At 41.4% G+C, this 143,858-nt stretch overlaps 8 protein-coding genes and 1 non-coding gene across 9 annotated transcripts in view; all 9 read left to right on the forward strand.

Moving 5' to 3' along the window:
- LOC139324842 (vomeronasal type-2 receptor 26-like) overlaps positions 1-723 on the forward strand; it is a 2,171-nt gene extending 1,448 nt beyond the window's left edge. Inside the window, exon 3 of the mRNA XM_070954594.1 lies at positions 1-723. This exon is cut by the window's left edge and continues 179 nt beyond it. Within this exon, the coding sequence (XP_070810695.1) occupies positions 1-723 (723 nt within the window).
- Positions 724-4,965: 4,242 nt separating this feature from the next.
- LOC139324843 (vomeronasal type-2 receptor 26-like) lies at positions 4,966-15,179 on the forward strand. Its single transcript, XM_070954595.1, has 5 exons — positions 4,966-5,256; positions 5,851-6,714; positions 7,795-8,022; positions 13,078-13,204; positions 14,278-15,179. Exons 1-5 carry the CDS (start codon positions 4,966-4,968, stop codon positions 15,177-15,179), a joined length of 2,412 nt encoding a protein of 803 aa, XP_070810696.1.
- A 4,271-nt stretch (positions 15,180-19,450) lies between these two features.
- Positions 19,451-29,143, forward strand: LOC139324844 (vomeronasal type-2 receptor 26-like). The gene is made up of 6 exons (XM_070954596.1): positions 19,451-19,741; positions 20,240-20,563; positions 22,398-22,625; positions 25,067-25,139; positions 27,102-27,212; positions 28,242-29,143. The coding sequence occupies exons 1-6, from the start codon at positions 19,451-19,453 to the stop codon at positions 29,141-29,143; spliced, it is 1,929 nt and encodes a 642-aa protein (XP_070810697.1).
- Positions 29,144-32,237: 3,094 nt separating this feature from the next.
- On the forward strand, positions 32,238-42,009 carry LOC139324845 (vomeronasal type-2 receptor 26-like). Its single transcript, XM_070954597.1, has 5 exons — positions 32,238-32,528; positions 33,029-33,352; positions 35,246-35,473; positions 39,951-40,077; positions 41,108-42,009. The coding sequence occupies exons 1-5, from the start codon at positions 32,238-32,240 to the stop codon at positions 42,007-42,009; spliced, it is 1,872 nt and encodes a 623-aa protein (XP_070810698.1).
- A 3,584-nt stretch (positions 42,010-45,593) lies between these two features.
- Positions 45,594-54,874, forward strand: LOC139324846 (vomeronasal type-2 receptor 26-like). Its single transcript, XM_070954598.1, has 5 exons — positions 45,594-45,884; positions 46,587-47,450; positions 50,737-50,964; positions 52,983-53,109; positions 53,973-54,874. The coding sequence occupies exons 1-5, from the start codon at positions 45,594-45,596 to the stop codon at positions 54,872-54,874; spliced, it is 2,412 nt and encodes an 803-aa protein (XP_070810699.1).
- Positions 54,875-57,364: 2,490 nt separating this feature from the next.
- On the forward strand, positions 57,365-68,946 carry LOC139324848 (vomeronasal type-2 receptor 26-like). Its single transcript, XM_070954599.1, has 5 exons — positions 57,365-57,396; positions 59,091-59,382; positions 64,488-64,715; positions 66,162-66,288; positions 68,045-68,946. The coding sequence occupies exons 1-5, from the start codon at positions 57,365-57,367 to the stop codon at positions 68,944-68,946; spliced, it is 1,581 nt and encodes a 526-aa protein (XP_070810700.1).
- A 4,439-nt stretch (positions 68,947-73,385) lies between these two features.
- Positions 73,386-85,965, forward strand: LOC139324849 (vomeronasal type-2 receptor 26-like). Its single transcript, XM_070954600.1, has 6 exons — positions 73,386-73,447; positions 75,379-75,670; positions 77,051-77,914; positions 79,617-79,838; positions 81,474-81,600; positions 85,067-85,965. Exons 1-6 carry the CDS (start codon positions 73,386-73,388, stop codon positions 85,963-85,965), a joined length of 2,466 nt encoding a protein of 821 aa, XP_070810701.1.
- Positions 85,966-91,223: 5,258 nt separating this feature from the next.
- LOC139324850 (vomeronasal type-2 receptor 26-like) lies at positions 91,224-108,939 on the forward strand. Its single transcript, XM_070954601.1, has 5 exons — positions 91,224-91,254; positions 95,571-95,637; positions 96,138-96,318; positions 106,902-107,028; positions 108,017-108,939. Exons 1-5 carry the CDS (start codon positions 91,224-91,226, stop codon positions 108,937-108,939), a joined length of 1,329 nt encoding a protein of 442 aa, XP_070810702.1.
- A 5,240-nt stretch (positions 108,940-114,179) lies between these two features.
- TRNAG-GCC (transfer RNA glycine (anticodon GCC)) lies at positions 114,180-114,250 on the forward strand. The gene has a single exon. It is a non-coding gene; the product is annotated as a tRNA-Gly (tRNA).
- Positions 114,251-143,858: the final 29,608 nt, after the last annotated feature.

The following is a 143,858-nucleotide window of genomic DNA, read 5'->3' on the forward strand; positions in this document are numbered from 1 at the left end:
AGAGATACCCCTCTGGTCAAAGCCAACAACCGGGACCTCACCTACATTCTCCTTATCTCCCTCTACTTCTGCTTCCTGTGTCCTCTCCTGTTCATTGGTCAACCCAGTGAAGTCACTTGCCTTCTCCGACAACCAACTTTTGGCATCATCTTCTCCGTGGCTGTTTCTTGCATCTTGGCCAAAACCCTCACTGTGGTTGTAGCCTTCATGGCTACCAGGCCAGGCTCCAACATGAAGAAGTGGGTGGGAAGAAGGATGGCAACTTCCATTGTCCTTTTCTTCTCTCTCATCCAAGTTGGCCTTTGTGCCATCTGGCTAGGATCTTTCCCTCCATTCCCACAGTTGAACATGCATTCTGTGACCGAGGCCATCATCAATGAATGTAACGAAGGCTCTCCGGTCATGTTCTCCTGTGTCCTAAGCTACATGGGCTTCCTGGCTCTTGCCAGCTTCTTTGTGGCCTTCTGCGCTCGCAGATTACCGGACAGCTTCAATGAAGCCAAATTCATTACATTTAGCATGCTAGTATTTTGCAGTGTTTGGGTGCTATTTGTTCCAACTTACTTGAGCTCCACGGGAAAAGCCTTGTTGGCTGTGGAGATCTTCTCCATTTTAGCTTCTAGTGCAGGATTATTGGGCTGTATCTTTTTCCCTAAATGCTACATCATTCTGTTCAGACCAGAGATGAATACCAAGGATCAGCTAGTAAGAAGAAAGAACTGAAGAATTCAATTCCTTTACTTTCTGGTACAATGTTGATTAGTATGTGTAAGATTTTGGGATCAAAAATTCATTGTAATGTCATTTATATTTCCTAATATTATTCAACTTCTTTACCAAGATTTATGGTGAAGATAATAAGAATAAAGAGTTACAATATTAGATATCTTTCCTTTCTTGTGCAATGTTTGTTAGTATGGGTAAGATTTGGGGATTCAAACATCAATTACCATCAATTCTGTTTGCCTAATAATATTTAGCTTCTTCATCAAGAAGGATATACAAAGCATTGAAACCTCTCCTCTGAGGCAGTCCAGTCTTATAAAAAGCTTGACATTTTGACTCCAAGGTGTTCTAAGGCATTTTTCACATGTTTGTGGATTCGCTTTATCAATAACACCAAGGTAAGTCCTGTCTGGACACTCTCAGATGACCTGGGAAGATCTTTCAGCCTTCCTGTGAATATGGCTGTCTAAGCTTGCTTTACAAAATGCCTCTTCAAATGTTTCTCCTGGTTTTTCTCCAGTTTTTCCTTTTATTGGCATCAATGCATTCTTAGGGTTCAACAGAACTCCACATAATGATGCCCAGATGTCAGATCGCTTTGCTTCGGAGCTCCCAATCCTCTGGGTACCAAATTACCGACAAAGGCAAACATTTTGGCAGAGCAAGGGGTGACAAGATAGCAGTGTTCCAATATCTAAGGGGCTGCTACAAAGAAGCGGGGCATCATCCTATATGCCAAAGCACCTGAAGGCAGGAGAGGATACAATGAATGGAAACTAATCAAGGAGAGGACCAAGGTAGAACTAAGGAGAGATTTCGTGACAGTTCGAATGATTGATCAATAGAATAACTCATCTCCAAAAATTGTGTTGCTCCAACACTGGAGGTTTTTAAGAAGAGTTTGGACAAACATTTGTCTAGCAGGGTTTTCTGCTTGAGCAGAGGTTTGACTTTTTCAGCCCGTTTTTGGGGCTTTTATGTCCCATTTTCGAGGCTTTTTTGGCCCTTTTTTGGGAGGGAAATGGGCAGGAAAAAAGCCCTGAAAACTGACCAAAAAAAGGCCCAAAAATGGGGCATGCAGAGGCCAAAAAATGGCCAGCAGGTGGGCGGGGCTTCAGCAATATTCGGTCTATTAGACACACAGACATTTTTGCCCCCTTTTTGGAGACAAAAAAAAGTGTCTTATAGTGCAAAAAATACGGTAATAGTTGTTATAAGGCCCAAGGTGAAGCCATATCATGAGAAGCAGAAGGCTGAAAGTGGCATAGAAAAACTCCAGAGAAAGTGATGTACATGCACAAAAGCACACTGAAATCATCTGACATGACAGGCAAGAGCCACGAGTCCCATTTAAGAGTTAATCAGAATAAAGAAAATGACACCCGAGTTGATGTGTGTTAGAGAGTCACTGGTATAGCAATAGCAAAGGCTATTATAGCTTATATGCCACTCCATAGTGTGTTACATGACTCTCAGGGTGGTTTGCAGTGTCAGCATTTTGCCCCCAACTATCTGAGCCTTCATTTTATCAGCCTTGGAAGGAGGGAAGGATGGGTCAATCTTGAGTCAACCAGGATCAAACTTCTTACTGTGGGCATAGTTAGACTGAAATTCTGCTTTCTTAGCATTGCGTCACCGAGCAATGATTGAACATGAAGGGCTGTCCAAAGGATTTGTTGGAAACCCCTAACCATGTACGTAACCTCCTTTCCAACTCCTCTTGAAAGAAGGGGACAACTCACAGCCGCTAGGAGGGTATAGCTGGGTGATTGCAGTTGGGTCAGCAAAACTAGGTGGGCATAGATGGGTGGTATAGCCAGGTGGGAACACTTGCTAGCTCAATATGCCACACTACCTTCCAAACTTGAAGGAAGAAAGAAAATACAATTATTAGCAAAAAAAAGTTTTTTAGAATTCCAAACCCAGCATTCAAAGAATTATTCTCTGAATTATCTCTCTCCGGATTTAGTCAAATCAATTTTGTTTCAGCCAACCTCTTGTTCAACTTTTTCCCAAGAGAAAATAAGTCTGAACATGTCTATTATGACCCTGATATTCAAAACTGGGAGGAGGGACCTGAAGTAAGTGAGTTTCTGAAGAGTTAATTTTTCAAATCTCTCCCTTTTTAATCTACTGGTATCCATCTGAATTTAGAATGTTAGCAGGCTGAGTTGATACACATCGACTTGCATTTATCTCTTTGTTAAGTGGGAACCAATCTAATTTTTCTCAAAAATGATAATGGTCCCAATCAGAGGCGGATTAAAATGGCAGTTGAAATGAACTACACTGTACAGATGCTGAAAGCTGAGATTTTCTCTCAGACGATGAAACAATCTATGGTTTTAGCTCTGATATTTAACTTAGTGGCAGATATAGCCAGTCTGCAATGTCACCAGAGTGATCTTATCCCCGTTCCTCATGAGTGGTACGAGCCAGCTGACCTCCTCATTGGTGGGATGGTCTCTCAGTTTGTGTATGCATTCAGAGAAGATCTATTTGAGGAAATGCCTTCACAGGTCTCAGCTGACTTTTCTGAGTCAGTGTTTTTACCTATGGAGATTCTCAGAAATCCAGGTCATAGTTATCTTGAAGGTTTAATGTCTTTTCTTTCAAAAGACAACTGGATTGTTCGTTTTTATTTGAAGAGGAAGAGGAAGAAGATGGAAGACTACCAGGGAAGGCTTTCAAAAAGAGACTGGACAACCATACTGTATGTCTGAAATGATATAGGGTCTCCCAAAGGTGCTTTTTCAAGAGGTATTGTAACTGGACTTTCTCTTCTTTCTTTGAAGATGATTTGCTTCTCAGAGCCGAAGAAGCTTCTTTTGATGAGAAGCGAAACGTCCTTAAAGAAAAACCAGAAAGTCCAATTGCCTCTTGAAAAAGCATCGTTAGGACAACCATGACCCTGATGACTGAGAATCTCCACAGACAGATATAGGATCTCCTACTCAAGCAGGAGGTTGGACTGGAAGACCTACGAGGTTCCTTCCAACTCTATTATTCTATCTTCTGAGACATTTTGCTTCTTTTGCAGGAAGCTTCATCAATTATAATGCTATAGATTATACAACAGTTATAATGTTATAGGTTACACATAATGTTCATTGGTTATCATTATAACTGATGCAGCATCTTTGAGAAGAATCTCAAAGGTGTTTTTTCAAAAAGCAACTGGACAACTATATCAGCTATGATCTGGATGACTGAGAATCTCCACTGATACCTTGGAAAATGATGACACAAATAAAGAAACAGTCCAGTTGCCTTTTGCAAGAAAAAATGCAACTTTGAAAAAATATGTTTGTGTGTATGTGTGTTTTGGTCACTACACCTGCAAATATTAGCCAGACTGACAACAAGGGTGGAACTGAGGAACCTTGTCTGTGAGAGATAATGTTTCATAAACTATAATACCTTACTCAGTATTAGCCCTACTGTTAAGTAACCAGTGCATTGGTCCATCCTTATGGATAATTCTTTTTATTTTGAAACATTGGCGTAAGATTCTAGAGAAAGGTAAAGTGCTAGGAAACAACAACAAAAATAGTCAGCCTCTATTTTCTTTGGTGTGAAAACAGTTACAATATCTAGCTTGCAAAAAAAAATAAATAAATAAAGTGTGACTATATTAAAGATATACTTTTATGCTGCTATATTTTATAGCCAGTTGACTTGAGCTGTAGTTTTCCCATTCATTTATAATAATGCAATAAACTTGATGTCAGTTAAAATTTTCTATGCATATGGGATTTTCTATTTAACATTTCCTTGTCTTCTCATGAAAATTACAATTGTGTTTTTGTCCTTGCAGCCTCTGTGCTCCATCCCTTCTTCTTCAATTTTTTTTCCTTTAATGGCTTCTGTGCTAAAAATTTAAATTTATTGATCAATTGATTCAATATGTAAACTGTAACTCTGAATGGTGAACAATGTTTTTTCTTTTCTTTTTTTTTTAAAAAAAATACAATTACAATTAAAAATTCAATTCAAAAAAATATTAATATTTGTTATAGTGTTGCATTTAACTGATTTCAATCTCTCAAGTTTTTTATTGCAAATCACAGTTTAAAAACTAAGTGGGCTTATGTAATTGAGTTTAGAAAAAACATCAAGTAAAAGAGTATTTTTGTAAACATGAATAGGATGCTGGCTAAGGATGTTTTGTAGCTTTGTAAACATTGGAAGCTTCATTTCTGCACATGTCTGGAAAAAGAATGCACTTCTATTTTCAGTATGGTGACAAAGTTCTACCAGCATGCCCTTGCCGTGGCCTTTGCTGTGAAGGAGATCAATGAGGATCCCCAGATCTTGTCTAATGTTACGCTTGGATTCCACATCTACGACAGCTACTATGATGCAAAGATGACTTATCGGACCACCTTGGACCTGCTCTTCAAATCAAGGAGCTTTCTTCTCAACTACAAATGTACTAGACAGAAGAATCTGATAGCCATCATTGGAGGACTTGGTTCTGATACCTCTTTTTGCATGGCAGATATCCTTGGTCTCTACAAGATTCCACAGGTAGGGGTTTTGCAGTATAAAACATGGAAATTACGTATTTTTTTTCTCACGTTAAACTCCTGGTGATTCTAAAAGGAGGAAAGGCTAATTGAAAGGCTAATTAACTGCATCCAGGTTTGGTCAACACACTATAAAAAAGATGTTGAGACTCTAGAAAAAGTGCAGAGAAGTGCAACCAGGATGATGAGGGGACTGGAGACTAAAACTTAAGACGAATGGTTGCAGGAATGGCTAGTCTAATGAAGAGAAGGACCGGGGGAGGCATGATAGCATGATAGAAGGACCGGGGGAGGCATGATAGCAGTCTTCCAATATTTGAGGGGCTGCTCCAGAGAGGAAGGGGTCAGGCTATTTTTCCAAAGCACCTGAAGGCCAAACAAGGAATAATGGATGGAAACTGACCAAGGAGAGATTCAACCTAGACATGAAGTGGAACTTCCTGACAGTGAGAACAATCCACCAATGGAACAGAAGTTGCCTTCAGAAGTTGTGGGAACTTCTATGCACTGACAAGTTGTTTCAAAAATGGTAACAAATCAGACATACAGAAATGAAGCTGACCCCCGGTTTTCAAAATTATAATTATATTTGTAGCTCGCCTATGGTGCTCTGGTCCCTGGGAAGATTGATTCCACTCTAATCCCTTCATTCTATTCCATGGTCTCCAACGAAGCCCAACAGTACTTGGGGATTCTTAAATTGCTCCAACATTTTGGATGGGCCTGGATCGGGATCTTCATTCATGACAATGACGATGGACAGAAGTTCCTGCAGACTCTGGAAGCTTTGCTTTTCCAGAATGGCATCTGCACAGCTTACAGACAAAAAATCCCACAGCGCCTCCTTTTGGATAACATTGAGGAAATCATCGAAATAACTTCATATATCGATGAACCTTTAATTGATCAGAAAACCAAGGTATTCCTCCTCTATGGTGAATCAGTGACACTGGCCCTGCTGAGGACCATTCTATTCATACAAGACCCCAGAAATAAATTAAAAGATTCATTTATGAAAGTATGGGTCATGACAAGTGGCATTGATTTCACACTATCCTTCCTGCAAAGAAGTTGGGACCTCGATTTTTTCCAGGGTGCCATTTCCTTTACATTTCACTCAAGAGAACTTCCTGGGTTCAATAAGTTTCTTGAAGGCATAAAACCATCCAAGACCAAAAGTCAGGGCTTCCTGAAGGAGTTTTGGGAGCGAGCATTTGCCTGTACTTTTCCAAATCCTGATATGGAAATAGAGAAGAATGAAATGTGTACTGGAAAAGAGAGATTACAGGACCTTCCCGGGCCTCTATTTGAGATGGGAACCACTGTACATAGCTACAGTATCTATAATGGTGTTTATGCAGCAGCACATGCTTTGAATGCCATGTTGTCATCTCAGTCCCATCAGAGATCCTTCAGGAAGGTGAAAACTGCTGAACCTTTTGAGCTGCAACCTTGGCAGGTAATTGTAAAAACAATGGAACTCTTTTATGCCCATGTTCAGATTGGCTTTTTCTCCTCAGCTATTTCCATGAGTAGCTCTTAACCACAGACCAGGGGTGTAATCCAGCAGGTTCTGACAGGTTCTGGAGAACTGGTAGCGGAAATTTTGAGTAGTTCGGAGAACCGGCAAATTTTTGTAACTTCCTAAAGAGCTGCTGATTCAGTTCTACAGAGGAATTATTGAGCCTGCCATCTGCACCTCTAAAACTGTCTGGTTTGGCTCTGCAACCCAACAAGACAGACTCAGACTTCAATGGATAATTAGAACTGCAGAAAAAACAATTACTACCAACCTGTCTTCCACTGAGGACCTGTATACTGCATGAGTCAAAAAGAGGGCTGTGAAAATATTTACAGACCCTTTGCATCCTGGACATAAATTGTTTCAACTTCTACCCTCAAAACAATGCTATAGGGCTCTGCACACCAAAACAAGAAAGCACAAGGACAACTTTTTCCCAAATGCCATCACTCTGCTAAACAACTAATTCCCACAATACTGTCAAATTAACTACTAGGACTATATTACTATTCTTCCTATCCTCATCCTTACTAGGACCTATTTCTTCCCACTTATGGCTATATCCATGTTGCTTGAATCTTTACAACTTATATTGTCTTTATTGTTTCCTAGTATGATTTGATTACTTATTAGTATCCTATGACTATCACTAAGTGTTGTATCTTATGATTCTTGATGAATATATTTTATTTTTTCTTTATGTACACTGAGAGCATATGCACCAAAGACAAATTCCTTGTGTGTCCAATCACACTTGGCCAATAAAGAATTCCATTCCATTCCATTCCATTCCTTTCCATTCTAGGTAATTGATGATGAAGAAATTAGCCTGAGGCTCATTTGAGGTCTGTTAGGTCATAATATTTCTTAATCAGAATTAATGACTGGAATTAGGGAAGTAGAACTATGTCACCCTAACTTCAAGCAGAAATGAAATCTAATGGATATTCATCCCTTTTGTTTTCTTTCTTCTAAATGTTGTAAGCTTTTCTTTTTTTCCCCTTGGCTTTCCTTTAGCTCCATCCCTACCTTCTAAGGGTTTCTTTCAACAATTCTGCTGGTGAGACAGTGTCCTTCAATGAGCAAAAGGAAATGAGAGGTGGAATTGACGTTGTGCACATGGTCATTTTTCCAAACAGGTCCTTCGAGAGAGTGAAAATTGGATGGATCGATCCAAATGGACCCCCAGAAGATGAATTTGTCATCAGTGACAATATGATTTTGTGGCCTAGAGCTTTCAATCAGGTATGTATTCTTGTGGTTTCTTGAGAGAGCCCATGTTCTCCAATTGGATCACTGACATTGATTTCACATCAAATCAGGTCTGGATTTAGCATAGGTAACATTGCCATGTTTGAAAGACTTCAGGCAAGTGTTCCTTCACTTCTCCATATCATTCCACTTGCTTCCTTGCCTGTACTTTCTCTTTTCCCCAGTTCCCAATTTTGGTTTCTCCATGGCTTTCATACACATCACCCCAAATAATAGGACTGTTATTATCTTTACTACAAAACCTGGACAGTCAGACCAAATATGCCATAAGGCTGAACATCAGTCCCTCTTATTTTCTTTCTAGCGAAATCTCAACCTATCTGTTTTTATTAGCATCTGCAGAATCCTCTCTAAATTTAAGTTTACTTTATTGTCATTGCACCTCGTACAACAAAATTAAATGCCACCTTCGGTGTACATCATACACTGATGTACACAACAACAATAATAATCACAACCTTCACATTCTACACAATTGAATTGAAAACCCCTGATACTGCATTAGTATTGCACTATACAGTAGAATTCAACTTAGTTACTGCTCTGGGATATAAGCTGTTTTTCAGGCTCTAAATCTGACTTGTACTTCAATTAAAGTACAAATGAAAAATGTGATGCTTTGTTTATCCTACAAGCTTGGGACCTAGATTCTTGCAAATACTACTTTTCAAAATATTATGATTTCTGTATACAGGTAGCTCTTGACCTACGACCATATTTGGTATCAGATTTTCCACAGTTAAGCAAAGAAACTGTTGAGTTGTGTGTGACTGACTTGACAACATTTTGTTAAGGTTGTAAAGCGAATCACCATACAGTTTGTGAGACTAGACTGAAGCTGCCCTAACTAAAGATGAAGCAGGCATGTAAAGAAGCTGGATAGCCGGGAATGTTGTCTAAAAGATTCCTTCAGGAGACAGATAAGGAGTTACTAAGTCTTTATGGAGATTTACATGTCATCCATGCAGAAGTTGTGAATGCCCCAACACTGGGAAATTTTAAGAAGATGTTAGATAACCATTTATCTGAAGTGGTGTAGGGTTTCCTCCAAGGTCCCTTCCAACTCTCTTATTCTATTCTATTCTATTCTATTCTATTCTATTCTATTCTATTCTATTCTATTCTATTCTATTCTATTCTATTCTATTCTATTCTATTCTTCCATCCAGGATATGGTTGTCCCAAAGGTGCTTTTTCAAAAGGCAGATGTTTTGCTTCTCATCCAAGAAACATCTTCAATTCTAACTGAAGATTTAAAGAAGCTTCTAGAATGAGAAGCGAAATGTCTTCAAACAAAAACAAAGTCCAGTTGCTGTCAGGGTTTCAAGTAAAAGCCCAAATGAAATCAAAATTCCATAGCGAGAGGTTTCCTCAAATTGGAGATTTATTAGGCATGTCATATTGGCACAGCTGGTAAAACCCGACTCTGAAGTTCCCCATGTTTTCCCCACCCAGTTCAAAGTCCAAAGTTCTTCCCCCCCCCCCCCATCATACACAACCATCACATTCCCCAATCAGGTCTATCTCCCTATTCTGGATGTCTCCCATCCATGCCCCTCCAGGTGCTGGTGAGACTGTGCTTGGTTCCCAGAAGAAAGAATGTTATTTTGGCTACATGTTCCCCTCAGTTATCTATACTCCCCCTCCCTTCCCCCTCTCTTTCCCACAGTTCCATCCAGCCTCACTGTGGTACCCCTGAAGACATTCAAAAATGGCTCCTGCATTGACAGTTGCCTTATGAACAAGCACATTTTGGCAAATAACTAAGTCGTTAAGGAAAAATGTCACCTAAACCAGACAAAAGAAGTTCAGTCATTATTATTATTATTATTATTATTATTATTATTATTATTATTATTATTATTATTATTATTATTATTTAGATTTGTATACCGCCCTACTCCCGAAGGACTCAGGGCGGTGAACAGGCACAAAATAAAACACATAAATACAAAAGTTAAAAAACATAATTAAAACCAAATTAAATAATTTTGCCCGAGACAATAAAAATTCCCAATAATTTAAAAACAAATTAAAATTTCAGTTTAAAAAATTTAAAAGAATTTAAAAGAAAGGGGAGAAAATTAGGCCAGGCCGGCCTGCTGGAATAGGAGAGTCTTAAGAGCAGAAAGTGCGCAGATCCGGGATCCACCGTATCTCCGGGGGGAGCTCGTTCCAGATAGTAGGTGCCCCCATAGATGAGGCCCTTCCCCTGGCTGATGGCACCTGGAGGAGCCCCTCTCTATGAGAGCGTACCGGCCGGTGGGAGGCTGTTTGTGGTAGTAGGCGGTTGCGTAAATAACCAGGTCCTAAGCCATGGAGCGCTCTAAAGGTGGTAACCAAAACCTTGAAGCGCACCCGGAAGACCACCGGGAGCCAGTGCAGCTCGCGCAGGAGAGGTGTCACACGGGAGCACCATGTTGCTCCCATAACCACCCATGTGGCCGCACTCTGCACCAGTTGGAGCCTCCAGGTGCTCCTCAAGGGGAGCCCCATGTAAAGAGCATTACAATAGTCCAGGCGGGAGGTGACGAGGGCATGAGTGACTGTGTGTAGGGAGTCCCGATCCAGAAAGGGACGCAACTGGCGAATCAGGCGAACCTGATGAAAGATCCTCCCGGTCATGGCCGTCAAGTGCTCTTCTAAAGACAGCCTTGAATCCAGGAGGATGCCCAAGTTGTGAGTCCTCTCCGTGGGGGCCAGTGAGTCGCCCCCAATAGTCAGTGATGGCGTCAACTGACTATATCGGGACATCGGAAACCACAGCCACTCGGTCTTGGATGGGTTGAGCCTGAGCCTGTTCCTCCCCATCCATATCCACATGGCCTCCAGACACCGGGACATCACTTCAAGGGTATCGTTGGGGTGGTCCGGGGTGGAGATGTACAGCTGGGTGTCATCAGCGTACTGGTGGTACTTCACCCCGAAACCACGGATGATCTCGCCCAGCGGCTTTACATAAATGTTGAACAAAAGGGGCGAGGGGAGTGACCCTTGTGGCACCCCACATATGAGGGGCCTCGCGGTCGACCTCTGCCCCCCTGCCAACACAGACTGCAACCGGCCAGAGAGAAAGGAGGTGAACCACTGTAGTACAGTGCCCCCCACCCCTAACTCTTCCAACCAGTGCAGCATGATACCATGGTTGATGGTATCAAAAGCCACTGAGAGGTCTAACAGGACCAGGACAGAGGAGCACCCCCTGTCCCGAGCCCTCCAGAGATCATCAACCAAAGCGACCAATGCCGTTTCCGTGCTGTACCCGGGCCTGAAGCCCGACTGGAACTGATCCTGATACGTCGTTTCATCCAGGTGCTGGGGAAGCTGTTGCGCAACCACGCTCTCGACAACCTTCACCACAAAATGAAGGTTGGAGAGCGGACAGTAATTAACCAACATTGCCGGGTCCAGGGAAGGCTTCTTGAGGAGAGGCCTGACCACCGCCTCTTTCAAGGCAGCGGGGAAGTCACCCTCACCCAGCGAAGCATTTATAATCCCCTGGAGCCAGCCTCGCGTCACTTCCCGGGAAGCCAGCACTAACCAGGAGGGACACGGGTCCAATAAACAAGTGGTTGCATTCAGTCTGCCCAGAATCCTGTCCACGTCCTCAGGGGTCACAGGATCAAACTCATCCCAGATAACATTCTCAAGACCTGCCCCAGTCCCTCCCCTGAGACTACCCAGTCGGAGTCCAGATCTTCCCGGATCTGAGTCAATTTGTCATACAGATACTGAACAAAATCCTCAGCTCTACCTTCAAAGGGGTCCTACCGCGCTTCCTAGTGGAGCAGGGAGCGGGTCACCCTAAACAGGGCGGCCGGGTGGTTATCTGATGATGCAATAAGAGAAGCAAATTAACTACATTTCGTTGCTTTTATCGCCACTAGGTAATTCCTAATATGAGATCTTACCAGTGTCCGGTCCGATTCAGAAAGACTGGCCCTCCAACTACTCTCTAGGCGTCTTTTCTGGCACTTCAAGTCCCTCAGCTCCTCAGTGAACCAAGGAGCCAAATGAGATCGGCGCCGGGTCAGAGGCCGCAAAGGCACGACCCAATCCAGAGCTCCAGCGGCCGCCCTATCCCAAGCGTCCATTAGGTCTCCAGTTGAGGCATGTGCCAGAGCCTCAGGAAATGGCCCAAACCCCATCTGGAATCTATCAGGTTCCATCAGGTGCCTGGGGCGGAACCATCTTACCGGCTCTGCCTCTCTGCGGTGGGGTTTGAATGTCGAGATGAAGGAGAGAGTGATCTGACCATGACAAGTGCTCGGTAACTATATCCCATATCTCAAGGTCACTCAGCCACTGTCCAGAGACAAAAACCAGATTCAACGTGTTTCCCCTTTGTGTGGGTAGGGCCATGAATTAACTGGGTCAGGTCCATGGCTGTCATGGAAGCCACGAACTCCAGAGCCACCTCAGACGTCTCACCCACGGGCGGCAGGTTGAAATCCCCCATGACCGTAAGCCTGGGGATATCAACCGCCACCGTGGCGATGACGTTGAGTAGCTTGGGCACGGCTGCTGCCATGTGGCAGGGAGCCAGGTACATGATCAGCAAACCCATCTGAACCCCATGGCCCCACTTCACAAGGAGGGACTCACAGCCGGCCGTCTGAGGAATAGTGGCCTCCCTCGGTCTCAGACCTACTTTAATAATAACCGCTACTCCCCCGCCCCTGCCCTGTAACCTCAGCCGATGGAATGCGAGGAAAACTGGTGGGCACATTTCAACGAGGGGAACTCCCCCCTCCTGGCCCAACTAGGTAGAGCTAGAGCAAATGGGAACACCCCTTCCCCAAATTCTCATAAATATGAACCAGTTGCCAAGGATCTGAATTTTGATCACATGATTACAGGGATTTGCAAAGGTTGTAAGTGTGAAAAACGTCTGTAAATCACTTTTTTCAATCCTGCTGTAAACTCTGAACAGTCACTAAATGAACTGCTGTAAGTGAAAGACCACCTGTACATAGAGATATCTGAATGCATCGCTCTCATTCCAGTTTTTTTTCCTACTTATATTAGGTCTGTCCCCTTTCAGTGTGTAATGAACAGTGCCATCGTGGAAAACACAAGAAAAAGAAGGAAGGGGAAAAATTTTGTTGCTATGACTGTGTTCCTTGCCCTGAAGGGGAGATTTCAAACAAAACAGGTACATTATCCATTACTATAACAGTCTCTTGTTTCTCATCTAAAGCAGTAATATAAACTGCTGCATCAGTTAACTAACCAGAACTCTGAAACTAACATGATGTCAAGGAGTTCTGTTACTTTCCCACCAAAGTGGTACCTATTTATCTGCTCACATTTGCATGCTTTCGAATGCTAGGTTGACATAAGATGGGGCAAGGACAGGAGCTCACCCCATCATATGGTACTCACTGGTCATCCAAGGTGTTTCACTTTTCATTCAAGAAGCTGAAGAAGCTTCTTGGAGGAGAAGCAAAGCGTCTTCAAAGAAAAATTAGAAAGTCCAGTTGCCTCTTGAAAAAGCACCTTTGGGTCTTTGGGACTTATGTGAAATACAAATCAGTCCATGTTACGTTTGGTGGCTCTCAGTGAAGGTCCCCTGCTGACTTTTTCACTAAGGTGGGAGTAGAACTCACAATCTTGTGGTTCCTTGCAGAATGTCATAATCATGAGGTCAAATTGACATCTATCTATCTATCTATCTATCTATCTATCTATCTATCTATCTATCTATCCATCCATCCATCCATCCATCCAGTGGTGGGATGCTGCCGGTTCGGACTGGTTCAAGTGAAACAGTAGTTCCGATGATCTGCTGGCCCCACCCACCCATCCCTGCCCTATCCTGTCCTATATTTCCTTCTTTCTGGTTCAGCTGATTTGCACGGCATAGCTGATTTCCGCACCTCCACTGTTCTACTTACCAGGGCCGCCTTAAAATGTAAACAGCTGAGCTTCAAATTGCTGTATTTTGAATGCTGCGCACAAGCGTGTTAGGCACGTGCTAACAGAACTGGTTTTTTAATAATTGGTTGCAGCCCACTATCTATCTATCTATCTATCTATCTATCTATCTATCTATCTATCTATCTATCTATCTATCTATCTATCTACCTATAGCTGTATATAAAGATACACACAGACAGAAACAAACTCATGATGTTACAACTCTCCTTGGGAGACAAAATGCTATACACAAATTAACCAGAAATATTTCTTTCTTCCTTCCTTCCTTCCTTTCTATCTGTCTTAAAGATATGGAAAAATGCCTCAAATGTCCAGAAGACCAATACCCAACCAAAGGAAAAGATGACTGCATTCACAAAGTTGTAACATACCTTTCTTACAAGGACCTTCTAGGGTTTACTTTGGCCTCCATTTCTATTTCATTGTTGGTGATCACTGCTCTCATATTCGGAATATTTCTTAAGCACAGAGATACCCCTCTGGTCAAAGCCAACAACCGGGACCTCACCTACATTCTCCTTATCTCCCTCTACTTCTGCTTCCTGTGTCCTCTCCTGTTCATTGGTCAACCCAGTGAAGTCACTTGCCTTCTCCGACAACCAACTTTTGGCATCATCTTCTCCGTGGCTGTTTCTTGCATCTTGGCCAAAACCCTCACTGTGGTTGTAGCCTTCATGGCTACCAGGCCAGGCTCCAACATGAAGAAGTGGGTGGGAAGAAGGATGGCAACTTCCATTGTCCTTTTCTTCTCTCTCATCCAAGTTGGCCTTTGTGCCATCTGGCTAGGATCTTTCCCTCCATTCCCACAGTTGAACATGCATTCTGTGACCGAGGCCATCATCAATGAATGTAACGAAGGCTCTACGGTCATGTTCTCCTGTGTCCTAAGCTACATGGGCTTCCTGGCTCTTGCCAGCTTCTTTGTGGCCTTCTGCGCTCGCAGATTACCGGACAGCTTCAATGAAGCCAAATTCATTACATTTAGCATGCTAGTATTTTGCAGTGTTTGGGTGCTATTTGTTCCAACTTACCTGAGCTCCACGGGAAAAGCCTTGTTGGCTGTGGAGATCTTCTCCATTTTAGCTTCTAGTGCAGGATTATTGGGCTGTATCTTTTTCCCTAAATGCTACATCATTCTGTTCAGACCAGAGATGAATACCAAGGATCAGCTAGTAAGAAGAAAGAACTGAAGAATTCAATTCCTTTACTTTCTGGTACAATGTTGATTAGTATGTGTAAGATTTTGGGATCAAAAATTCATTGTAATGTCATTTATATTTCCTAATATTATTCAACTTCTTTACCAAGATTTATGGTGAAGATAATAAGAATAAAGAGTTACAATATTAGATATCTTTCCTTTCTTGTGCAATGTTTGTTAGTATGGGTAAGATTTGGGGATTCAAACATCAATTACCATCAATTCTGTTTGCCTAATAATATTTAGCTTCTTCATCAAGAAGGATATACAAAGCATTGAAACCTCTCCTCTGAGGCAGTCCAGTCTTATAAAAAGCTTGACATTTTGACTCCAAGGTGTTCTAAGGCATTTTTCACATGTTTGTGGATTCGCTTTATCAATAACACCAAGGTAAGTCCTGTCTGGACACTCTCAGATGACCTGGGAAGATCTTTCAGCCTTCCTGTGAATATGGCTGTCTAAGCTTGCTTTACAAAATGCCTCTTCAAATGTTTCTCCTGGTTTTTCTCCAGTTTTTCCTTTTATTGGCATCAATACATTCTTAGGGTTTTGCTCATTCTCCAGAAGATATTTCTGGTCAACAGAACTCCACATAATGATGCCCAGATGTCAGATCGCTTTGCTTCGGAGCTCCCAATCCTCTGGGTACCAAATTACCGACAAAGGCAAACATTTTGGCAGAGCAAGGGGTGACAAGATAGCAGTGTTCCAATATCTAAGGGGCTGCTACAAAGAAGCGGGGCATCATCCTATATGCCAAAGCACCTGAAGGCAGGAGAGGATACAATGAATGGAAACTAATCAAGGAGAGGACCAAGGTAGAACTAAGGAGAGATTTCCTGACAGTTAGAATGATTGATCAATAGAATAACTCATCTCCAAAAATTGTGTTGCTCCAACACTGGAGGTTTTTAAGAAGAGTTTGGACAACCATTTGTCTAGCAGGGTTTTCTGCTTGAGCAGAAGTTTGACTTTTTCAGCCCGTTTTTGGGGCTTTTATGTCCCATTTTCGAGGCTTTTTTGGCCCTTTTTTGGGGGGGAAATGGGCAGAAAAAAGCCCTGAAAACTGACCAAAAAAAGGCCCAAAAATGGGGCATGCAGAGGCCAAAAAATGGCCAGCAGGTGGGCAGGGCTTCAGCAATATTCGGTCTATTAGACACACAGACATTTTTGCCCCCTTTTTGGAAACAAAAAAATATGTCTTATAGTGCAAAAAATACGGTAATGGTTGTTATAAGGCCCAAGGTGAAGCCATATCATGAGAAGCAGAAGGCTGAAAGTGGCATAGAAAAACTCCAGAGAAAATGGTGTACATGCACAAAAGCACACTGAAATCATCTGACATGACAGGCAAGAGCCACGAGTCCCATTTAAGAGTTAATCAGAATAAAGAAAATGACACCCGAGTTGATGTCTGTTACAGAGTCACCGGTATAGCAATAGCAAAGGCTATTATAGCTTATATGCCACTCCATAGTGTGTTACATTACTCTAAGGGTGGTTGCAGCGTCAGCATTTTGCCCCCAACTATCTGAGCCTTCATTTTATCAGCCTTGGAAGGAGGGAAGGATGGGTCAATCTTGAGTCAACCAGGATCAAACTTCTTACTGTGGGCATAGTTAGACTGAAATTCTGCTTTCTTAGCATTGCGTCACCAAGCAATGATTGAACATAAAGGGATGTCCAAAGGATTTGTTGGAAACCCCTAATCATGTACGTAACCTCCTTTCCAACTCCTCTTGAAAGAAGGGGACAACTCACAGCCGCTAGGAGGGTATGGCTGGGTGATTGCATTTGGGCATAGATGGGTGGTATAGCCAGGTGGGAACACTTGCTAGCTCAATATGCCATAATACCTTCCAAACTTGAAGGAAGAAAGAAAATACAATTATTAGCAAAAAAAAGTTTTTTAGAATTCCAAACCCAGCATTCAAAGAATTATTCTCTGAATTATCTCTCTCCGGATTTAGTCAAATCAATTTTCCTCCAACCAACCTATTGTTCAACTATTTCCCAAGAGAAAATAAGTCTGAACATGTCTATTATGACCCTGATATTCAAAACTGGGAGGAGGGACCTGAAGTAAGTGAGTTTCTGAAGAGTTAATTTTTCAAATCTCTCCCTTTTTAATCTACTGGTATCCATCTGAATTTAGAATGTTAGCAGGCTGAGTTGATACACATCGACTTGCATTTATCTCTTTGTTAAGTGGGAACCAATCTAATTTTTCTCAAAAATGATAATGGTCCCAATCAGAGGCGGATTAAAATGGCAGTTGAAATGAACTACACTGTACAGATGCTGAAAGCTGAGATTTTCTCTCAGACGATGAAACAATCTATGGTTTTAGCTCTGATATTTAACTTAGTGGCAGATATAGCCAGTCTGCAATGTCACCAGAGTGATCTTATCCCCGTTCCTCATGAGTGGTACGAGCCAGCTGACCTCCTCATTGGTGGGATGGTCTCTCAGTTTGTGTATGCATTCAGAGAAGATCTATTTGAGGAAATGCCTTCACAGGTCTCAGCTGACTTTTCTGAGTCAGTGTTTTTACCTATGGAGATTCTCAGAAATCCAGGTCATAGTTATCTTGAAGGTTTAATGTCTTTTCTTTCAAAAGACAACTGGATTGTTCGTTTTTATTTGAAGAGGAAGAGGAAGAAGATGGAAGACTACCAGGGAAGGCTTTCAAAAAGAGACTGGACAACCATACTGTATGTCTGAAATGATATAGGGTCTCCCAAAGGTGCTTTTTCAAGAGGTATTGTAACTGGACTTTCTCTTCTTTCTTTGAAGATGATTTGCTTCTCAGAGCCGAAGAAGCTTCTTTTGATGAGAAGCGAAACGTCCTTAAAGAAAAACCAGAAAGTCCAATTGCCTCTTGAAAAAGCATCGTTAGGACAACCATGACCCTGATGACTGAGAATCTCCACAGACAGATATAGGATCTCCTACTCAAGCAGGAGGTTGGACTGGAAGACCTACGAGGTTCCTTCCAACTCTATTATTCTATCTTCTGAGACATTTTGCTTCTTTTGCAGGAAGCTTCATCAATTATAATGCTATAGATTATACAACAGTTATAATGTTATAGGTTACACATAATGTTCATTGGTTATCATTATAACTGATGCAGCATCTTTGAGAAGAATCTCAAAGGTGTTTTTTCAAAAAGCAACTGGACAACTATATCAGCTATGATCTGGATGACTGAGAATCTCCACTGATACCTTGGAAAATGATGACACAAATAAAGAAACAGTCCAGTTGCCTTTTGCAAGAAAAAATGCAACTTTGAAAAAATATTTTTGTGTGTATGTGTGTTTTGGTCACTACACCTGCAAATATTAGCCAGACTGACAACAAGGTTGGAACTGAGGAACCTTGTCTGTGAGAGATAATGTTTCATAAACTATAATACCTTACTCAGTATTAGCCCTACTGTTAAGGAACTAGTGCATTGGTCCATCCTTATGGATAATTCTTTTTATTTTGAAACATTGGCGTAAGATTCTAGAGAAAGGTAAAGTGCTAGGAAACAACAACAAAAATAGTCAGCCTCTATTTTCTTTGGTGTGAAAACAGTTACAATATCTAGCTTGCAAAAAAAAATAAATAAATAAAGTGTGACTATATTAAAGATATACTTTTATGCTGCTATATTTTATAGCCAGTTGACTTGAGCTGTGGTTTTCCCATTCATTTATAATAATGCAATAAACTTGATGTCAGTTAAAATTTTCTATGCATATGGAACTTTCTATTTAACATTTCCTTGTCTTCTCATGAAAATTACAATTGTGTTTTTGTCCTTGCAGCCTCTGTGCTCCATCCCTTCTTCTTCAATTTTTTTCCTTTAATGGCTTCTGTGCTAAAAATTTAAATTTATTGATCAATTGATTCAATATGTACAACAACCCCTCTTACCAAGTAAACTGTAACTCTGAATGGTGAACAATGTTTTTTCTTTTTTTTTTTAAAAAAAAAATACAATTACAATTAAAAATTCAATTCAAAAAAAATATTAATATTTGTTATAGTGTTGCATTTAACTGATTTCAATCTCTCACGTTTTTTATTGCAAATCACAGTTTAAAAACTAAGTGGGCTTATTTAATTGAGTTTCGAAAAAACATCAAGTAAAAGAGTATTTTTGTAAACATGAATAGGATGCTGGCTAAGGATGTTTTGTAGCTTTGTAAACATTGGAAGCTTGATTTCTGCACATGTTTGGAAAAAGAATGCCCTTCTATTTTCAGTATGGTGACAAAGTTCTACCAGCATGCCCTTGCCGTGGCCTTTGCTGTGAAGGAGATCAATGAGGATCCCCAGATCTTGTCTAATGTTACCCTTGGATTCCACATCTACGACAGCTACTATGATGCAAAGATGACTTATCGGACCACCTTGGACCTGCTCTTCAAATCAAGGAGCTTTCTTCTCAACTACAAATGTACTAGACAGAAGAATCTGATAGCCATCATTGGAGGACTTGGTTCTGATACCTCTTTTTACATGGCAGATATCCTTGGTCTCTACAAGATTCCACAGGTAGGGGTTTTGCAGTATAAAACATGGAAATTACGTATTTTTTTTCTCACGTTAAACTCCTGGTGATTCTAAAAGGAGGAAAGGATAATTGAAAGGCTAATTAACTGCATCCAGGTTTGGTCAACACACTATAAAAAGGATGTTGAGACTCTAGAAAAAGTGCAGAGAAGAGCAACCAGGATGATGAGGGGACTGGAGACTAAAACTTAAGACGAATGGTTGCAGGAACTGGGCATGGCTATTCTAGTGAAGAGAAGGACCAGGGGAGACTAGATGACCTATGAAGTCTTTTCCAACTCTGTTAATCTGGCCAAAAAATATTGCTGGAAATGAATTATGCACTAATACTTTAGAAACAGTTCCCAAACTAATGCATGGTTCTCTGTGCATTGACAAACCAATTCTATGCACTGACAAGTTGTTTCAAAAATGGTAACAAATCAGACATACAGAAATGAAGCTGTCCCCCGGTTTTCAAAATTATAATTATATTTGTAGCTCACCTATGGTGCCCTGGTCCCTGGGAAGATTAATTCCACTCTAGTCCCTTCATTCTATTCCATGGTCTCCAACGAAGCCCAACAGTACTTGGGGATTCTTAAATTGCTCCAACATTTTGGATGGACCTGGATCGGGATCTTCACTCATGACAATGACGACGGACAGAATTTCCTGCAGACTCTGGAAGCTTTGCTTTTCCAGAATGGCATCTGCATAGCTTACAGACAAAAAATCCCACAGCGCCTCTGTTTGGATAACATTGAGGAAATGATCGAAATAACTTCATATATCGATGAACCTTTAATTGATCACAAAACTAAGGTATTCCTCCTCTATGGTGAATCAATGACACTGGTTCTGCTGAGGACCATTCTATTCATACAAGACCCCAGAAATAAATTAAAAGATTCATTTATGAAAGTATGGGTCATGACAAGTGGCATTGATTTCACACTATCCTTCCTGCAAAGAAGTTGGGACCTGGATTTTTTTCAGGGTGCCCTTTCCTTTACATTTCACTCAAGAGATCTTCCAGGGTTCAATAAATTTCTTGAAGGCATAAAGCCATCCAAGACCAAAAGTCAGGGCTTCCTGAAGGAGTTTTGGGAGCGAGCATTTGCCTGTACTTTTCCAAATCCTGATATGGAAATAGAGAAGAATGTAATGTGTACTGGAAAAGAGAGATTACAGGACCTTCCCGGGCCTCTATTTGAGATGGGAACCACTGTACATAGCTACAGTATCTATAATGGTGTTTATGCAGCAGCACATGCTTTGAATGCCATGTTGACATCTCAGTCCCATCAGAGATCCTTCAGGAAGGTGAAAACTGCTGAAACTTTTGAGCTGCAATCTTGGCAGGTAATTGTAAAAACAACGGAACTCTTTTATGCCCATGTTCAGATTGGTTTTTTCTCTTCAGCTATTTCAATGAGTAGCCCTTAACCACAGACCAGGGGTGTAATACTGCAGGTTCTGACAGGTTCTGGAAAACCGGTAGCGGAAATTTTGAGTAGTTCGGAGAACAGGCAACTTTTTGAAAGCTCATAAGTCTTTCATCTGCACCTCTAAAACTGTCTGGTTTGGCTCTGCAACCCAACAAGACAGAAATAGACTTTAGAGGATAATTAGAACTGCAGAAAAAACAATTACTACCAACCTGTCTTCCATTGAGGACCTGTATACTGCATGAGTCAAAAAGGGGGCTGTGAAAATATCTGCAGACTCTTCGCATCCTGGACATAAATTGTTTCAACTTCAACCCTCAAAACAATGCTATAGGACTCTGCACACCAGAACAACAAGGCACAAGGACAACTTTTTCTCGGATGCCATCACTCTGTTAAACAGCTAATTCCCACAACCTCATCCTTACTAGGACCTATTTCTTCATGCTTATGGCTATATCCATGTTGCTTGAATCTTTACAACTTATACTGTCTTTATTGTTTCTTAGTATGATTTGATTACTTATTAGTATCCTATGACTATCACTAAGTGTTGTATCTTATGATTCTTGTCGAATAAATTTTATTTTTTCTTTATGTACACTGAGAGCATATGCACCAAAGACAAATTCCTTGTGTGTCCAATCACACTTGGCCAATAAAGAATTCTATTCTATTCTATTCTATTCTATTCTATTCTATTCTATTCTATTCTATTCTATTCTATTCTATTCTATTCTATTCTATTCTATTCCTACTCTACTCTAGATTCCATTCCATTCCCTACCCTCCTCTTCCCTTCCCTTCCTTTCCCTTCCCTTCCCTTCCCTTCCCTTCCCTTCCCTTCCCTTCCCTTCCCTTCCATTCCATTCCATTCCATTCCATTCCATTCCATTCCATTCCATTCCATTCCATTCTATTCTATTCTATTCTATTCTATTCTATTCTATTCTATTCTATTCTATTCTATTCTATTCTATTCTATTCTATTCTAGGTAATTGATGGAGAAGAAATTAGCCTGAGGCTCATTTGAGGTCTGTGAGGTCATAATATTTCTTAATCAGAATTAATGACTGGAATTAGGGAAATAGAACTATGTCACCCTAACTGCAAGCAGAAATGAAATCTAATGGATATTCATCCCTTTTGTTTTCTTTCTTCTAAATGTTGTAAGCTTTTCTGTTTTTTCCTCTTGGCTTTCCTTTAGCTCCATCCCTATCTTCAAAGGGTTTCTTTCAACAATTCTGCTGGTGACACCGTGTCCTTCAATGAGCAAAAGGAAATGAGAGGTGGAATTGACATTGTGCACATGGTCATTTTTCCAAACAGGTCCTTCAAGAGGGTGAAAATTGGATGGATCAATCCAAATGGACACCAAGAAGATGAATTTGTCATCAGTGACAATATGATTTTGTGGCCTAGAGCTTTCAATCAGGTATGTATTCTTGTGGTTTCTTGAGAGAGCCCATGTTCTCCAGTTGGATCACCGACATTGATTTCCCATCAAATGAGGTCTGGATTTAGCATAGGTAACATTGCCATGTTTGAAGGACCTCAGGCAAGTGTTCCTTCACTTCTCCATATCATTCCACTTGCTTCCTTGCCTGTACTTTCTCTTTTCCCCAGTTCCCAATTTTGGTTTCTCAGTGGCTTTCACACACATCACCCCAAATAATAGGACTGTTATTATCTTTACTACAAAACCTGGACACTCAGACCAAATATGCCATAAGGCTGAACATCAGTCCCTCTTATTTTCTTTCTAGTGCAATCTCAACCTATCTGTAGAATCTGCAGAATCCTCTCTAAGTTTACTTGATTGTCATTGCACTTCGTACAACAAAATTAAATGCCACCTTCAGTGTACATCATACACTGATGTACACAACAACAACAATAATAATCACAACCTTCACATTCTACACAATTGAATTGAAAACCCCTGATACTGCATTAGTATTGCACTATACAGTAGAATTCAACTTAGTTACTGCTCTGGGATATAAGCTGTTTTTCAGGCTCTAAATCTGACTTGTACTTCAATTAAAGTACAAATGAAAAATGTGATGCTTTGTTTATACTATAGGCTTGGGAATACTACTTTTCCAAATATTATGATTTCTGTATTCAGGAAGCTCTTGACTTATGACCATATTTGGTACCAGATTTTCCACTGTTAAGCAAAGCAGCTGTTGAGTTGTGTGTGACTGACTTGACAACATTTTTGTTAAGGTTGTAAAGTGAATCACCACACAGTTTGTGAGACTAGACTGAAGCTGCCATACCTAAAGATGAAGCAGGCATGTAAAGAGGCTGGGTAGCCAGGAATGTTGTCTAAAAGATTCCTTCAGGAGATAGATAAGGAATTACTAAGTCTTTATGGAGATTCACATGTCATCCATGCAGAAGTTGTGAATGCCCCAACACTGGGAATTTTTAAGAAGATGTTGGATAACCATTTGTCTGAAGTGGTGTAGGGTTTCCTGCCTGGGCAGGGGGTTGGACTAGAAGACCTCCAAGGTCCCTTCCAACTATTCTATTCTATTCTATTCTATTCTATTCTATTCTATTCTATTCTATTCTATTCTATTCTATTCTATTCTATTCTATTCTATTCTATTCTATTCCATTCCATTCCATTCCATTCTATTATATCCAGGATATGGTTGTCCCAAAGGTGCTTTATCAAAAGGCAGATGTTTTACTTCTCATCCAAGAAACATCTTCAATTCTAACTGAAGATCTAAAGAAGCTTCTTGAATGAGAAGCAAAATGTCTTCAAACAAAAACTAAGACCAGTTGCTGTCAGGGTTCCAAGTAAAAGTTGCCTGCTTCTTGGCTCCAGGACTTTCTAGACTATCCTATGGAACCATGGCCAGATGTCATCTCCATCTTTTCAGTTTTTGGGTGTACTCAGCGGCCGAGCTTCTTGAACTGCGAGACTCCCCCTCTCCCAGGTCTGGCCCTCCATACTATCGAGGGCCTACCTTGATGACGGGTTTTGGAACCCCAAGAGGTGGTACAAAGAGGAGGTTGAGGGGGTTTTGGGGGAAGTTTTTAAGGAAAATTTTAAGGGGTTCAGATGGAAACCTGCGGGAGATGCGGGAGATGAAGCATCAGAAGAGTCACCTGGAAGGCTGTTGGAGATCATCCCATTCCAAATCCGACTGAGCACAGTTAAGAACCCATATTAGGTCTTATCTTGTGGCAATGGAAGCGGCGAAACGGGACTATTTCGCTGCTCTCATTGCATCTGCAGAAAATCGCCCAGCAGCCTTGTTCCAAGTGACCCACTCCCTTCTCAATCAGGAAGCGAGGGAGGACCCCTTACTAGGCAGTGCTGAGGACTTTGCACAATTTCTGCAAGACAAAGTCACTCAGATCCAAATGGGTTTAGACTCTGACTGGGCAGGATCTGACGAGGAAGTGGGAGCTAGTCTTGAAGGTAACATCTGGGTTGATTTTGACCCTGTTTCCATAGATGAAGTGGACAGGATTGTGGGTAGATTGGGGGCCTCCACATGTTTGTTGGACCCATGTCCTTCCTGGCTTGTTATGGCAACCAGAAAGGTGACTGGAGACTAGATCCAGGCGTTTATCAACACTTCTTTGAGGGATGGGGTCTTCCCTGCCGTACTTAAGGAGGTGGTGGTTTGACCCCTCCTCAAGAAGCCTGCTCTAGATCTGGCCTCCTTGAACAACTTTCATCCTGTCTCCAACCTTTGCTTCATAGTGAAGGTTGTTGAGTCTGTGATGGCATACCAACTTCCACAATTCCTGGAGGAAACGGATTATCTGGACCAGTACCAATTGGGTTTCAGGAGTGGGCACAGCACGGAAATGGCATTGGTCACCCTGGTGAATGATCTCTGGCAGGCCCAGGATGAGGGGTTTTCCTCCATTCTGGTGCTACTTGACCTCTCAGCGGCTTTTGATACCATCGACCATGGTATCCTACTGCGATGGCTCCAGGGGTTGGGGGTGGGAGGCACTGTTCTAGGGTGGTTCTCCTCCTATCTCTTGGGCCATATGCAGTTTGTTTGGGCGGGGGGTCAGAGATCCTCCCCGAGGCCCCTCACCTATGGAGTGCCGCAGGGGTCAGTTCTCTCCCCCCTGCTCTTTAATATCTATATGAAGCCGCTGGGTGAGATTATTCATAGTTTCTGGGTGAGGTATCATCAGTATGCTGATGATACCCAGCTCTACATCTCCACCCCAGACCAACCCAGGGATGCCCTTTCCGTGATGTCCCAATGCCTGGAGGCAGTACGGGTCTGGAAGGGTAGAAACAGGCTCAGACTTTTTTAAATTATTTTTTATTTATTTATTTATTTTTATATGCCGCCCTTCTCCGGAGACTCAGGGCGGCTTACAATGCATTAAACAATAGACTCAACCCCTCCAAGACTGAGTGGCTGTCGATGCTGATCTAGTTGCCCCATCACTTCAGAGTCACTGACTCCCTCTGGAAGGGTTCGTAATCTCGGCATCTTCCTTAATTCTCGGCTGTCCTTGGTGGATCATCTGAAGGGCGTGACAAGGGGTTTTTTTGCACAGGTTCACCTGGTGCACCAGTTATGCCCTTTCCTAGACAGGGATGCCCTCCGTACAGTCACTCATGCTCTCATTATTTTTCAGTTAGATTACTGCAATGGCCTCTACATGGGACTGCCCTTGGGGTGCACCCAGAGGCTCCAGCTGGTCCAGAATGAGGCCGCACGGGTTGTTAAGGGAGTTTCCCATTACTCCCATGTAACAACTCACCTATAAAGCCCTACATAGCATGGGCCCGGGGTACTTGCAGGACCACCTCCTACCGGCCTCCCACCACCCTGTGCGGTCACATAGGGCTGCCCTCCTCCGGGTGCCATCGACCAGTCAATGTCAGCTGGTGGCCCCCAGGATGAGGGTGTTCTCGGTGGCCGGATCAACCCTCTGGAATGGGTTACCCATTGGGCTCCGGACGACCCTTGACCTCCGCACTTTCCGCACCGACCTGAAGATATGGCTGTTTCAGCAATTTCCCTGATCTGCTATGAGATTTTATTCTGTTTGGGGTTTTATATTGGCTGTTTTTAGGATTTCTTATTGTTACATGTTTTTATGCTGTGTGCCGCCCCGAGTCCTACGGAAGAAAGGTGGCATATAAATGTAATTAAATAAATAAATAAATAAATACCCAAATGAAATAAAAACTCCATAGCCAGAAACTTCCTCAAAGTGGAGATTTATTAGGCATGTGATATTGGCACAGCTGGTAAAACCCGACTCTGAAGTTCCCCATGTTTTCCCCACCCAGTTCAAAGTCCAAAGTTCTTCCCCCCCATCATACACAACCATCACATTCCCCAATCAGGTCTGTCTCCCTATTCTGGATGTCTCCCATCCATGCCCCTCCAGGTGCTGGTGAGACTGTGCTTGGTTCCCAGAAGAAAGAATGTTATTTTGGCTACATGTTCTTCTCAGTTATCTATACTCCCCCTCCCTTTTTCACAGCTCCATCCAGCCTCACTGTGGCAACGCTGAAGACATTCAAAGATGGCTGCTGCATTGACAGTTGCCTTATGAACAAGCACATTTTGGCAAATAACTAAGTCATTAAGGAAAAATGTCACCTAAACCAGACAAAAGAAGTTCAGCTAGAGCAGATGGGAACACCCCCTCCCCAAATTCTCATAAATATGAACCAGTTGCCAAGGATATGGATATTGATCACATGATTACAGGGATTTGCAAAGGTTGTAAGTGTGAAAAACGGCTGTAAGTCACTTTTTTCAATCCTGCTGTAAACTCTGAATGGTCACTAAATGAACTGTTGTAAATCAAGGACCACCTGTACATAGAGATACCTGGATGTACCATTCTCATTCCAGTTTTTTTTCCTACTTATATTAGGTCTGTCCCCTTTCAGTGTGTAATGAACAGTGCCATCGTGGAAAACACAAGAAAAAGAAGGAAGGGGAAAAATTTTGTTGCTATGACTGTGTTCCTTGCCCTGAAGGGGAGATTTCAAACAAAACAGGTACAGTATCCATTGCTATAACAGTCTCTTGTTTCTCATCTAACAGCAGTAATATAAACTGCTGCATCAGTGAACTAACCAGAACTCTGAAACTGACATCTCTTGAGTACAAAGGCAGCATGATGTCAAGGAGTTCTGTTACTTTCCCACCAAAATGGTACCTATTTATCTGCTCCCATTTGCATGCTTTTGAAATGCTAGGTTGGCATAAGATGGGGCAAGGACAGGAGCTCACCCCATCACATGGTACTCACTTGTCATCCAAGGTGTTTCACTTTTCATTCAAGAAGCCGAAGAAGCTTCTTGGATGAGAAGCAAAGCGTCTTCAAAAAAAAAGCAGAAAGTCCAGTTGCCCCTTGAAAAAGCATGTTAGGGGCTTTGCGACTTATGTGAAATACAAATCAGTCCATGTTACCTTTGGTGTCTCGGAGTGAAGGTCACCCCACTGACTTTTTGTCTAACGTGGGAGTAGAACTCAAAATCTTCTGGTTCCTTGCAGAATCTATCTATATATCTACCTATTTATCCATCCAGTGGTGGGATGCTACCAGTTCGGACTGGTTCAGGTGAACCAGTAGTGCCGATGATCAGCTGGCCCCACCCACCCGTCCCTGCTCTATCCTGTCCTATATTTCCTTCTTTCTGGCTCAGCTGATTCGCGTGGCACAGCTGATTTCTGCACCTCCACTGTTCTAAATGTAAAAATGTAAACAGCTGAGCTTCAAATTGCTGTGTTTTGAATGCTGCGCACACAGAACCGGTTGTTTAAAAACTGGTTGCATCTCACCACTCTATCTATCTACCTATCTACCTATCTATCTATCTATCTATCTATCTATCTATCTATCTATCTATCATCTATTATCTATCTATCTATCTATCATCTATCTATCTATCTAAAGATATATATAAAGATACACACAAACACACACAAACTCATGATGTTACAACTCTCCTTGGGAGACAAAGTGCTATACACAAATTAACCAGAAATCTTTCTTTCTGCCTTCCTTTCTATCTGTCTTAAAGATATGGAAAAATGCCTCAAATGTCCAGAAGACCAATACCCAACCAAAGGAAAAGATGACTGTATTCACAAAGTTGTAACATACCTTTCTTACAAGGACCTTCTAGGATTTACTTTGGTCTCCATTTCTATTTCATTGTCGGTGATCACTGTTCTCATATTAGGAATATTTCTTAAGCACAGAGATACCCCTCTGGTCAAAGCCAACAACCGGGACCTCACCTACATTCTCCTTATCTCCCTCCACTTCTGCTTCCTGTGTCCTCTCCTGTTCATTGGTCGACCCAGTGAAGTCACTTGCCTTCTCCGACAACCAACCTTTGGCATCATCTTCTCCGTGGCTGTTTCTTGCATCTTGGCCAAAACCCTCACTGTGGTTGTAGCCTTCATGGCTACCAGGCCAGGCTCCAACATGAAGAAGTGGGTGGGAAAAAGGATGGCAACGTCCATTGTCCTTTTCTTCTCTCTCATCCAAGTTGGCCTTTGTGCCATCTGGCTAGGATCTTCCCCTCCATTCCCACAGTTGAACATGCATTCTGTGATCGAGGCCATCATCAATGAATGTAACGAAGGCTCTCCGGTCATGTTCTCCTGTGTCCTAGGCTACACGGGCTTCCTGGCTCTTGCCAGCTTCTTTGTGGCCTTCTGTGCTCGCAGATTACCGGACAGCTTCAATGAAGCCAAATTCATTACCTTTAGCATGCTGGTATTTTGCAGTGTTTGGGTGCTTTTTGTTCCAACTTATCTGAGCTCCACGGGAAAAGCCTTGTCGGCTGTGGAGATCTTCTCCATTTTAGCTTCTAGTGCTGGATTACTGGGATGTATCTTTTTCCCTAAATGCTACATCATTCTGTTGAGACCAGAGATGAATACCAGGGATCAGCTGGTAAGAAGAAAGAACTGAAGAATTCAATTTTTTTTACTTTCTAGTAGAATATTGATTAGTATGTGTAACATTTTGGGATCAAAAATCCATTGTAATGTCATTTATATTTCCTAATATTATTCAACTTTTTTACCAAGATTTATGGTGAAGATAATAAGAATAAAGAGTTACAATATTAGATATCTTTCCTTTCTGATGCAATGTTTATTACTATGGGTAAGATTTGGGGATTCAAACATCAATTATCATCAATTCTGTTTCCCTAATAATATTTAGCTTCTTTATCAAGAAGGATATACAAAGTATTGGAACCTCTCCCCTGAGGCAGTCCAGTCTTATTAAAAGCTTGGCATTCTGGCTTCAAGGGTTCTAAGGCATTTTTCACATGTTTGTGGATTTGCTTTATCAATAACACCAAGGTAAGTCCTGTCTGGACATTCTCAGATGACCTGGGAAGATCTTTCAGCCTTCCTGTGAATATGGCTGTCTAAGCTTGCTTTACAAAATGCCTCTTCAAATGTTTCCCCTGGTTTTTCTCCAGTTTTTTCCTTTTATTGGCATCAATGCATTCTTAGGGTTTTGCTCATTCTCCAGAAGATATTTCTGGTCAACAAAACTCCACATAATGATGCCCAGATGTCAGATCGCTTTGCTTCAGAGCTCCCCATCCTCTGGGTACCAAATTACCAACAAAGGCAACTATTTTGGCAGAGCAAGGGGTGACAAGATAGCAGTGTTCCATAATACTTGTTATAAGGCCCAAGGTGAAGCCATATCATAAGAAGCAGAAAGCTGAAAGTGGCATAGAAAAACTCCAGAGAAAGCGATGTACATGCAAAAAAGCACACTGAAATCATCTGACATGACAGGCAAGAGCAATGAGTCCCATTTAAGAGTTAATCAGAATAAAGAAAATGATTCCCGAGTTGATGTGTGTTAGAGAGTCGCTGGTATAGCAATAGCAAAGGCTATTATAGCTTATATGCCACTCCATAGTGTGTTACATTACTCTAAGAATGGTTTGCAGTGTCAGCATTTGGCCCCCAACAATCTGAGTCTTCATTTTATTGGCCTTGGAAGGAGGGAAGTATGGGTCAATCTTGAGTCAACCAGGATCAAACTTCTGACTGTGGGCATAGTTAGACTGAAATTCTACTTTCTTAGCATTGTGTCACCAAGCAATGATTGAACATAAAGGGATGCCAAAGGATTTCTTGGAAACCCCTATCCATGTACGTAACCTCCTTTCCAACTCCTCTTGAAAGAAGGGGACAACTCACAGCCGCTAGGTGGGTATGGCTGTGTGGTTGCAGTTGGGTCAGCAAAACTAGATGGGCATAGATTGGTGGCATGGCCAGGTGGCACACTTGCTAACTCAATATGCCACACTACCTTCCAAACTTGAAGGAAGAAAGAAAATACAATTATTAGCAAAAAAAAAAAAGTTATTTAGAATTCCAAACCCAGCATTCAAAGAATTATTCTCTGAATTATCTCTCTCCAGATTTAGTCAAATCAATTTTGCTTCAGCCAACCTCTTGTTCAACTATTTCCCAAGAGAAAATATGTCTGAACATGTCTATTATGCCTCTGATATTCAAAACTGGGAGGAGGGACCTGATGTAAGTGGGTTTCTGAAGAGTTAATTTTTCAAATCTCTTCCTTTTTAATCTACTGATATCCATCTGAAGTTTGAACGTTAGCAGGCTCAGCTGACACACATCGACATGCATTTATCTCCCTTTTAAGCGGGAACCAATCTATTTTTTCTCAAAAATGATAATGGTTCCCATCACAGGCGGATTAAACTGGCAGTTGAAATGAACTAGACTGTACAGATGCCGAAAGCTGAGATTTTCTCTCAGAAGATGAAACAATCTATGGTTTTGGTTCTGATCTTTAATTTAGTGGGAGATATAGCCAGTCTGAAATGTCACCAGAGTGATCTTATCCCCATTCCTCATGAGTGGTACCAGCCAGCTGATCTTCTCATTGGTGGGATGATCTCTCAGTTTATGTATGCATTCAATGAAGATCTATTTGAGGAAATGCCTTCACAGGTCTCAGTTGAGTTTTCTGAGTAAGTGTTTTTACCTATGGAGCTTCTCAGAAATCCAGGTCATAGTTACTGTATTTTGAAGGTTTAATGTCTTTTCTTTCAAAAGACAACTGTATTTTTTTTTATTTGAAGAGGAAGATGAAGAAGATGGAAGACTACCAGTGAAGGCTTTCAAAAAGAGACTGGACAACCATATGTCTGAAATGATATCGGGTCCCCCAAAGGTGCTTTTTCAAGAGGTACAGTAACTGGACTTTCTGTTCTTCCTTTGAAGATGATTTGCTTCTCAGAGCTGAAGAAGCTTCTTTTGATGAGAAGTGAAACATCTTTAAAGAAAAACCAGAAATTCCAATTGCCTCTTGAAAAAGTACCATTGGGACAACCATGATCCTAATGACTGAAAATCTCCACAGACAGATATACTGTAGGATCTCCTACTCAAGCAGGAGGTTGGAGTGGAAGACCTATGAGGTTCCTTCCAACTCTATTATTCTATGTCCTAAGACATTTTGCTTCTTCTGCAAGAAGCTTCATCAATTATAATGCTATATTTTATATAACAGAACTTTCTATTCAACGTTTCCTTGTATTCTTGGAAAAATAACAATTGTGTTTTTGTCCTTGTGGCCCCTGTGCTCCATCCCTTCTTCAGTTTTTTTCCTTTAATGGCTTCTATGCTAAACTTCTAAATTTATTGATCAATTGATTGAATCTATACAACAACCCCTCTTACCAAATAATTCTGAATAGTGAACTATGTTTTTTCTTTTTTAAAAAAGAAATACAATTACAATTAAAAATTCAATTCAATTAAAAAATTAATATTTCTTATAGTGTTGCATTTAACTGATTTCAATCTCTCAAGTTTTTTATTGCAGATCACATTTTAAAAACTAGGTGGGCTTATGTAACTGAGTTTAGAAAAAACATCAAGTAAAAGAGTGTTTTTGCAAACATGAATAGGATGCTTGCTAAGGACGTTTTGTAGCTTTGTAAACATTGGAAGCTTGATTTATGCACATGTTAGGAAAAGAATGCACTTCTATTTTCAGTATGGTGACAAAGTTCTACCAGCATGCCCTTGCCGTGGCCTTTGCTGTGAAGGAGATCAATGAGGATCCCCAGATCTTGCCTAATGTTACCCTTGGAATCCATATCTACGACAGCTACTATGATGCAAAGATGACTTATCGGACCACCTTGGACCTCCTCTTCAAATCAAGGAGCTTTCTTCTCAACTACAAATGTACTAGACAGAAGAATCTGATAGCCATCATTGGAGGACTTGGTTCTGATACCTCTTTTTACATGGCAGATATCCTTGGTCTCTACAAGATTCCACAGGTAGGGGTTTTGCAGTATAAAACATGGAAATTACGTATTTTTTTTCTCACGTTAAACTCCTGGTGATTCTAAAAGGAGGAAAGGATAATTGAAAGGCTAATTAACTGTATCCAGGTTTGGTCAACACACTATAAAAAAAGATGTTGAGACTCTAGAAAAAATGCAGAGAAGAGCAACCAGGATGATGAGGGGACTGGAGACTAAAACTTAAGACGAATGGTTGCAGGAACTGGGCATGGCTAGTCTAGTGAAGAGAAGGACCAGGGGAGACTAGATGACCTATGAAGTCTTTTCCAACTTTGTTAATCTGGCCAAAAAATATTGCTGGAAATGAATTATGCACTAATACTTTAGAAACAGTTCCCAAACTAATGCATGGTTCTCTGTGCATTGACAAACCAATTCTATGCACTGACAAGTTGTTTCAAAAATGGTAACAAAATCAGACATACAGAAATGAAGCTGTCCCCCGGTTTTCAAAATTATAATTATATTTGTAGCTCACCTATGGTGCCCTGGTCCCTGGGAAGATTCATTCCACTCTAGTCCCTTCATTCTATTCCATGGTCTCCAACGAAGCCCAACAGTACTTGGGGATTCTTAAATTGCTCCAACATTTTGGATGGACCTGGATCGGGATCTTCACTCATGACAATGACGACGGACAGAATTTCCTGCAGACTCTGGAAGCTTTGCTTTTCCAGAATGGCATCTGCATAGCTTACAGACAAAAAATCCCACAGCGCCTCTGTTTGGATAACATTGAGGAAATGATCGAAATAACTTCATATATCGATGAACCTTTAATTGATCACAAAACTAAGGTATTCCTCCTCTATGGTGAATCAATGACACTGGTTCTGCTGAGAACCATTCTATTCATACAAGACCCCAGAAATAAATTAAAAGATTCATTTATGAAAGTATGGGTCATGACAAGTGGCATTGATTTCACACTATCCTTCCTGCAAAGAAGTTGGGACCTGGATTTTTTTCAGGGTGCCCTTTCCTTTACATTTCACTCAAGAGATCTTCCAGGGTTCAATAAATTTCTTGAAGGCATAAAACCATCCAAGACCAAAAGTCAGGGCTTCCTGAAGGAGTTTTGGGAGCGAGCATTTGCCTGTACTTTTCCAAATCCTGATATGGAAATAGAGAAGAATGTAATGTGTACTGGAAAAGAGAGATTACAGGACCTTCCCGGGCCTCTATTTGAGATGGGAACCACTGTACATAGCTACAGTATCTATAATGGTGTTTATGCAGCAGCACATGCTTTGAATGCCATGTTGTCATCTCAGTCCCATCAGAGATCCTTCAGGAAGGTGAAAACTGCTGAAACTTTTGAGCTGCAATCTTGGCAGGTAATTGTAAAAACAACGGAACTCTTTTATGCCCATGTTCAGATTGGTTTTTTCTCTTCAGCTATTTCGATGAGTAGCCCTTAACCACAGACCAGGGGTGTAATCCAGCAGGTTCTGACAGTTTCTGGAGAACCGGTAGCGGAAATTTTGAGTAGTTCGGAGAACAGGCAACTTTTTGAAAGCTCATCAGTCTTTCATCTGCACCTCTAAAACTGTCTGGTTTGGCTCTGCAACCCAACAAGACAGACACAGACTTCAGAGGATAATCAGAACTGCAGAAAAAACAATTACTACCAACCTGTCTTCCATTGAGGACCTGTATACTGCATGAGTCAAAAAGGGGGCTGTGAAAATATCTGCAGACTCTTCGCATCCTGGACATAAATTGTTTCAACTTCAACCCTCAAAATAATGCTATAGGGCTCTGCACACCAGAACAACAAGGCACAAGGACAACTTTTTCTTGGATGCCATCACTCTGTTTAACAGCTAATTCCCACAACACTGTCAAATTAACTACTAGGACTGTTTTACTATTCTTCTTCTCCTCATCCTTACTAGGACCTATTTCTTCACGCTTATGGCTATATCCATGTTGCTTGAATCTTTACAACTTATACTGTCTTTATTGTTTCTTAGTATGATTTGATTACTTATTAGTATCCTATGACTATCACTAAGTGTTGTATCTTATGATTCTTGTCGAATAAATTTTATTTTTTCTTTATGTAAACTGCGAGCATATGCACCAAAGACAAATTCCTTGTGTGTCCAATCACACTTGGCCAATAAAGAATTCTATTCTATTCTATTCTATTCTATTCTATTCTATTCTATTCTATTCTATTCTATTCTATTCTATTCTATTCTATTCTATTCTATTCTATTCTATTCTATTCTATTCTATTCTATTCTATTCTATTCCTACTCTACTCTAGATTCCATTCCATTCCCTACCCTCCTCTTCCCTTCCCTTCCCTTCCCTTCCCTTCCCTTCCCTTCCCTTCCCTTCCCTTCCCTTCCCTTCCCTTCCATTCCATTCCATTCCATTCCATTCCATTCCATTCCATTCCATTCCATTCTATTCTATTCTATTCTATTCTATTCTATTCTATTCTATTCTATTCTATTCTATTCTAGGTAATTGATGGAGAAGAAATTAGCCTGAGGCTCATTTGAGGTCTGTGAGGTCATAATATTTCTTAATCAGAATTAATGACTGGAATTAGGGAAATAGAACTATGTCACCCTAACTGCAAGCAGAAATGAAATCTAATGGATATTCATCCCTTTTGTTTTCTTTCTTCTAAATGTTGTAAGCTTTTCTGTTTTTTCCTCTTGGCTTTCCTTTAGCTCCATCCCTATCTTCAAAGGGTTTCTTTCAACAATTCTGCTGGTGACACCGTGTCCTTCAATGAGCAAAAGGAAATGAGAGGTGGAATTGACATTGTGCACATGGTCATTTTTCCAAACAGGTCCTTCAAGAGGGTGAAAATTGGATGGATCAATCCAAATGGACCCCAAGAAGATGAATTTGTCATCAGTGACAATATGATTTTGTGGCCTAGAGCTTTCAATCAGGTATGTATTCTTGTGGTTTCTTGAGAGAGCCCATGTTCTCCAGTTGGATCATCAACATTGATTTCCCATCAAATGAGGTCTGGATTTAGCATAGATAACATTGCCATGTTTGAAGGACCTCAGGCAAGTGTTCCTTCACTTCTCCATATCATTCCACTTGCTTCCTTGCCTGTACTTTCTCTTTTCCCCAGTTCCCAATTTTGGTTTCTCAGTGGCTTTCACACACATCACCCCAAATAATAGGACTGTTATTATCTTTACTACAAAACCTGGACACTCAGACCAAATATGCCATAAGGCTGAACATCAGTCCCTCTTATTTTCTTTCTAGTGCAATCTCAACCTATCTGTAGAATCTGCAGAATCCTCTCTAAGTTTAAGTTTACTTGATTGTCATTGCACTTCGTACAACAAAAATAAATGCCACCTTCAGTGTACATCATACACTGATGTACACAACAACAACAATAATAATCACAACCTTCACATTCTACACAATTGAATTGAAAACCCCTGATACTGCATTAGTATTGCACTATACAGTAGAATTCAACTTAGTTACTGCTCTGGGATATAAGCTGTTTTTCAGGCTCTAAATCTGACTTGTACTTCAATTAAAGTACAAATGAAAAATGTGATGCTTTGTTTATACTATAGGCTTGGGAATACTACTTTTCCAAATATTATGATTTCTGTATTCAGGAAGCTCTTGACTTATGACCATATTTGGTACCAGATTTTCCACTGTTAAGCAAAGAAGCTGTTGAGTTGTGTGTGACTGACTTGACAACATTTTTGTTAAGGTTGTAAAGTGAATCACCACACAGTTTGTGAGACTAGACTGAAGCTGCCATACCTAAAGATGAAGCAGGCATGTAAAGAGGCTGGGTAGCCAGGAATGTGGTCTAAAAGATTCCTTCAGGAGATAGATAAGGAATTACTAAGTCTTTATGGAGATTCACATGTCATCCATGCAGAAGTTGTGAATGCCCCAACACTGGGAATTTTTAAGAAGATGTTGGATAACTATTTGTCTGAAGTGGTGTAGGGTTTCCTGCCTGGGCAGGGGGTTGGACTAGAAGACCTCCAAGGTCCCTTCCAACTATTCTATTCTATTCTATTCTATTCTATTCTATTCTATTCTATTCTATTCTATTCTATTCTATTCTATTCTATTCTATTCTATTCTATTCTATTCTATTCCATTCCATTCCATTCCATTCCATTCTATTATATCCAGGATATGGTTGTCCCAAAGGTGCTTTATCAAAAGGCAGATGTTTTACTTCTCATCCAAGAAACATCTTCAATTCTAACTGAAAATCTAAAGAAGCTTCTTGAATGAGAAGCAAAATGTCTTCAAACAAAAACTAAGACCAGTTGCTGTCAGGGTTCCAAGTAAAAGTTGCCTGCTTCTTGGCTCCAGGACTTTCTAGACTATCCTATGGAACCATGGCCAGATGTCATCTCCATCTTTTCAGTTTTTGGGTGTACTCAGCGGCCGAGCTTCTTGAACCGCGAGACTCCCCCTCTCCCAGGTCTGGCCCTCCATACTATCGAGGGCCTACCTTGATTATGGGTTTTGGAACCCCAAGAGGTGGTACAAAGAGGAGGTTGAGGGGGTTTTGGGGGAAGTTTTTAAGGAAAATTTTAAGGGGTTCAGACGGAAACCTGTGGGAGATGCGGGAGATGAAGCACCAGAAGAGTCACCTGTAAGGCTGTTGGAGATCATCCCATTCCAAATCCGATTGAGCACAGTTAAGAACCCATATTAGGTCTTATCTTGTGGCAATGGAAGCGGCGAAACGGGACTATTTCGCTGCTCTCATTGCATCTGCAGAAAATCGCCCAGCAGCCTTGTTCTGAGTGACCCACTCCCTCCTCAATCAGGGAGCGTGGGAGGACCCCTTACTAGACAGTGCTGAGGACTTTGCACAATTGCTGCAAGACAAAGTCACTCAGATCCAAATGGGTTTAGACTCTGACTGGGCAGGATCTGACGAGGAAGTGGGAGCTAGTCTTGAAGGTAACATCTGGGTTGATTTTGACCCTGTTTCCATAGATGAAGTGGACAGGATTGTGGGTAGATTGGGGGCCTCCACATGTTTGTTGGACCCATGTCCTTCCTGGCTTGTTATGGCAACCAGAAAGGTGACTGGAGACTAGATCCAGGCGTTTATCAACACTTCTTTGAGGGATGGGGTCTTCCCTGCCGTACTTAAGGAGGTGGTGGTTTGACCCCTCCTCAAGAAGCCTGCTCTGGATCTGGCCTCCTTGAACAACTTTCATCCTGTCTCCAACCTTTGCTTCATAGTGAAGGTTGTTGAGTCTGTGATGGCATACCAACTTCCACAATTCCTGGAGGAAACGGATTATCTGGACCAGTACCAATTGGGTTTCAGGAGTGGGCACAGCACGGAAACGGCATTGGTCACCCTGGTGAATGATCTCTGGCAGGCACAGGATGAGGGGTTTTCCTCCATTCTGGTGCTACTTGACCTCTCAGCGGCTTTCGATACCATCGACCATGGTATCCTACTGTGATGGCTCCAGGGGTTGGGGGTGGGAGGCACTGTTCTAGGGTGCTTCTCCTCCTATCTCTTGGGCCGTATGCAGTTTGTTTGGGCGGGGGGTCAGAGATCCTCCCCGAGGCCCCTCACCTATGGAGTGCCGCAGGGGTCAGTTCTCTCCCCCCTGCTCTTTAATATCTATATGAAGCTGCTGGGTGAGATTATTCATAGTTTCTGGGTGAGGTATCATCAGTATGCTGATGATACCCAGCTCTACATCTCCACCCCAGACCAACCTAGGGATGCCCTTTCCGTGATGTCCCAATGCCTGGAGGCAGTACGGGTCTGGAAGGGTAGAAACAGGCTCAGACTTTTTATTATTATTTTTTATTTATTTATTTATTTTTATATGCCGCCCTTCTCCGGAGACTCAGGGCGGCTTACAATGCATTAAACAATAGACTCAACCCCTCCAAGACTGAGTGGCTGTGGATACTGATCTAGTTGCCCCATCACTTCAGAGTCACTGACTCCCTCTGGAAGGGTTCATAATCTCGGCGTCCTCCTTAATTCTCGGCTGTCCTTGGTGGATCATCTGACGGCCGTGACAAGGGGTTTTTTTGCACAGGTTCACCTGGTGCACCAGTTACACCCTTTCCTAGACAGGGATGCCCTCCATACAGTCACTCATGCTCTCATTATTTCTTGGTTGGATTACTGCAATGGCCTCTATATGGGGCTGCCCTTGGGGTGCATCCGGAGGCTCCAGCTGGTCCAGAATGAGGCCGCACGGGTTGTTAAGGGAGTTTTCCGTTACTCCCGTGTAACAACTCACCTATAAAGCCCTACATGGCATGGGCCCGGGGTACTTGCAGGACCACCTCCTACCGGCCTCCCACCACCCTGTGCGGTCACATAGGGCTGCCCTCCTCCGGGTGCCATCGACCAGTTAATGTCGGCTGGTGGCCCCCAGGATGAGGGTGTTCTCGGTGGCCGGATCAACCCTCTGGAATGGGTTACCCATTGGGCTCCGGACGACCCTTGACCTCCGCACTTTCCGCACCGACCTGAAGATATGGCTGTTTCAGCAATTTCCCTGATCTGCTATGAGATTTTATTCTGTTTGGGGTTTTATATTGGCTGTTTTTAGGATTTCTTATTGTTACATGTTTTTATGCTGTGTGCCGCCCCGAGTCCTACGGGAGAAAGGTGGCATATAAATGTAATTAAATAAATAAATAAATAAATACCCAAATGAAATAAAAACTCCATAGCCAGAGACTTCCTCAAAGTGGAGATTTATTAGGCATGTGATATTGGCACAACTGGTAAAACCCGACTCTGAAGTTCCCCATGTTTTCCCCACCCAGTTCAAAGTCCAAAGTTCTTCCCCCCCATCATACACAACCATCACATTCCCCAATCAGGTCTGTCTCCCCATTCTGGATGTCTCCCATCCATGCCCCTCCAGGTGCTGGTGAGAGTGTCCTTGGTTCCCAGAAGAAAGAATGTTATTTTGGCTACATGTTCTTCTCAGTTATCTATACTCCCCCTCCGTTTTTCACAGCTCCATCCAGCCTCACTGTGGCAACCCTGAAGACATTCAAAAATGGCTCCTGCATTGACAGTTGCCTTATGAACAAGCACATTTTGGCAAATAACTAAGTCATTAAGGAAAAATGTCACCTAAACCAGACAAAAGAAGTTCAGCTAGACCAGATGGGAACACCCCCTCCCCAAATTCTCATAAATATGAACCAGTTGCCAAGGATATGGATATTGATCACATGATTACAGGGATTTGCAAAGGTTGTAAGTGTGAAAAACGGCTGGAAGTCACTTTTTTCAATCCTGCTGTAAACTCTGAATGGTCACTAAATGAACTGTTGTAAATCAAGGACCACCTGTACATAGAGATACCTGGATGTACCATTCTCATTCCAGTTTTTTTTTCCTACTTATATTAGGTCTGTCCCCTTTCAGTGTGTAATGAACAGTGCCATCGTGGAAAACACAAGAAAAAGAAGGAAGGGGAAAAATTTTGTTGCTATGACTGTGTTCCTTGCCCTGAAGGGGAGATTTCAAACAAAACAGGTACATTATCCATTGCTATAACAGTCTCTTGTTTCTCATCTAACAGCAGTAATATAAACTGCTGCATCAGTGAACTAACCAGAACTCTGAAACTGACATCTCTTGAGTACAAAGGCAGCATGATGTCAAGGAGTTCTGTTACTTTCCCACCAAAATGGTACCTATTTATCTGCTCCCATTTGCATGCTTTCGAAATGCTAGGTTGGCATAAGATGGGGCAAGGACAGGAGCTCACCCCATCACATGGTACTCACTTGTCATCCAAGGTGTTTCACTTTTCATTCAAGAAGCCGAAGAAGCTTCTTGGATGAGAAGCAAAGCGTCTTCAAAAAAAAAGCAGAAAGTCCAGTTGCCCCTTGAAAAAGCATGTTAGGGGCTTTGCGACTTATGTGAAATACAAATCAGTCCATGTTACCTTTGGTGTCTCGGAGTGAAGGTCACCCCACTGACGTTTTGTCTAAGGTGGGAGTAGAACTCAAAATCTTCTGGTTCCTTGCAGAATCTATCTATATATCTACCTATTTATCCATCCAGTGGTGGGATGCTACCAGTTCGGACTGGTTCAGGTGAACCAGTAGTGCTGATAATCAGCTGGCCCCACCCACCCGTCCCTGCTCTATCCTGTCCTATATTTCCTTCTTTCTGGCTCAGCTGATTCGCGTGGCACAGCTGATTTCTGCACCTCCACTGTTCTACATGTAAAAATGTAAACAGCTGAGCTTCAAATTGCTGTGTTCTGAATGCTGTGCACACAGAACCGGTTGTTTAAAAACTGGTTGCATCTCACCACTCTATCTATCTACCTATCTATCTATCTATCTATCTATCTATCTATCTATCTATCTATCATCTATCTATCTATCTATCTATCTATCTATCTATCATCTATCTATCTATCTAAAGATATATATAAAGATACACACAAACACACACAAACTCATGATGTTACAACTCTCCTTGGGAGACAAAGTGCTATAGACAAATTAACCAGAAATCTTTCTTTCTGCCTTCCTTTCTATCTGTCTTAAAGATATGGAAAAATGCCTCAAATGTCCAGAAGACCAATACCCAACCAAAGGAAAAGATGACTGTATTCACAAAGTTGTAACATACCTTTCTTACAAGGACCTTCTAGGATTTACTTTGGTCTCCATTTCTATTTCATTGTCGGTGATCACTGCTCTCATATTAGGAATATTTCTTAAGCACAGAGATACCCCTCTGGTGAAGGCCAACAACCGGGACCTCACCTACATTCTGCTTATCTCCCTCTACTTCTGCTTCCTGTGTCCTCTCCTGTTCATTGGTCGACCCAGTGAAGTCACTTGCCTTCTCCGACAACCAACCTTTGGCATCATCTTCTCCGTGGCTGTTTCTTGCATCTTGGCCAAAACCCTCACTGTGGTTGTAGCCTTCATGGCTACCAGACCAGGCTCCAACATGAAGAAGTGGGTGGGAAAAAGGATGGCAACATCCATTGTCCTTTTCTTCTCTCTCATCCAAGTTAGCCTTTGTGCCATCTGGCTAGGATCTTTCCCTCCATTCCCACAGTTGAACATGCATTCTGTGATCGAGGCCATCATCAATGAATGTAACGAAGGCTCTCCGGTCATGTTCTCCTGTGTCCTAGGCTACATGGGCTTCCTGGCTCTTGCCAGCTTCTTTGTGGCCTTCTGTGCTCGCAGATTACCGGACAGCTTCAATGAAGCCAAATTCATTACATTTAGCATGCTGGTATTTTGCAGTGTTTGGGTGCTATTTGTTCCAACTTATCTGAGCTCCACGGGAAAAGCCTTGTCGGCTGTGGAGATCTTCTCCATTTTAGCTTCTAGTGCTGGATTACTGGGATGTATCTTTTTCCCTAAATGCTACATCATTCTGTTGAGACCTGAGATGAATACCAGGGATCAGCTGGTAAGAAGAAAGAACTGAAGAATTCAATTTTTTTTTTACTTTCTAGTAGAATATTGATTAGTATGTGTAACATTTTGGGATCAAAAATCCATTGTAATGTCATTTATATTTCCTAATATTATTCAACTTTTTTACCAAGATTTATGGTGAAGATAATAAGAATAAAGAGTTACAATATTAGATATCTTTCCTTTCTGATGCAATGTTTATTAGTATGGGTAAGATTTGGGGATTCAAATATCAATTATCATCAATTCTGTTTCCCTAATAATATTTAGCTTCTTTATCAAGAAGGATATACAAAGTATTGGAACCTCTCCCCTGAGGCAGTCCAGTCTTACAAAAAGCTTGGCATTCTGACTTCAAGGGGTTCTAAGGCATTTTTCACATGTTTGTGGATTTGCTTTATCAATAACACCAAGGTAAGTCCTGTCTGGACATTCTCAGATGACCTGGGAAGATCTTTCAGCCTTCCTGTGAATATGGCTGTCTAAGCTTGCTTTACAAAATGCCTCTTCAAATCTTTCTCCTGGTTTTTCTCCAGTTTTTCCTTTTATTGGCATTAATGCATTCTTAGGGTTTTGCTCATTCTCCAGAAGATATTTCTGGTCAACAAAACTCCACATAATGATGCCCAGATGTCAGATTGCTTTGCTTCAGAGCTCCCCATCCTCTGGGTACCAAATTACCGACAAAGGCAAACATTTTGGCAGAGCAAGGGGTGACAAGTGTTCCAATATCTAAGGGGCTGCTACAAAGAAGCTGGGCATCATTCAGCACCTGAAGGCAGGAGAGGATACAATGAATGGAAACTAATCAAGGAGAGGACCAAGGTAGAACTAAGGAGTGATTTCCTGACAGTTAGAATGACTGATCAATAGAATAACTCATCTCCAGAAATTGTGTTGCTCCAACACTGGAGGTTTTTAAGGAGAGTTTGGACAACCATTTGTCTATCAGGGTTTTCTGCTTGAGCAGAGGTTTCACTTTTTCAGCCCATTTTGGGGGCTTTTATATCCCATTTTCGAGGCTTTTTTTGGCCCTTTTTTGGGGGGAAATGGGCAGAAAAAAGCCCTGAAAACCGACCAAAAAAAAAAAGGCCCAAAAATGGGGCATGCAGAGGCCAAAAAATGGCCAGCAGGTGGGCGGGGCTTCAGCAATATTCAGTCTATGAGACACAGAGACATTTTTGCCCCTTTTTTGGAGACAAAAAAGTGTGTCTTATAGTCCGAAAAATACAGTAATAGTTGTTATAAGGCCCAAGGTGAAGCCATATCGTGAGAAGCAGAAGGCTGAAAGTGGCATAGAAAAACTCCAGAGAAAGTGATGTACATGCAAAAAAGCACACTGAAATCATCTGACATGACAGGCAAGAGCAATGAGTCCCATTGAAGAGTTAATCAGAATAAAGAAAATGACACCCGAGTTGATGTGTGTTAGAGAGTCACTGGTATAGCAATAGCAAAGGCTATTATAGCTTATATGCAACTCCATAGTGTGTTACATTACTCTAAGGGTGGTTTGCAGTGTCAGCATTTTGCCCCCAACTATCTGAGCCTTCATTTTATCAGCCTTGGAAGGAGGGAAGGATGGGTCAATCTTGAGTCAACCAGGATCAAACTTCTGACTGTGGCCATAGTTAGACTGAAATTCTGCTTTCTTAGCATTGCGTCACCAAGCAATGATTGAACCTGAAGGGCTGCCAAAGGATTTGTTGGAAACCCCTATCCATGTACGTAACCTCCTTTCCAACTCCTCTTGAAAGAAGGGGATAACTCACAGCCGCTAGGTGGGTATGGCTGGGTGGTTGCAGTTGGGTCAGCAAAACTAAATGGGCATAGATGGGTGGCATAGCACACTTGCTAACTCAATATGCCACACTACCTTCCAAACTTGAAGGAAGAAAGAAAATACAATTATTAGCAAAAAAATGTTATTTAGAATTCCAAACCCAGCATTCAAAGAATTATTCTCTGAATTATCTCTCTCCAGATTTAGTCAAATCAATTTTGCTTCAGCCAACCTATTGTTCAACTATTTCTCAGGGGAAAATAAGTCTGAACATGTCTATTATGCCTCTGATATTCAAAACTGGGAGGAGGGACCTGATGTAAGTGGGTTTCTGAAGAGTTAATTTTTCAAATCTCTTCCTTTTTAATCTACTGATATCCATCTGAAGTTTGAATGTTAGCAGGCTCAGCTGACACACATCGACATGCATTTATCTCCTTTTTAAGTGGGAACCAATCTATTTTTTCTCAAAAATGATAATGGTTCCCATCACAGGCGGATTAAACTGGCAGTTGAAATGAACTAGACTGTACAGATGCCGAAAGCTGAGATTTTCTCTCAGAAGATGAAACAATCTATGGTTTTGGTTCTGATCTTTAATTTAGTGGGAGATATAGCCAGTCTGAAATGTCACCAGAGTGATCTTATCCCCATTCCTCATGAGTGGTACCAGCCAGCTGATCTTCTCATTGGTGGGATGATCTCTCAGTTTATGTATGCATTCAATGAAGATCTATTTGAGGAAATGCCTTCACAGGTCTCAGTTGAGTTTTCTGAGTAAGTGTTTTTACCTATGGAGCTTCTCAGAAATCCAGGTCATAGTTACTGTATTTTGAAGGTTTAATGTCTTTTCTTTCAAAAGACAACTGTATTTTTTTTTATTTGAAGAGGAAGATGAAGAAGATGGAAGACTACCAGTGAAGGGTTTCAAAAAGAGACTGGACAACCATATGTCTGAAATGATATCGGGTCCCCCAAAGGTGCTTTTTCAAGAGGTACAGTAACTGGACTTTCTGTTCTTCCTTTGAAGATGATTTGCTTCTCAGAGCTGAAGAAGCTTCTTTTGATGAGAAGTGAAACATCTTTAAAGAAAAACCAGAAATTCCAATTGCCTCTTGAAAAAGTACCATTGGGACAACCATGATCCTAATGACTGAAAATCTCCACAGACAGATATACTGTAGGATCTCCTACTCAAGCAGGAGGTTGGAGTGGAAGACCTATGAGGTTCCTTCCAACTCTATTATTCTATGTCCTAAGACATTTTGCTTCTTCTGCAAGAAGCTTCATCAATTATAATGCTATATTTTATATAACAGAACTTTCTATTCAACGTTTCCTTGTATTCTTGGAAAAATAACAATTGTGTTTTTGTCCTTGTGGCCCCTGTGCTCCATCCCTTCTTCAGTTTTTTTCCTTTAATGGCTTCTATGCTAAACTTCTAAATTTATTGATCAATTGATTGAATCTATACAACAACCCCTCTTACCAAATAATTCTGAATAGTGAACTATGTTTTTTTCTTTTTTAAAAAAGAAATACAATTACAATTAAAAATTCAATTCAATTAAAAAATTAATATTTCTTATAGTGTTGCATTTAACTGATTTCAATCTCTCAAGTTTTTTATTGAAAATCACATTTTAAAAACTAGGTGGGCTTATGTAATTGAGTTTAGAAAAAACATCAAGTAAAACAGTATTTTTGTAAACATGAATAGGATGCTTGCTAAGGATGTTTTGTAGCTTTGTAAACATTGGAAGCTTGATTTCTGCACATGTTTGGAAAAAGAATGCACTTCTATTTTCAGTATGGTTACAAAGTTCTACCAGCATGGCCTTGCTGTGGCCTTTGCTGTGAAGGAGATCAATGAGGATCCCCAGATCTTGTCTAATGTTACCCTTGGATTCCATATCTACGACAGCTACTATGAGGCAAAGATGACTTATCGGACCACCTTGGACCTGCTCTTCAAATCAAGGAGCTTTCTTCTCAACTACAAATGTACTAGACAGAAGAATCTGATAGCCATCATTGGAGGACTTGGTTCTGATACCTCTTTTTACATGGCAGATATCCTTGGTCTCTACAAGATTCCACAGGTAGGGGTTTTGCAGTATAAAACATGGAAATTATGTATTTTTTTCTCACGTTAAACTCCTGGTGATTCTAAAAGGAGGAAAGGCTAATTGAAAGGCTAATTAACTGCATCCATTTGGTCAACATACTATAAAAAAGATGTTGAGACTCTAGAAAAAGTGCAGAGAAGAGCAACCAGGATGATTAGGAGACTGGAGACTAAAACATAAGATGAATGGTTGCAGGAACTGGGCATGGCTAGTCTAGTGAAGAGAAGGACCAGGGGAGACATGATAGCAGTCTTCCAATATTTGAGGAGCTGCCACAGAGAAGAAGGAGTCAAGCTATTTTCCAAGGCACCCAAAGGCCAGTCAAGGAACAATGAATGGAAACTGACCAAGGAGAGATTCAACAGAAGTTGCCTTCGGAAGTTGTGGGAGCTTCATCACTTCAGACTTTCAAGAAAAGATTGGACTGCCAATTGTCAGAAATTGTGTAGGGTCTCCTGCTTGAGCTGGGGTTGGACTATGAAGTCCCTTCCAATTCTGTTAATCTAACCAAAAAATATTGCTGGAAATGCATTATGCACTAATACTTTAGAAACAGTTCCCAAACTAATACATGGTTTCCTATGCACTGACAAATTATTCAAAAAATGGTAGCAAAATCAGACGTACAGAGATGAAGCTGTCTGCTGGCTTTAAAAATCATAATTATATTTGTAGCTCACCTATGGTGCCCTGGTCCCTGGGAAGATTGATTCCACTGTGGTCCCTTCGTTCTATTCCATGGTCTCCAACGAAGCCCAACAATACTTGGGGATTCTTAAATTGCTTCAACATTTTGGATGGACCTGGATCGGGATCTTCATTCATGACAATGACAATGGACAGAAATTCCTGCAGACTCTGGAAGCTTTGCTTTTCCAGAATGGCATCTGCACAGCTTACAGACAAAACATCCCACAGCGCATCCATTTGGATAACTATAAGGAAATGATGGAAATAACATCATATATCGTTGTACCTTTAACTGATCAGAAAACCAAGGTGTTCCTCATCTATGGAGAATCAGTGACACTGGCCCAGCTGAGGACAATTCTATTCATACTAGATCTCAAAAATAAATTAAAGGATTCACCTATGAAAGTATGGGTCATAACAAGTGGCATTGATTTCACACTATCCTTCCTGCAAAGAAGTTGGGACCTGAACGTTTTCCAGGGTGCCATTTCTTTTTCACTTCACTCAAGAGAACTTCCGGGGTTCAGTAAGTTTCTTGAGGGCATAAAACCATCCAGTACCAAAAGTCAGGGCTTCCTGAAGGAGTTTTGGGAACGAGCATTTGACTGTACTTTTCCAGATCCTGGTATGGAAATAGAGAAGAATGAAATGTGTACTGGCAAAGAGAGATTACAGGACCTCCCTGGGCCTCTCTTTGAGATGGGAACCACTGTACATAGCTACAGTATCTATAACGGTGTTTATGCAGCAGCACATGCTTTGAATGCCATGTTGTCCTCTCAGCTCCATCAGAGATCCTTCAGGAAGGTTCAAACTGCTAAACTTTTTGAGCTGCAACCTTGGCAGGTAATTGTAAAAACAATGGAACACTTTAAAAAAAATATTAAACATTTAAAAAACAAAAACAAAAGGAAAGCTTTAACAATTTTTCCTTTTCAACCGTTTTGCATCAGTAAAAAATTCTTACTCATACATTTTTTCTCCCTTATTCTAATGTATCTGTCATGTGTAAATGCCTCATTCTTGAATGAAAGAAATATATATATCCAGGAGTGTCAATAGTTAACTCATTCTCCTTCTTCTAATGTATTCCTCACTAACCACTCCCCACTTTTAACCCCGCCTCCTTGGTATAAAAGATGATGCACACTCATTCCCCTTGCTTCTTTCTGCAATCACTCTGTGAATAAAGAATGCCTTCTGTAAATAAATTATCTTCTGTTTGAATATAAGAAGGCTGAGCTTATTATTGAGTCTGATCCTCGAATTACGGCAACAGTATCTTTTGTACATATTCTTCTAATATTAATTAATTTATTTACATATATACATATAAATACCCATGTGCACAATTTCATTTCTACAGTTTTTCTTTCCTCATATTTGTTATTGTACTTCTACTCCTATTTCAACCATTATTTAATTTTTCCTTGCCTTTTATCTCTCTCCTCCAGCCATTCATACTATTTCTCCCACACTACGTAATATTCTGTTTCCTCTTTTTCTTGTATCTCCTTTGTAAATTTATCTATTTCCGCACATTCCAAAACTTTTTTGATCAAATTGTCTTCGGTTGGTACATTACTGTTTTTCCAATTCTGGGTGTAGATTATTCTTGCATTGTTTTCAATTCCCCTTGACTATTTAACAAATCTTTATATCTTTTCATTTTGTCAATGTCTAATGCATTTGGGTAAATTTGTGCCTCCATTGTGGATAACCGTTCTGGAATTTTATCATAGTGATTCTTTTTTATCCCTTGCCCTGTTTGTAGTAGTGCCTCTGATTAAATGTTGTTGAAAATAGTAATGTTGTCTATTTTTTCCCTCCCATAAAAATGAATGCCACCCTCTCTGTAAATCGTATCTCTCTAATGTTAAAATTCTTTTGTTTCGTAATTCCATCCTGTCCTTGATCCATATAAGTGATGTTGCTTTATAGTAAATTTCCCAATCTGGGAGTCCAAATCCTCCTCTTTCTCTTCTATCTTGCAGTGATTATATTTTGATTCTTGGTTTTTTTTCCCCTGCCAAATATAGTTCGCTATTAATTTATTTAAGTCTTTAAAAAAGATTTTTCCTAATTTTATGGGTACTACTTGGAATAAGAATAGTATTCGTGGTAACACATTCATTTTAATCGATGCTTCCTCATACCATGCTAGAACAGTTTCTTCGAAGTTTGGGTCTCCAAATCGCATTATTTTTGACAGAAAACGTGGCCCCGACATTATAAAAAATATATATACGTTAATAAAGATCTGTGGTCAAAATGACCACAATACAAATTCAAACGCAGCTACAGAAAACACCAAATAACTTACGTACGCGCGATACTGCATACACTCTTATTGGTGGGGGAAAAAATGCTATTCACAACCAGAATGATCCATTTCTAAAAAAATAGGGGTGTTCCAAACATTTTGGAAAACTGTTGAGGTCACTATAACCGCAGGTCTGTGATTATGGGCCAGCGGAAAATGCAGTTTTTCATAGACACTTGTGACTGCATACAGCTTCCTGTATTTAGAGCCCGAAAATAATTATATCTTCTGCAAGGTGAAATAATATGCTATATTTTCTATATTGCACCATCTCTGTGATTGTGTTTCCTTGGATTTGAAACTTTAGATTGAAAGAGAAATGAGGATCTTTTTTTTTTTTTTTTTTTTAAAGAAGAGACTGGAAAACCACTTGTCTGAAATGATATAGGATCTTCTCCTTGAGCAGGGTGTTGGACTAGAAGACTTCCAATGTCCCTTCCAGCTGCATTCTGAATTGAAATTGAAATCCTACTGGCTGAACTATGAAACAATGAAAGGAATTGCACATTTTTCTTAGCCATTGCATATGAAGAAGGGAACATGATCAAGACTCATTCCATATTGGGTTCTACCCCTTTAAAATCTGAAATGATACTTTCCACGACTATTTGAAAGTTTGGCCAACTCAGACAGCTCAAACTGCCCAAGGAGCTGCTGATCCAGTTCTACAGAGGAATTATTGAGCCTGTCATCTGCACCTCTAGAACTGTCTGGTTTTGCTCTGAAACCAAACAAGACAGACACAGACGTCGACGGATAATTAGAACTGCAGAAAAAACAATGGCTACCAACCTGTCTTCCATTGAGGACCTGTATACTGCATGAGTCAAAAAGAGGGCTGTGAAAATATCCACAGAACACTGGACATAAATTGTTTCATCTTCTACCCTCAAAACAACGCACATCAAAACAACAACGCACAAGGACAGCATTTTCCCGAATGCCATCACTCTGCTAAACAACTAATTCCCACAATACTGTCAAATTAACTACTAGGACTGTATTACTATTCTTCTTCTTCTCGTCCTTACTAGGACCTATTTCTTCCCACTTATGGCTATATCTTGTATCTTTACAACTTATATTGTTTTTATTGTTTCCTAGTATGATTTGATTACTTATTAGTATCCTATGACTATCACTAAGTGTGGTATCTTATGATACTTGATGAATATATTTTATTTTTTCTTTATGTACACTGAAAGCATATGCACCAAAGACAAATTCCTTGTGTGTCCAATCACACTTGGCCAATAAAGAATTCTCTTCTCTTCTCTTCTCTTCTCTTCTCTTCTCTTCTCTTCTCTTCTCTTCTCTTCTCTTCTCTTCTCTTCTCTTCTCTTCTCTTCTCTTCTCTCTCTTCTCTCTCTTCTCTTCCCTTCTCTTCCCTTCTCTTTTTTCTCTTCTCTTCTCTTCTCTTCTCTTCTCTTCTCTTCTCTTCTCTTCTCTTCTCTTCTCTTCTCTTCTCTTCTCTCCTCTCCTCTCCTCTCCTCTCCTCTCCTCTCCTCTCCTCAGATCTGCTCTGCTCTGCTCTGCTCTGCTCTGCTCTGCTCTGCTCTGCTCTGCTCTGCTCTGCTCTGCTCTACTCTATTCTACGTAAGTGATGGAGAAAAATTAGCCTGAGGCTCATATGAAGTCTGTGAGGTCAAAATATTCCTTGATAAAAATTAATTACTGGAATTAGGGAAGTAGAACTATGTCACCCTAACTGCAAGCAGAAATGAAATCTAATGAATATTCATCCCTTTTGTTTTCTTTCTTCTAAATGTTGTAAGCTTTTCTATTTTTTTCCTCTTGGCTTTCCATTAGCTCCACCCCTACCTTCAAAGGGTTTCTTTCAACAATTCTGCTGGTGACACAGTGTCCTTCAATGAGCAAAAGGAAATGAGAGGTGGATTTGACGTTGTGAACATGGTCATTTTTCCAAACAGGTCCTTCGAGAGGGTGAATATTGGATGGATCAATCCAAATGGACCCCCAGAAGATGAATTTGTCATCAATGACAATATGATTTTGTGGCCTAGAGCTTTCAATCAGGTATGTATTCTTGTGGCTTCTTGAGAGTGCCCATGTTCTCAGATAGTTCACCGACATTGATTTCACATGAAATCAGGTCTGGATTTAGCATAGATAACATTGTCATGTTTGAAGGACCTCAGGCAAGTGTTCCTTCACTTCTCCATATCATTCCACTTTGTTGTTGTACAACAAAATTAAATGCCACCTTCAGTGTACATCATACACTGATGTACACAACAACAACAACAATCACAACCTTCACATTCTACACAATTGAATTGAAAACCCCTGATACTGCATTAGTATTGCACTATACAGTAGAATTCAACTTAGTTACTGCTCTGGGATACAAGCTGTTTTTCAGGCTCTAAATCTGACTTGTACATCAATTAAAGTACAAATGAAAAATGTGATGCTTTGTTTATTCTATAGGCTTGGGACCTAGATTCTTGCAAATACTACTGTTCAAAATATTGTGATTTCTGTATACAGGTAGCTCTTGACTTATGACCATATTTGGTACCAGATTTTCCACTGTTAAGCAAAGCAGCTGTTGAGTTGTATGTGACTGACTTGACAACATTTTTGTTAAGGTTGTAAAGTGAATCACCACACAGTTTGTGAGACTAGACTGAAGCTGCCATACCTAAAGATGAAGCAGGCATGTAAAGAGGCTGGGTAGCCAGGAATGTTTTCTAAAAGATTCCTTCAGGAGATAGATAAGGAGTTACTACGTCTTTATGGAGATTCACATGTCATCCATGCAGAAGTTGTGAATGCCCCAACACTGGGAATTTTTAAGAAGATGTTGGATAACCATTTGTCTGAAGTGGTGTAGGGTTTCCTCCAAGGTCCCTTCCAACTCTGTTATTCTATTCTATTCTATTCTGTTCTGTTCTGTTCTGTTCTGTTCTGTTCTGTTCTGTTCTGTTCTGTTCTACTCTACTCTACTCTACTCTACTCTACTCTACTCTACTCTACTCTACTCTACTCTACTCTACTCTACTCTACTCTATTCTATCCTTCCATCCAGGATATGGTTGTCCCAAAGGTGCTTTTTCAAAAGGCAGATGTTTTGCTTTTTATCCAAGAAACTTCTTCAATTCTAACTGAAGATTTAAAGAAGCTTCTTGAATGAGAATCAAAATGTCTTCAAACAAAAACAAAGTCCAGTTTCTGTCAGGGTTCCAAGTAAAAGCCCAAATGAAATCAAAATTCCATAGCCAGAGGTTTCCTCAAAGTGGAGATTTATTAGGCATGTCATATTGGCACAGCTGGTAAAACCCGACTCTGAAGTTCCCCATGTTTTCCCCACCCAGTTCAAAGTCCAAAGATTCCCCCCCCATCATACACAACCATCACATTCCCCAATCAGGTCTGTCTCCCCATTCTGGATGTCTCCCATCCATGCCCCTCCAGGTGCTGGTGAGACTGTGCTTGGTTCCCAGAAGAAAGAATGTTATTTTGGCTACATGTTCCCCTCAGTTATCTATATTCCCCCTCCCTTTCCCACAGCTCCATCCAGCCTCACTGTGGCAACCCTGAAGGCATTCAAAGATGGCTTCTGCATTGACAGTTGCCTTATGAACAAGCACATTTTGGCAAATAACTAAGTCGTTAAGGAAAAATGTCACCTAAACCAGACAAAAGAACTTCAGCTAGAGCAGATGGGAACACCCCCTCCCCAAATTCTCATAAATATGAACCAGTTGCCAAGGATCTGAATTTTGATCACATGATTACATGGATTTGCAAAGGTTGTAAGTGTGAAAAATAGCTGGAAGTCACTTTTTTCAATCCTGCTGTACACTCTGAATGGTCACTAAATTTATTTATTTATTTATTTATTTATTTATTTATTTATTTATTTATTTATTTATTATATTTCTATACCACCTTTCTCCCGTAGGACTCAGTCAAGAAAAATATAGATACACAAACATCATAAATGAACTGTTGTAAGTCCATGACCACCTGTACATAGAGATACCTGGATGTATCATTCTCATTCCATTTTTTTTTCCTACTTATATTAGGTCTGTCCCCTTTCAGTGTGTAATGAACAGTGCCATCATGGAAAACACAAGAAAAAGAAGGAAGGGGAAAAATTTTGTTGCTATGACTGTGTTCCTTGCCCTGAAGGGGAGATTTCAAACAAAACAGGTACAGTATCCATTGCTATAACAGTCTCTTGTTTCTCATCTAACAGCAGTAATATAAGCTGCTGCATCAGTTAACTAAGAAGAACTCTGAAACTGACATCTCTTGAGTACAAAGGCAGCACGATGTCAAGGAATTCTGTTATTTTCCCACCAAAGTGGTACCTATTTATCTGCTCACATTTGCATGCTTTCGAAATGCTAAGTTGGCATAAGATGGGGCAAGGACAGGAGCTCACCCCACCACATGGTACTCACTTGTCATCCAAGATCTATCTATCTATCTATCTATCTATCTATCTATCTATCTATCTATCTATTTATCCATCCAGTGGTGGGATGCTGCCGGTTCAGACTGGTTCAGATGAAAAAGTAGTTCTGATGATCAGCTGGCCCCACCCACCTGTCCCTGCCGTATCCTGTCCTATATTTCCTTCTTTCTGGTTCAGCTGATTCGCGAGGTACAGCTGATTTCCATACCTCCACTGTTCTACTTACCAGGGTTGCCTTAAAATGAAAAAAAGCTGAGCTTCAAATTGCTGTATTTTGAATTCTGCGCATACAGAACCGGTTGTTTAAAAACCAGTTGCAGCCCACCACTCTGTCTGTCTGTCTGTCTGTCTGTCTGTCTGTCTGTCTGTCTGTCTGTCTATCTACTCTATCTATCTATCTATCTATCTATCTACCTACCTACCTACCTACCTACCTACCTACCTACCTACCTACCTACCTACCTGTAGCTGTATATAAAGATACACACAAAAACAAATAAACTCATGATGTTACAAATCTCCTTGGGAGACAAAGTGCTATACACAAATTAACCAGAAATATTTCTTTCTTCCTTTCCTTCTATCTGTCTTAAAGATATGGAAAAATGCCTCAAATGTCCAGAAGACCAATACCCAACCAAAGGAAAAGATGACTGCATCCACAAAGTTGTAACATACCTTTCTTACAAGGAACTTCTAGGGTTTTCTTTGGCCTCCGTTTCTATTTCATTGTCTTTGATCGCTGCTCTCATATTAGGAATATTTCTTAAGCACAAAGATACCCCTCTAGTCAAAGCCAACAACCGGGACCTCACCTACATTCTCCTTATCTCCCTCCACTTCTGCTTCCTGTGTCCTCTCCTGTTCATTGGTCAACCCAATGAAGTCACTTGCCTTCTCCGACAACCAACCTTTGGCATCATCTTCTCCGTGGCTGTTTCTTGCATCTTGGCCAAAACCCTCACTGTGGTTGTAGCCTTCATGGCTACCAGGCCAGACTCCAACATGAAGAAGTGGGTGGGAAGAAGGATGGCAACCTCCATTGTCCTTTTCTTCTCTCTCATCCAAGTTAGCCTTTGTGCCATCTGGCTAGGATCTTTCCCTCCGTTCCCACAGTTGAACATGCATTCTGTGACCGAGGCCATCATCAATGAATGTAACGAAGGCTCTCCGGTCATGTTCTCCTGTGTCCTAGGCTACATGGGCTTCCTGGCTCTTGCCAGCTTCTTTGTGGCCTTCTGTGCTCGCAGATTACCGGACAGCTTCAATGAAGCCAAATTCATTACCTTTAGCATGCTGGTATTTTGCAGTGTTTGGGTGCTATTTGTTCCAACTTACCTGAGCTCCACGGGAAAAGCCTTGTTGGCTGTGGAGATTTTCTCCATCTTAGCTTCTAGTGCTGGATTACTGGGATGTATCTTTTCCCCTAAATGTTACATCATTCTGTTCAGACCAGAGATGAATACCAGGGATCAGCTAGTAAGAAGAAAGAACTGAAGAATTCAATTCCTTTACTTTCTGGTACAATGTTGATTAGTATGTGTAAGATTTTGGGATCAAAAATTCATTGTAATGACATTTATATTTCCTAATATTATTCAACTTCTTTACCAAGATTTATGGTGAAGATAATAAGAATAAAGAGTTACAATATTAGATATCTTTCCTTTCTCGTCCAATGTTTATTAGTATGAGTAAGATTTGGGGATTCAAACATCAATTATTATCAATTCTGTTTGCCTAATAATATTTAGCTTCTTTATCAAGAAGGATATACAAAGCATTGGAACCTCTCCCCTGAGGCAGTCCAGTCTTACAAAAAGCTTGGCATTCTGACTTCAAGGGGTTCTAAGGCATTTTTCACATGTTTGTGGATTCGCTTTATCAATAACACCAAGGTAAGTCCTGTCTGGACATTCTCAGATGACCTGGGAAGATCTTTCAGCCTTCCTGTGAATATGGCTGTCTAAGCTTGCTTTACAAAATGCCTCTTCAAATGTTTCTCCTGGTTTTTCTCCAGTTTTTCCTTTTATTGGCATTAATGCATTCTTAGGGTTTTGCTCATTCTCCAGAAGATATTTCTGGTCAACAAAACTCCACATAATGACGCCCAGATGTCAGATTGCTTTGCTTCAGAGCTCCCCATCCTCTGGGTACCAAATTACCGACAAAGGCAAACATTTTGGCAGAGCAAGGGGTGACAAGATAGCAGTGTTCCAATATCTAAGGGGCTGCTACAAAGAAGCTGGGCATCATTCAGCACCTGAAGGCAGGAGAGGATACAATGAATGGAAACTAATCAAGGAGAGGACCAAGCTAGAACTAAGGAGTGATTTCCTGACAGTTAGAATGACTGATCAATAGAATAACTCATCTCCAGAAATTGTGTTGCTCCAACACTGGAGGTTTTTAAGGAGAGTTTGGACAACCATTTGTCTATCAGGGTTTTCTGCTTGAGCAGAGGTTTCACTTTTTCAGCCCATTTTGGGGCTTTTATGTCCCATTTTCAAGGCTTTTTTTGGCCCTTTTTGGGGGGGAAATGGGCAGAAAAAAGCCCTGAAAACCGACCAAAAAAAAAAGGCCCCAAAATGGGGCATGCAGAGGCCAAAAAATGGCCAGCAGGTGGGCGGGGCTTCAGCAATATTCAGTCTATGAGACACAGAGACATTTTTGCCCCTTTTTTGGAGACAAAAAAGTGTGTCTTATAGTCCGAAAAATACGGTAATAGTTGTTATAAGGCCCAAGGTGAAGCCATATCGTGAGAAGCAGAAGGCTGAAAGTGGCATAGAAAAACTCCAGAGAAAGTGATGTACATGCAAAAAAGCACACTGAAATCATCTGACATGACAGGCAAGAGCAATGAGTCCCATTTAAGAGTTAATCAGAATAAAGAAAATGATTCCCGAGTTGATGTGTGTTAGAGAGTCGCTGGTATAGCAATAGCAAAGGCTATTATAGCTTATATGCCACTCCATAGTGTGTTACATTACTCTAAGGGTGGTTTGCAGTGTCAGCATTTTGCCCCCAACTATCTGAGCCTTCATTTTATCAGCCTTGGAAGGAGGGAAGGATGGGTCAATCTTGAGTCAACCAGGATCAAACTTCTGACTGTGGGCATAGTTAGACTGAAATTCTGCTTTCCTGAAGGGCTGTCCAAAGGATTTGTTGGAAACCCCTGTGCATGTACATAATCTCCTTTCCAACTCCTCTTGAAAGAAGGGGATAACTCACAGCCACTAGGTGGGTATGGCTGGGTGGTTGCAGTTGCATCAGCATAACTAGATGGGCATAGATGCGTGGCATAGCACACTTGCTAACTCAATATGCCACACTACCTTCCAAACTTGAAGGAAGAAAGAAAATACAATTATTAGCAAAAAAAAGTTATTTAGAATTCCAAACCCAGCATTCAAAGAATTATTCTCTGAATTATCTCTCTCCGGATTTAGTCAAATCAATTTTATTTCAGCCAACCTATTGTTCAACTATTTCTCAGGGGAAAATAAGTCTGAACATGTCTATTATGCCTCTGATATTCAAAACTGGGAGGAGGGACCTGATGTAAGTGGATTTCTGAAGAGTTAATTTTTCAAATCTCTTCCTTTTTAATCTACTGATATCCATCTGAAGTTAGAATGTTATCAGGCTCAACTGATACACATCAACTTGCATTTATCTCCTTTTTAAGTGGGAACCAATATATTTTTTCTCAAAAATGATAATGGTCCCAATCAGAGGCGGATTAAAATGGCAGTTGAAATGAACTAGACTGTACAGATGCTGAAAGCTGAGATTTTCTCTCAGACAATGAAACAATCTATGGTTTTGGCTCTGATTTTTAACTTAGTGGGAGATATAGCCAGTCTGAAATGTCCCCAGAGTGATCTTATCCCCATTCCTCATGAGTGGTACAAGCCAGCTGACCTCCTCATTGGTGGGATGATCTCTCAGTTTATGTATGCATTCAGTGAATATCTATTTGAGGAAATGCCTTCACAGGTCTCAGCTGACTTTTCTGAGTAAGTGTTTTTACCTATGGAGATTCTCAGAAATCCAGGTCATAGTTACTGTATTTTGAAGGTTTAATGTCTTTTCTTTCAAAAGACAACTGGATTGTTTGTTTGTTTGTTTTTTATTTGAAGAGGAAGAGGAAGAAGATGGAAGACTACCAGGGAAGGCTTTCAAAAAGAGACTGGACAACCATATGTCTGAAATGATATAGGGTCTCCCAAAGGTGCTTTTTCAAGAGGTACAGTAACTGGACTTTCTCTTCTTTCTTTGAAGATGAAAGCTTTGCTTCTCAGAGCTGAAGAAGCTTCTTTTGATGAGAAGTGAAACGTCTTTAAAGGAAAACCAGAAAATCCATTTGCCTCTTGAAAAAGTATTGTAAGGACAAGTATGACCCTGATGACTGAGAATCTCCACAGGCAGATATAGGATCTCCTACTCAAGCAGGAGGTTGGACTAGAAGACCTACGAGGTTCCTTCCAACTCTATTATTCTATCTTCTGAGACATTTTGCTTCTTATGCAAGAAGCTTCCTCAGTTATAATGCTATAAGTTATACAACAGTTATAATGTTATAGGTTACACATAATGTTCATTGGTTATCATTATAACTGATGCAGCATCTTTGAGAAGAATCTCAAAGGTACTTTTTCAAAAAGCAACTGGACAACTATATCAACTATGATCTGGATGACTGATAGTCTACACTGATACCTTGGAAAATGATGACACAAATAAAGAAACAGTCCAGTTGCCTTTTGCAAGAAAAAATGCAACTTTGAGAGAATATGTTTGTGTGTTTGTGTGTTTTGGTCACTAAACCTGCAAATATTAGCCAGACTGACAACAAAGGTGGAACTGAGGAACTTTGTCTGTGAGAGATAATGTTTCATAAACTATAATACCTTACTCAGTATTAGCCCTACTGTTAATGCATTGGTCCATCCTTATGGATAATTCTTTTTATTTTGAAACATTGGCGTAAGATTCTAGAGAAAGGTAAAGTGCTAGAAAACAAGAACAAAAATAGTCAGCCTCTATTTTTTATGATGTGACAAGTTACAATATCTAGCTTGCAAAATAAAATAAATAAATAAAGTGTGACTATATTAAAGATATACTTTTATGCTGCTATATTTTATAGCCAGTTGACTTGAGCTGTGGTTTTTCCATTCATTTATAATAATGCAAAAAACTTGATGTCAGTTACAATTTTCTATGCATATGGAACTTTCTATTCAACATTTCCTTGTCTTCTCATGAAAATTACAATTGTGCTTTTGTCCTTGCAGCCCCTGTGCTCCATCCCTTCTTCATTTTTTTCCCTTTAGTGGCTTCTATGCTAAACTTTTAAATTTATTGATCAATTGATTCAATATGTACAACAACCCCTCTTACCAAGTAACTCTGAATGATGAACAATGTTTTTTCTTTCTTTAAAAAAATACAATTACAATTAAAAATTCAATTAAAAATTAATATTTATTATAGTGTTGCATTTAATCTCTCCAGTTTTTTTTTTATTGCAAATCACATTTTAAAAAATAGGTGGACTTATGTAATTGAGTTTAGAAAAAATCATCAAGTAAAAGAGTGTTTTTGCAAACATGAATAGGATGCTGGCGAAGGACATTTTGTAGCTTTGTAAACATTGGAAGCTTGATTTCTGCACATGTTTGGAAAAAGAATGCCCTTCTATTTTCAGTATTGTTACAAAGTTCTACCAGCATGGCCTTGCTGTGGCCTTTGCTGTGAAGGAGATCAATGAGGATCCCCAGATCTTGCCTAATGTTACCCTTGGATTCCATATCTACGACAGCTACTATGATGCAAAGATGACTTATCGGACCACCTTGGACCTGCTCTTCAAATCAAGGAACTTTCTTCTCAACTACAAATGTACTAGACAGAAGAATCTGATAGCCATCATTGGAGGACTTGGTTCTGATACCTCTTTTTACATGGCAGATATCCTTGGTCTCTACAAGATTCCACAGGTAGGGATTTTGCATTATAAAACATGGAAATTATGTATTTTTTTCTCATGTTTAACTCCTGGTGATTCTAAAAAGAGGAAAGGATAATTGAAAGGCTAATTAACTGCATCCAATTATGGTCACCACACCATAAAAAAGATGTTGAGACTCTAGAAAAAGTGTAGAGAACAGCAACCAGGATGATTAGAGGACTGGAGACTAAAACGTAAGACGAATGGTTGCAGGAACTGGGCATGGCTAGTCTAGGGAAGAGAAAGACCAGGGGAGGCATGATAGTAGATTTCCAATATTTGAGGGGCTGCCACAGAGAGAAGGGGATCAGGCTATTTTCCAAAGCACCAGAAGGCCAGACTACTTTCTGACTGAGAACAATCCACCAATGGAACAGAATTGTTGTTATTATTATTATTATTACTATTATTATTATTCTTATTATTTTCATCAAGCATGTATTTTATGACAGATACAAGTGTAAACATAATTATAAATACATGAAAAGGATACTCTGTTTGGACAGAGACGGTAGGCACGCTGGTGTGCTTATGCATGCCCCTTACAGACCTCTTAGGAATGGGGTGAGGTCTACACTAGAGTCTAAGATTAAAGTTTTGGGGATTTGCGGAAGAAACCACAGAGTCAGGTAGTGCATTCCAGGCACTGACCACTCTGTTACTGAAGTCGTATTTTCTGCAGTCTAGTTTGGATCAGTTTACTATGAGTTTCTATCTATTGTGTGCTCTTGTATTGTTTTGGTTGAAGCTGAACTATTCATTGGCAGGTAGGACATTGTAGCAGATGTTTTTATGTACTATGCTTAGGTCAGACCGAAGACAGTGAAGTTCTAAGTTATCTAAGCCCAAAATTTGAGTCTGGTGGCATAAGGTACAGTATTTTGTTGTGAGTAGAGGAGTGGAGGACTCTTCTTGTGAAATATCTCTGGACTCATTCAATTGTATTAATGTCCAATATGTAGTGCGGGTTCCAGACATATGAGCTGTATTCAAGAATTGATCTGGCAAAAGTTTTGTATGCCCTAGTTTGCAGTTCAATATTACCAGAGATGAAGCTATGCAATATTAAGTTAATAACTCTTAATGCTTTTTTAGCAATGCTGTTACAGTGAGCTCTGGCACTTAGATCATCTGAGATGAGTACTCCAAAGTCTTTAACAAAGTGAGGTTCGTCTCTTAGGTCACTTCCGTCCAGTTTGTATTTTGTGTTCTGATTTTTTTTGCCAATGTGTTAAAAAGAGCATTGATTGAGATTTGGAGTTGCCAATTGTTTGACCATTCTGACACATAGTCAAGGTTTTATTGTAGAGTAGCAGCACTGTCAATGGTGTTGAATAGTTTTACATCATCCACAAAGAGAACACAGTTGCTTATAATATGATCACAAAGGTCATTTATATAAAGTATAAAGAGTGTGGGTCCTAAAACTCTGCCTTGGGGGACACCGCTCTTAAGAGGTGCAGGATTAGATAAGGGGTTCCCTAGTTTGACTACTTGCTGCCTGTTTGATAGGAATGCAGCTATTCCAGTTTATGCAGAAATCCGGAAATGCCATAAGATTTTAGTCTTAGAAGTAGCTTGTTGTGTACCACTGAATTGAAGGCTTTACAGAAGTCTATATAAATTGCATCTATTGATTTACCCTGGTCGAGTTTTGAAGTCCATATGTTTTTGCAGTGTAATAGTTGCAGATTGCAGGACAATTTTTTTTTCTAAAACAAAATTGTTTGTTAGAGAGTAGGTTGTTAGTCTCTAAGTAGATGGTAATGGATTGGTTTATGATTGTTGCCTTCGGAAATTGTGGGAGCTTCATCACTTGAGGCTTTCAAGAAGAGATTGGACTACCATTTATCAGAAATTGGACTAGATGACCTATGAAGTCCCTTCCAATTCTGTTAATTTGGCCAAAAAATATTTCTGGAAATGCATTATGCATTAATACTTTAGAAAATAATACTTGAGAATACTTCTCAAACTAATCCATGGTTTTCTATGCACTGATAAGTTATTTTAAAAAATGGTAGCAAAATCAGGCATACAGAGATGAAGCTGTCTGCTGGTTTTAAAAGTCATAATTATGTTTGTAACTCACCTATATATTATATTTGTAGCTCACCTATGGTGCACTGGTCCCTGGGAAGGTTGATTCCACTCTGGTCCCTTCACTGTATTCCATGGTCTCCAACGAAGCCCAACAATACTTGGGGATTCTTAAATTGCTTCAACATTTTGGATGGACCTGGATCGGGATCTTCACTCATGACAATGACGATGGACAGAAGTTTCTACAAACTCTGGAAGCTTTGCTTTTCCAGAATGGCATCTGCACAGCTTACAGACAAAAAATCCTACAGCGCATCCGTTTGGATAACTTTGAAGAAATGATGGAAATAACCTCATATAACAATGTAGCTTTAACTGATCACAAAACCAAGGTGTTCCTCCTCTATGGAGAATCAATAACGCTGGTCCAGCTGAGATTCATTCTATTCGTACAAGACCCCAGAAATAAATTAAAAGATTCATTTATGAAAGTATGGGTCATGACAAGTAGAATTGATTTCGTATTACCCTTCTTGCAAAGAAGTTGGGACCTGGATTTTTTTCAGGGTGCCCTTTCCTTTACATTTCACTCAAGAGAACTTCCAGGGTTCAATAAATTTCTTGAAGGCATAAAACCATTCAAGACCAAAAGTCAGGGCTTCCTGAAGGAGTTTTGGGAGCGAGCATTTGACTGTACTTTTCCAGATCCTGGTATGGAAATAGAGAAGAATGAAATGTGTACTGGCAAAGAGAGATTACAGGACCTCCCTGGGCCTCTCTTTGAGATGGGAACCACTGTACATAGCTACAGTATCTATAATGGTGTTTATGCAGCAGCACATGCTTTGAATGCCATGTTGTCCTCTCAGTCCCATCAGAGATCCTTCAGGAAGGTTCAAAATGCTGAACTTTTTGAGCTGCAACCTTGGCAGGTAATTGTAAAAACAACGGAACACTTTTATGTCTGTGTTCAGATTGTGTGTTTTTTTTTTTATCTTTAGCTATTTCCATGAGTTGCCCTTAACCACAGACCAGGGGTGAAATCCAGCAGGTTCTGACAGGTTCTGGTGAACCGGTAGTGGAAATTTTGAGTAGTTCAGAGAACTGGCAAATAACACTTCTGGCTGGTCCCAAGTGGGGTGGGAATGGAGATGTTGCAATATCCTTCCCCAATTGGTGGGGTGGGAATGGAGATTTTGCAGTATCCTTTCCCTGCCATGCCCACCAAGCCACACCCACAGAACCGGTAGTAAAAAAATATGGATTTAACCACTGCCACAGACGTACTATTTTGGCTACGCTATTACAGGCATGAGGTCATAATGACCGCTCTAACTGCTGGCTGTAGTCTAGGTAATAAATGCTACTATATTGTGACTAGTAGTTCTGGATCTATTGCTTCCAAAAGGTGCAGAAGACCATTTGAATTTGTTCTTGCCATATAAATTATTGCACAATGTAGATTGTATCTCCTGGTCATCAATTTCATCCGGAGCTTCATCATTGCTGATGTCAGAATCACGGTGGCAGTGGGTTTCTCACCGTCCACTACAAAATTTTTGTCACACTCCAATTCCACTTCACTCAGATCACCCTCTGCTTTTTCATCCCATGTTAGAACAGTTTCTTCAAAGTTTGGGTCTCCAAATCGCATTATTTTTGGTGGAAAATGTGGCCTTGACATTATAAAATAATATTTACATTAATAAAGATCTGCAGTGAAAATGACCGCAATTCAATTTCAAACGCAGGTACAGAAAACACCAAATAACCTACAAAAGCGCAAAGCTGCATACACTCTTATTGGCTATTCGCAACCGGAATGGTCCATTTCTAAAAAAAAATAGGGGTGTTCCAAACATTTTGGAAAACTGTTGCGGTCACTATGAACGCAGGTCTGTGGTGATGGGCTAGCTGAAAATGCAGTTTCTCATAGGCACTTGTGACTGCACGTGGCTTCCTGTATTTGGAGCCTGTAAATAATTATATCGTCTGCAAGGTGAAATAATAGGCTCATTTTCTATATCGCACCATTATTGTGATTGTGTTTCCTTGGATTTGAAACTTTATGTTCAAAGAAATGAGGATTTTTTTTTTTAAAGAAGAGACTGGACAGCCACTTGTCTGAAATGATGTAAGTCTGTGATGGTGAACCTGTGGCATGCGTGCCACAGGTGGCACATGGAGCCATGTTGCCTGCCACAACAGCATGCGCGTGCCAGCCAGCTGATTTTCGGGCCTTCTGGGCCCACCAGAAGTAGGGAAACAGGCTGTTTCCTGCCTCTGGAGGGCCTGCGGGAGGGAAGGCCTGTTTTTCTTTCTCACCTGGCTCCAGATCCTCTCTATGCATCTGGGAGGGCAAAAACAGCCTTCCCCAGAACAACTAGACACAAGGACAGTTTTTTCACGAATGCCATCACTCTGCTAAACAACCAATTCCCACAACACTGTCAAATTAACTACTACGACTGTATTACTGTTCTTCTTCTCCTCATCCTTACTAGTACTTCTCTTGCCACATATGACTATATCCATGTTACTTGTATCATTACAACTTGTATCATTTTTATTGTTTCCTAGTATGATTTGATTACTTATGAGTATCCTATGACTATCACTAAGTGTTGTATCTTATGATTCTTGACGAATATATTTTATTTTTTCTTTATGTACACTGAGAGCATATGCACCAAAGAAAAATTCCTTGGGTGTCCAATTGCACTTGGCCAATAAAGAATTCTATTCTATTCTATTCTATTCTATTCTGTTCTGTTCTGTTCTGTTCTGTTCTGTTCTGTTCTGTTCTGTTCTGTTCCGTTCCGTTCCGTTCCGTTCCGTTCCGTTCCATTCCATTCCATTCCAGGTAAGAGATAGAGAAGAATTTAGCCTGAGGCTCATTTGAAGCATATGCACCAAAGACCAATTAGGGAAGTAGAACTATGTCACCATAACTGCAAGCAGAAATGAAATCTAATGGATATTCATCCCTTTTGTCTTCTTTCTTCTAAATGTTGTAAGCTTTTGTTTTTTTCCCTCTTGGCTTTCCATTAGCTCCATTCCTACCTTCAAACAGTTTCTTTCAACAATTCTGCTGGTGTCACAGTGTCTTTCAATGAGCAAAAGGAAATGAGAGGTGGATTTGACATTGTGCAGATGGTCATTTTTCCAAACAGGTCCTTCGAGAGGGTGAAAATTGGATGGATCAATCCAAATGGCCCCCAAGAAGATGAATTTGTCATCAGTGACAATATGATTTTGTGGGATAGAGCTTTCAAACAGGTACTGTATGTATTCTTGTGGTTTCTTGAGAGAGCCCATGTTTTCGAGATGCATCACTAACATTGATTTCACATCACATCAAGTCTGGATTTAGCATATATAACATTGCCATGTTTGAAAGACCTCAAGCAAGTGTTCCTTCACTTCTCCATATCATTCCACTTGCTTCCTTGCCTCTACTTTCTCTTTCCCCCAGTTCCCAATTTTGGTTTCTCAATGGCTTTCACACATTATCCTAAATAATAGGACTGTTATTATCTTTACTACAAAACCTTGACAGTCAGACCAAAATAACATGAGGCTGAACATCAGTCACTCTTACTGCCTTTCTTGTGAAACGTCAATCTTTCTATTTTTATTAACATTGGCAGAATCCTATCTAAATCTGATTTTTACCTCAATTAAAGTACAAATGCAATATGTGATGCTTTGTTTATTTTATAGACTTGGGACCTAGATTTTTCCAAATATTACCATATGCAACCATTTTTTGAAAATATGATTTCTGTATACAGGTAGTCCTTTGACTTATGACCATATTTGGTACCAGATTTTCCACTGTTATGCAAAGCAGTTATTGAGTTGTGTGACTGACTTTACAACATTTTTCTCAAGGTTGTAAAGTGAATCACTACAGTTTGTGAGGCTAGACTGAAGCTGCCATACCTAAAGATGAAGCAGGCATGTAAAGTGGCTGGGTAGCCATGAATGTTGTCTAAAAGATTCCTTCAGGAGATAGATAAGGAGTTACTAAGGCTTTATGGAGATTCACAGTCATCCAGGATATGGTTGTCCCAAAGATGCTTTTTCAAAAGGCAAACTCTGAAGTTCCCTACCCAGTTCAAAGTCCAAAGTTCTTCCCCCCATCATACACAACCAACACATGCCTCAATCAGGTCTCTCTCTCCATTCTGTATGTGTCCTATCCATACCCCTCCAGGTCCTGGTGAGAGTGTCCTTGGTTCCCAGAAGAAAGAATGTTATTTTGGCTACACATTCACCTCAGTTATCTGTACTCCTCCCCTCTCTTTCCCACAGCTCAGTCCAGCCTCACTGTGGCAACCCTGAAGATGTTCCAAGATGGCTCCAGGGCTGATAGTTGTCTTATGAACAAGCACATTTGGGACAAATAATAAAGTCATTAAGGAAATAAAGGAAAAATATCACCTAAACTAGACAAAAGAAGTTCAGTTAGAGCAGATGGGAACACCCCCTCCCCAAATTCTCATAAATATGAACCGTTGTCAAGGATCTGGATTTTGATCACATGATCATAGGGATTCTGCAAAGGTTGTAAGTGTGAAAAACAGCCATAAATCACTTTTTTCAATCCAGTTGTAAACTTCGAATGGTCATTAAATGAACTGTTGTAAGTCAAGGACCACCTGTACATAGAGATACCTGAATGCATCTCTCTCATTCCAGTTTCTTTCCTGTTTATATTAGGTCTGTCCCCTTTCAGTGTGTAATGAACAATGCCATCCTGGAAAACAAAAGAAAAAGAAGGAAGGGGAAAAATTTTGTTGCTATGACTGTGTTCCTTGCCCTGAAGGGGAGATTTCAAGCAAAACAGGTACATTAACCATTGCTATAACAGTCTCTTGTTTCTCATCTAACAGCAGTAATGTAAGATGCTGCATCAGTTAGCTAACCAGAACTCTGAAACTGACATCTCTTGAACACATAGCCAGCATATTGTCAAGGAGTGCTGTGACTTTCTCACCAAAGTGGTACCTGTTTATCTGCTCACATTTGCATGCTTTCAAACTTCTAGGTTGGCAGAAGCTGTGGCAAGGACAGGAGCTCACCCCATCATATGGCACTCACTTCTCATCCAAGAAGCTAAAGAAGAGCTGAAGAAGCTTCTTGGATGAGAAGCAAAGCATCTTCAAAGAAAAACCAGAAAGTCCAGTTGCCTCTTGAAAAAGCACCTTTGGATCTTCTTCTACTTATGTGAAATCCAAAGCAGTCCATGTTACATTTGGTGGCTCTGAGTGAAGGTCATCCAACTGATTTTCTGTATAAGGTGGGAGTAGGACTCACAATTTTCACAATTGTTTCTTACTGAATGTCGTAATCATGAGGTCAAGTTGACACACACACTCAGAGAGAGAGACAGACAGACAGACAGACAGACAGACAGACAGACATGCGTACACCCCCCACACACATCCATCCATACACACACACACACACACACACACACACATATACAAGAGATGTGGTGGCTCAGTGGCTAAGACACTGAGCTTGTCGATCTGTTGTGGCCCGCAAATTGTTGCTGAACCTGATGACGAGGAGGCTGGTGTGGTGCTACACCAGCAGCCAGTGCAACCGGCGCTCGAGTTGGACAGTGAGGAGGCTGAAGAAGATGTGGTGCCAGAGGCAGGGATCCAGTCAGGGCCTTCAGAACCTCCAGAGGCTCCTTTAAGTACAGAGGATGAAAAGGAGAAGCCTCTTCTCAATGCACGGGCACAAAGAGCTGCCAAAAGGCAAGAGTGGTTCCTCAGGAGGATGTCTCCTTGAGAGTAATGCTTGGGGCTAATTGGCCACTCCCTTAGCATATTTAAGAAAGGACGCAGCTTGCAACAAGCTGCAGGAAACAACTTTAGTTCGCTAATCATTGTGTTTGGGATTTCTCTGCAACCTGGTTTCTGGGCTTTCTGCCAACTTCAGTAAGACTCTGACTATCTTATCTGTGGAATTCTGGCAGGCTGTTAAGAATGCTTATTAACAGCTGACATTTGCTAAAACTGTTATTAGAGTAAACTAAGTTCTGTTCAGAGTTTGTGTGTGCTGTGTTCTTTGGGATCCATAGCTGGGACAGAACATGATCAGAAAGTCACCAGTTTAGCGGTTCAAATACTTAGTGCCGCGTAACAGGGTGAGCTCCCGTTACTGGTCCCAACTTCAGCACTTCGAAAGCAGGTAAAAAATGGAAGTAGAAAAATAGGGACCACCTTTGGTGGGAAGGTAACAGTATTCTGTGCGCCTTTGGCATTTAGTCATGCTGGCCACATGACCATGGAGACGTCTTCGGACAGCACTGGCTCTTCGGCTTTGGAATGGAGATGAACACTGCCCCCTAGAGTCAGGAAGGACTAGCACATATGTGTGAGGGGAACCTTTACCTTACTATACACACACACACACACACACACACACACACATACACACACATATACACACATATATACACACACGTATAGATACATGTACACATAAACACGCAGGATGTTACAACAACTCTGCTTGGGAGACAAAGTGCTATACATAAATTGACCTGAATTCTTTCTTCCTTCTTTCCTTTCTGTCCATCTGTCTTAAAGATATGGAAAAATGCTTCAAATGTCCAGAAGACCAATACCCAACCAAAGGAAAAGATGACTGCATCCACAAAGTTGTAACATTCCTTTCTTACAAGGAACGTCTAGGGTTTTCTTTGGCCTCCGTTTCTATTTCATTATCGGTGATCACTGCTCTCATATTAGGAATATTTCTTAAGCACAGAGATACTCCTCTGGTCAAAGCCAACAACCGGGACCTCACCTACATTCTCCTTATCTCCCTCCACTTCTGCTTTGTGTGTCCTCTCCTGTTCATTGGTCAACCCAGTGAAATCACTTGCCTTCTCCGACAACCAACCTTTGGCATCATCTTCTCCGTGGCTGTTTCTTGCATCTTGGCCAAAACCTTCACTGTGGTTGTAGCCTTCATGGCTACCAGGCCAGACTCCAACATGAAGAAGTGGGTGGGAAAAAGGATGGCAACCTCCATTGTTTTTTTCTTCTCTCTCATCCAAGTTAGCCTTTGTGCCATCTGGCTAGGATCTTTTCCTCCATTCCCACAGTTGAACATGCATTCTGTGACCGAGGCCATCATCAATGAATGTAACGAAGGCTCTCTGGTCATGTTCTCCTGTGTCCTAGGCTACATGGGCTTCCTGGCTCTTGCCAGCTTCTTTGTGGCCTTCTGTGCTCGCAGATTACCGGACAGCTTCAATGAAGCCAAATTCATTACCTTTAGCATGCTGGTATTTTGCAGTGTTTGGGTGCTATTTGTTCCAACTTACCTGAGCTCCACAGGAAAAGCCTTATTGGCTGTGGAGATCTTCTCCATCTTAGCCTCTAGTGCTGGATTACTGGGCTGTATCTTTTTCCCTAAATGCTACATCATTCTTTTGAGACCTGAGATGAATACCAAGGATCAGCTAGTAAGAAGAAAGAACTGAAGAATTCAATTCCTTTACTTTCTGGTACAATGTTGATTAGTACATGTAAGATTTTAGGATCAAAAATTCATTGTAATATCATATATCTTTTCCCCTAAATGCTACATTCTGTTGAGATCTGAGCTGAATACCAAGGATCAGCTAATAAGAAGAAAGGATTAAAGTAATGTTGCCCAACATGAGGAAATTCCAGGTATATGAACTTCTGGAATAATCATTTATAGCAACGATAGTTGCAGAATTCTGGAATCTGTAGTGCACCCTTCTTGGAGTTGAAAAACACTGCATGAATGGATTTTCTTTTATTATCTGTTGTTACTACATTCAAATTGTCTGTATAAGATTTGGGGATTAAAACATTTATTGTCTGATCCATTATATTTGTGCAACTTCTCCAATACAGCCATACAAAGTTCTCACACTTCTCCTCCGAGCATTATATTGCAATGCTCAGAGGAAAGCATCTTGTATTGCAAATCAACAAGGAATCTGGAATCCTGTCCAGAAGAATGCCTAAGCTCTATAACTAAGTAGCTTATATAACATCCACAATATTATCTAGGACAGGAGTGTCAAACTCGATTTAATTGAGAGTCGCATCAGGGTTGTGTTTGAGGGCTGCATCAGGGGTGGGCATGGCCAGTTTGACGTCACTCCTGTCAGGGATGCCTTTAGTGGCCTAAGTGCTCTGCCTCCTGAACTCTGTTTCTGGCCGTGACAGCCTCCTGCAATGCTCTGCCAGGGAAAATGAAGCCCAGGAGGGCCCCACGCATGCTACCCCTTGTAATCTCCGTTTCTGGCTGCGACAGCCTCCTGCAATCCTCTGCCAGCAAAAAGGGAGCCCAGGAGGACCACATGCAGCCCTCACAAGTTGTGTTCCAATACTTGAGAGGCTGCCACAGAGAGGAGGGGGGTCAAGCTATTATTCCAAGGCACCTGATGGCCAGACAAGGAATAATGGATGGAAACTGATCAAGGAGAGATTCAACCTGGAAATAAGGAGGAATTTTCTGACAGTGAGAGCAATCCACCAACGGAACAGAAGTTGCCTTCGGAAGTTGTGGGAGCTTCATCAGTGGAAGCCTTCAAGAAGAGATTGGACTGCCATTTGTCAGAAATGGTGTAGGGCCTCCTGCTTGGGTGAGGGAGTTGGACTAGATAACCTAAAACTCTGTTCATCTGTTATCTGAAGTCACGGTAGCAATCCATTCCAGGGAAGGTGACAGTTGTTACGTTAATCAGAACTGGACAAAAAGACTTCCAAGTCATAGCTTCCACCTGAATTTTTAGCAGTAGTCATGAATTCAGGCAGAGACCCAGTGGTGAATTGCTACCGGTTTGCCCCCAGATCTGGTGAACCTGTAGTGGTGGTGGCGGGAGGGTCCGTCCACCCGCCCGGATGTTTTTGCGCATGCAATGTTTCTGCACCCACGAACAAACCGGTAGCGACCGAAATTGCAACCCACTACTGCAGAGACCCAAATCATGGACACCCTTCTTCTGAATGAAAAATAGAAGATTTGGTAATTTGTGTCTTCGCTCCTATCTACCAGAATTTGATTTCACAGCCGACCAATAGTAAACCATTAAAAAGACCCAATGGAATTCCACTTCTACCTATAATACATTTTACGTAATTCTGTCTGAACTCAAATTCTCCTTATTTTATTTATTTAGCGTATGGCAAATACATGGACTTATAGTTGTTTATCCATAGAGAGCTAGCAGTTCTACAAATATGTCCTCAATTCTTCAATGTAGTCTGGCTGTCACTTGTTGCTAGTCGCTTGGTTCACACTACCGTGTTATCCAGGGTGCACCATGAGGAGGCGAACTAGCATCACACCCCTCAAGAAGAGACTGGACTGCCATTTGTCAGAAATGGTATAGGGTCTCCTGCTTGGGTGGGGGGTTGGACTAGATGACCTACAAGGTCCCTTCCAACTCTGTTAAATTCTCCTATTGTCCATCAATGTGGTCATCCTAAACTTTCTTCTTTGACTTAACCCACAAAATAAATGCGATGATAATTATTTTATCTTTTGCTTTCTTGTTGCTGTGCTATACGATAGGGATTCCTTGTTACAGCTTTCATTGTCTTCCCTGCAATTACCCCAATCGTAATAATTGCTACTTCTCAATTGCAAACTCCAGCAGATTTCCCAAAGTTAAAAAAAAGAAAAAAGAAAAACAGCTTATGTGTAAGTTCAAACCTGCTTATACAACTCCTTTACTCCTGGTCGTTCAGAGTTGGGCTAGCCAGGGAGAAGATGCAAATGTGGCTGAGTTTTTTAATTTTATTTTCCCTTTCCATGCTATGACACTTCTCATTGTGGAATGTTGCTGGAACACTTTGCTGAAATCAAATTCAGTGATAAGGTTCTTGATGGGGATATGAGCACCTAATCTGCAGCTAGATGATGATATTAGAAGTCTTGTTTTTATTTTTACCTTATGTGGGAAACAATGTCAGTTCAAGAGACTGTTTTTCACCTGATCCTCTTCCTATTCCTCACGAATCCTATCAGCCAGGTGACTTCCTCATAGGTGGGATTACATCTCAAATGTGGTACTTTTTTCATGAACTTTCCTTCCAAAAACAACCTTCACAGGACCTGAGCTTCACATTTCCAATGTAAGAAACTCTTGGACCTGATTTTTAGAGCAACTCCATTCTCTTTTTCTGTGAAAGAAAAGAGTTGGTTGAGCAACTTTGCAAATCACAGGATTTGGTGATATGCAAAATGTAATGAATGTATGTAGGAGTGAATGAATGAATGAGATGCATGCATGAGATGGTTCAGAATGCATGAGATGGTTCAGAAGTTCATACTTGCAACGTCTAATGAATGAAAGGAAGTGGGGAAACGAGTGAAGGATTAACCTAAACATTCTCTGGTATTCTCTCCATCTACAGTAGTAGCCAAAATTGTGGGAATCTTTTGAGAAAAATGTATTTTTTAGGTTAGATGGTTAATAACACCATTTTTTGGGTGGGGGGGTGGCGGTTTCAAGATAATCATATTCCACTGCTGGAATGGCCTGGGAATAGCCCAGACGTTAAACCCATGGAGCCGACTAAAGAAACTTGGTAGTCAGAAGCGACCCAGCAATAAAACCCAGTTAATTGAAGGAATCATTCCATCTTGGTTTCACATGATAACAGCTGCAGAACTAAAAGGCTTGGTTCACTCCAGGGGGAAGACATTGTAAGGCTGTAATTCAGGCTAAAGGTGACCCAATGAAGTATTAACTGACATGGTGATAATTTTGGCACATCCCATTTTTTCTATGGTGATATTTTTTTGTTTATCTCATTTTTTTCTACATGTTTCCCTTTTCTTCTTTATACTGTAACTGCTATTCTAATATTCTATTCTAACTTGAACCCCCCTGTCTTCTTTGTGGCAGCCCCTCAAATACTGGAATGCTGCTCTCATGTCCCTCCTAGTCCTTCTTTTCTCCAAACTAGCCAAAACCAAATCCTGCAACCATTTCTTCACATATTTTTGTTTCCAGGTCTTTAATCATATTAGTTGCTCTTCTCTGGGACTTTTTCCAAAGTCTCAGCATCTTGTTTGTGATGTCAATGGCTACTGCCTGGGCTAGTCCATTCAATTTTCTTGGTGGCATTTTCTAAAGTGGTTTGTCCTTGCCTTCTTCTTCCTAGGATTGAGGGACAGTAACTGGTCCAAGGTCACCCATCCGACTTTGTGCTCCAGGCAGAGGTAGAACTCTTGGACTGCTGGTTTCTAAGCCTGATTCCTTAATCACTACACCAAACAGGCTCTCACCCTATCAGCTAACAGTATGTTACAATAGGTTAACAACCCCATTGTATGAGTTACCATATTTTTAGGAGTATAAGATGCACCGGAGTATAAGACGCATCTTATTTTTGGGGAGGAAAATAAGAAAAAAAGCTGATTGGTGGGTGGATCAGCCTACCGGAATGTTTGGAGGCTAACAGTATGTTACAATATGTTAACAACCCCATTGCATGAGTTACCATATTTTTAGGAGTATAAGATGCACCGGAGTATAAGACGCATCTTATTTTTGGGGAGGAAAATAAGAAAAAAAGCTGATTGGCGGGTGGATCAGCCTCCCGGAATGTTTGGAGGCTTTTTTTTTTTCTGAAGCTTCATTTCTGATGCTTTTTTCAGCCTCTGAAACCTCAGTTTGAGAAGCTGGGCAGGGCTACATTCAGAGTATAAGACGCACCCAGATTTTCACCCTCTTTTTTTGGGGGAAAGGTGCATCTTATACTCCAAAAAATATGATATATGTTAAAAGTTCCTCTTTTTGAGGATCTGATCCAATTCTTCCAAACAGAATTTTATTCTGTTCCTTCCCTTTGAATCATTCATGTTTCCTTCCATTTATTTTTGATTCAGCCCAAGTTCTATCTCTATGACCAATCCATCTCAATATGTAAAATGCAGAAGTGGTATTCTTCTGGTTCACGCTGGTTCGGGCAAACTGGTAGCGGCGACTGCAGGTGAGCCCGCCCCACTCAGATGTAATGCTGTCATGTTTAGCCACATTTTCGAGGCCAGGCGCATCCGCAGAAGGTGCACACACAAGCAAAGCACATGCGCGGAAGCGAGCATGAGCACGGCGAACCGGTGGTAAACATTTCTGAAACCCACCGCTGGTAAAGTGGTGTGTGACTGTGGCAGAAACAAGGATCCATTCCCCAGCTTTCTGAATGTATGTCTGAATGCTTATCTACTGTATTTTGTCCCATAGGTTTTTTTTTCAAGAGGCAACTGGACTTTCTGGTTTTTCTTTGAAGATGTCTTGTTTCTCATCCAAGAAGCTTCTTCAGCTACTGTACTTTGCTTTGGAAGTCCCATACAAAAGAGACGTCTTTGAAACAGCTGTAAGAGCAGCTCGTGGCTGCTTTAAAGCTTCACTAGGGAGTGTGCTTTGCTTATCCAATCTTGTTTCCAGTTTGTAAAAGTATGTTTTTTATTTTCTTTTTTTGGAGCTTGCATTTTAACTTCTCTGATATAATATTTATTTATTTATTTATTTATTTATTTATTTATTTATTTATTTATTTATTTATTTATTTTTATTTATTTATTTAATTTGTATACCGCCCTTCTCCAACAGGACTCAGGGCGGTGAACAGCCATGGTAAAAACACAACATATAAAACTTAAAAACAATTTAAAAAACATTAAATGATTTTGGCCATCAGTTTAAAATAACCCAATTAAAACCAATTATAAATTTAAAACCACAAGGATGGGGTCAAGCCAGCCCGGCTAGATAAAATAGATGTGTTTTCAGGGCCTGACGAAAAGTCCAGAGGTCTGGTATCGTGCGTAACTCTGGGGGTAGGTTGTTCCAGAGGGCAGGTGCCGCCACAGAGAAGGATCTCCCCCTGGGGAGATAATACTGACATCCCTTATTTATATTCTCTGTATTGATTCCAAAGTTACCATATTTTTCAGAGTATAACCGGGTGCCATCGGCTAGACAATATCGGCTGGCGGCCTCCAGGGATAGAGCTTTCTCTGTGGGCGCGCCCACTCTTTGGAATCAACTCCTCCTGGGGCTTCGGTTGGCTCCTGACCTTTGCACCTTCCGCCGCGAATTAAAAACATGGCTGTTCACATCGCCCAGACTGGACTGAGGAGTTTTTTTTATTATTTTAATGGGTTTTAATATATGTTTAAATTATATATTTATACATTTATGTATTTTATGTATACATATGTATGTATTTTATGTTTTATTGGGTTTGTTTTTATTTGTTGTGAGCCGCCCTGAGTCCTACGGAGATAGTAGGTGGCATACAAATTATATTAAATAAATAAATAAATAACATGCACCTTCCCCCCCCAAAAAAGAGGGTGAACATTTGGGTGCCTCTTATACACCAAATGTAGCCCCACCCAGCCTCTGAAATGGTGGTTTCAGAAGCTGAAAAAAGTTTCTGAAATCTCTGTTTGAGAAGCTGGAAAAAAGCCTGTGAAATGGAGATTTCAGAGGTTGAAAAAAAAGCAAGGCGCAGAGCTCACAACCAACGAACCTGTTGCTAAAGTTCACTTCTAGGAACAGCTAATTGGGGGTATTCTGGGAGGCCGATCCACCCCCAATCAGCTTTTTTCTTATTTTCCTCCCCAAAAACTAAGGTGTGTCTTATACTCCGGTGCGTCTTATAGTTCGAAAAATACGGTAACTAAGCCTTTCAGGAATTCACCTAAGTTCCTACTATTCTTTTTAGTCTTATACTTCTCTTTGGCTATTCCTCCTCTCCTTCTGAGTATTTATGCAGCTTGTCTCCACAAAACCTAACCAACAACTCATTCTGTTTCTATTGATTCCCCCCCCCCAAATTTTAGATGGATCCAGAGGCTGATAAAAAAAAAAACCAGTTATATGTGTTGTACAATTTTGAACATAACTGTTTTTCAGCATAGTGACAAAGTTCTACCAACATGTCCTCAGCTTGGCGTTTGCAGTAAATGAGATTAACCAAAATCCTCAGATCTTGCCCAATGTCAGCCTCGGGTTTCACATCTATGATAGTTACTACAATGAGAAGATGACTTATCGGACCACATTGGACCTACTCTTCAAATTCCATAATTTTGTCCCCAACTATGCATGCAACATCCAGAAAAATCTCATGGCCATCATAGGTGGACTTGGCTCTGATATCTCTTTCCACATGTCTGACGTCTTAACCCTTTATAAAATTCCACAGGTAAGATCTTCAAGGGCATTTTTTTTTTGTCCCTTCTAGTCTATATTTTGACTTTTGGTGATTGCCTAGGTAAGTCCCTACAGTTTTCTTGCCAAGATTTCTGAAGTGGTTTGCCATTGCTTCCTTCTTAGGGTTGAGAAAGAGTGACTGGTCCAAGGTCAACCAGCTAGCTTCATGCCAAATGAAGGACTAGAACTCACAGTCACCTGGTTTGCAATCCAATGCCTTAACTGACTCTCATGCCACTATGAAGGGTATACTGATTTGATTATGAATTAAGATGGAGTAGATACCCATGCAATTCATTTTTACAACAATATTATAGTATTGAAAAAAAAGGAAGTAAGATTTGACTGGCAATGAATGTTTGACTCTATTCAAAACAAAGTCAAGTCATTGTGGTTGACAAAAAGAACAGCGAAATAAGGCAGAATAATGGATTTGAACAGATTTCTTTATTGTTACTCTTTCCTTAGAAATGGTTTCATTTTCCCATAAACCAGCACTGTTTACTTTGAATGAAGAAAAGGCATTCAAATCATGATCTGAGACTCCGTGTTCTAAAAAGGCAGTCACAAAGACTGAGAGGTGATCAAGTGAGTTCCTAATACCACTTTATAAAGCCTTAGTAAGACCACATCTAGAATACTGCATCCAGTTTTGGTCATCACACTATAAAAAAGCCAATGCAATCCTAAATTGCATTAACAGAGGGATACAATCAAGATCAAGTGAGGTACTAATACCACTCTATAAAGCCTTAATAAGACCACACCTAGAATACTGCATCCAGTTTTGGTCACCACACTATAAAAAATAGTATGTTGAGACTCTAGAAAAAGTGGAATATTGCATTCAGTTTTGGTCGCCACAATGTAAAAGAGATGTGGAGACTCTAGAAAGAGTGCAGAGAAGAGCAACCAAGATGATTAGGGGACTGGAGACTAAAACATATGAAGAACGGTAGCAGGAACTGGGCATGGCTAGTCTTGTGAAGAGAAGGACCAGGGGAGACATGATAGCAGGGTTCCAATATTTGAGGAGCTGCCACAGAGAGGATGGGGTCAAGCTATTTTCCAAGGCACCCGACAGCCAGACAAGGAATAATGGATGGAAACTGATCAAGGAGAGATTCAACCTAGAAATGAGGAGAAATTTCCTGACAGTGAGAACAATCAACCAATGGAACAGCTTGCCTTCAGAAGTTGTGGGAACTTAATCACTGGAAGCTTTCAAGAAGAGATTGGACTCTGAAATGGTGTAGAATCAGAAATGGTGTAGAGTCTCCTGCCTGGGTGGGGGGTTGGACTAGTTGACCTAAAAGGTCACTTCCAACTCTGTTAATCTAATCTAATCAAATATATCTGTGTTTCCTTTCAGCTCACATATGGTTCTTTTGCCTCTGAACAAAACAACCCAACTCAATTTCCTTCCTTTTATCGTATGGTCTCAAATGAAGCCCCTCAGTATACAGGAATTGTCCAATTACTGAAGCATTTTGGATGGACTTGGGTTGGACTCATTGTTTTGAGAGACGAGAGTGGAGACCATTTCTTGCAAACCTTGGAACCTTTGTTTTTCCAGAATGGAATCTGTTCTGCCTTCATACAACGAATCCCAAGCCAAGGCCGTTTGCTTTCTTTCACTGAAATCAGCGAGGTCTCCTCCAGCATTTATAAATCCTTCATGGACCACAAAGCCAAAATATTTGCTGTGTATGGAGAAACGCTTACTGTGATGTGGCTGAGTTCATTAATGTTTCAGACCGAGTCTGATTATTCAGAAAACGCATCAGTTGGGAGGTTGTGGATTGTGACTGCACAGATTGATTTCACAATCATGGGCCTTGTAACCAGCTGGGATTCAGAATTATTCCAAGGCACCATTTCCTTTGAAGTCCCTTCAAATGAACCTCTAGGGTTTCAGACCTACCTTCAGAACCTGAAATGCTGCTCAGCACATGGTGACCATTTTCTAAAAGACTTTTGGGAACAAGCCTTCCATTGCACTTTTTCAAATTCCAGAGAATCAGTGAAGCACAATAAATTATGCACTGGCAAAGAGAAGTTGGAGACGCTTCCAGGTTCTGTTTTTGAAATGCAGATGACTGGCCACAGTTACAGCATCTTTAATGCTGTCTATCTTTTGGCGCATGCTTTACATGCCATGACTTCATTTAGGTCCCTCCACCGAGCATCAGTAAAAAGAAAGAGACTTGCGCATCAAGATCTTCAACCTTGGCAGGTAATAAGGATCATGGTGGTTCCAGTGATTGGGCCACTGGTTTGATAATTTGCAAGCTTGCATTCAAGACCAGAGTGTTCCTTTGTGGTGGGATGAGCTCCCATCATTCACTCTAACCAAGGGTAGGCTGCTGGGGGTTCACAGGGGTTTGGGAGAACCTCTAGCTAAGATTCTGTGCAGTTCAGAGAACCGCCAAATCACAGTCCTGGCTGGCCCTGCTCACCCCACTCCACCCCTCCCAGGAGTCCCCACGTGGCCCATTTTGGATGCAGGTAAGTGCAGGGTGCACACGGAGGTTGGGAAGGGTGAAAAATGGGCCTACCAGAAGTTCGGGAAGTTCAAGAAGTTCAGGACTGTTTCCAGCCTCTAGAGGGCCTCTGGAGTCTGGGGATGCTGTTTTCGCCCTCCTGGAGGCTCGAGGAAAACCTCTGGAGCCTGGGGAGGGCAAAAACGCCCCCCGCCCCAGCTGTGGTGTAGGAGACCAACTAGGCCATGCCCACCATGGCCATGCCCACCCAGCAACTGGGCAGAGAACCCCTTGCTAAAATTTTTGAAGCCCACCCCTGGCTCCAACTCCTGCCAACCTAGCAATTCGAAAGCGAGTAATCACAAGTAGATAAATAGGTACCACTTCAGTAGGCACATTAATATGAAAGGAGACCCCTAACTGGGCATCTCCAGGGCAACAGTAATGTTGCCTGCTAATTCTTTCAGCCTGGAAGCCTCTTAGGTGCTTCTGACACAAATGGGGTGGGGCTAGGTAATTTCTCCAAAATGAAATAACTTTATTATTAGGAACACATTTTTGGTAAATGAAATAGCCTTCAAACTTGATCTTCAACCTTGACAGGTAATTTCTACATAATGAAATGTAGTAGGATAGTAGTAACTGAGAGAGATATTGGAGTCCTAATGGACAACCATTTAAATGTGAGCCAACCTTGTGCATCAGCTGTCAAAAAAGCCAACACTGTTCTAGGCTGCATAAACAGAGGGATAGAATCAAGATAACATGAAGTGTTATGGCCACTTTATGATGCCTTGATAAGGCCACACTTGGAATACTGCATTCAGTTTGGTTGCCATGATGTAAAAAAGATGTGGAGACTCTAGAAAGAGTGCAGAGAAGAGCAACAAAGAGGATTAGGGGACTGGAGGCTAAAACATAAGAAGAACGGTTGCAGGAACTGGGTATGTCTAGTTTAATGAAAAGAAGGACTAGGGGAGACATGATAGCAGTATTCCAATATCTCAGGGGCTGCCACAAAGAAGAGGGAGTCAAGTTATTCTCCAAAGCACCTGAGGGTAGGAGAAGAAGCCATGGGTGGAAACCAATCAAGGAGAGAAGCAACTTAGAATTAAGGAGAAATTTCCTGACAGTTAGAACAATTAACCAGTGGAACAACTTGCCTCCAGAAGTTGTGAATGCACTGGAAGTTTTTTAGAAGATATTGGATAACCATTTGCCTGAAGTGGTGTAGGGTTTCCTGCCTAAGCAGGGGGTTGGATTACAAGACCTCCAAGGTCCCGTCCAACTCTGTTATTCTGTTCTAAATGGCTTTATTATCAGGAACATTTAGTAATGAAACAGGGTTCAGATAAAATATGTAGCAATCGATCAACAAGGAGAAATGTAGCTTGTGTCAATTTTCGCATTACGTATTAGATGTGATGTTTTAGCTATTCTTTCTTTTCCTGACAGCTTCACTGGTTCCTTCAAGGCATATCCTTTAACAACTCAGCTGGAGAAAGTGTGACTTTTAATGATAGAATGGAGGTCGCCACTGGCCTGGATATCATGAAGATGGTGATATTCCCAAATAACTCCTTCACTAAAATAAAAATTGGGAGAATAGATTCCAAAGAAGAGCAAACCTTCAGCTTTTATCAAGATAAAATGAGTTGGCACAGGCATTTCAACCAGGTGCGATTTCTCAATTTTAACTGGCCATTCTTCTTCTTCTTCTTCCTCTTCTTCTTCTTCTTCTTCTTCCTCCTCCTCCTCCTCCTCCTCCTCCTCCTCCTCCTCCTCCTCCTCCTCCTCCTCCTCCTCCTCCTCCTCCTCCTCCTCCTTCTTCTTCTTCTTCTTCTTCTTCTTCTTCTTCTTCTTCTTCTTCTTCTTCTTCTTCTTCTTCTTCTTCTTCTTCTGCCATGACTGTCATCGGACGTTGGTGATCATGTTGGCAATCCTATTTTTGTCAACAGCCATATGAAAAAGTGCTGCTGAGTTTTGTCCAAACCAAGTCCCTTATGTTTTGAAGCCATGATGTTCTTCTTCTGCCTGGGCCTCATTTGCCTTCAATTTTTCCCTGAAGGATTAAGTGAAGGTTGAAGGATGTGGTATTTTTCTGGGTGTCGCATCACATGTCCAAAAATACTCCAACTTTCCCTTTTTAAGGGCTTTGATTTCCCAGGTGGCTTATCACCTCCTCATTTGTGATTTTGTTAACCCAGCTCATACCTAACAGTTGTCTGTAAATCCACATTTCAAATGCTTCTAGTTTCTTCAAGTGGTTTTCTGTCAGAGACCAACTCTCTATTCTGTAGAGCAGGATAGAAAAGATGTAACATCTGACAAGCCTGATTTTCAGTTTTAGGCTTATGTCGTGACTGCAGAAGACCTCTTTCATTTTGAACTGGCTATTCCGTCATCTGAAAAGGCATTTGATGGATCAAACATTTCTTCTGGCTTAGGAACCGGTCCTGTATGGGTAGTTACATTTCGAAACGAAGAGAAGAATTTGTTTTCCACATCACAGTGTGCAGTCACTATAGGAGGAGAGCCATGTTTGTCTAAGATTAGCTAGATCAGTGATGGCTAACCTTTTACATCACTGCGTGCCGACCTGCGTGCAGGAAATGGCATGCAAAACCATCCCGCATGGATCGTGTGGCCTTGCTGGCCTTCACACATGCGGGAGCGCCAAAACCCAGAAAAGCAGCATTTCTGTACACGTGCACGCACCGGCACCTGCGGTTTCTGGCATGGACACGCATCTGATGAACAGCTGTTCGTCATGCATGCATGCGAAGAAAACCTGGAAGTTTGGGTGCTGCTCTTCCAGGTTTTGGTGCTCTCACATGCGTGAAGGCCAGCTGACTGGTGTGCGTCTCTGCACAGGAACGCGGAAGACGAACCAGCGAGGCTGCGCATCTTCCGTGGGATGGTTCTGTGTGCCGCTTCTGACACGCGTTCCATAGATTTGCCAACACGGAGCTAGATGGTTGAAGACTCTTATATCATCTATCATTGAGCACGTCTCATTAAAACACAAAGATTTAATTGAAAAAAAATTACTGCTAATCTGGAATATATGAAACCTACAGCTGCATCATCAATCTATCTTCCCTTCTCCCTGCCTCAACCCAATTTAAATCCTATATCATCTACGTATCTGATGAAGTGAGCTGTGACTCATGAAAAATTATGGTTTTTAATGAAATTTGTAAGTTAAAACAAATACTACTGGACTCCTTCTGGCTTTTTTTTAACTAAGTAATATTATGATTTTCGAAAACCAGTTTTTCCATCCTAAATTATTTTCACATTTATGGATAGGTTCTGCCCTTTTCTCTGTGTAGTGATCCTTGCCAGCCCGGATACCAAAAGAAAAAGAAGGAAGGGGAGAAATTTTGCTGCTACGATTGCGCTCCCTGCCCTGAAGGGAAGATTTCACATGAAATAGGTAATGTAGCACAATAAATATTAACAACATGCATTCATGCAAGTGAACATGTCTGAAATGCATTTTTGTGTTAATCAGCCAGGAAACTGAAACTGATTCCTAGTATAATGATTTTCAGTGGGGTCATTAGTGAGAAATCAACAAAAGAAATATACTTTATATAGATGTATAGCAAGGGTGTCAAACTCAATTTCATTAAGGGCTGCATCAGGGTTGTGTTTGATCTCGGGGGGCCAGGGTGGGCATGGCCAGCTCGACGTCACTCATGTCAGGGGTGCCTTTGGGGGCCCAAGTGTTTTGCCAGTGAAAATGGGCTCCCGAGCTCCGTTTCCAGCTGCAATGGCCTCCTGCAACACTCTACCAGCGAAAACAGAGCCAGGAGGGCCACACGGAGCACCTCATGAGGTCCATTTCTGGATGCGATGGCCTCCTGCAACACTCTACCAGTGAAAACAGGGCCAGGAGGGCCACACGCAGCCCCTCATGAGCTCCGTTTACAGCTGTGATGGCCTCCTGCAATCCTCTGCCAGCAAAAACAGAGCCTGAGAGGCTCTTGCAGCCCTCGCAAGTTCTGTTTTTGCTGGCAGAGGCACCACGGGCCAGTCCCTTGCTGTTTCCAGGGCAGCCCCGCAGGCTGGATCTAAGCAACCCACAGGCCGGATCTGGCCCTTGGGCCTTGTGTTTGGCATTCCTGCTCTATACAGAATCTTGGTCAGCCAGATCATGCTTGTCCCAAAGGTGCTTTTTTCAAAAGATTCTGAAGAAGCTACTTGAATGAGAAGTGAAACATCTTCAAGGAAAAATAAAGTCCAATTGCCTTTTGAAAAAGCACCTTTGGGACATAGTGTTTGTGTGTGTGTGAATATCCATGTATATACACACACACAAACACACATTAATATGTATGTGGCCCAGTGGTGAAATCCAAATTTTTTTAGTACGTTCTGTGGGCATGGCTTGGTGGGTGTGGCTTAGTGGACATGGCAGGAAAAGGATACTGCAAAATCCCCATTCCCACCCCACTCTGGGGCCAGCCTGAGGTGCTATTTGCCAGTTCTCCAAACTACTCAAAATTTCCACTACCGTTTTTTTTTTTTTTAATTTGATTTATATGCCGCCCTTCTCCGGAGACTCAGGGCGGCTTACAATGCGTTAAGCAATAGCCTTCATTCTTTTGTATATTTTATACGAAGTCAGCTTATTGCCCCCACAAACTGGGTCCTCATTTCACCTACCTTAGAAAGGATGGAAGGCTGAGTCAACCTTGAGCCTTGGAGAGATTCGAACCAGCAGAAATTGCAGGCAGCTGTGTTAATAACAGGGTGCACTAAACCCCTGTACTATCAAGGCTCTTGTTCTCTGGTTCTCTGAACTGCTCAAAATTTCCGCTACCGGTTCTCCAGAACCTGTCAGAACCTGCTGGATTTCACCCTTGATGTGGCTTAATGAAAAGCAGCCTTATTATACAGTAACTATGAGAGGGACTTGGAGTCTTAGTGGGTGATCACTTGAATATGTGTGCAGCCACTGCCAAAAAAAGGTAATATAATCCTGGGTTGTATAAACAGAGGCATAGAACCAAATGTCACTGCGTTATGTATTTGTCAGCCGAGCGTCCATTCTGAGTGTTACGGTAGCCTGTTACGGTATCTATAGCAACAGAGATAAGACAGTCTGGACTGATATTGTTTATATTGGTCCAAATGAGCAGATGAGTGAGAATTTTGCTAAAGCTTTGCAGAGATATTTCACATTGAAATCTTTAGGTTATGTTAACACTTATTTAGGTGGTCAGGTTGTCAAAACACAGAAGGGGTTTAGTCTTTCACAAGAGGATAAAATTGAGCAAATTTTGCATCATTGCAACATGAAAGATGCTAATACAGTACAAATCTGCAAACAGATTTTCAGAGAAGAGCAAATAAGATGATCAAAGGCCTGGAGACTAAAACATATGAAGAATGGCTGCAGGATTTGGGTTTGGCTAGTCTAAAGAGAAGAAGAATTAGGGGTGATGTGATAGCAGTACTCCAGAACTTGAGGGGCTGCCACAAAGAAGAGGTCTCTCAAGGTCCCTTCCGGCTCATTCATTCAATTCTATTAGCAAGTCCTTGGGAGATCCTTCCCACAATAACGTTAGCTGCATAGATATATTTCCAACATGCTATTTTCCCTTAGGTTAAGAACCTATATTGAAAGAAGAAAAAAAAGGGGGGAGGGAATAAATCATAAGCAAACAAAATTAGAAACAGAATTGGAAAAGAAATCTAGCTAAATCTACTTTATATCAATACTATTTATGATACCTTTCTGTGCAATTTTATTGGCAAAGCATCTTTATGTTTCTTCTGACCTGACCAACACTCATTTATTATGGAACAAAGCATATTGTCAGGTTCCAAGTAACAGCCCAGATGAGATCAAAACTCCAAGGCTAGAGCCTTTCTCAAAGTATAGGTTTATTAGGCATGTCATATTGGCACAGCTGGTGAAAACCCGACTCTGAAGTTCCCGGGGTTTTCCTCACCCAATTCAATTCCTCCCATTACACACAAGCATCACATGCCCCAATCAGGTAGGTCACCCTCCCAAATCCGAATGGCTCCCATCCACGATCCTTCAGGTGCTGGTGAGAGTGTCCTTGGTTCCCAGAAGAAAGAATGTTATTTTGGCTACATATTCCCCCAGCTATCTCTACTCCCCCCTCCCTTTCCCACAGCTCCGTCCAGCCTCACTGTGGCAAGTGGAGCTGGATGGACGTTCCATCCTGAAGACATTATTTATTTATTTATTTATTGGTTCAATTTATATGCCGCCCTTCTCCGGAGTCTCAGGGCGGCTTACAATGCATTAAGCAATAGCCTTCATACTTTTGTATATACCTGCTCCATAGGGCTTTTGGCCCCCCCAAGCAGTATTCTTTTTTATACAAAGTCAGCTTATTGCCCCCACAATCCGGGTCCTTATTTTACCTACCTCAAAAGGATGGAAGGCTGAGTCAACCTTGAGCCTGGTGAGATTTGAACTTGCAGGCAGCTGGTGTTACTTAACAGTACTTTAATCTGCTGTGCCACCAAGGCTCATCATTCCAAGATGGCTCCAGGGTTGACACATGCACTCACTCATAGCCCTTTTCACTTCTTTGGACAAACTTTCTTTTCAATAGGTAACATCGTAGCTTGGGTAATAAAACATCTGCAAGAAAACAATCAATCTCAGAGAACAACAAGAACTTCCTCAAAATCTTCTTTTCAAAGGAAGAATATCTCTATAAACTCTAAAGACACCAAATAAAAGTTAATGCTATACTTGCTAAGGGTTTGGTTAAATACCAACTGCATACAACATTAAGACATAGGATAACACAACAATGTTCAATAGGGAGGGATTAAGTTGAATAAAACATGGAAATGTCTCTTGGGCTACACATGGTCAATTTTTTTAATTTATTTTTTTCAATGTCCAGATATGGTTGACTGTTCCCCATGTCCAGAAGATCAATATCCAAGCAAGAAGCACGATCGATGCGTTTTCAAGACTTTAAACTTTCTGTCTCATAAAGAATCATTAGGGATGAGTTTAGCCTTGGTTGGGATTAGCCTATTTATAACTACAGCTTTTGTCCTTAGAACCTTTGTTAAGCACCAAGACACTCCCATCGTCAAAGCCAACAACCGGGAACTTACCTTTACACTCCTTCTGTCCCTTCTCCTTTGCTTTCTTTCACCTTTGCTGTTTTTGGGACAGCCTAACAAGACCACTTGCTTTCTTTGCCAAACTGCTTTTGGCATCATCTTTGCTGTGGCCGTTTCCTGTGTATTAGCTAAAACCATCACTGTAGTTGTAGCTTTCATGGCCACCAAACCAGGGTCTAACATGAGGAAATGGTTGAGGAGAAAACTGGCTGGTTCCATTGTTATTTCCTGCACCCTTGTTCAAGCAAGTATTTGTTCTTGGTGGATGGCAACCTCTCCTCCTTTCCCAAATCTGGATATGCACTCCCTCACCAGTGAAATCATAGCAGAATGTAATGTGGGATCTGCTGTCATGTTCTATCTTGTCCTGGGCTACTTGGGATTTCTAGCCATCATTAGTTTTATGGTGGCTTTTTTTGCCAGGAAATTGCCAGATGCTTTCAATGAAGCCAAGTTTATCACCTTCAGCATGCTGGTGTTTTGTAGTGTTTGGTTGACTTTTGTCCCTACTTATCTGAGCACAAAGGGGAAGTATATGGTGGCTGTGGAGATCTTCTCCATCCTAGCATCCAGTGGTGGATTGCTGTCTTGTATCTTTTTCCCCAAGTGCTACATTATTCTGCTGAGACCTCAATTAAACAACAAGCAGCAGTTAAGAAAAAGCAATTAAGCAAAGTTTATGTGTTCTTTGTGTGGTAGGTATATATGCAGGTATATGTATATGTGTCTGTGTATGTATGTATTTAATTAATTACTTAACACAACAGCTTGTATGTTCTTTCTGGTGTGAAGTCAACCACCACCCTGTGGCGCACTTTGGAAAGTGTGCAATCATTTCCTATAACAGGACTGATAATTTGGCAAGCCAATCTACTATTCTGTAATAGCATTGTGGTCTCCTGACTACTATAACATAGTCATACACATGATGATGATGATGATGATGATGATGATGATGATGATGTGTGGCAGTGCCTTGAGACTGAAAGAGAAAGAACTGGAGAAGTTAACAAAATATAAAGACCTACAAATAGAAATAGAACGACTATGACAAAGGCAAGCAAGGGTAGTACCAATAGCAATAGGTGTCTTGGGTACAGTCTCAAAACAACTGGACCACAACTTGAACACCATAGGCATTGACAAATTTGCCATCAGTCAATTGCAGAAGGTGGCTTTATTTGGAACTGCTTCCATCCTGTGGCGATATCTGTAACACTGGCTAACATCCAGATTTGCCTATCCCAGATCCTAGGTAAGGACTTGATAGGTAGACAAAAATGCCAAACATAGTCTGAACATTTAGCTGACTGTGCGATGAATAACTACTACTACTACTACTACTACTACTACTACTACTACTACTACTGCTGCTGCTGCTACTACTGCTACTACTACAACTACAACCTGGAATATAGCTCTTAGAATCCAGAATTTAGACTGGATCCTTTTCAAGAAGAATACAGAAATTTCAGTATCTTATGTGGGTGTCGTGGCCCACCAGCGGCCAGCAGAGCTGGCAGCAGAGTTGGACAGAGAGGAGGTTGGGGAGGAACGTGGGTCAGTCCTGGAGTCTGGGAAAGGCTCTGAGTCAGAGGCAGAGAGGGAGCCAAAGCCATCTGGTAGTTGTTTGCTGCCTCTGGAGTCTCTGACATCAGTGAGGCAGAAGAACAGTGTGAGCCTTTTCCCAGTGTGTGCATGTGCAGAGCTGCCAGAAGACAGGAACAATTAAGAAAACAGGGTTGACTTGGGAGTAAGGCTTGGAGATGATTGGCCCCTCCCATAATACATAAAAGAGGAGCGAACGGGACGTGAGCTTTTGCAGGAAGCTATTAGTTCATCTGGTTGAGAAAAGCTCTGGAAAAGCTCCATTTGACTCTGTGCTAAGTTTGGCCTTGCCCTGCATTTGGCAATTAGTTCTCTGGCAGCATTCCAAGGGAGATAATGTGAGTGTTTGTAAACACTCCCCTGAAAGACTATTTGAGAAACCTTTCAGACTGGGAATGACAATAATTCACAGCCATTTGAATTAAAGAGGTTTGCCGGGACTAAGTTTGTGCTGTTTACTTTCTAAGGAAGCCTAGGTCAGAACAGTGGGCACCAAAAAGTAGTTGTGTATGAGTCTTACCTGAACATAGCTTGAATGCTGCTGGAATATGCTGTGCTCTTCTGAAGAAATGAAAAAACTGAACGGTGGCCACTGTTTCTTAAGTGTTTTGTACGGTGTAATTTTGGTGTGCATTGTGTTTGGTGGAACTAAGGCAAACCATTTCCAAATATTTAAAATATTTCCTTTGTTCAATACTCTAGCCCACGGGTGTCAAACTCGATCGCGTCACGGGCTGGATTGTGACGTATTGCGGTGTGTTTTGCCTTCGTGGAGCCAGAGTGGGTGTGACCTATGTGCGATGTATCCGGCCCGTGGGCCACCAGGCCTGCTCTAGCCATTTATCCTCCAGGCCTATGGTTTAGATCTATTTGCAGAGATCAGTATCTTAGTGTAACTATAATTGATTTTAAGAACTTCCTCAGGGCAGTAATTGACCAAAGCATTTATACCTGGTTCAAGACCATTGAATGCTTGTGAAAGAAGGACTGCATCCTCTGCATACAAGCAATTTGTGTGTCTACTTGCAAGTTTTCGGGGTGATATTCTACTTGATTTATTTTGGACCTGAGTAGATTTGTGTACAGATTAAAAAGCAAACATTATGGAATGATATGTATCGTCCTTTTTTAAATAAAGCTCACTCTTAAAACAGAATTGAATTTTGTTTTTTTATTAGGTAAAGATAAAAGTTCCCCTTGCACATATGTGCTTAGTTGTCTCTAGGGTGCGGTGCTCATCTCCGTTTCAAAGCCAAAGAGCCAGCGCTGTCCGAATACGTCTCCGTGGTCATGTGGCCAGCATGACTAAATGCCAAAGGTGCATGGAACGCTGTTACCTTCCCACCAAAGGTGGTCCCTATTTTTCTACTTGCATATTTTATGTGCTTTCGAACTGCCACCGCGTCCCTGCTGTTTTTTTTATTACATCATCAGAATTGCCATCATTCTTATCATCTCCATTATTACTATGTAAAGATAAAAGCCCTATGAACTCAAGCTGACATTATGTAAATAACCATTGAACATTTAATAAGAAGTTTTAAATTAGGAGTCCCCAACTCCCAGTCTACAGCCCGGTACCTATCCATGGCCAATTGGGAACTAGGCTGAACAAGTGATGGGCACATGAACAAAATCATCCCCTGTCCTCTTCTCACCACAGCACCATTGCTGGTCCAAAAAAACCAGAAAGATTGGTGACCACTTTTTAAAGTATTAATTGATTCAGAGGCGGTATTCTGCCAGTTCAGACTGGTTCTGGCAAACTGGTAGCAGCGACTGTGGGTGGGCCCCAGCGTAAAGTCATCCTATTTAGCTATGTTTCTGAGGCCGGGCGCATGCATAGAAGGTTGGGCACATGCGCGAAAGGCACATGCGTGAAGCGAGCATGCGTGCACTGGCGAACTGGTGATAAGCCTTTCTGACACCCATCGCTGGTTGGATTGCGAACAGAAATAAACATTCCAATGTCCCAGGGTTGTATATTTTCCCCTATATAGCCTTTCGTTTCCTCAACCAGACCCAATCTCTGATTAGAACTGCTGAAAATCACTTACATGGTTTTCTGCTGTTATATCGCGTGCGAAGCGCGTACACAAAGAGAACCAGTAGTAAAGCCAGTTAGAACCCACGACTGCTCCAGAGGGTCTCGGGGTTGTGATGGGGAAGGCCGTTTTTCTTTCTCCTCAGGCTCCAGAGCCTTTCTAGGAGCTTGGGAAGGGCAAAAATGGCCTCCCCCCCCCCGAGGCCCTCTGGAGGCAGGAAATCAGCCATTGGACCGGAAGTTGATAGAAAGAAAGGAGCTTGGAGAGAGAGAAAAATGGACCATCATGGCCAGGACTGGGGGAGAGGGGGAGCGGGGGGTCACATGTGCATGCACAGGGTCAGGGAGCATACGCAACCTCCCCCCCCGCTCCTGGCACGCAATGGCAAAAAGGTTTGCCACCATTGATTTAGGATATAGAAAATCACAGATCACTGTAAAGCTGATAACTTTTGTTCATTTATGGTTACCAGAATACTACTTGCACTGATGAGCAAAAGCAGGAGGGGGAAAATCCACCTAGAATTGCATGTAAGACAGTGGTGGGATTCAAATAATTTAACAACTGGTTCTCTGCCCTAATGACCAGCTGGGTAGGCATGGCCATCGTGGGCGTGGCCAGGGTGTGTGACAAGCAGCACTCAGCCTCCTGCACCCCTCTTGAAGCAAAAATGGGCCATGAGGGAGGGTGCACCGACCCCCCCCCATGCTCCATTTTGAGCCTAGAAGGCCTCCTTGCAGCCTCCTGGGTGCAAAAATGGGCTGCGGGAGGCCTACACCATACCCCCCATGTCCCATTTTGAGCCTAGTAGGTCTCCCTGCAGCCTCCTGGGAGCAAAAACGGGGCCCGTGAGGACTCCTGGAAGGGGCAGGGAGGGGCAGAGCCAGCCAGCAATTTAGCAACCAGCCCGAACCAGCTGAATCCCGCCACTGATGTAAGGTTGTCCTTGCTATCCAAACTTAACCCCAAAAAAGTCATTTTTTTCCCCTTCAGTCATGATCACTGGTGTCTTTGCTAATCCCTTTAGCAATTTCCCCAAATGCAGGTCATAACAAGTCTTGACTTGCTTATCAGCTGGTTGAAATCCTGCTCTTTTTTTCCCTACTCAAAGCTGCAATTAAGAGTAAGAGGGAGAGAGGGCTGTACCAACACTCTGTAACATTGGCTTCAAAGTCACTGTATCTTGATCAGAATTCAGCATCTGTCCCCCCCCCACCCCTGTCCCTCCCAGTATTGATCGTTATATACTAGGACATATACTTTTTTCTAAGGTAAATAGAAGTCTACCTCTTATTCTTTTTGATTAAGACCAACTGATCTATCTCTATTTGCAATAAGAGTGAGATTTAGGCGCAATAATGTCTCTTTCTAGAGATAGGCTTTGCCTTCAGTTAGTGTTCCTTATGGTGTTACTACTTTCATTGCCTCCCGTGATGGGTGAAGAAGGCGGTAAAAAATGTCTTTCTGTTGATCCTGTCCCTGTTCCTCATGAATGGTATCAGCCTGGAGACTTCACCATTGGTGGGATTGTTTCTCTTATCATTATACTTTTTCCGAAACTTCTTTTCCGCAGACAGCCTTCTGAGGAGATGGTCTTTGATCTACCAGTGTAAGCAGTTCCTTCTTTTTCTCTTTTCTGGGTGGGTTGGGAACTTATGGATTCAGAAACTCAGATTTATGGTCCCTGAAAGACCAACCCCATGTAAGAACATCAGCACACTCATTTGCTGACACAAGCAGAAGACATCCGAGATCTAAATGAATGAAATAGCCTTATTAAATACTTTGTTCTTTACATACAGTAGTTTATACACTGCTCAAACAACTAAAGGGAACACAAAACTACTGTATGTAACGAACAAAGCATTTAATAAGGCTATTTCATTCATTCAAACCTCGGATGTCTTCTGCTTGTGTTCCCTTTATTTGTTTGAGCAGTGTATATTGCCACCAAAAAAGGCCCCAGGTCTTATTTTCAAGTGGTGGCAGTGGCGTCCACTGATTTACCTCACTTGAGTGTGTTGCCCCTGACCTCCTTTTCACTATCAGAGGTCTTCAGGAACTTCTTCAGCCGGCAAGACCAGCAAGACTTTCCTGAAGGCCTCTGCAGCCGATAACAGAGCTCCGGATCAGTCTGGAGCTCTGTTATCGGCTAGAGAGGCCTTCAGGAAAGACCTCTGCAGCTGATAACAGAGATCCAGGTTGATCCAGAGCTGTGTTTTTGGCTACAGAGCCTTTAGGAAAGCCTTGCCAGCTCAGGAAGAAATGGGCCAAGATGTGTGAGGTGTGGCTACAACTGTCCGAAGGTAAGTAATAGGGTAGCTCCATCCCTACCCTAGCTTAATTTTTACCTGTTCACTCCAGAGTGTGCGGGGTCTTAATTAGGGCTTATTTTTCCTTCAGTTAAGCGAGGACTTACTTTCAGAGTAGGATGTATTTTCAGGGAAACACGGTAGCAACTGTAGGCAAATATTATACCTTCATAATAGATTTGCAGAAGCTGTCCAAAGGATATATATATATCTATAAGAACAGGATAGAAGGAACTACACATTTTCTTTTTAAAAATATAGAATGATAAAAGATTCCTACCCAGTATGGAACAGCTAGAGATAATTTCTACAAACTTTTTAAAAATCTATTTTTCACTTATGGGAAATCAAGTTATTTCGGAGGATGCTAATTCATATATTTTTTATAAAGAAACATAAGTTACTTTATTGAATGACTGACTCTTAAGAGCTGCAGTGGCACAGTGGTTAGAGTGCATCCACTGATCACCAGCTGCCAGCAGTTTGGCAGTTCGAATCTCATCAGGCTCAAAGTTGACTCAGCCTTCCATCTTTCTGAGGTGGGTAAAATGAGGACCCGGATTGTTGGGGGCAATATGTTGACTCTGTAAACCACTTAGAGAGTGCTATAAAGCACTGTGAAGCAGTATATACTGTAAGTCTAAGTGCTATTGCTTAACAATGACGTGATTTTTCTCCATGATGATCTGTCCCTAACTTAGTCCTTCAGGTCTTCCACGGATGCAACCATTGACACTGTAACTGCATCTGTTCACTGGTTGCCCACTTGCACTTTTCCCAGTATTAAAGCCTTTTCTACCCAAGGTAGAACTTCGTATGATGTGACCTGGATAGAATAATTTGATCTGTGCTTCAATGAGAACACTGGGTTGATTTGCTTTTATTATCCATTTCTTGGTAACCTTGGCAGCCCACAATGCATAGGGTTTTCTGCCTGAGCAGGAGTTTTGGACTAGAAGACCTCTAAGGTCCCTTCCAAACTCTGTTATTCTATAAGATAGTCTTTTTTAAATATATTTTTATTTTTTTTATTTTGAATTTACCATCTATAATGAGTTTTATTTAATTCTGAAATATTTAGGATTGTATTTCCAAGAGTCAGGATTAAAGAGCCTTGATAGTACAGGGGTTTAGTGCACCCTGTTATTAACACAGCTGCCTGCAATTTCTGCTGGTTCGAATCTCTCCAAGGCTCAAGGTTGACTCAGCCTTCCATCCTTTCTAAGGTAGGTGAAATGAGGACCCAGTTTGTGGGGGCAATAAGCTGACTTTGTATAAAATATACAAAAGAATGAAGGCTATTGCTTAACGCATTGTAAGCCGCCCTGAGTCTCCGGAGAAGGGCGGCATATAAATCAAATTAAAAAAAAATTGTCTAAATAAATACATTTCTGTCTTAGAATTCCTCATAAACATGTTGCATGTGAGATGATATGCACTTTATAACATACAGTATAGCAGTGAAATGTTTAAACTGAAGCCTTGATCCACTGGATAGACAGAGCTCAATTCTTGTAAATTGCGTAAGGAAGTAAAAGCAGGGTATTCTTCTCAGCTCAAAATAGCATAAACAACTACTCTAGTCACTGTTCTATTTGTAGCAGTCATCCATTGGAGTGCAATCTCTCTAATATCAGGAATTATGGGAACTGAAATATAACATATTTAGCAGACTTCCAATTTAGAGAAAGCCAGTGGTGGAATTCAGCCACTTCTCACCACTTCAGGAGAACCGGTTGTTAACTTTCTGAGTAGTTTGGCAAACTGGTTGTTGGAAGAAATCATTAGGGCAGAGAACCAGTTGTTAAATTATTTGAATCCCACCACTGGAGAAAGCCATTATATAATAATTCTGCTGAAGCAATTCTGCTACATTAGTTGATTGTAGTGGTAGTGGTGTCCCTGGAAGCGATGAGTTGTCGATCCATCTAAAACAAGATAAATCGACAATTGGCAAAAGAAAACTCGGGACTTGTATCGGTTGGAAACATGCAGAAGAGGCATTCATCCTGCAGTGGATAGACAATGGACAGACTGATGATGGTGATGATCATATACCCAGATATGAAGATAATCTCAGCTAATTAAAGCAAGTAGGCATCAGTGATATAGGAAATGCTGGAGGTGCATGATCGGTTTCGTAACAATGGCAAAGGCATAATTTCATTCCATGCAGAAAGCAATGCTAAACGATTCCTCTATTTTAACAAGAAAGCCACTTAGAAAGGTAATATAAAGCGACTGGCAATATAGTGCCAGAATATAGTGCCCTTTTGGTCAGATGGCATTCAATGTTCTCCTGAGAAAATGCTGAGGTCTTTCGGAATGTTAATGCTTTTTACAATGCAATCAGATCAAAGACCCTGGAATAGCTAGTTGCTAGTTGATATTGTCATGTACGAAAAGAAAAGCTGGACTTCCAAAGGCAGAATTACAGTGAGAGCACAGACCATAAGAAATATGAAGATGGGATGCTCAACACAGTTAAAGTTGAAATGAACCAATAACACATTAACTTCTTAGACATCAGTGAACTGAAATGTTCTGGAATTGGACTCTTTCAATCAGAAGATCATGTTTGTTATTCAGAACATGAAGAACAAAGGGAGAACAATGTTGCTTTCATAGTCAAGGAGATACTGTAGATAGATATAAGATAGTTTTCAGGGTTCCAAAGAACACCCCCAACAAAATAGAGCTATGAATCATGAGGTTCCTCAAAGTTCCAATTTATTAGAGATGTCATGTTAGCACATCTGGGAAAACCCAAATCTGAAAGCTTCCAGGTTTTCCCCACCCAGCTAAGAGTTCATAGCCCTGCCCCACACCCCCCAAGTTCATCACATTGTCCAATCAACTCTTCACACTCCACCGGATACAATCTTCAGGCAGTCTCCATCAGATGCAGGCAAAAGTCCTTGAGTGTAGAATGTTGTTATGACTAACTTTCTATCACTCCAACAACGACCCCCTCCCAACTTCCCCAACTTAAATATGTGGCAGTTTAGAAGCAAAAAGAAAATTGTCTTCCAAAACTGACAATAGTCTTTTCATTTCCCCTGCGGTCTTGGACTCCCCAATGCCTAGGAATAAGATTTGAAAAGAAGATACGAGGGTTTTAGTCACATCCAAACAAAAGCGATCAATAGTCTTATAATGTCTCATCAACTCATTAGAAAAGACCCTGACGTTAGGAAAGACTGAAGGCAAAAGGAGATGGGGATAGAATAGAATACAATTTCTTGATCCAAGATGGCACCGCTGAAGGCTGCCTTGCTCTCTAATGGTTTCTTTATTTTTTATTATTCTCTGCGATTCACTACGGATTTCATATTCATGAGACCATCTGCTAAGAATTAAGCAACATTTCTTTAAGGAGCAGCTTTCTGTGATCTCACCCCCCTCCCCCCGTCTTTACAAATGTGGAGGAGATTCTAACACAGGAAGAAGCAAATTCCATAGAATAGAATAGAATAGAATAGAATAGAATAGAATAGAATAGAATAGAATAGAATAGAATAGAATAGAATAGAAGTAGAGTAGTGTAGAGTAGAGTAGAGTAGAGTAGAGTAGAGTACAATACAATACAATACAATACAATACAATACAATACAATACAATACAATACAATACAATACAATACAATACAATACAATACAATACAATACAATACAATACCAGAGTTGGAAGGGATCCTGGAGATCTTCTAGTCCAACCCCCTGCTCAGGCAAGAAACCCTATACAATGTCCAATCTCTTCTTAAAAGCTTCCAGCTTTGGAGCATTCACAACTTCTGGAGGCAAGTTGTTCTACTGATGAATTGTTCTAACCGTCAGGAAATTTCTCCTTAGTTCTAAGTTGCTTCTCTCCTTGATTAGTTTCCACCCATTGCTTCTTGTTCTACCTTCAGGTGCTTTGGAGAACAGGTTGACCACCTCTTCTTTGGGGCAACCCCTGAGATATTCATGGGGATAATGGCAGTGTTTGAAATGGTTAGACAGTGTCATTGGCACAACAGGCATGGCTTTGGGCAGAGTCTGGGAGACAGTGGCGGTCAGGGGGCCTGACGTGTTGTGGTCCATGGGGTTGCAAAGAGTCGGACATACCTTAGCAACAAAATTGTATCATCAAAAGTTTCCATTCCATGTCAACAGATTGGGGTAGATCAAGGAAAGAGAAAAAGAGTGATCATCTTAAAAAAAAAAAGATGCAAACTTTTAAAACATGCAAGTGCTACACCAGGGGTCAGCAACCTGCAGCTCTGGAGCCGCATGGGGCTCTTTGGGCCCTCTGCTGTGGTTCCCTGTCAGGTGATCCCACTGGCTGGCCCCACACCTCGTCCTCTCCTCCCAGTCACTCCTCATCTGGCCTGAGAAGGTAAGGGCGATGGTGGGGGATGTAGAAGTGGCCAGGGCAGAGACAGAGAGATAAGAGAGAGAGGGAGGGGGGAGAGAGAGGGAGGGAGAGAGGGGAGAGAGAGAGATGTCAAAAGGATTTTGTTGTTCCCGTTGTTTTTTTAACAACTGTTAAAAAACAACTGTTTCTCTGCCCTAATGACCGGCTGGGTAGGTGTGGCTAGGGGGGGGGGTCATGTGACTGGTGGAAGTGAGCGATGTTGAGTTGGCCAACCCACCCAGTTTTTGTGGCTCCCTGTGTTTTCTTTTCTGTGGGAAACGGGTCCAATGGCTCTTTGAGTATTTAAGGTTGCAGACCCCTGTCCTACACAATTGACTAATGACAGAAAGTTTTGATTCTATTCACAGCATGATCACAAAGTTTTACCAGCACATCTTGGCTTTGGCATTCTCTGCACATGAAGTCAACAAGAACCCCCAAATCTTACCCAATATCACTCTTGGTTTCCATATATTTGACAGCTATTATAATGCAAAAATGACCTATCGGACTGCCCTGGACCTTCTTTTCAATTCAGACAAATTTATCCCCAACTATGAATGTGGTAGCCAGAGAAAAAAAGTAATAGCCGTTATTGGGGCAATGAATTCTGACATTTCCTTCCTTATGGCAGATATCTTAAGTCTCTATGAGATTCCACAGGTAAGATTTATTTAGGCAGAAGTGGGGATATTCAGACATTTTGCGGGAGATTTTCAGAAAGGCATATATTAGCTGGGAATAGAAATTGCTGATTATCAGTATAGGAATATAAGAATATCTGTATTGCAGGATTCCTAGGTAACATTTGCAGGCATTATATTCCCAGTGCAGAGGTAATATATCAAGTCTTCAAGATTAATTCTTATTGTCCTGTAAATTTATGCAATCTCTAGAATCAGATGAATGTAACATATATCTGTAATATAAATGATTCGAAAGGTTGAACCATTACTTATAATTTCAAATAGTACACTAATGATTTTTTTGGGTCATTTAATGACCCCGTAATCCCTTGCGGGGTGGAGTCTGGGCAACTGAATGGAGCTGAGCGTTTTACTTGCCATATACCCTTCCTGTCACCAGTGCGGAGTTTTGTTCAGCAGATATTTTCTCATTGTGCCCAGAGAGAGAAATATATGCCTCTACCTAAGATCGAACTCACAGCCTCCTGATTGTGAGGTGAGAGTTCCACTTCTAGGCCACCACATCACTCAAACAGTACCTTAATGTTACCCTTCACAAATGTATCTACATAGCAATAGCAATAGCACTCAGACATATATACCGCTTTACTGTGCTTTTACAACCCTCTCTAAGTGGTTTACAGAGTCAGCATATTGCCCCCAACAATCTGGGTCCTCATTTTACCCACCTCGGAAGGATGGAAGGCTGAATCAACTTTAAGCCTGGTGAAGCATACCAATTGTGTATGTACATACATAATTGGTGTACTTCAGTGATGGGATTCAGATCATTTAACAACCGGTTTTCTGTCCTAATAACTGGCTAGGTAGGCATGGCTTGGTGGTCATGTGACTGAGTGGGCATGGCCAACTTGACATCACTCACACTGAGGGACACCTCAGTGCGCCCAGCCTCTCCTTGCCATGCCCGGCCCTGCCTTGCCCCTCCCCTCCCAGCCACTCCTTGTCATGCCCAGCTACTCACCCTGCTGCCCAGTCGGGTGAGCAGCTGGGTGACCAGGTGAGCAGGTGGGCAGTGAGGCAAAGAGTGTCTGGGAGGGGAGGGGAGAGGCGTGAAGAGGCATGCTATTCAGCCAGTTTGCTGAACTGCACAAAAAGTTAGCTACTGGTTCTACCGAACCTGTGTGAACTGGCTGAATCCCACCACTGGTGTGCTTTACAGCTCAACACTACAAAACATCTTTGCATTTCTTTTTAGCTGACCTATGGATCATTTGGTTCACAAGGACATAATGAGAGACACGGTAAGTCCTTCTACCGTATGGTCCCAAATGAAAGCCATCTGTACATGGGGATTATCCATTTGCTCAAGCACTTCCAATGGACTTGGATTGGACTCTTCATTCTGGAAGGTGACAGTGGAGAATCGTTCTCGAAAGCCCTGAGACCACTGCTCTCTCAGAATGGCATCTGCTCAGCCTTCACAGAAAGAATCCCCAACCAAAGCCTCCTGCTTACCTTTGAAGACCTACATCAGTTGGTTTGGAAAATGTCTCTACGTTTGCAGGATGTGAAAACCCGAGCGTGGTTAATTTATGGTGAGACTCTCACTATTATGCGGCTGAGCATGTTGGTAACTATGGCAGGCTCAGGTTTTCACGATAATGCACCTTTTGGAAGACTATGGATTACAACAGCCCAGATTGATTTTGCTACGACGAGTTTCTTATTGCAAGAAAATATCGATTTGTTCCATGGCACCATTTCCTTGTCAATTCACTCAAGGGAATGTGCACAGTTTCAAATGTTCCTTCAAGATGTAAAACCACACTGGGACCAAAATGACAATTTTCTCAAGGACTTTTGGGCGCAAGCCTTTGACTGTTCTTTTCCAGATTCTGGCGTGCTACCAAAAAATGATGGAACATGCAGTGGGCAGGAGCAGCTAAGGAGCCTTCCTGGACTTGTGTTTGAAATGGACATGACTGGACACAGCTATAGCATCTACAATGCTGTCTCTGCTGTAGCACATGCTTTGCACACCAGAGTTTCTGCTAGATCCAAGTACAGATTGGGAAAAGTTGAAGCTTGGCAGGTAATGTCTCCAACAAGCATGAAATAGGATTTGTCAGAGTCAGATGCAAGTGAAACAATCTGTAGATTAAGCCACTGAGAAAAGGTTGTTCATTCATTTATTCATTGTCACTATGTCCAGACTGTTTTCCATATCAAAAGATATCTCAGAATGCAGACATACCATAGTGGCCAAAATTGTGGAAACCTTTTGGGAAAAGTGTATTTTCTAAAACTTGCTAATAACACCACTTTTTTTCGGGAATAGTACTATATGGCTCAGGGCCAGGTTATCTTCTGCCTTCTGCTGCATAGCTCCCAGCGACCAGTAAGATCCCACAGAGTTGGTCTCCTCCAGGTCCTGTCAGCTAAACAATGCCAGTTGGTGAGCCCGCGGGGGAGGGCCTTCTCTGTGGCGGCCCCAGCTCTCTGGAACCAGTTACCTCCTGAGGTCCAGACCATCCCCACCCTATTGGCCTTCCGAAAAGCAGTGAAGACCTGGCTTTTCTGGCAGGCCTGGGGCCATTGATCTCGCTCTTGTGATCTGGCGAGATCCGGCCATGAATGGCGTGAATGAGTTTTTAATGTTTCTAATTTTTAAATGTTGTTTTTTTTTTGTGAGCTGCCCTGAGTCTTTGGAGAGGGGCGGCATATAAATTAAATTAAATTAAATAATTTACACCTGGGTGGCGTAGGAGGTTAATGCCTCCTACTAAGGCAGCATTTAACATCCAGCTGCCTGCAATTACTGCGAGTTCAATTCTCCCCAGGCTCAAGGTCGACTCAGCCTTCCATCCTTTCTAAGGTGGGTAAAATGAGGACCCAGTTTGTGGGGGCAATAAGCTGACTTTGTATAAAATATACAAAAGTATGAAGGCTATTGCTTAACGCATTGTAAGCTGCCCTGAGTCTCCAGAGAAGGGCGGCATATAAAAATAAATAAAAATAAAAATAATTAAATTAAATTAAATTAAATTAAATTAAATTAAATTATTAAATTAAATTAAATTAAATTAAATTAAATTAAATTAAATTAAATTAAATTAAATTAAATTAAATTAAATTAAATTAAATTAAATTAAATTAAATTAAATTAAATTTCGATGGAAAAATGATTTAATCAAGAATGTAATGCAATAACTTTTATGAAGGATTTGCCATTAGAATAGCAGTTACAGGATAAAGAAGAAAAGCGAAACACGTAGAAAAAATGAGATATACAAAAATTATCACCATAGAAAAAACGAGATATACAAAAACGATCATCATGTCAGTTAATCCTTAGTTGGGTAACCTTTAGCAGGAATTACGGCTTTACAGCATCTTCCCATGTAGTGAACCAAGTCTTTTAGTTCTGCAGCTGTTATGATGTGAAACCAAGATTGAATGATTGCTTCTATTAACTGGGTTTTATTGCTGGGTCGCTTCTGATTAACAAGTTTCTTTAGTCGGCTCCATAGATTTTCCATTGGGTTAAGGTCTGGGTTATTCCCAGGCTATTCCAACAGTGGAATATGATTATCTTGAAACTCCCAAAAAAGAAAAGTGGTGTTATTAGCCGTCAAACCTCAAAAATACACTTTTCCCAAAAGGTTTCCACAATTTTGGCCACTACTGTAGTCAATAAAACATTGTTCTACCATGTTTTCCTGAAAATAAGACCCTGTCTTATATTTTTTTAACCCTGAAATAAGCGTTTGGCCTTATTGCCATGCACTCAAAAGCCCGATTGGGCTTATTATCAGGGGATGTCTTATTTTGGGGAAAACAGGGTATGAAGAACATACTTTCCAACTGCTTTCCATATTAAAACATATGTCAAAATGCAGTCAGATGATAAAACATGATTCAATACAGAACAAATTAACACAATATTTAAATCGTTAATAGTAGTATCAGCATCAGCAACAACCTTCTTTTGAACTTCTTATTTATTAAACAAGCCATGTGCAATCTTAGAAAAGGAAGCTGATACAAAAATAATTGCCTTTCTTGATATCTGCTTTTTGTCTGTGGAGCAGTGGTGGATTCCTTTCGGTTCGGCCTGGTTCGGCCGAGCCTGTAGCGGTGATGATATGATGTCACCAAACTGGTTCTCTTTGTTTGGGAGTTGGGCCCTCACACACACACACACACACGTTATTCTTACCTTTTATTTGGCCCCGCCTCCAATCTATTCGCTGCCTCCCGAGTCCCAGCTGATCGGCTAGAAGGAAAAAAACTGTTTAAACTCTTGCCGTGGGACTTCAAAGGCCTGCCGTACAGCTGATCAGTGTTAAAAGGCAGTTTGGTGGTAGACCAGTGCGCTCAAAAAAACAAATGGGTAGGCCGGTGCCTTGAAAAACAAATGGGTAGACCAGAATGCTCCAAGAACAAACGGGTAGACCGGTACACCTCTGCAAGCAGTTAAAAGCCTGATAGACCAGGACCTCTGCTAAATCCTAAAGAATTGTCACATGACCATCAAACCACATGCACAAAATAAGCCACGCCCACAGAACCGTTAGTAAAAAAATTTAGAACCCACCCCTCCTGTGGAGATTCTCAATCACCCAGATCCTGGTTGTCCCAAAGATGCTTTTTCTAAAGACTTTTTTTTGTTTTCTTCTTTGAAAATGTTTCACTTCTCATCGAAGAAGCTTCTAGAACTGAAGAAGCTTCTTGGATGAGAAGCAAAAAACCCAAGCAAGTCCAGTTGGCTTTTGGGGAAAAAAAGCACCTTTGGGACAGAGGTGGGATTCAGCCGGTTCTGTCTGGTTCAGGCGAACCGGTAGTGGCGACTGTGGGAGGCTCCGCCCACTCACCCTCATGTAATGTGCGAGTACTGTGCACACATTTGCAAACTGGTAGGGAAGGTAAGTGAATCCCACCTCTGCTTTGGGACATCTTTGTTTTTGGGTTTTTTTTGCTATTTGCAAAAATTCTGCATGAAATTTCACCTTTGTTTTTTTTTATTTATTATTATTTCTCTCTGCACTAGCTCCACCCATTTCTTCGGGAAATTTCATTTAACAATTCTGCGGGAGAAGAGGTGTCCTTTAATGGAAACAAAGAAATGATTGCTGAATTTGATATAATAAACATAATTGTACTTCCAAACATGTCTTTCCATCGAGTCAAAATTGGAAAAGTGGATCACAAGGCGCTAGGAAGAAACCAACTCACGATTAATAAAAATATAATCGAGTGGCACAGGAGTTTTAATCAGGTGGGGATTCTTTGATTAGGGAAATGAAACTAAAGGTGAAATTAAAGTTTTGCATAATCCATCACTATAATACTTTATAGCATAGTACTATACATCCCATTCAGAAATTTGAGATGTAGAAAATAATACCATTCCTCAACATATTTACCAAAATTCATATAATATAATAATATTATATATATTATTATTATATATATTATTATTATTATATATATTATTATATATATTATATCATATAATATAATAATAAAGTATAATAATATAATATAATATAATATAATATAATATAATATAATATATATTATATATTATATTATATTATATTATATTATATATATTATATATTATATATTATATATTATATATTATATATTATATATTATATATTATATATTATATATTATATATTATATATTATATATTATATATATTATATATTATTATATAATATATTTTATATATTATATATATATTATATATATAATATATAAAAGACTTTTTTATTCCATCAAGCGGGCTTGGCCTGATCTCTTCCCTTTTTAAATATGTAAATTTTAATCTGTTTTTAAATTATTGGGGTATTTTAATTTGTCTGGGCCAAAAAGTTTAATTTGATTTTATCGGGTTTTTAAATTTTGTGTATTTATGTATTTTATTGTTGGCTGTTCACCGCCCTGAGTCCTTCGGGAGTAGGGCGGTATACAAATCAAATAAATAAATAATAAATAATATAATATAATATAATATAATATAATATAATATAGTATAATATAATATAATATAATATAATATAATATAATATAATATAATATAATATAATATAATATAATATAATATAATATAATATAATATAATATAATATAATATGATAACAGAGTTGGAAGGGACCTTGGAGGTCTTCTAGTCCAACCCCCTGCCCAGGCAGGAAACCCTACACCACTTCAGACAAATGGTTATCCAATCTTTTCTTAAAAACTTCCAGTGCTGGAACATTCACAACTTCTGGAGGCAAGTTGTTCCACTGATTTATTGTTCTAACTGTGTGGCTTGGTGGGCATGGCTTGGTGGGCGTAGCAGGGGAAGGATACTGTAAAATCTCCATTCCCACCCCACTCCAGGAGAAGGTTACTGCAAAATTCCCGTTTCCTCCCAATCAGCTGGGACTTGGGAGGCAGAGAATAGATGGGGGTGTGGCCAGTCAGAATTTTTACTACTGGTTCTCCGAACTACTCAAACTTTCTGCTACCGTTCTCCAGAACTGGTCAGAACCTGCTGAAACCCACCTCTGGCTTGACTACCTCTTCTTGTGGCAGCCCCTGAGATATTGGAATACTGCTATCATGTCTCCCCTAGTCTTTCTTTTCATTAAACTAGTCATACCCAATTCCACCAACCGTTCTTCGTATGTTTTACGAAGTCCCCTAATCATCTTCGTTGCTCTTCTCTGCACTCTTTCTAGAGTCTCCACATCTTTTTTAAATCGTGGCGACCAAAACTGGATGCAGGATTCCAAGTGTGGCCTTACCAGTGTTAAGGTATTAACACTTCACGTGATCTTGATTCTATCCCTCTGTTGATGCAGCCCAGAACTGTGTTGGCTTTTTTGACAGCTGCTGCACATGGCTGGCTCATATTTAAATGGTTGTCCACTAGGACTCCAAGATCCCTCTCACAGTTACTACTATTGAGCAAGGTACCACCTATACGGTACCTGTGCATTTTGTTTTTCTTGCCTAAATGTAGAACCTTGCTTTTTTCACCACTGAATTTCATTTTTTTTAAGATAGTGCCCAATGTTCAAGTCTGTCAAGATCCTTCTGTATCTTAAACCTATCTTCTGGAGTGTTGCCACAAAGAAAAGGAGTCAATGTATTTTCCAAAGCACCAGATCACAACTTCTTCCTCTAGCAAAAAAAGGCTCCTGGCCATTTCTTTTGCCAAGAGTATACTTTACTGAAACTTAAATGGTTACAGAAGTAGCATTTTCCCATGCAAATGACACAAAGGACAGTTCCTTCCTCCCCTGCCAGCCATCTCCAGGTTCTGTCCGGTTTGGGCAAACTGGTAGTGGCGACTGCGGGAGGCTCTGTCCACCCACCCGGACGTAATGCGCGAGCACTGCTCACATTTGTGAACCGGTAGGGAAGGTAAATGAATCCCACCACTGCAATGGATGGAAACTTATCAAGGACGGAAGCAACCTAGAACTGAGGAAAAAATTCCTGACACTTAAAACAATTACCATATTTTTTGGAGTATAAGACACACTGGAGTATAAAATGCACCTTAGTTTTTTTGGGAGGAAAATAAGAAAAAAGCTGATTGGCGGGTGGATCGGCCTCCCAGAATACCCCCAATCAGCTGTTCCCAGAAGTGAATTTTAGCAACAGGTTCCTTGGTTGTGAGCTCTGTGCCTTGCTTTTTTTTTTGCCTTTGCCTTTTTTTTTTTCTGCCTTTGAAACTTTGGAAACTCCACTTCAGAAAAAACTTTTTTTCTTGCCTCTGAAAGCCTCCAAAACAGAGTTTCAGAAAAAAAAGCCTCTGAAGCTCTGTTTGGGGTCTTCTTTTATGAAGCTTCATTTCTGATGCTTTTTTCAGACTCTGAAACCTCCATTTGAGAAACTGGGTGGAGCTGCATTCGGAGTATAAGATGCATCCCGATTTTCACCCTCTTTTTCGGGGGGCGGAAAAGTGCATCTTATACTCCGAAAAATACAGTAATCAATAGAACAGCTTGCCTTCAGAAGTTGTGGGTGCTCCAACACTGGAGGCTTCCGAAAATAGTTGAGACAACCACTTGTTGGAAATGGTATAGGGCAAGGCTGTCAAACTCACAGCCCACAGCCTGGATGTATCATGCACTGGCCACGCCCACCCCCGGTTTAGCGGAGGGGAAAAAATCACAATATATCATGTGCCGACGACATGACGACGCAAGTTTGACACCCCTGGTATAGGGTCTTTGGCTGCAGCAGGGGATTGGACTAGAAGACCTCCAAGTTCCCTTCTAACTCTGTTATTCTGTTATTCAAGCACCAATTCAGAGATTAAAATGAAGCACCATTAGTCAAACATCTGAATCAAATCATATTTCCAAAACAGGTTGATCATGAGTCATGGTGGTGCAATGGTCAGAATACAGTACGGCAGGCTACCTCTGTTGACTGCTAGCTGCCTGCAATTTGGCAGTTCAGATTTCACCAGGCTCAAGGTTGACTCAGCCTTCCATCCTTCCAAGGGCAGTAAAATGAGGTCCCAGATTGTTGGGGGCAATAGGCTGACTTTGTAAACCACTTAGAGAGGGCTGTAAAGCACTGTGAAGTGATATATTCACTTTGGGGCACTCCCATGTGACTCCTCTCCTGCGCGAGCTGCATTGGCTTCCAGTGGACTTCCGGGTGTGCTTCAAGGTGTTGGTGATCACCTTTAAAGCGCTCCATGGCTTAGGGCTGGGGTACTTACGGGACCGCCTTCTGCCACCAATTGCCTCCCATCGGCCAGTTCGCTCCCACAGAGAGGGCCTCCTCAGGGTGCCGTCAGCCAGACAATGTCGGCTGACGACCCCCAGGGAGAGAGCCTTCTCTGTGGTGGCACCTACCCTCTGGAACGATCTACCCCCAGAGATATGAGTGATCCCAGACCTCCGGACTTTTCGTCAGGCCCTTAAAACCTATTTCTTTCAGTTAGCCAGGCTGGCCTGATTTTATATTGGTTTTTAAAATTGATACTGATTTTAATTGAAATGTTTTAAATTATGGGCCAAACTTTATTTAATTATTTTAAAACTATTTTAACTTTTGTGTACATATGTTTTATTTTTGGCTGTTCACCGCCCTGAGTCCGAAAGGAGAAGGGTGGTATAGAAATATAAATAAATAAATAAATAAATAAATAAATAAATAAATAAATAAATAAATAAATAAATAACTCTGAGTGATATTGATATTGCTATTGCTATGATTTAGAACAGGGGTGTCAAACTCGATTTCATTGAGGGCTGCATCAGGGTTGTGTTTGATCTGGGGGGGGCATGGCCAGGGTGGGTGTGGCCAGCTCGACATCATTCATATCGGGGATGCCTGTGGTGGCCCAAGTGCTCTGTCTGTGAAAATGGACTCCCAAGCTCCGTTTTTGGCTGCGACAGCCTCCTGCAACCCTCTGCCAGCAAAAACGGAGTTCGGGACCTGTGGCCCTCCTAAGCTCCATTTTCTCTGGCAGAGGCACTGTAGGCCAGTCTTTGCTGTTTCCAGGGCAGCCCCTGTGGGCCAGATCTAAACACCCAGTGGGCCGGATCCTGTCCCCGGGCCTTGAGTTTGATGCCCCTGATTTACAGCATCTGAATATAATTTGATGTATTCCTATCGATCTGTGTATTTGTCTGAAGTGGGATAAGGTTTCCTGCCTAAGCAGGGGGTTGGACAAGAAGACCTCCAAGGTCCCTTCCTACTCTTTTATTCTATTCTATTCCATCAGATGTTTTAGAATGCATTTTGGTTTCACAGAAAGTTCTTTCCCTGCCCTAAATTGATTTGGGAGGAGCGGAAGACTAAATCCAATCAATCCCCAATCAATGATTTCAGGCATGATATTTCTGAAAGAATATGTTTGTTTCAAATACTTGAACTGACCCAGCCTTAGCAGAAGCAAGAAATAGATTCCTTGTTACAAAAAAACCCCCTTTTTATTTACCTCTTGTGAATTAATTACATTCACCCACCAAAAAGTCCAGCCAGGAGTCCTTCAAGGAGTTAACTTCAGTAACAGACCTTATCAGTTCCTTGCAATAATTGCAAGGCTGTGAGCTCCTACTGAAAGGCTGCAAATTAAGTTCTGGCAAGGAGTCTCTGTGGCATGAAACACCATGAGCAAAATCTTCAGAAATACGAACTGTTGTCTCTATGACAACCACTCCCCTTTCCTTCTATTTATTCCCCAGCCAGGGAGGAATTCAGTGTCCATGTGTGCTTTGCTTCCTGAGTTGACTCCTTGTCCTCTGTTGCTCACCTCTTCTAACAGCTCTGCACATATGTGCATCTGGAACAGGTTCCAACTATTCTTCCTCCTCACTCATCTCAGCTTCCAAAGGCAGCTGCCTCTCTGGTGGGTGGAAAATGTTGGACGGCCCTGGCTGTATCTCTGTATCCAACACAGAGCATCCATCAGAGCCTTCCCCAGACTCCAGAACTGGCCCAAGTTCCTCCCCAACCTCATCATTGTCTGAATCTGGCTCCAGCTCCACTGGCAGCTGGTGGGCCACAGCAATACTAACCTCAATTTTTTTTGTTATCCTCCATTTTTCTTCTATTTTTATGGCCAAGGTAACTCCCCTTTCGGTGTGCAGTGATTCCTGCCATCCCGGAGAACAAAAAACAAAGAAGGAAGGAGCAATGTTTTGCTGCTATGACTGTGCTCCATGTGGAGAAGGGAAGATTTCAACCCAAAGAGGTACATAAAAGTTCTGATGGGCAGAACGTGGAAGGATTCTGCTTGGGTATTTGTTTTAACTGAGCCATTGACATGTTGTTGTGGCCCGCCAGTGGCCAGCAGAGCTGGCAGCAGATTCAGACAGTGAGGAGGTTGGGGAGGAACGTGGGCTAGTCCTGGAGTCTTGGGAGGACTTGGATGATGGCTCTGAGTCGGAGGCAGAGAGGGGGCCAAGGCCATCTGGTAATTCTTTGCTGCCTCTGGAGTCTCCGGAGTCTGACATCAGCGAGGCAGAAGAACAGAGTGAGCCTGTTTCCAGTGTGCACATGCGCAGAGCTGCCAGGAACAATTAAGGAAACAGGGTCGACTTGGGACTAAAGCTTGGAGATGATTGGTCCCTCCCATAAGACATAAAAGAGAAGCAAACGGGACGTGAACTAATTGCAGGAAGCAATTAGTTCATCTGGCCGATTCAAGAGTTGAAACTTCTGTTTGTGACTCTGTGCCAAGTTTGGCCTTGCCCTGCGCCTGGAAATTAGCTCTATGGCAGCGTTCCACAGGAGATAGGTGGGTGTTGATAACCTTCCTCTGAAAGACTGTTTATCAAGCCTTGCGGACTATACTGTAAATGAAAGTAATTTACAGCTGTATGAATTAAAGAGGTTTGTCGGGATTATATTTGTGCTGTTTAATTTCTAACGAAGCCTAGGTCAGAACCAGGGGTGGGTTCTACTTCCCTTTACTACCGGTTTGCAATGGGGCTGTGTGCGCAGAAGCTTCTGTGCATGTGCAGAAGCATTCTGATGATGTTGGGTCAGTGGGTGGAGCCTCCTGCTGGTTTTACTACCGGTTCTATAGAACCAGTGCGAACTGGTAGTAAAGGTAAGTAGAACCCACCCCTGGTTCTGACCTAGGCTTCATTAGAAGTTAAACAGCACTGGTCACAACACATGTATAAAGAAGTCAGAAAGAGCAATAATCTTCCTTGAGCTTCTATTTCCTCTTCCAGATATGGATGACTGCCACGAATGCCCAGAAGATCAGTATCCTCGCATGGAGCAAGATGGATGCGTGCTCAAAATAATAAGCTTTCTGGCATTGGAAGAACCTTTAGGAGTCATTCTAGTTTCATTTGCTCTTTGCTTTTCAGTAACCACAGCTTGGGTGCTTGGACTATTTATTAAGCATAGACATTCGCCCATTGTCAAAGCAAATAACCAGGATCTCACTTATATTCTTCTTGTCTCCCTCCTACTCTGTTTCCTCTCTTCTTTGCTGTTCCTTGGACAGCCAGGAAAAGTGACCTGCTCCCTCCAACAATCTACCTTTGGCATCATCTTTTCAATGGCCATTTCTTCTGTGTTGGCCAAAACCATAACTGTGGTTGTAGCTTTCATGGCCACCAAGCCAGGATCTAAGATGAGGAAATGGTTGGGGAAAAGACTGGCATTCTCCATTGTCTTTTCCTGCTCTTTGATCCAAGTAAGCATTTGTGCCTTCTGGCTAGGAATGTTTCCCCCATTTCCTTACCTAGACAAACACTCCAAGGCAACGGAGATCTTAGCAGAGTGTAATGCGGGTTCTCCCATCATGTTTTACCTTGTCTTGGGCTACATGGGATTTCTGTCCATCCTTAGTTTCGTCGTGGCCTTTCTAGCCAGGAAATTGCCAGACACATTCAATGAAACCAAGTTCATCACTTTTAGCATGCTGATGTTTTGCAGCATTTGGTTGTCTTTTGTTCCTACCTATTTCAGCACCAAAGGGAAATACATGGTAGCTGTGGAGGTCTTCTCCATCTTAGCTTCCAGTGCTGGCTTGCTTGGCTGTATCTTTTCTCCCAAATGCTACATTATTGTGTTAAGGCCTGAACTGAACAAAAATGAGCATCAGCATAGAAAGAATTGTCTTTCTCTCTCCCTTAATTCCTAGAGATCCCAGATAAAAGTAATCTTGGAGAAGGTGTTAAACTGGGGACTTGGCACAAGACCTGGGTGCTTGGCACAAGACCTATACTCATTAAGAAGGAGATAATGGGCTTTTAATTTGGTGTATTTTATTATTTACATATAAGTATATCGAACTCAGTATGACATCCTGGCATTTCTTCCACCATGAAAACCAAAGAGAAAGACAAATAACACATATGCTACCCTGTTTTCCCAAAAATAAGACATCCCCTGATAATAAGCCCAATCACGCTTTTGAGCACATGCGCTAAAATAAGCCTCGCCCCAAAAATAAGCCCTCCCTGAAAATATTTAAAAGCAGAGCTGGAAATCAGGTAAGACGGCAAGAGGAGCCCCATCTTGCTCCACGTGCCCCAAAATAATAAGACCTCCCCGAAAATAAGGCCAAGCGCTTATTTCGGGTTTCAAAAGAATAGAAGACAGAGTCTTATTTTCGGGGAAACATGGTACTTACACAGTGCTAGTTTTGTACAATTATTTTTGAGCAACGTATTCATTCTAATGCATAATGTCAGCGTTCCAGAAAAACCCCTACTTCAAGTAAAGACACGGAAGCAAGCATTTTCCAAAGTCCTCTTTACTAGAATAGGCAAACTGGCACATCTGGGAAAACCCGAATCTGAAAAGCCTGGGTTTTCCTTCAGTAAGTCAAAGCTGCCAAAACCATCTCCTTTTCCACCCAGTCGGTCACACGCTCCAATCAACCTCTGTCCCATCCCAATCCAGCCCCCTGACCACTCCTTCTCTGGTTGCGGGATTGCCCTGATCTTGACCAACAGGAAGAATGCTATTATGTCTACTAACCCCCTCTCCTACTTTCCCACACATGAGAAAGTGGCAACATCAAAGGTGGCTTTTCTCATCTGCTGGCCCTCCCCCGGCCATTCTCCATGGGTCCCTCACCCTTTGTCCCTGTCAATTTGGCTAGACACCGTTTGATCCAGGCCTTTGGCTCTCAACCCAGCCAATTGGGTGGGAGGCAGAAGAAATGGTGATTGGTGATGGGCGATCCTCCCCTCTTTCATTGGAGCTGAGTGGCAAGCCAAGCTGTCTTTATGAGGCACCCCTCCCTCCCTTCCTGGTCCCCCAACAAACTCTTGCTTCTCTGCCCCCCCCCCCCAAAAAAAAAGAGAAGGTGGCAACATTGGAGTTTCTGGCCTAATATGGCTTCCAAAGTTGACACATATATAATATCTCATTCTGGGTCTATTTAGCCTAAATTTTTTATCTTCCAACTCCCACCTAGTGCTTCCAGCCATTGATAAAATCTGTTCCATGAGTCATAATATTCTGACTCTCCTTTGTTTTTTTAATTCTAACATTAATCTATCCATCTCTGCACACACTAATATCTTCCTTATTATCTCCTTTTCTGAAGGGGTGTTTTATTTATTTTATTTTATTTTATTTTATTTTATTTTATTTTATTTTATTTTATTTTATTTTATTTTATTTTATTATTTTATTTTATTTTATTTTATTTTATTTTATTTTATTTTATTTTATTTTATTTTATTTTTTGTATACCGCCCTTCTCTAACAGGACTCAGGGCAGTGAACAGCCACGGTAAAACACAACATATAAAATTTAAAAGCAGTTTAAATTTTCATTGCTGTCCATATACCATTCTCGCTGCCATCAGGATGTGCAATGGGAAAATATTTGATTATGATGATTTAGAGTTAGGGTTAGGTATTAGAAAAATGGTTGATTTTAAATTAAAGGGTTTTAACTTGGAGAAAACAATGAGAGGAGGGGGGAAAAGAAAAACTGACTAAAATTAGAGATTAGGGCAAATGGTAATATTGGTTATACATCAGAAGAAACAAGGAAAAGAAAATAAAAATTAGAGAGAAAGAATATGGCAAAAAGTGAAATATATAAATTGTGTTGGAGATAACTAAAAATGTACAAATTTGTGACTCGGCCAATACTCTGTTCAGAAAAAATGCATTGTTTGTTTGTTTGTGTATGTTTGTTAAAAAATTAAAAAAACTTTTATATATAAAAAAGGATGTGTAGTATTAGGTATACTGACCCTTTGCTATAGCCATCTGTTATAATGCCTAATAGAAATAATTCTGGCTTAAATTCTATAGGTGTCCAAACATTTTTTCTAGCCACCTCTGAATTTGTAACCAAATTTAATTTGGTTTTTAATTCATCCGCAGAATGGGATGCTGTGGAAAATTAATTAACATTGGTCTTCCAGGGATACCTTTATATTATTATTTTTTTTTTTAATTTGATTTATATGCCGCCCTTCTCCGGAGACTCGGGGTGGCTTACAATGTGCTAAGCAATAGCCTTCATTCTTTTGTATATTTATACAAAGTCAGCTTATTGCCCCCACAACTGGGTCCTCAATTTTACCTACCTTAGAAAGGATGGAAGGCTGAGTCAACCTTGAGCCTTGGCGAGATTTGAACCTGCAGTAATTTCAGGCAGCTGTTCTTAATAACAGGGTGCTTTAGACCACTGTACTACAAAGGCTCTTATAGGGTATGCCAAGTACCAGGACCATCTGCAGAGGATCAAAAAAGTCAAGCTGATGACCACAACCACATAATAGAAATGTTCAGAATAAAGAGTATGATCCAGTGGTGGGTTCCTCCCGGTTCAGCCCGGTTCGGCCGAGCCGGTAGCAGTGATGATATGACGTCACCAAACCGGTTCTCTTTGTCCAGGAGCTGGGCCCTCCTGTCTGCCCCTGCATTATGCCTACCTTTATTTCTTCTTTTTTAGCCCAGCTGATAGGTGCGGCAGAGTGGATTGCCACACCTCAGCTGGCCAGATACCTAACGCGCTTGCGCAGAGCGCAAGTTTGGTGCGCATGTGAGAGGAGCACGAAACGCGTGCACGAAGAGAACTGGTAGTAAAGCCGGTTGGAACCCAACACTGGTATAATCGTCTGGTAGAATGCAGAAACTGTTACCTAGCCAACATGGGCTGAAAAAGTCCAGAGCAATAACATAATGTTAGGCAGGGCCGGATTTTCCTATAGGCTAACTAGGCTTCAGCCTAGGGCCTCAAGATCAAGAGAGGCCTACATTCAAATTGTTAGTAAAATTAAAATTACACTTTCACTATAGGTGAAAGGGCCTCATAAGTGGAATAGCCTAGGGCCTCTTTTCATCTAAATCCAGCCCTGATGTTAGGAAGCTGCTTAGACAGCAGATGCCTTCTGGCTTCACTGGAGTGTAAAATGAAGAGGAAAGTACAGAACAATCAGACTTGCAATATTCTGTTATTGTAGCCAATCTTTCTAAAACTAGCTTTATCCTTCCTGTGGAATTGATAGCCTGGTCTAAGGTTCATTTCCTAGTAGGGCTAACAAGAAGCCCTCCCCCCTTTTTTTACATGAATCATATATTGTTCTACCCCAGCTACGAATCGCAAATAACACAGCATACACAAAGTCCGTTCAAACTTTAGTTAAATAAACCAGTTTTTTACAACAACGGCTGTTAATTAACTGCATTAACAACCGCCAAGAATTCAAAGAATAATACTGAAAGCTTACTGTGGTTGGCAGAATGCCCAGAAGCAATTTGCAGGAAGCTGATAAGATAAGCAAGACAAGACACGAAGGTATGTGAACAGAGTTGTTCCCTGCAAATTGCTTCAGTTAGCATTCCTCCTTAAATAGGCTAAGGGAGTGGCCGATTAGCCCCAAGCCTTACTCTTGAGGAGACCTCTTCCTGAGGAGCCACTCCTGCCTTTTGGCAGCTCTGCGTGCCCATGCATCGAGAAGAAGCTCCTCCTCTTTGTCCTCTTCACTTAAGGGAGCTTCTGGAGGTTCTGAAGGCCCTGGCTGAATCCCTGCCCCTGGCACCACATCTTCTCCAGCCTCCTCATTGTCCGACTCGAGTGCCAGCTGCACAGGCTGCTGGTGCAGCACCACACCAGCCTCCTCGCTGTTGGAATCAGCTACTAGCTACACCGGCCGCTGACGGGCCACAACATATATATGTTACATGTGTTGGAAGAAATACCCAAATGGTTCAGTTCCAAGTGGGGAGAAAGACACTGAAAACATGGAGGCTGATTGGAAAGAAGGTTTATTGATGGACAGGACCACATGGGTTTGAAGTCCTGGGCAGCTGAACACATGGAGGAGAGAGAGAAGGGGGTGTTTATACCCTCTCTTGGGCCTTGCCCTTTCCTGTTCCCGTGCAAGGAATATATTCTGTCTTATATTTTTTTGAACCCCAAAATAAGTGCTTGGCCTTATTTTCAGGGAGGTCTTATTAATTTGGGGTGCATGGAGCAAGATCGGGCTCCTCTTGCTGTCTTGCCTGATTTCCAGCTCTGCATTTAAATATTTTTGGAGAGGGCTTATTTTCAGGGGGAGGCTTATTTTAGCGCATGGGCTCAAAAGCCCAATTGGGCTTATTATCAGAGGATGTCTTATTTTATTTATTATTTATTTATTGGTTCAATTTATATGCCGCCCTTCTCCGGAGACTCAGGGCAGCTTACAATGTGTTAAGCAATAGCCTTCATACTTTTGAATATACCTGCTTAGTAGGGCTTTTGGCCCCCCCTGAGCGGTGTTCTTTTTTATACAAAGTCAGCTTATTGCCCCCACAATCCAGGTCCTCATTTTACCTACCTCGGAAGGATGGAAGGCTGAGTCAACCTTGAGCCTCGTGAGATTTGAACTCGCAGTAATTGCAGGCAGCTGGCAGCTAAGTGCTACTTCAACAGCACTTTAGTCCGCTGCTCCACCAAGGCTCCTTTTGGGGGGAAACAGGGTATTGATTGTTGTCAAATTCCCAGGGGGCTATGCAGGGGTCATAGCTAACTTTGTAGGTTGCCTGTGTCTCAGGCTTGGTTGAAGCTTGCCGGGTGATGCAATGAAGGGGCTGAGGTCTAATCCTATCTGTGTTCAGACCTTGCTGCTGGGAATAATGGATTACCAAATCTGCATTTCTAAAGGCTGGCCTAGGCTTAGTATCTCCTTGGGGGCAGGGAACTGAGGGTTTGAGTTTCTGTCTTTAGAAATATGTTTCTCCTTTAGGGAAAGATAATATTCTGTCTTTTTAAATATTTCTCAAAATACTTCATTCTTCTAGGAGAGGGCTGGGTGCTAACTTTCTACACATGTAATAAAAGGGTGCATGGGGGAGTGTTCTATTTGCGAACACAATCTTCTTTTAACTAGGCACTGGAGAAGATATTTAAGACAGGGAAAGTAAGCCTTGTAGGTTCAGTGGTAGAATTCTCGCCTGCCACGCGGGAGGCCCGGGTTCGATTCCCGGCCAATGCAACACAACTTTTTTAAGGGGCGTGCCTACCATCCCTGTCCTGCTGTCTCCATTTATTTGTATTCATTTCATGTATTCATAATCATGTTTATACTTATCTGTTATCTTATACATGCTTGACAAAATAAATAAATAAATAAAATAAATAAATAAAAATAAAATATTTAAATGGTAGGATTAGCCTGATTTATACAAATATATAGCAATTTGTTGTTGCTGTTGGTTTAATAAAACTGGGACAATTTCTTTGTGTCAAGTCTCTTTATTTCCTGATAGAACTGCTATTTTTTAAAAAAATGGAAACTTCCATTATAACTACGTTGCCGTTTGCATATGCAAATTGTTACTGGATTTTAGAACTCAGTTTGGCCTCTCTTTTGCCAATTCAACACAGCTTTCTCTCATATCCCAAGTGGACACACATAGGAAGCATAAAGGTAAAAGTAAAGGTTCTCCTCGCACATATGTGCTAGACTTTCCCGATTCTAGGGGGCGGTGCTCATCTCTGTTTCAAAGCCGAAGAGCCAGCGCTGTCCAAAGAGGTCTCCATGGTCATGTGGCTGGCATGACTAGATGCCAAAGGCACATGGAATGCTGTTACCATCCCACCAAAGGTGGTCCCTATTTTTCTACTTGCATTTTTTACCTGCTTTCGAACTGCTAGGTTGGCAGAAGCTGGGACAAGTAACAGGAGCTCACCCCATTATGCGGCACTAGGGATTCGAACCACTGAACTGCCGACCTTTCGATCGACAAGCTCAGCATCTTAGCCACTGAGCCACCACATAACACATCACAAATGGAGACTTAATCCCGTGATTGTATTTAACAAATTAACAGAGTTGGAAGGGGTCTTGTAGGTCATCTAGTCCAACTCCCCACCCAAGCAGGAGATCCTACACCATTTCTGACAAATGGCAGTCCAATCTCTTCTTGAAAGCCACAAGTGATGAAGCTCCCACAACTTCTGAAGGCAACTTCTGTTCCATTGGTTGAGTGTTCTCACTGTCAGAAAGTTCTTCCTCATTTCTAGGCTGAATTTCTCCTTGGTCAGTTTCCATCCATTATTCCTTGTCTGGTCTACAGGTGCCTTGGAAAATAGCTTGACCCCTTCCTCTTTGTGGCAGCCCCTCAAATATTGAAACAATGCCTCCCCTGGTCCTTCTCTAGCCATGCCCAGTTCATGTAACCATTCTTCATATGTTTTAGTCTCCAGTCCCCTCATCATCCTGGTCGCTATTCTCTGCACTTTTTCTACAGTCTCAACATCTTTTCTATAGTGTGGTGACCAAAACTGGATGCAGGATTCTAGGTGTGGTCTTACTACGGCTTTATAGAGTAGTATCAGTACCTCCCTTGATCTGGATTGTATCCCTCTGTTAATGCAATTTAGGATTGCATTGGCTTTTTTGGCTGCTGCTGCAATAATACATTAAATTGTAATATTATTATTATTATTATTATTATTATTATTATTATTATTATTATTATTATTATTATTATTATTATTTTATTTCTATACTGCCCTTCTCCTGAAGGACTCAGGGCGGTGTACAGCTTATTAAAAGCACAAGACAAACATCAATTAAAATAATTTAAAATTATTAAATAATTCGGCTCAATTTAAAACCCCAGAAATTTAAAACACCCGATTTAAAATTATTATGTTGATAGCCCGGCCTGGCGGAACAACAGGGTCTTGAGTGCACAGCGAAATGTTAATCGATGGCTCTATAATGGCCATGCTAGAGGGCACAAAAGGATCAGTGTGCGGAACTGGGAGACAAGGCAGATTGGCAAACAAATTTTTGCTGCAGCTATCTGGGGTAGGCTGTGGTACCTGAGGCTTTCGGGAGTGTGTCAAGCAGCCCCCATAGCTATGCATTTCTGGGACTATTTTACATTGTACCATATGGACAAAAAGGCATAGATGAGGGAGAAAGAAGTAGGCACATGAGGGGAGTTGAAGTGGCCCTGTCGCTGTAAGATTGGGCAGGTGGGCACACCAGTGGTGGGTTCCTCCCGGTTTGGTCCGGTTCAGCCGAGCCGGTAGCGGTGACGATATGACATCACCGAACCGGTTCTCTCCCCCCCCCGCCCTCCCACCCCACCCCCCCCACCCACCCACGTTATTCTTACCTTTTATTTGGTCCCACCCCCAATCTATTGCTGCCTCCTGAGTCCCAGCTGATGACTAGAGGGAAAAAAACTGTTTAAACTCTTACCGCGGGGCTTCAAAGGGCCGTCATACAGCTGATCAGTGTTAAAAGCAAAGAAATGAGTTGGGTCGTAAGTGCGAGGACTGGTCGTAAGTGCGAGGACCTTCCAGAAATGACTTTGACCAGCTAGCCATGCCAACCTAGTCACATGCCCTCCAAGCCACACCCACAAAATAAGCCACGCCCACAGAACCGGTAGTAAAAAAAATTAGAACCCACCCCTGGGGCACACACACACAGAAACACATTTTAAAGGATAACCAGTTCATTGGAGTTGTGGGGCCAATTCATTCAAATGTATATGTATGTACACACATATAAAATGGACAGCTAACATCAAAAATGTCATTAAAAAGCACAACAAAAAATGTTCTTTCTGCGCCCACTCAGAAAGCTCATAACTTCCCAAAGAGCTGCTGATTCAGTTCTACAGAGGAATTATTGAGTCTGTCATCTGCACCTCTATAACTGTCTGGTTTGGCTCTGCAACCCAACAAGATAGACACAGACTTCAGAGGATAATTAGAACTGCAGAAAAAACAATTACTGCCAACCTGTCTTCCATTGAGGACCTGTATACTGTGCGAGTCAAAATGGGGGCTGTGAAAATATCCATAGACCCCTCACATCCTGGACATAAATTGTTTCAATTTCTACCCTCAAAAAAACGCTACAGAGCACTGCACACCAGAACAATGGATAGCTCAACAGACAGAAGCATTGTAATTTAATACCAGCTGTCTGCAATTAAAGTAAGATCGAATCTCGCCAGGCTCAAGGTTGACTCAGCCTTCCATCTTTTCTAAGGTAGGTAAATTGAGGACCCAGTTTGTGGGGGCAATAAGCTGACTTTGTATAAATATACAAAAGTATGAAGGCTATTGCTTAACGCACTGTAAGCCGCCCTGAGTCTCCGGAGAAGGGCGGCATATAAATAAATAAATAAAACAAACAAACAAACAAAAAAAAAAAAACTAGACACAAGAACAGTTTTTTCCCAAACGCCATCACTCTGCTAAACAAATAATTCCCTCAACACTGTCAAACTATTTACTAAGTCTGCACTACTATTAATCCCATCATTCCTATCACTCATCTCCTCCCACTTATGACTGCATGACTGTAACTTTGTTGCTTGTATCCTTACGATTTATATTGATTGTTTCCTAGTATGATTCGATTGCTTATTTGTACCCTATGACTATCATTAAGTGTTGTACCTTATGATTGTTGATGAATGTATCTTTTTTTTTATGTACACTGAGAGCATATGCACCAAAGACAAATTCCTTGTGTGTCCAGTCACACTTGGCCAATAAAAAAATCTATTCTATTCTGTTCTGTTCTGTTCTGTTCTGTTCTGTTCTATATACATACAAATTTAAAGGATAACCATACATACACTGTGTGTGTGTGTGTGTACAAATCCATGTTTTAAAGGATAGCTCTCTCTCTCTTGTCGGAAGAAACGTTCATCTGGGTTTAGTTCCAAGTGGGGAGAAAGACACTGGAAACATGGTGACTCTTTGGAAAGATAGTTTTTAATGGTGGACAGGACCACATGGTTTGAGGTCCTAGGCAAAAAGGCACATGGAGTGGAGAGAGGCATATATGTATACACAGTCTTCGGCCCTGCCTTAAAGTTTCTTGTTCCCGTATAAGAAATGTATCCCATTGGCTGTCAGACTCCCAGGGGGCAGGGGTCTTAGTTAACTTGGTAAGTTGTCTATGTCCCAGGTTTGGTTAAGCCTTGCTGGGTGATGTAATATTCCCAGGTGCCATGTGGTGAGATGGATAGAGGGCTAATCCTATTATGTCCTGAGGGCCATGTCTTAATCCCATCACCCTGGAGCTGAAGGGGGTGGGTGGGCAGGGAACTACAGGAAGCTGCTTTGTCTTTAAAAACATGTTTCTCCTTTTCTCATCCAGGGAAATATAATATTCTGCCTCTTTAATATTTCCTAGAATATTTCATTCTTCCAAGAGTGGGGTGGGTGCTAACTTCCTACATAGTTAGATTGTGTGTCACTTATTTTTTAAAATGTGCATTTATTCAAACTCACAAGTTTTTGACTGAATACATCCATTTACACTTCAGAAAATTATTATTATTAATAATTATGAATTATTAATCTTATTATTATTTTAATCCTATTTTTAAATACAATATATAATGCTGAGAGGGTCAGCCCTAGCTTTAGCTGCCCATTTTTCACCAGGAGGAAAAAAAATCACATTGTGACTCTAGAGATGTAAATCAAAGTTGGGTATGTTTGTGTCTTTGTGTGATTGTGTGCGTTGACTTCTCTAAGCCACTTTCATGTCCTCTGAGCCATTCAGTTTACATGTCAGAAAAGTTAGGAGAAAGTTGAAAACTATCTCAGCTGTGAAAAGTGCTGAGATACTTTGTGAGAAACTCACTTGGGGACTGCAAGTCTCAAAGGTCTGGAACTTTCTTGTTCAAACACCTAGTCTGACAAAACATCTAAAGTCAAATTGCAGAGTCATTATCTTGGAAAATAAACAACGGCATAATAAGATGTCTGTCGAATTGGCCATTAGTTATCTTACTTTGGCATGCTTTATGGCCAGCAGATACAAACATTCATATTTTTAGTTGCTGATTCAACCCAAGAATTAATACAAGTCCTGACAGGAATAGTGTCAGTTAGTTAACCAGACTTTCTGTGTTGTAATTACACCTCAGAGAATCACTTAATGACAGAGTGATTAGTGTTGTCAAAACAACGGCTGAAGAAGAAAAGTTGAAATGCCCTCTTGGTAATTCTCATTATCTCCCCCTTCTTCACATCTAACTTTTCTGATAAGGCAATTAGCAATCTGCAGGCCTCTTTCTGCTTCTTAAGAAAATATCATCTCTGTGACAAATATGTGTTTTTTAAAGTTCATATTCCAGTATGAAAAATAGATATTTCAAATTGCAAACTATGGCCAAGTTTCAAACCAATACAAGCGTATTATATTATTTCAAACCAAAATAATTTGGAATTTTATTCTTCTCACATATTTTTAGTTCATTGAATCATGTTATGCAGATCTTAGACTGACAAATCCATACACCTCCTGTCAACTTTATGTTAGGCAAAGATATGTCAGCACATTTTTATGTCAAAATAAAATAAAAACTAAATGGAATGAAATATTAAAAGATAAGCTAAAATAAAATACAAAGGCCTAGCAATAAGCATTATCTTTATTTCTGAGAAAACCACATGGGTAGTCTATGAGCCAGTGTGTGATAAAGCCATTAGTAAAAAAAAATAAAAATAAAAATGTAGGGACTTATCCAGGCATTTGCTAGGAGTTAATACTACTTTGAAAATATAAATGGATATTAAAAAAAAAAAAAAAACCCACCAAGAAATTAGATTCTAATGGGTAAAGAGCAAAAGACAGCTTCATGCGAAGGCTAAATCATTAGATACGTGAAAAGAGCACTGATTAAATGACACATGTTCAAATCAACATTGCAGCAAAATTATACTCCACTATATTCAAAATTATACTTCCACTATTGTGGGAAGAAATATCCAATAAGCTCGGAGAAAGGCACTGGGAACAAAATGGAGGCTGAAGGCTGATTGGAAAGTTGGTTTAATGAAGAAGCAGAACCACAGGTGTTCTGGGCAGCTGACCACATGGAGTTGAGAGTTGGTGGGTTTTATACCCTCTCTGGGCTCTGTGTTTGAGCTTCCTGTTCCTGTGCAAGAACATGTATTCTATTGGCTGTTGTAGAGGTTATGTAGGGGTCATAGCTGGCTCTATAGGTTATCTGAGCTAAGTTTGGTTGAATTTCGGAGGGTGATGCAACGTCCTTGGGAGATTGTGCAATGTAGTGAGCTCTGCTGCTAAATGATAGTGGGTTAATCCTATTATGTCCTGAAGAGTCATGTCTTAATCCCATCATCCTGGAGCTGAAGTTCTTTTGTTTTGTAGATAGGATGGCCCAGTCTTTCTTAATGGGCACAAAAAAATCTACTGGGGGCAGGGAGCTGGGACTCTGAGTTTCTGTCTCCCTTAAGATTTTATTTCTTTTAAAATATTTTTAGGGGAAATATTTTACCCTGCCTTTTTTAAATATTTCTCAAACTCACACTGCTTTATAGCCCTCTCTAAGCGGTTTACAGAGTCAGCATATTGCCCCCAACAATGGTCTAGAGATGAAGCTCTTGCCTCACAATCAGGAGGCTGTGAGTTTGATCTTAGGTAGCAGCAGATATTTCTCTCCCTGGGTTCAATGAGTAATTGCTGTGAACTCGGTGTAGGCATCAAGAAGGGAATCCAGCCAGTAAATGCTCCATTCATTTGTCCCAACTCCATCCCAATGCAAGGGATTACAGCAAGGGTGTCAAACTTGATTTCATTGAGGGCTGCATCAGGGTTGTGTCTGACCTCAGGGGGCCGGGGTGTGGCCAGCTCAATGTCACTCTTGTTGGGGGCGCTTGTGATGGCCCAAGCACTCTGCCAGAAAAAATGGGCTCCCGAGCTCCATTTTCAGCTGTGATGGCCTCCTGCAACCCTCTGTCAATGAAAACAGAGCTCGTGAGGGCCGCATACAGCGCCCCCTCCCCCCCAAGCTCTGTTTTTGCTAACAGAGGCACTGCAGGCTGGTCCTTCGCTGTTTCCAGGGTGGCCCCACAGACCAGATCTAAGTACCTCATGGGCTGGATCCGGCCCATGGGCCTTGAGTTTGACACCCCTGGATTACAGGGTCATAAATAAAATAAATAAAATAAAATAAAATAAAATAAAATAAAATAAAATAAAATAAAATAAAATAAAATAAAATAAAATAAAATAAAATAAAATAAAATAAAATAAAATAAAATAAAATAAAATAAAATAAAATAAAATAAAATTCAGCTTAGTGAATTAAATAATATGTTTGCTGCCATTATGTAAGTCCCACTATTCTTGTGCTCATGCCTTTTATGACACTGAGGGATACTCTTTTGAAGGCCTCAAGGTCTCTGGATTCCTTATGTTATTCTCTTTACAGCTCCAAATAATTCCATGTGGCACAATTCTAGAATCTTCCATCATCTTGAAGAAGAATCAAATTTTCACCCCAAAATTTCACTGATAATTTTTTTTTAATCACAGCGTGTTATGCAACCAATTAACCTTGCACAACACTTGAAAATGCTTCAGGGTGACAGGAAATAAAGCAAAGATTTTTGTTCTGCCATTAAAGAGAAGGAAATTAATTAGAGGCGAAATGCTCCACCAACTAGAAAAGGGTTTTAGTGATTTAGAATATCTTGTACTGTCACCCATGTGGCCATTATAGTTTCAGGCCCTGCACTCAGTCATTCATTCCCATGTTATCTTTCGTTTGGATTACTGAAATTTTCTCTACTTGGGGCTACCCCATTCAGTATTCAGAAGGTACAATTGGTACAGATTCAGTGGTGGGATTCAGCCGGTTCAGACTGGTTGTGGTGAACTGATTGTTAAACCGGTGGCTGGACACATCCCTCCTCTCCCCACCCTTCCCCTTCCAGGAGTCCCCACACACCTAGTTTTGTCTCCCAGTAAGTGCAGGGAGCTCTACTAGGCCCAAAATGGGGTACGGGGGTGGTGGTGGTATGGCACGCCCTCCCCGGCCTGTTTTTGCTCCCAGGAGGCTGCAGGAAGGCCTACTAGGCCAAAATGGGGATGGGGAGGGCAGCGCCCCCCATGGCCTGTTTTTGCTCCCAGGGGGCTGCAGAAGGCTGAGTTCTGCCTGTAACATCCCCTGGCCACGCCCCAAGGCCTACTAGGCCCAAAAGGGGGATGGGGGGCAGCGCCCCCCGATGGAATGTTTTTGCTCCCAGAGGGATGCAGGAGGCCAAGTGATGCCTGTAACACCCCATGGCCATGCCCACCCAACTGGGCATTAGGGCAGAGAACCAGTTGTTAAATTATTTGAATCCTACCACTGTACAGATTGTATTGGTGGGACAGTTCTAGAGGGTCCTAGAGAGACACATGTTACACTATTTTTTACGTGAGGTGTACTGGTTGCTTATTTGCTTCCAGGAAGGGAAGGCAGGGGAGGGCAGGGGAGGGCAGGGGAGGGGAAGGGAAGGGAAGGGAAGGGAAGGGAAGGGAAGGGAAGGGAAGGGAAGGGAAGGGGAGGCGAGGCGAGGCGAGGCGAGGCGAGGCGAGGCGAGGCGAGAGGAAGGCAAGGGAAGGGAAGGGAAGGCAGGGCAAGGGAAGGAAAGGAAAGGAAAGGAAAGGAAAGGAAAGGAAAGGAAAGGAAAGGAAAGGAAAGGAAAGGAAAGGAAAGGAAAGGAAAGGAAAGGAAAGGAAAGGAAAGGAAAGCCAGCTTTTAAAAAACCTTAAGTCTGTGAATGTGACAAGAGTTCACACTTCAGCAGAGGAGGGTTAAAACACATCCTGTTTCTAGCAGGTGCAAAATGATAAAGCTGTAATTTGTTTATTTGACCAGGCAAACAGTTTTTGTGATGCATCAGGAAAGGATTTCTCAGTGTGCATTTCTCTCTTTTGAGGAATAATATAGACCACTGTCATCTGCTTGGAGATTGGTTAATTTTAGAAAAACCTGACTTTTTTTTAGACATCTCTCATAATGCTAACCAAAGTATGGAGAGCAAAGTTAGGTAGACTATTTCCACTATATAAACACAATGCCCATCATTCCATCTTTCTCCTCAAGGGAAATGACATTGCCAGCAATCTTTTAGAGAAAATCCAGACATGGTGAATATACATAAAGAAATTTAAATATGTACAGGAAGTCCTTGACTCATGACCCTAACGGAACCTGGCCATTTCAATTGGAAGTCGTGACGGTCATTAAGCGATGCACTTGTTTCATCACTTCTCTTACGACACCCCCTCCTCATCCCTGTTTTTCCCAAAGCAGTTGTTAAACAAACTTGAGGTCATTAAGCAAAGCATGGGATGCCTCAAAGCCCCAGGGGAAGTCCTACGAGGTCTACCACAGGCCCTGCCCTGGGCCTGCCAAGACCTCTCCTACCCCACCCCCCCAACACAACATTCCGTGATTCCTATCCCTCAGGGTCAGAGGTGGTATAGAGCCGGTTTGGACTGGTTCTGGCAAACTGGTAGTGGTGACTGCTACCCGCCCTGATGTAATGCCATCCTATTTAGCCATGTTTTTGAGGCCGGGCGCATGCGCAGAAGACGTACATGGTGTGTGCAGTGAGCGTGCGCAAGGCCGGGAGAACTCTGCTCTCCTCTGCCTCTTTTTGCTTGTAACTACTACCACGTATTTTGGTCTTGTATATTTGCTTGTAACTACTACCATCTGCATTTTGGTCTTGTATATTTCTTTCATGTGTTATATTACGTATAAAGAGAAGTTAATGAATCCTGCTGAATCGGTTACCTGTGTGTGCTTTCTGGATTTGATTTCTGCAACAAACTCTGATAGGCACCTGTGGTGGTCTGAGCACTCTGCCAGCGAAAACAGGCTCCTGAGCTCCGTTTTTGGCTGCTACAGCCTCCTGAAACCTCTGCCAGCGAAAATGGTGCAGCCCTCCTGAGCTCTGTTTTTGCTGGCAGAGGGTTGCAGGAGGCCGTCCCAGCTGAAAATGGGGATTGGGAGCAGTGGTGGGTTCCTCCCAGTTCGGTCCGGTTTGGCCGAGCCGGTAGCGGTGATGATATGACGTCACCGAACCGATTCTCCCCCCCGCCCTCCCCCCCAACCCACCCACATTATTCTTACCTTTTATTTGGTCCCACCCCCAATCTATTGCTGCCTCCTGAGTCCCAGCTGATGACTAGAGGGAAAAAAAACTGTTTAAACTCTTGCCGCGGGGCTTCAAAGGGGCGTCTTACAGCTGATCAGTGTTAAAAGCAAACAAATGAGTTGGGTCGTAAGTGTGCGGACTGGTCGTAAGTGTGAGGACCTTCCAGAAATGACTCTGACCAGCTAGCCATGCCCACCTAGTCACATGACCTCCAAGCCACACCCACAAAATAAGCCACGCCCGCAGAACCGGTAGTAAAAAAATTTAGAACCCACCCCTGATTGGGAGCCCATTTTCACTGGCAGAAACACCTCAGGCCAGTCCTTTGCTGTTTCCAGAGTGGCTCCAAGAGCCAGATCTAAGCACCCCATGGTCTGCATCCGGCCCACAGGCCTTGAGGTTGACACCCCTGCTCTATTCAGTAAGAGGCCTATAGAAAGACCTTGATTGCGACTACAATGGAGCCCAAAATTTCCGTTGCTAAAGCGGAACAGTTGTCAAGTCAGTTTTGCCCCATTTTATGACCTTCCTTGCCACAGATGTTAAAGCGAATCACTGCAGTTCTTTAAGTGAGCAACACAGTTGTTAAGTGAATCTGTCTTCTGCATTGACTTTGCTTTTCAGAAATTTGCAAAAGGGGATCACGTGACCTTGGGACATTGCAACCGTCATAAATACGAGTCAGTTGCCAAGCATCTGGATTTTGATCATGGGATCATAAGGATGCGGAAATGGTCAGAAGTGTGAAAAACGGTCATAAGTCAGTGCTGTTGTAACTTTGAACAGTCACTAAATGAATTGTCGTAAGTTGGGGACTACCTGTGCTCTAGTTCCTCTGACAAATAACTCGGGAAGATCAATAGTGCCACGAGAAAAAAGTTGACCCCTTCTTCTTTTTAAAAAAATATTTTTTATTAAACATTAAAAAAAAACAAAAAGGAATCTGTAACAATTTTTCTTTCCAACAAGTTCACATTGGTAAAATATTTCTTACTTATCCATTTTTTCTCCTTTATTTCAATGTATCCTTTATACATATAATTCTAATATTAATTTATTTACATATATACATATAATTAACAGTGTACACAATTTCATTTCTACAATTTCTGTTTCCTCTTGTTTATGAATGCATCTCTATTCCTATATCCTATATAAGTTGACCTCTTCATTTTGTTTGAGCTTTCAGATAGCGAAAGACTGAGATTTGTCTGAATGCTGATCTACTGCATGGAACAGAAATCAGTCAGAATCAGTTTCCTGTTTTTGCTCAGAAGAGCAGACAAAATCAGTCAGTGTGTATCTCTGGCACAATAATACACGGCAGTGTCAGAAGCTGACATGGAGTTCAACTGAAGGGAATACTCTTTCTTGGAGTTGTCTGAAGCAATGGTGGTGCGGTTTTGAAGAGAAGGTGAGTAGAATTTTCTTCCATCATAAGGGTAGATATAGGCAATCCACTCTAATCCTTTTCCCTGGAGGCTGACGGACCCAGCTCCAAGCATAGCCCCTACGCGTGATGGAGACACCAGTAACTTTACAGAGCTTTACAGTTCCTGGCCCTGATGACACAAGTTGAACCTCAGAAAGTGACCCTAGAGAAGTTAAAAACAAAAAATAATCAAGATTCACAAGCATCTGGGGGGAAGAAAAGTCACAGTTGTTTTCTCTAAAATTGTGTTCTTACCTTTTGGCATGGCTATCAGGGAAAAGAAAAACAACAAGAAATTCATAGTCTCTTTTTAAAGTCTTTTTCCTCCAATCTGACATGTACAATTTGAAGGAAATGTAAAGATCTACAATGAGGACCCTGCTTATAAAGAGGAAGATTTCATGATGATATTTGCATATTCCTAGTGAGGTATAAAGACGCTCCTAGAAAGCCAGGTTCAGTGGAGAGTTTGTATTCAATAAGAGGATGTAGATAAAGTCTATCTTTTTCCTTCCTTCCTTCCTTCCTTCCTTCCTTCCTTCCTTCCTTCCTTCCTTCCTTCCTTCCTTCCTTCCTTCCTTCTTTCCTCCCTCCCTCCCTCCCTCCCTCCATCTCTCTCTTCCTTCCTTTCAAAAGTCACAACCCAGCCCTAAGGTCTGTTCGAAAAGTAAGATTTTCACCACCGTATGTCACTCTAATCAAGATCTTTGGGCAAATTTCCCAATATTCATTATAAGGTAAATTAGGAGAAGTTTCCTTTTGAGACCACAATCATACACTGTCAGAGAAAAAAATCTTATTTCCCATATTGGTCTTCCTCTTTAAAGAAGTAAGAGACAAGAAGTTATCAGGATTCACCTGCAACTGAAAAGAAAAGAATAATCACATAGTTACCTTTCCTAAAATTAAGCACTCATATTTTGTCATGGCTATAAGAGAAAAGAAAAACAAAAAGAAATTCATTGTATCTTTTTAAACGGGTTTGACATATATGGTTTGAAGAAAATGTAAAGATCTAAAATGAGGTCCCTGATTATAAGGAGGAACATTTCATGATGATATTTGCATAAGACCAGTGAGGTATGAATGGATGATAGATTGGCAGATAGATGGATAGATTGATGGATGGATGGATGGATGGATGGATGGATGGATGGATGGATAGATACATAGATAGATACATAAATAGGTAGGTAGGTAGGTAGGTAGGTAGGTAGGTAGGTAGGTAGGTAGGTAGATAGATAGATAGATAGATAGATAGATAGATAGATAGATAGATAGATAGATAGATAGACAGACAGACAGACAGACAGACAGACAGACAGACAGACCATTAGTGAAAGAGAACTAATTACGCCATTGGATGGCTTGGTCCATGCTTGATACATTGTATGGACATCTCCTTCTTTGCACAGGTTTGATCATGTGGGGAAAATCCTATCGTATCTGTGCACACCTCAAATAGCTTTCTTTTCCTGCCATTTCTGATTCTTTGTTTAAGGACATTGTGATCCAAACATTTTCCCATTTTTTACCTGTGTAGTGAGCTGCAAAAAAGTATCTCATTTCCATGCCATCAAGACTTTGCTTACAGAGGAGACTTCCATCCGACCTTGCTGCAAGATCAGACACGAGAAGCGGGTCTCTGCTCTCCTGTGACGAGTCCTCCCTATTGGTTGTCTCCGAGAGGATCCAAAGCCACTCTGTAGGGGGAGGCAAAGCAAAGAGGGGTGCCTTGAGAGGTCGTGGAGACTCACAACTCTCCTGCTTGATCCGGGGGGGGGGGGAGGGGGTTCCCTCTCAGCCATGAGAAGGAGAAGAGGCAGCCTAAAGATGGCTGCCATGAGATGGGGCAGTTGGGAAACAACTAAGAAATGTGCAGGAGCGGTGTAAATGAACAGTGATTTGAGCTGGGTGAGTAGATTTTATTTATTTATTTATTTTGTATTTAGTCCCTAAATTTAAAGAAAAAAATAAGAAAATCCAGGAAAAGAGACTCTTAGAATTATCTTTTTTTTTAAAGTGGAGAACAACCATAAAAAGAAGAACCTTGGACGCAAATGAAAGGAACTAATGGGAGAAAAGTTAAAGACCTTTTAACTATAAAAAAAATGGATTTTTAACTAGGTAGGCATTGTTATGGAAAGGCATTATAAAATGCTGGAATTATTTACCTGAATTTCCTCAAGTACTCAATTTTGTCTCTATAAATTGAATTAAATTTGGATTAATTAATTTATTATTCTTGAAACAGTGCTGAAACCTCTGTTGATGCTGCCATCTACTGGTCAATGGAATATACTACACCCCTAGAAATCTAGGAAAATTCGGACAGAAGAAACAAGCAACATATATTTTTTGGGGGGGAAGGATTGTGGTGATACTAACTGTTCTGTAATTAATTACTTTACTATTGTGAGAATAAGGAAGACTCTTAAGTAAGGTAAATTAACTTTTGTTTTGCAGAAACTGCCTGGACTACTTAAATGGAATTGATTAATAATCCTGAAATATAAAGAGATACGATTATTGAACTCTCTGATGAGCAAAATTAGAACTGAATATATTGTTTTTCTCCTTGACTAAAAGTGTCTTATTAAACTAAGACAAGATGCTCTATCAGGGGGAAATGAGTGAGATTTCAAGAGAAATGACATGGATGTTTCAAAGCATTAGGGATACCATGACAAAGAACCACAGAGAGATAAAAAATTTAATCAAAGGCATAAGTGACAAAATAGAAAATATGATACAACTGACAATGAATGAAGATCAAAGAGTCCAGGAAAGAGAGGATGTGGTGGAAAGAATGGAGGAAAAGACAGAACAGATAAATCATCAAACAAAAAAACATGACGAGAAAAGTATTTTGAGAGATACAAAGATGGAATTGGATAACCTGGAAGATGTCTTTGAAAGGGAGATAGGGGTATAGGTGGACACTCTGGAGATCTGGCAGTTTAGGGGGATAGAGATGGGAGAACTATTTAGATGGAATAATGAAGATACATATGTTGATCGAGACAGATCCAAAAGATGAGTATGGGAGGGAAGCCAAAAAACGAATAAGAATTGAAGTATTAAAATGGGCAAGAGATGATGGATAGAAAATAATTATTTTTCTTTCTTCTTTTTTCTAATATAATGATGGCCTGATTAAAAACTGGAATAGAGGTAGAAATAAGAATATACACCTTTATATAAAGGACTATGTCTTAACATAAACATGTGTATTAACATTAGGATTAGTAAGAATGACCTGACTAAAAGTCAGAATAGAAATTATTATTATTATTATTATTATTATTATTATTATTATTATTATTATTATTATTTATTTATTTATTTATTCAATTTATATACCGCCCTTCTCCTATTGGACTCAGCAGAGGTACTGGTCTACCAGGCTTTTAACTGCTTGCAGAGCTGTACCAGTCTACCCATGTATTTTTGCAAGCACTGGTCTACCCATGTATTTTTGCAAGCACCGGTCTACTCATTTGTTTTTGGAGGCACCGGTTTACCACCAAACTGCCTTTTACTACTGATCAGCTGTAGGGCGGCCCTTTGAAGCCCCACGGCAAGAGTTTAAACAGTTTTTTTTCCTTATAGCCCATCAGCTGGGACTCAGGAGGCAGCAATAGATTGGGGGTGGGGCCAAATAAAAGGTAAGAATAACATGGGGGGCGGGGGGGCAGAACCGATTTGGTGACATCATATCATCACTGCTACTGGCTTGGCAGAACCAGGCAGAACCAGGAGGAACCCACCACTGATCGTGTCACGAGAAAAAAGTCGACCCCTTCTTTTTGTTTGAGCTGTCAGATAGTGAGAGACTGCTATTAAATCTGTGGACTATTTCAGATAGTTTTCTTTGCATTTCACATGTCTTAATGTTGATTTACTGCATGGAACAGAAATCAACAGAATCAGTTTCCTGTTTTTGCTCAGAAGATCAGACAGGATCAGTCAGTGTGTATCTCTGGCACAATAATACACAGCAGTGTCAGCAGCTGACACAGAGTTCAACTGAAGGGAATATTCATTCTTGGAGTTGTCTGAAGCAATGGTGGTGCGGCTTTGAAGAGAAGAGCAAAACCATTTGCTTCCATCATTGGGGAAGATTCTGGCAATCCACTCTAAGCCTTTCCCTGGAGGCTGACGGACCCAGCTCCAAGCATAGCTACGACTCGTGATGGAATAACCAGTAACTTTACAGAGCAAATTGAGATTTTGCCCTGGCTTTACAGTTCCTGGCCCTGATGATACAAGTTGAACCTCAGAAAGGGACCCTAAAGAAGTAAGAGACAAGAAGTTATCAGGATTCACCTGCCTCTGGAAAGAATAAACACATAGTTAGGTTTCCTAGAATTATGTACTCACATTTTGTCATGGCTAGAAGAGAAACGAAAAACAAGAAGAAATTCATTGTATCTTTTTAAATGAGTTTTCTCTGGTTTGACATATAACAGTTTGAAGAAAACTTAAAAATCCAAAATGAAGACCCTGTTTATAAAGCGGAATATTTCATGATGATATTTGCATATGCTTAGTGAGGTATAAAGAACCTCCTAGAAATCTGGGTTCAGTGGAGAGTTTGTGGCTTTGTGGCGAAGGTTGTTGAGAGTGTGGTTGCGCGACAGCTTCCCCAGTTCCTGGATGAAACAACGTATCTGGATCCATTCCAGTCGGGTTTCAGGCCTGGGTACAGCACGGAAATGGCATTGGTCACATTGGTTGATGATCTCTGGAGGGCTCGGGACAGGGGTTGCTCCTCTGTCCTGGTCCTGTTAGATCTCTCAGCGGCTTTTGATACCATCGACCATGGTATCATGCTGCACCGGTTGGAAGAGTTGGGGGTGGGAGGCACCGTATTACGGTGGTTCTCCTCCTTTCTCTCCGACCGGTCGCAGTCTGTGTTGACAGGGGGGCAGAGATCGACCCCGAGGCCCCTTATATGTGGGGTGCCACAAAGATCGGTCCTCTCGCCCCTTTTGTTCAACATTTATGTAAAGCCATTGGGCGAGATCATCCATGGTTTCGGGGTGAAGTACCACCAGTACTCTGACAACACCCAGCTGTAAATCTCCACCCTGGACCACCCCAACGATGCCCTTGAAGTGATGTCCCGGTGCCTGGAGGCCGTACGGATCTGGATGGGGAGAAACAGGCTCAGGCTCAACCCATCCAAGACTGAGTGGCTGTGGTTTCTGACGTCCCGATATAGTCAGCTGGTGCCATCGCTGACTATTGGGGGTGAATCATTGGCCCCCAAGGAAAGGGCTCGCAACTTGGGCGTCCTCCTGGATTTACAGCTGTCTTTAGAAGAGCACTTGACGGCCGTGACCGGGAGGATTTTTTATCAGGTTTGCCTGATTCGCCAGTTGCGTCCCTTTCTAGATTGGGACTCCTTACGCACAGTCACTCATGCCCTCATCACCTCTCGTCTAGACTATTGTAACACTCTCTAAATGGGGCTCCCCTTGAGGAGCACTCGGAGGCTCCAACTGGTGCAGAGTGCGGCTGCGTGGGTGGTTATGGGAGCGAAGTGGCGTTCCCATGTGACCCCCCTCCTGCGCGAGCTGCACTAGCTCCCGGTGGTCTTCTGGGTGCGCTTCAAGGTTTTGGTTATCACCTTTAGAGCGCTCCATGGCTTAGGACCTGGTTATCTATGGGACTGCCTGCTACCACCAATAGCCTCCCACTGGCCAGTACGCTCCCATACAGAGAGGGGCTCCTCCGGGTGCCGTCGGCCAAACACTGACTGGCGGCCCCCAGGGAGAGAGCCTTCTCTGTGGGGGCACCTACGATCTGGAACGAGCTCCCCCTGGAGATACAGAGGATCCCGGATCTGCGCACCTTCTGTCGCACGCTCAAGATTTTCCTATTTCATCAAGCTGGCCTTGCCTAAATCTTTTCCCCTGTTAAATGTAAATTTTAATTTGTTTTTTAAATTATTGGGTATTTTAATTTGTCTCAGCCAAATTATTTAATTCATTTTTATTCTATTTTAAATTTTTGTATTTATGTGTTTTATTCTGTGGCTGTTCACCGCCCTGAGTCCTTCGAGAGTAGGGCGGTATACAAATCCAATAAAAACAAAAACAAAACATTAAGAGAGTCATCTTTCATTGCTGAAGAAGCTTCTTGGATGAAAACCAAAAAGTCTTCAAAGATAAACAAGTCCAATCTGTCTCTTGAAAAAGCACCTTTGGAATGTCTTCCTTCCTTCCCTTCTTCCCTGTCTCCCTCCCTCCCTCCCTTCTTTTCTCCCTCCCTCCCTCAGTTCACAATACAAAACCATTTCTCATGCTTGTAGCACAGGCCAGATTTTCAATCTTACATCTTCTCTATCCAGACCTTTCAGCAAATTTCTCAATACCCATTGCTTTATCTATCTATCTATCTATCTATCTATCTATCTATCTATCTATCTATCTATCTATCTATCTATCTATCTTATCCACCTCACCTAAGTGATTCTGGGCTGTTTTCAACTATATAATAAAACCATATAAATACATGAAGAAAAATATAGCTTAAAATTGATTAAAAAGTAGTTAAATCTTACACGGAAAAATAAATCAAGTTAAAATTTGAAGACCAGGGTTAGGGTCAAGTCTTAACACACTTTGAGAAAATGGGAAGAATGGGATTCTGTCTCAATTCTCCAAGTAAGATATTCCATAAAATGTCCTAGATCCCGCCAATCAAAACTTTCTATCCAATGGGATAAATAGCATAACCTCCCTGCTTGACTGGGTAGAATGGGTCTATGTAATTGGGACAATTACAATTGACTCCTCAGATATCCATAGATAGATAGATAGATAGATAGATAGATAGATAGATAGATAGATAGATAGATAGACAGACAGACACACATGGACACACAAGACATTTATAAGCTATGGAGGATAGGACAAGAAAATCCTGCTGATGTTGTTAACTAACGAAACGTTCAGACACTAAATTGAAACAAGCCTGGAGAGCAAACCACTGCCAAAATCTAAAACCAGAGCTACAAGCATTTTCTATTATTTCAAAGCCAGATTCATTTAACAACTGGATTAGTAACTTAATGACTGCAGCAATTCTGGGATAAAAACTATTCAGAAAATGTATGGCCTGAGTTTTAATTGTTCTGTATCTTCTGCCAGAAGGCAAGTCCAAAAAGATTGTAAGCAGCATTTGAAGAGTCTCTGAGAATGTTATGCAATTTTCTCAAACAGCGAGATTCGAAGATGTCATCCAGGGCTGGTAGCTGGAGTCGATGATATCCTGGGCAGTTTTAATGATTCTCTGTAGAGCTTTTTTGTCCGCTGCAGAGCTGCTCCCATACCATGCAAGAATGCCATATATCAGGACAATGGTGCTGCGATAGTAGGACAGAAGTAGATGCTGAGATAGATTTATCTTCCTGAGCATTCTCAGGAAGTTCAGCCTCTTCTGTGCTTTCTTCACAAGCATATTAACATTCATAGTCCATGAGAGGTCCTCGGAGATATAAATGCCCAGAAATTCAAAACTACCAACCCTCTCCACCTCCTCACCATTTATGTACAATGGTAAATAATAATAAATGTACAATGGGGGGGGGGGGTGTTTGGGGATTGTTATGTGTGTTGGACCTGGTCTTTGGGTGTTAAGTGGATTTCGTTGTACGATGACAATAAAGTTGTTGTTGTTGTTGTTGTTGTTGTTGTTGTTATTGTTGTTGTTATTATTATTATTATTATTATTATTATTATTATTATTATTATTATTATTATTATTATTATTATTATTATTTGTACATCTCTCTTCCTCCTGAAGTCAACTATAAGTTCTTATAAAGTTTTTTTGGTGTTAAGTGTAAGCGTATTTTCTTTACACCACAATGTCAGCCCTTGTACTTCCTTTCTATAAGCAGACTCATTGTTCTTATTAATGAGCCCCACCACTGTTGTGTCATCTGCAAATTTAATAATTGTGTTGGTGTTATACAATGAGATGCAGTCATGTGTATACAAGGAATAAAGGAAAGGGTTTAGCACACAACCCTGGGGGGGGGGCTCCTGTATCATAGTAGAGGAATGGTAAGATCCCATCCTTACTGACTGTGGCCTACCTGTCAGAAAATCCTTTATCCACAAACAAATCCTCTGATTTATACCCAAATTGGACATTTTAAGAAACAACCTGTTGGGTAGAATGGTGTTAAGGGCAGAGCTATAATCCACAAATAACAGCCTCACATATGTCCCCTGTTGTTCCAAGTGATTCAATACAGTATGGACAACAAAGGACATAGCATCATCAGTTGATCTATTACCCCTATATGCAAATTGGTATGGGTCCAAAGTAGATGGAAGACTAGCCTTAATATAGTTCAACACCAGCCTCTCAAAACATTTCATGACAACAAATGTTAAAGCTACTGGTCTATAATCATTAAGGGATACCACTACTGTCTGCTTAGGGACTGGCACTATAATGGATGTCTTCAGGCAGGTAGGGATAGAGCACTGCAACAGGTATTGATTGAAAATATCCGTGATATAGCTAGCTCTGCTATATGAACAGCAAGTCTATGAATTTAGAGAAGTAGATGTGAGAAATCCTGTGGAAAGCCCTGTGTTGTAAATTTATGATTTAACAATCGTGTCACGAGAAAAAAGTTGATCCCTTCTTTTTGTTTGAGTTTTCAGATAGTGAGAGACTGCTATTAAATCTGTGGACTATTTCAGATACTTTTCTTTGCATTTCACATGTCTGAATGTTGATTTACTGCATGGAACAGAAATCAACAGAATCAGTTTCCTGTTTTTGCTCAGAAGAGCAGGCGGAATCATTCAGTGTGTATCTCTGGCACGATAATACACGGCAGTGTCAGAAGCTGACATGGAGTTCAACTGAAGGGAATATTCATTCTTGGAGTTGTCTGAAGCAATGGTGGTGTGGCTTTGAAGAGAAGATGAGTACCATTTGCTGCCATCATAGGGGAAGATTCCGGCAATCCACTCTAAGCCTTTCCCTGGAGGCTGACGGATCCAGTTCCAAGCATAGCTACTACTCGTGATGGAGTAACCAGTAACTTTACAGAGCAAATTGAGATTTTGCCCTGGCTTTACAGTTCCTGGCCCTGATGATACAAGTTGAACCTCAGAAAGGGACCCTAAAGAAGTAAGAGACAAGAAGTTATCAGGATTCACTTGCATCTGAAAAGAATAATCACATAGTTAGGTTTCCTAGAATTAAGTACTCACATTTTGTCATGGCTAGAAGAGAAAAGAAAAACAAGAAGAAATTAATTGTATCTTTTTAAATGGGTTTTCTCTGATTTGACATATAACAGTTTGAAGAAAACTTAAAAATCCAAAATGAAGACCCTGTTTATAAAGAGGAATATTTCATGATTTATTTATTTATTATTTATTTATTATATTTCTATACCACCTTTCTCCCGTAGGACTCAAGGTGGTGTACAGTCAAGAAAAATATAGACACACAAACATCATAAAATTGCTAATTAAAATTATTACTTAGTTTGGTCAATTCAATAAAACCCAGAATTAGATCACATTTAAAAAATCATTCTCATTTTCATATGTTTAGCCCCGCCTGTTGAAACATCTGGGTCTTGAGGGCATAGCGGAAAGCACAGAGATCAGGGATATTCTGTATCTCCGGGGGCAGTTCATTCCAAAGGGTTGGAGCCCTCACAGAGAAGGCCCTCCCCATGGGAGTCGCCAGTCAGCATAATTTGACTGACGGTAACCTGAGTAGTCCCTCCCTGTGAGAACGAACTGGTCAGTGGGAGGCTATTGGTGGCAAAAGACGGTCTCGTAGGTACTCAGGTCCTAAGCCATGGAGCGCTTTAAAGGTGATAAATAACAAATGATAAAAAATGATGATATTTGCATATGCCTAGTGAGGTATAAAGAATCTCCTAGAAAGCCAGATTCAGTGGAGAATTTGTATTCATTAATTTGTATTCTTTCTTTGCTGAAGAAGCTTCTTGGATGAGAAGCAAAACGTCTTCAAAGAAAAACCAGAAAGTCCAATTGTCTCTTGAAAAAACACCTTTGGAACATCTTCCTTCCTTCCTTCCTTCCTTCCTTCCTTCCTTCCTTCCTTCCTTCCTTCCTTCCTTCCTTCTTTCCTCAGATCACAATGCAAAACCATTTCTCATGCTTGTAGCTCAGGCCAGATTTTCAGTCTTACATCAGCCCCATCCAGATCTTTGAGAAAATTTCTCAATACCCGTTGCTCTATCTATCTATCTATCTATCTATCTATCTATCTATCTATCCACCTCACCTAAGTGATTCTTGGCTGTTTTCAACTATATAATAAATCCATATAAATACATGAAGAAAAATATAGCTTAAAATGAATTAAAAAGTAGTTACTTCTTACACAGAAAAATAAATCAAGTTAAAATTTGAAGATCAGAAAGTTAACAGGACAGCAGAAGTATACTCTGACTGAGCACTATCCATCTCCAGAGCTGCAACATATCTTTAGGCCCTTGCAATTGGCAAAGTCAGGTGTTAATACACTTTGAGAAAACGGAAAGAATGGGATCTTGCCTCAATTCTCTGAGTAACAGTCCATAAAATGCAGGGAAAGGCTCTCAAAGGCCCGCCAGTCAAAACTCCCTACCCAATGGATTAAGAAGCATAAACTCCCTACTTGACTCCCTACTTGGTGGGATGGCTCTATGTAATTGGGACAAAATGGTTCCTCAGATATCCATGTCCCATGCCCTGGAAGGGCTTTAAAGATGACAACCAATCTATTGTATTGGAGTCAGAAAAGATGTGAATATTACATTTGATGTAGAACATGATGTAGAACATGATAGATAGATAGATAGATAGATAGATAGATAGATAGATAGATAGATGATGGATGGACGGACGGACGGATGGACGGACGGATATGTCAGGGCTTTGCGAGTTGACTGGGTGGATGGATGGATGGATGGATGGATGGATGGATGGAAAACTAGAGAGAGAGAGAGAGATGATAGATAGGTAGGTAGATAGATAGATAATAAGATAGATAGATACATAGATAGATAGACAGACAGACAGACAGACAGACAGACAGATATGGATGGATGGATGGACGGATATGTCAGGGCTTTGCGAGTTGACTGGATGGATGGATGGATGGATGGATGGATGGATGGATGGAAAACTAGGGAGAGAGAGAGAGAAAGATGATAGATAGATAGATAGATAGATAGATAGATAGATAGATAGATAGATGAGAGAGAGACAGACAGACAGACAGACAGACAGACAGACAGACAGACAAATAGATATGATGGATGGATGGATGCAAAGACCATTAGTGAAAAAGAACTAAGCACACTATTGGATGGCCTGGTCCATGTTCGATGCATTGTATGGACATCTCCTTCTTTGTAATTTTAATTCATAAGTCTGATCATTCTGTGAGAGACAGTAGAGAAAAAATCTACCCTTTCTTTTTGTGTGAGCCTTCAGATAGGGGAAAAACTGCTTTTATATCTGTCAACACCACAGATAGCTTTCTTTTCCTACCATTTCTGATTCTTTTCATTTTGTTTAATTCAACCTGTGTAAGTGAGCTGCAAAAAAAAAAAATCATAACATTCGTATCAATTAACTTTAGTGGATTCAGACGGATGGATCAATTGGGTTTGAAAGAGATTTGTTATTGTCTCAAGATGAATTTCACTGCCAAGCCCACTGTTTTGATGTTCTTCTTGGAGATATATTCCTCAGAAAAATTCAAATGATTTCAATGACTGAGTGCAATTTTAAATGTAATGCCCTGTCAGAATCAGTTTCCTGTTTTTGCCCAGAAGCTCAAACAAAATTAATCAGTGTGCTTATACAGCACAATAATACACGGCAGTGTCAGAAGCTGACACAGAGTTCAACTGAAGGGAATATTCATTCTTGGAGTTGTCTGAAGCAATGGTGGTGCGGCTTTGAAGAGAAGGTGAATACAATTTTTCCTCATTATAGATTCTGGCAATCCATTCTAAGCCTTTCCGTGGAGGCTGACGGACCCAGTGCCAAGCATTGCTACCATCAGTGATGGAGACACCAATAACTTTACAGACCAAATTGAGATTTTGTCCTGGTCTTACAGTTCCTGGCCCTGATGATACAAGTTGCACCTCACAAAGTGACCCTAGAGAAGTAAAAGACAAAAATAAATCAGGATTCACAAGCCTCTGAAAAATAAAAAGTCACAGTTGCTTTCTCTAAAATTGTGTTCTTACATTTGAGCATGGCTATCAGGGAAAAGAAAAACAGCAAGAAATTCATAGTCCCTTTTTATAGTCTTTTTCCTCCAGTCTGACATGTACAATTTGAAGGAAATGTAAAGATCTAATATGAGGACCCTCCTTATAAAAAGGAACATTTCATGATGATATTTGCATATTCCTAGTGAGGTATAAAGACGCTCCTAGGATGCCAGGTTCAGTGGAGAGTTTGTATTCAATAAGAGGATGTAGATAAAGTCTATGTTTTTCCTTCCTTCCTTCCTTCCTTCCTTCCTTCCTTCCTTCCTTCCTTCCTTCCTTCCTTCCTTCCTTCCTTCCTCCCTCCCTCCCTCCCTCCCTCCCTCCCTCCCTTCCAAAATTCACAACCCAACCCTAATGCCTGTTAGAAAACTAAGATTTTCACCACTGTATGTCAACCTAATCAAGATCTTTGGACAAATTTCCCAATATTCATTATAATGTAAATTAGGGCAAGTTTCCTTTTGAGAGAGCTCCACCTATAGGCCATTGCAACCCTCACTCATTAGCTATCAATGTGCTTGGAAATGTTCCTTGTTGAGTGCCCCATTATAACTTGTGAGACAAGTAGATGTCAAAGAAGAACCCAACTTTCCCCTATTGTACTTCATTAGTACTTAGAAGACTCAGACAACAAAGTAATATGAGGAAGCATATGGGAAATGTCTCTTACTGATCCAAAGGTGCTTTTTTCAAGAGGCAACTGGACTTTCCGGTTCTTCTTTGAAGACGTTTTGCTTCTCATCCAAGAAGCTTCTTCAGCTCCTCTTGGATGAATATAACTTAAGGATATCAATAGCATATTGATATCAATCAATATCAACTGATATCAAAACCAATCTAGACAAAAAAAGAAGGACTAGGGTGTGATATGGTAGCAGGATTCCAGTATTTGAGGGGCTACCATAAAGAAGAGAGGGTCAAAATATTTTGCAAACCACCAAAGGGCAGGGCAAGAAACAATGGATGGAAACTAATCATAATCATAATAATAATAATTTTATTTCTATACCGCCCTTCTCCCGAAGGACTCAGGGCGGTGTACAGCCTATTTAAAAACACAGACAAAACAGCAATTAAAATTTAAAATAATTAAATAAATTGGCTCAGATTTAAAACCCAAAAAAAATTAAATACCCCAATTTAAAACTATTATGTTGATAGTCCGGCCTGGCGGAACAACAGGGTCTTCAGTGTGCAGCGAAACACCCGGAGGTCGGAGATCTTACGTCTTTCCGGGGGCAGTTCGTTCCACAGGGCTGGGGCTCCCACAGAGAAGGCCCTCCCCCTGGGTGTCGCCAGCCGACATAATTTGGCCAATGGCACCCAGAGGAGACCCTCTCTGTGGGAGCGAACTGGTCGGTGGGAGGCTATTGGTGGCAGAAGACGGTCTCGGAGGTACCCAGGTCCTATGCCATGGAGCGCTTTAAAGGTGGTAACCAACACCTTGAATCACACCCAGAAGACCACCGGGAGCCAGTGCAGCTCGCGCAGGAGAGGTGTTACATGGGAGCGCCGAGTTGCCCCCATAATCACCCGTGCAGCCACATTCTGGAACAGTTGGAGCCTCCAGGTGCTCCTCATGGGGAGCCCCATGTAGAGAGCATTACAGTAGTCCAGGTGGGACATGACGAGGGCATGAGTGACTGTGCGTAAGACATCCTGATCCAGAAAGGGCCGCAACTGGTGAATCAGGCGAACCTGATAGAAGGCCCCCCTGGCCACAGCCGTCATATGTTCTTCTAAGGACAGCCGTGAATCCAGGAGGACGCCCAAGTTGCGAGCCCTCTCTGTGGGGGCCAGCAACTTGCCCCCAAAAGTCAGTGCTGGTACCAACTGACTATATCGGGATGCCAGAAGCCACAGCCACTCGGTCTTGGACGGGTTGAGCCTGAGCCTGTTTCTCCCCATCCAGATCCGTATGGCTTCCAGGCACCGGGACATCACATCAAGGGCATCGTTGGGGTGGTCCGGGGTGGAGATGTACAGCTGAGTATCATCAGCGTACAGATGACACTTCACCCCGAAACCACGGATGATCTCACCCAGCGGCTTTACATAAATGTTGAACAGGAGGGGCGAGAGAGGCGAGTTAACCTAATCTTGCGTAACTTCTTCTCTGGTAATGTTGTACTACTAACTAGATCATACAAAACATTTGCTAGACCAATTCTTGAATACAGCTCATCCATCTGGAACCCACACTGCATATGGAACATAAATACAATCGAGAGAGGTCAGAGATATTTTACGAAAAGAGTCCTCCATTCCTCTAACCGCAATAAAATACCTTATGCCACCAGACTTCAAATTTTGGGCTTAGACAACTTCAGTCTGACCTAAGCAGAGTACATAAAACTATCTGCCACAATGTACTTCCTGTCAATGACTACTTCAGCTTCAACCACAACAATACACAAGCAAATAATAGATACAAACTCAAGGTAAACCGTTTCAAACTCGATTGCAGAAAATATGACTTCAGTAACAGAGTGGTCAATGCCTGGAATGCACTACCTGACTCTGTAGTTTCTTCCCCAAACCCCCAAAACTTTAATCTTAAACTGTCTATTGTTGACCTCACCCCATTCCTAAGAGGTCTGTAAGGGGCATGCATAAGTGCACCAGCGTGCCTACCATCCCTGCCTGAATATTCCTTTTTACTTACTCTGTTCATGTATTCAAATTATGTTTATACTTTTACCTGTTATCTTATATATGCTTGACAAATAAACTTATGACTTATGACTTATGAACACTAGTGAAAGAGATCTAAACATGCCATTGGACAGCCTGGAGCATGCTTGATACCATATATAGACATCTCCTTATTATTATTATTATTATTTTGCTTTTTAATCCATTGTTTTAAACATCCCACAAGAAAAAAGTCCACTCCTTCTTTTTGTGTGAACCTCCCATAGCAAAAGATTGCTATTATGTCTGTGGACACCTCCGATAGCTTTGTTTTCCTACCATTTCTGATTCTTTTCATTTTGTTTAAGGAAATTGTGATCCAAGCTTTACCCCATTTTTACTCCTGCAAAAAAAGCATCTCATTTCCATGCCATCAAGACTTATGCCTACAGTTTTGCTTTATGAAACTCATCTCAATTAACTGGGGTGCATTCAGACAGAGAGATCAATTGGGTAGAATGAGTTTTGTCATAGTCTCAAGATGAATTTTAAAAATTCAAATGATTTCATTTCTCTGAATGTTGATCTATTGCGTGGAACAAAAAAACCACAGTCAGAATCAGTTTCCTGTTTTTGCCCAGAAGAGAAGACAGAATCAGTCAATGTGTATCTCTGGCACAATAATACACGGCAGTGTCAGCAGCTGACACGGAGTTCAACTGAAGGGAATATTCATTCTTGGAGTTGTCTGAAGCAATGGTGGTGCGGCTTTCAAGAGAAGATGAGTACCATTTTCTGCCATTATTGGGGAAGATTCTGGCAATCCATTCCAAGCCTTTCCCTGGAGGCTGACGGACCCAGTTCCAAGCATAGCTACTACTAGTGATGGAGACACCTGTAACTTTACAGAGCAAGTTGAGATTTTGCCCTGGTATTACAGTTCCTGGCCCCGATGACACAAGTTGCACCTCAGCAAGGGACCCTAGAGAAGTAAGAGAAATAAAAATCATCAGGATTGACAAGCCTCTCAAAAAAAAAAAAAAAAAGTCACAGTTGCTTTCTCTAAAATTGTGTTCTTACATTTTGGCATGGCTATCAGGGAAAAGAAAAACAGCAAGAAATTTATAGTCTCTTTTTAAACTATTTTTCCTCAACTCTGACACGTACAATTTGAAGGAAATGTAAAGATCTGACATGAGGACCCTGTTTATAAAGAGGAACATTTCATGATGATATTTGCATATTCCTAGTGGGGTATAAAGACGCTCCTAGAAAGCCAGGTTCAGTGGAGAGTTTGTATTCAATAAGAGGATGTAGATAAAGTACATCTTTTTTCTTCCTTCCTTCCTTCCTTCCTTCCTTCCTTCCTTCCTTCCTTCCTTCCTTCCTTCCTTCCTTCCTCCCTCCCTCCCTCCCTCCCTCCCTCCCTGCCTCTCTCTCTCTTCCTCAGACTCAGATTCAACCACTCCAAGACCGAGGGGCTGTGGCTTCCGGCGCCCGATATAGTCAGCAGGTGCCATCGCTGGCTATTGGGGGTGAATCTTTGCCCCCCACAGAGAGGGCTCGCAATCTGGGTGTCCTCCTGGATGCACGGCTGTCTTTAGAAGAGCATATGACGGCCGTGGCCAGGGGGGCCTTTTATCAGGTTCGCCTGATTCGCCAGTTGCAGTCCTTTCTGGACCGAGACTCCCTGCGCACGGTCACTCACGCCCTTTTTACCTCCCGGTTGGACTATTGTAATGCTCTCTACATGGGGCTCCCCTTGAAGAGCACTCGGAGGCTCCAACTGGTCCAGAATGCGGCCGCGCCGGTGGTTATGGGCGCAACTTGTTGTGCCCACGTGACACCCCTCCTGCGCGAGCTGCACTGGCTCCCAGTGGTCTTCCGGATACGATTCAAGGTGTTGGTTACCACCTTTAAAGCGCTCCATGGCTTAGGACCTGGGTACCTTCGAGACCATCTTCTGCCACCAATAGCCTCCCACCGACCAGTCCGCTCCCACAGAGAGGGTCTCCTCAGGGTGCCATCGGCCAAGTTATGTCGGCTGGCGACACCCAGGGGGAGGGCCTTCTCTGTGGGAGCCCCAGCCCTGTGGAATGAACTGCCCCCGGAAATACGTAAGATCTCCGACCTCCGGGTGTTTTGCTGTGCACTGAAGACCCTGTTGTTCCGCCAGGCCGGGCTATCAACATAATAATTTTAAATTAGGGTATTTTAAATTTCTGGGGTTTTAATTGAGCCAAATCTATTTAATCATTTTAAATTTTAATTGTTGTTTTGTCTTGTGTTTTTAAATAGGCTGTACACCGCCCTGAGTCCTTCGGGAGAAGGGCGGTATAGAAATAAAATTATTATTATTATTATTATTATTATTATTATTATTATTATTATTATTATTATTATTATTATTATTATTATTTAATCTTTAGTGAGATTCACAGCCTTTGAGGCTGGTTAATAGCTCAGCAGCTCGAGTCCTAACCAAGGACCTAGGAACTGTTAAGGTATCGTCGGAGGATGTAAGCTGTTCCGAGTAAGGTGGTTTTTTGTAGAGTCAAAATGTTCAAGTCCGGCAAATTTAGAATTTCTAAATAGCGGGGTAGCCCTTTGGTATTGCTCCGAGGGCTCCAATTACAATCGGGACAACACACGATTTCTTTTTCCACAGTCGCTCAACTTCAATTTGTAAGTCCTGGTACTTTGTGATTTTTTCTTGCTGCTTATCTTCAATTCGTGCATCACCAGGTATTCCAATGTCAATGAACCATACTTTTTTCTTTTCAACTATTTTTATGTCAGGTGTGTTGTGGACCAAGTGCCTGTCAGTCTGAATCCTAAAGTCCCACAAGATCTTGAGTTTCTCATTCTCTAAAACTTTCTCAACCTGATGTTCCCAGTGGTTTTTGCTGTACTCAAGTCCAAACTTCTGGCACAATTTCCAGTGAATGATCTTAGCAACATGGTCATGGCGTTGTAGGTAATCAGTTTGTGAAATTTTGCTGCACCCACTGATCAGGTGGTCGACTGTCTCATCTTTCTCATTGCAGAGGCGGCATTTGCTGTTGGTGGTAACATGTTGAATTTTTGCCTTCATGCAGTTTGTGGCTAGGGCTTGTTCTTGAGCTGCCAAAATAAAGCTTTCTGTTTCTTTTTTCAGTACTCCTGATCTTAACCAGTTCCAAGTTAGTTTCTGGTCAGCTTTGCCTTCAATACTTTTCAAGTATTGGCCATGCAGAGCTTTGTGTTTCCAATTTTCAGCTCGCTGCTCAATTACTTCTTTCTTATATTCTG

Source organism: Pituophis catenifer, unplaced genomic scaffold (genome assembly GCF_029215685.1).
Source record: "Pituophis catenifer annectens isolate HBS135680 unplaced genomic scaffold, rPitCat1.0.hap2 SCAF_15, whole genome shotgun sequence".
Lineage (NCBI taxonomy): Eukaryota > Metazoa > Chordata > Lepidosauria > Squamata > Colubridae > Pituophis > Pituophis catenifer.

Coding starts and splice junctions, on each gene's coding strand:
- LOC139324843 (XM_070954595.1), top strand. CDS start 4,966: ATGGTGACAAAGTTCTACCAGCATGCCCTTGCCGTGGCCTTTGCTGTG. Junction 6,715..7,794: donor TTGAGCTGCAACCTTGGCAG/GTAATTGTAAAA, acceptor GCTTTCCTTTAG/CTCCATCCCTACCTTCTAAG. Junction 8,023..13,077: donor GGCCTAGAGCTTTCAATCAG/GTATGTATTCTT, acceptor TACTTATATTAG/GTCTGTCCCCTTTCAGTGTG.
- LOC139324844 (XM_070954596.1), top strand. CDS start 19,451: ATGGTGACAAAGTTCTACCAGCATGCCCTTGCCGTGGCCTTTGCTGTG. Junction 19,742..20,239: donor GTCTCTACAAGATTCCACAG/GTAGGGGTTTTG, acceptor TTATATTTGTAG/CTCACCTATGGTGCCCTGGT. Junction 20,564..22,397: donor TAATTGATCACAAAACTAAG/GTATTCCTCCTC, acceptor GCTTTCCTTTAG/CTCCATCCCTATCTTCAAAG.
- LOC139324846 (XM_070954598.1), top strand. CDS start 45,594: ATGGTTACAAAGTTCTACCAGCATGGCCTTGCTGTGGCCTTTGCTGTG. Junction 45,885..46,586: donor GTCTCTACAAGATTCCACAG/GTAGGGGTTTTG, acceptor TTATATTTGTAG/CTCACCTATGGTGCCCTGGT. Junction 53,110..53,972: donor GGAGATTTCAAACAAAACAG/GTACAGTATCCA, acceptor TCTGTCTTAAAG/ATATGGAAAAATGCCTCAAA.
- LOC139324849 (XM_070954600.1), top strand. CDS start 73,386: ATGCAGAAGTGGTATTCTTCTGGTTCACGCTGGTTCGGGCAAACTGGT. Junction 73,448..75,378: donor ACTGGTAGCGGCGACTGCAG/GTGAGCCCGCCC, acceptor ACTGTTTTTCAG/CATAGTGACAAAGTTCTACC. Junction 81,601..85,066: donor GAAGATTTCACATGAAATAG/GTAATGTAGCAC, acceptor TTCAATGTCCAG/ATATGGTTGACTGTTCCCCA.
- LOC139324850 (XM_070954601.1), top strand. CDS start 91,224: ATGTGTGAGGTGTGGCTACAACTGTCCGAAG. Junction 95,638..96,137: donor TCCTCATCTGGCCTGAGAAG/GTAAGGGCGATG, acceptor TATATTTGACAG/CTATTATAATGCAAAAATGA. Junction 96,319..106,901: donor GTCTCTATGAGATTCCACAG/GTAAGATTTATT, acceptor TTTATGGCCAAG/GTAACTCCCCTTTCGGTGTG.
- LOC139324845 (XM_070954597.1), top strand. CDS start 32,238: ATGGTGACAAAGTTCTACCAGCATGCCCTTGCCGTGGCCTTTGCTGTG. Junction 32,529..33,028: donor GTCTCTACAAGATTCCACAG/GTAGGGGTTTTG, acceptor TTATATTTGTAG/CTCACCTATGGTGCCCTGGT. Junction 35,474..39,950: donor GGCCTAGAGCTTTCAATCAG/GTATGTATTCTT, acceptor TACTTATATTAG/GTCTGTCCCCTTTCAGTGTG.
- LOC139324848 (XM_070954599.1), top strand. CDS start 57,365: ATGCCTTCACAGGTCTCAGCTGACTTTTCTGA. Junction 59,383..64,487: donor GTCTCTACAAGATTCCACAG/GTAGGGATTTTG, acceptor GCTTTCCATTAG/CTCCATTCCTACCTTCAAAC. Junction 66,289..68,044: donor GGAGATTTCAAGCAAAACAG/GTACATTAACCA, acceptor TCTGTCTTAAAG/ATATGGAAAAATGCTTCAAA.